Genomic DNA, 144,179 nt, shown 5'->3' with positions numbered 1-144,179 from the left:
GCCTCTTTCATGTTGGTTTGGGACTTTCAGCGCGAGTAGTGATCTGGAACACTGTGTCTGTACATTCTTCTTGCATACGTATCTGTGGATTGGTGTGTGAGTGGGTGTGCATGTGTTGAGGGTTTGTAGAGAAGCATCTGGGCCAGGCTGCATTCTGTAACCACATGATGACAGCGCCTGATGAAGTCACAGTAAACATCGAGCCAGTCCTCATTATCACTTGTGTGTGCTTTTGGATTTACTTGACTCAGTTGCAAACCCCCTGCTGTTTTTCAGTCAATATTCTTGTGACATGTCTCAGTATGGATGCAGCCTGACTCTGTGGTCTTAAGTCAGGAGCCTCTGAACACAAAGCCACAGCTTCTGGCAGCTTTAAAACTGAATCCAGATCTGCCTGCTAATTGTTAAACTCATTTTCTTTCAAGTTTGTGAAGATATGATCCTGTTTGAACAGTAGTCCTTAAATGCTTGCATTAGTGCTGTAATACCTGACGATTTCTCTGGACGAGGTTTCTTTTGAAATTTCTGATATTTAACTCATAATAATAATAACAATCAAAGTATTATAATTGCAGCTATTAAACCTTTTATACATTAATCTCTAATACCAGGTTGTGGTTTGAATGCAATTGATTGAAGGTGGCTGTGAAACACAAAAAAACAGCCCTTTCAGTTTTAATATTGCTCAATTTTAAATGTTGCACAACAAATCCAATCTCTCTTGAAATTAGCCAAACTGTTGTAGTTATTCAACATTTACATATACATGTTATTGTTCAAGGGGGAAATGCCTCTGACACCATCATGACTTTCTTTAAATTTCCACTTTTGCTACTTATAAAAGTATCTTTGTGCAGAATTTTTCAGGTGGGTTAGTTGGTTTTTGACACCTGATGATGCAGGTCAATTTGCAGACTTTGACCTCTTAAGCTGCTAAATTCATATTCCTATCAGTATAAGTCAATACTGACTCGAATTTTTATTGAAAGCCATGTCAGCCTGATATATTGGTCCAATCTCTCACGTGCACGCTCATACGCCTGCATGCATGTGCACAAACTACTCTTTCTTTTTGTCTTTTATAGCATGTGTAACACAGCCACAAACTCTTTTCATCACCACCTTCAGTGGCTTAAGCTTTGGTCTCCATCCTTGTCATTAGCCAGCACTGGGAAATGAGGATTCAGTAAAAATACAGAGGATCATTAAACATTGTAAACTGTACACTTGGAATGGCAAAATGAGCCCTGTAAAAAGGGCTGGAAGAGCGCCAAGGAACCTATTTAATTCCTCCAGCTGCTGGTGTGAGCTCCTGCAACAAATCCCCCGTTCTACAGGTCTAATGTTTAAAAGACAACAACCTAAAACATATACAGAGCATAAAATGACGGCTGAACAAAGACAATGGCTCTTAACCTAAATATATATGAGACTCGTTGAACATAATACTTGCCATGTTTGCAATTCTACTCTATTGTATGTTATCAACCAAACACAGCAATGGTGTAAATAATTTTTTTTAAATGTGAAGTAAAAAGAACAATAAATAGAAAAAAAAGATCAGTTAAAAATACACCAAAGCTTATTAAAGTTCAATATTTGGACAGTGAGTTAAAATGAGTCCTTTCTAGTGCTGAGCCATGAATTTTAAACAGGTTTTGAGCGAAAACATGAATAAAGAGACAGCCATGCAGCTTGTTGTTGTAGGGTATGATGGCTCTCCTCTTTTCTTTAATTTCCAAAAAATAAAAGTGAGACATACAACATTTATATGTGGACATACCTGCAACAATGGTATTAAGAGCATGAGAAAATGTCATTTTAAGGTTTCCAAAATGTAACATTTTAGAATACTTAAAAATAGGACATTGGTGGGTCTGACAGGGGGAATGAGCACAGACAGAATAAGGAAAATTCTGTTTTAAAAAGGACATAAATAGTCTCTTTGTGTGCGCTTTTAGCTGACGTGATTGGACCACAGACAGATCTGAGCACTCAGGAAACTCGACCAGAGTATTTAACTTGGAAGGTTGAGCTGCTACGAGAGCCAGAGTGGAGAAAAAGCTCCCTCACCCAGCCTCCCATTACTTCTCGCTCTTTTCTGCTTTCTTAAATGCCTTCTCCATATTCCACATTTTAGTAGAGATGAGATTCTCATTTAGTACCCTGGCTTAATTGGAATGTTATGCGAGTGTGATGTCAAAGTGCAGCAGAAAAGAGAGCGCCGGACTAAAACCAGGGCCGTGAACAGCGGCCCCTTCAGTGCTGTTACAATAAAGTCAGTTTTCATAAGCGTATTTTCAGGTCTGCCATTCGTCTACTTCACATTGTTTTTATTTTCATTTAAGTAAGGGCACAGTAACACTCGAGTTGCCTTTTACCCTTCAGAACTCTTTATTTCAGGCATATTAGCTAAATCACTGGAGTAACGTTGGAAAAACAGGACACCCCATAAAACTCTGAGAAAGGCCTCCTGTTTTAACATACTCAAGGGGAACTGAATCAGACACTTTGTGAAAAGAGCACTTGTGCTGGATTGAGAGACAATGAAATGCGACAAGCAATGTTCAGGAAATGTTATTATGCCTTTCTGATTCTTTTTTAACTGAGACTATTTGGACTCAGGAGGGAGATTAACAACACATTTTGACTTAAGAGAAAAAAACTATCAAGCCAGAGTTTGCTTTATTTTTGTATATGACAAAACATCTCCTGTAATATGGCTTCAGTTCTGAGGTTTTTACTCTGTTGGGACAGGGAGAAAAAGGGCGAGGGGTGATTGAAGCTTTTTATTTTTAGCTAACCTTCAATTTTGTGGATTGACGGATGGGCCAACTTGTGCCCTTTTGATCTTGTTATCAGTGATCAGAGTGAGTGAGGAGGAAGAGTGTGTGAGGAGGAGAAAGAAACAAAGAAAATAAAAGTACATTAGGACGGTCAATATGACATCATGCTGGTTGAAGGACTTCTCATTGGTAACTTAATCTTGTAAAGTGCTTTACAGATTTACCAGATTACTTTTTCATTGCATATTTATAGGATTTGACATATGTTGCACAAAGTATGTGTGTTCCTGGATTTATGTGGTGCGTACTGTAGGATCAGGAGGAGTAAAGTGCAGCTCATTCACCTGTATTTTTGCACTAAAATGTAGACATCCAGTGATATAGACACATTTATTATTGTTCAAAGGGTAACAAAAATCAATTCACACCAGCATTGTTATCCTTGCTGCCCTAGCGGCACGTTCTATTCAAGCTGGGTGGAATTGGTTTTGTGTTTTGTGCTGTCAAGTTGGACGAAATCAGAAGCTAATATTAAATGTTTGGTTGTAAACTCTCTTCTGACTTATACATTACCTGACTCCAGCTGGAATGTATTTATGTAATAAACACCACACAGCTGTAACTGAAATACATTTGAGGTCATACCGGATAATACAATGTCCCCCTGTTCCTTTGGTCCATAATAATGTAAAAGTGCTTATTAAGTGGATTACTTTGTTGCAGACAGGTGCAGGAGAGTCAAAGCTTTTAAGAGTAATGCATCAGCAGACATCAATACCTTTTTTTATTCCTTCGTTGTGTTTTCAATTTCAAGTAAAGGCGTCTAATATAAAGTACAAAACAATATTCCCAAGGCAGTTCGGTCTTAACATATTTAGAACATCAATTAAAATAAAGAAACCCCCTTGATCTTTGTAAGATGTCTATTGTTAATCCTGTGAGGAGAACCTTTCTCATACATTTGTTTTGAAATTGACATCCCAAACCATACCATTCCTTTGGTCATGCCGGGCCTGTGTTCAACAAGAAGCAGCATCAGATCCACCATCTGAGTCCCAGTGCATCAGGCGAGTGGGAATTCTCTTGTTTCATGCGGTAACTATAAAACATGCCCAAAGTACTTGCAACAATTCTGCTCTAAGCCGCAGCCACAGTTCTCCCCCTGAAAGACTTAGAAAGGGACAATTACAAACTTGTTGCAAATTATGGCTGCGTGCATTTGGGAGTTGTCAGATGGCTCAAGTGGTTTTAAACACTTTCAAAGCTGAAGGGGTTTTGAAATATTGCTATTGGTCTAGGCAGCAGCAGAGAGGAATGCTAACCCAGGAAGTCTATGGCCACTGTCAAAGAGGGTTATATGATTTGACAATAGAAAAGCTGCCTGGAATAGAAATATTGATAAATAACATGTTCCAGTGTCTTGAAACAGTTTGAGCTTTGATGAAAATCGTTGAGTACACGGCAGATAATCAAATTAGGCAACCTTTTACTCACTTATCACGTTTAGGCCAGCTCTTCATGCACAGATAATGGATTCCAGCGTGAAAAGAATAAGATCGATATTTTTTTATTGCCTGGTGAGATGTTTCTAACCACATTAAAGAAACCCTCCAGTGTCACAACTTAACCCTTCGTAGGGATGATGTGATTTGTTCTCCGTGCATTCAGTTGCTAACTGGTAGCAACCTTTTATTTTCTTCCATCGGCTCAGTGCATGTAAGGAATGTAACATTAATACATTGTTATTAGATAAGATGGATTGGATTTTCGGATATGATATTCCTTATCTAACTTCCTCATCTTAAATCATCTCCAAAAGAACATGAAACATGATTTGTATGCATCTTATCCTGTCCATTTGACACGTTCACATGTTCCCATACATGTTTACATCTTTTTACAAAACCATTTCTCTTTCAGTACACACACACACACACACACACACACACACACACACACACACACACACACACACACACACACACACACACACACACACACACACACACACACACACACACACACACACACACACACACACACTGTCAGGAAAGCTATAGCTAACATGCTGCAGATGCCCAGGCTGTGGGAGAGTGCAGAGCCAGCGAGCTGCAGAGGGAGGAAGTCAGTGTAGTGTTTTTTACTCTCCTGCCATGCCACTTTTCTTTATTTTTTTTTCCAGCTTGGCCAGTCCTGTTGTGGCCCTTGATGCAGGGTCCCAAGGGCCCGGCGGTGAAATAGTAATATGGACCATCTGACACCTGTCAAAACAGCCCTGTTAGTTGAGCGTCAAGCCCTGTCAGCTTGCAGAGGAAAGTGCTACGCAGCCTCTCAATTTCCCCCTCCTTCCCACTAAGTCTCTCTCTCTTTCTCTTCCTCTCTCTCCAGCACCCTCCCTATACATCTCTCTCCCTTCCACTCTCAAATGTCTCACTAATTCACTACCTCCTTCTTCCCATCTATCTATATTTCTCATTTTCTCACATCTCTCTCATGCTCTGACAGTCTACTTTGCCCATTTATCTTTGTCTTTGTCACTCACAGATATATTAGCATTGCACATATAAATGCTCAAATCCAAATTCTTGATGATTTGCACAAGGATTCAAACACATCTGTTACCAATATGAACTGACATTGAGGAAGTTGTATTTCCGATTTAATTTCTCTGAAATAATTTTGATTATCATATGCATTTTCTCTGGCCTATGCAAACATCGGCTCAGTCAAGCTGCTCAGGAAACCAAAATACAACAATGCTCTCCATCAAATTATGCTAAATTGTAATGTACAATGCATGTAGTAGATGTGAATCGAAAACATACATATGTTGTTTTTACTTCTTAAAAAAATCTCTCTTTTTCCCCTTTTCCTTTTTTTTCTCCCTCCTTGGAAACTCTCTTCATACCACATAATCGACATTGAGTTTTAACAGTTTTACCAAACATTACCTTCAACATAGTACAAACGATTCCCACTTGCTAGGCCCCTATTCTCTTCTCCTCTGGGTTTTTGTACGCTATTTCTTACATGCCAGCATATACTATAGAGATGCAGCAGTGGAAGTGGAGAGGGAATATCAGCCTTAACGCCCCCAATAGAAAACACGTCCTGTCACGGTCTGTGTCAGTTCAACTCAATTCAATTATTATCAGCCCTATCTGTTTACACTGGATGTTTGCAATTGCTTTTCCCGTGTGGAACGGGAACCAGGCAGGCTGGATTTACGTAGTTTGTGATGTCGCCCTCTGCCATGCCCCACAGTCATTTTTTGGTTTGATGTAAGAAAAACAATAGAAAAAACAGTTTTGGGGGGATTCATATCGCACAGTGGTAGTTTTTTAGGCAAACAACAACAAAACAAATGTGTAAATGCATCGTAAACGTTTGAGATAACAATAGTTGGTGGTTTAGATGGTAAAAGGAACTTCGACGGTTAGTTAAACAGATGTTCAGACAGTCATAAACTGGAATGTTGCATTGTACCATTTACGTCATTATATGTGTTGTTTTTATAAGTTGGTCATCAATGAAGTTGTCTAATATCGTGTTTTCAGGCTAACAATGGGTTTATGTCCTACAAAAGTCAAAAGAGATGAAGGAAGCGAGTTACCCAAATATTACAGAATGGTCCAATTGTCAAAAGGATATAATAAAAAGAAACAAAAAAACGATTCAGCATGTTCCTCCTCTGCTTTTCATGTCTTATTAAAAACATACCCCTCTATAATCGCTCATTTCCTGCCTATTAAAAAGGCAAGCTGTAGCTGCCAACAGAGTAAGAGCAATTGTTTCCAGTGTAAAGCCATTACCACTCATAATGAGTCTCAGGCAGATGATTCAAATGTCCTTGCCTTTTCAAGTCTCCTTCTGGTCAACAGTGACTGAGGAGTCCAATGTATTGCGCTTCTGTTCCAGAAAAGCCTGATTTTCCCTCCTGGATATGAAATTCAATACGAGAATTCAATAACTAAACAATTCCACTAAAGAAAAATGACAATACTATTGATCGCTTTTTCTGTAACCTAGGTTGACTTTGAGTGAAATCCTTCGATTGGATTTCTCTGTGGCATTGATCATAACTCACATGAGGCATGCTATTGAGGTTTTCTGCTGCTATTCCAAGTGATGCCTGAAGCACCAGCAGCTGATGTTGATGTTTTCCTGGTTCCTTTCAATTCTTCTTTTCTCTCTGCTCAACAGACAATGAGCGTAAGAACACAGTAATACTTATGGCAGCAGAGAGTGGTTTAGCGTGTGCTGACAATTAAAACAGTGATCTAATAAAAGTCCTATTCGGGAAGGACAGTTATTAAAATGCTCCCTTACAGTGCCACGACTTGCTCTATTTCTTTATTTCTTACAAGGTGACCCAATGGCTGGAAATGTCCCCCATTAATTAAGGCGAAATGGGTTGCGGGAGAACTGCCGCATGTTCACAAGCACCAGCAAAGGGGAAACAGTCCACGTCTGATTGGATGTAATGGCCTTGGTTAGACACACCAAGAGGTTTCACTTCCCCTGCTCCGCTCTCTTCATATCGACACCATAATGCCACTCTGTTGCTCCGTGTGAAGATATTATGGACATGATATACCCTAGTTACATTTAAGTACCTGCGTGTTTGTGTCAGGATAATGGACCTTGGCATTGAGGTGTATGAAGTGTATCAGATCCAAGTGGCTCTGCTGTGACAGAGATGGCTGTTGGAGCATGAGACGAGAATGGATCCTGGCTAGCTTGGCTGTCAAAATTATACCAGAGATACATATAAACACTCCCCTGTGTTTGGGAATAATAAGCATAACCCCAATCAAAGTTAATGATGTCCTATTAAACAGCATTTATTGAGAGAGAAGAGGACAACAGCTGTGACATCTTGCATTCAGAGGAGCGATGGTAAACAAGATGTGCTGGTTGGTGTCATTTATGGGCTTGCGAGCAGGTAGTACTAAAAGTGCCTGTGATGTTGAGGGTCAATACGACTTCAAGTGATCATAAGAGATATTGTGAAAGTTATTTTGCTCCATAAAGTTCTTTTTTTAAGCAGCTACAAGCCAATTAGGTATCTGTTTCCTGCTCAATGTTAATCATTAAGGCTATTTGAATTAAGATTGTTCATTTAGTCATAATAGTTATGCTTCATGAAAAGTGACCAAACAACCTACATAGCATTTTTTCCAGGACAAAAAAATAAAATAAATATGTGGGACAAAGGGAAAGCCTGAGGAGGAGGAGGAGGGGCAAAGTTGGTTTTGGCCTGAGCCATTTCTGAAAGCAGTTGGACCTTTTTGTTTCTCAGCTACACCTGGCCCAGGACACAGGAGATGAGGCCCCAAGCCAGGGTTTTTGGCCCACACAGTCTAAAACAGACTTGTGATCCAAGATATTTTCCTGCTTGTTGTGTTGTCACTTGCTTGAGCAATCATTATTAAGGTGACTCAGCCACTCATAAAACAGCTATTGGTAAGGGCTGTCTCAAGCTGAGGTTCGGCCCTCGCCAGCTAGGTGAAACAAATGATGACTTGGCGGGAGAACAACCCTTTCATTAATTACATCCTAGTCAAGGAACCTTGTGATGATCCATGTGATCATGTGATCCATGTGATCTTGCAGGATGATTCCGAAATATTACGTTCATACAACCACATGGATTCCTTGCAGAACTCCACTGTCCTCAGCCTTGTGTATTTGCTTCTTAGCCAGTCCCAGAGACTGCGCCTTGGGGTCCAATCATAGGTCAGCCACAAAAATGCCCAACAAGGGAACAATTCAACAATTTAATGTCAGCAGTTCACATCTTTTTTTTCTTATTCCTTAACCTCAAAGTAAGAAAAACATAACGTGTATTTTGCTACATCTAAAGTCTTGAATCCCCTCCGACATCAGGTTGAATTTTCTCCACATCTGAAATACTGTACCCATCTACTGTTCCCATTACCTGTCATTTTCTATTTCACTTTTTGAATGAGAAGGCATATTATTTTCCACTTTAATGGCATGATCTCTCAACAGTGACTGTCAGCAGCTTGAAACATTATTTTCACTTGCAAAGCTTTTGTCTGTGCTTCATTGGAAAGACCAGTAACAGGCTCAACTGTAAGAGGTCAAAAATATGTGAGAGCTGGTTTACAGATGTATTCAGTGCAAAAGTAAATTTGAGGTAAAAAGTTGGCATGAGTTTTTCTATTTTTGTTAGTACATTGACACTGCTTTCAAAATATTGTTGACTTGAGAATAATTGAAATGGTGTGTTTTCTTCATTTTAATGATTTGTCTTTACACAGCCTTATGATTGAAGGTCTGTGTTTACACTTTAAAGCTCCTGTGTAGGTTAAAACAGTTAAATTTGGTTATTAAACTCATGATGAATTTGTGTTATTATCGTGGAATTTTTTAATAGAATTTATACCTTGAAGTATGATGTTTTGACATTCAAATTTAGATAATTAAATTACAAAATACACTCATTATATGTCAATTGCTTTTACTTTTTAGTTTTATTTTCATTGATAGTTTAACTGACAGAATACATCATATACAAATTAATAATGAATCCTGTTTTAGTGCTATTCTTCTAGGTACAGTGTGCACATCCACACGCACTAAAATAACTAAATATTGTTTCTTCTGTGTCTTTTATAATGACCAATTGTGACCACCTATTTATTGTTTAACCTTTTATAAAACACCAGGCTGTCAGTGGTCCTACAGCCATGTTTTACTGTTAGCAGAGCAAGATCATGGCATAGCAATAGGGTTGACTGCTTTGCTTACTGTGACCGTCCCTGTTTAGCCTTCGGTCATGTATAACCTGTAAAGATATTCTGACTGGGTACCATTAAACCGCCCAGTCAGCACCTTATTCTTCCTTGCATTGTTTATAAAAAATGTCTTGATGGCAGGGACAAGATTACATATGTTCATTTTAATTAATATGTGCTCTATGCATTACTCACTTTAAACATCATCCCAATGTATTGCATCATTTTGCTTCTGGGAAGCTGAACTACCGTGTTGCAAACAGATGTGTCTTTTCCACAGCATGCCAGACCCACACAATCCTAGTCCCTCTGTGTGAAGATATGCATGTCTCGTGGTGTGCACGTCTTTGGTAAGAGTCAGGGAAAGAAACAAGTTTAATGGCCCCAGAAAGAGTGCTTGTACATTAGAAGTGCTCAAAGTAGACTTAGCCGGAGGGAGAGGATTTCTGCTATAGAGATCTGCTCCAACTTTAGTTGCCTAACCAACACTACTAATTAAAGATCTTTGGTCCCGGCCCCAGTGCTTTTGCTTCTCCATTCTTCCACAGGGCCCCTAGGCTCAGTTGGCATCAGGGGGCCACAGAAGAACTGTGTGGGGCAATGGGGCATACATATGACTATGTCAAATAGTGGGTCACTGTTTTAACCCAACTAAGCTTTTCCTCTTTATTTGGCCCCCACATCACAGTCTGCTGGTCACACAAATTAAGGGGCAATTAAGGCCTTGAAACAGCCGAGAGATCAAAGTAGCCTACTGGAGGAGAAGCCACTCTGGAGAGTTAAGCACTTTTATAAAGCAGCAATTATCTGGCTAAACAGGAACCTGACCAATAAAAATACATCACATTGCATTATTTTCAACTCAAGCAAAGAGAGAGGTTTTTTTATATGTAGTTAATCCACAAACACATGTGTTTGTATTTGTAACAAGTGTAATTCAATGCAGTGAGGGGAATCTGAATCTTCAATTTGTCAAAAATTTGAGATTAAAAGAAAAAGTTTGGATGAAATCAAGTCTGCAGATCGTTTGAACAGCTCAGAGCCATCTTTGAGATTCCTGTATCTCTGCTAATTTCGATCAGCATGGCAGAGAAAATGGGTTATAAAGGGACAACAAATAACAGCTTTCATCATCTCTCACTTTTGTTTCCCTGCCTTGTGCATAGTAACTCAATGCCAATCTCAGACCAGTCAAACCATTTCTTCAATGAAATGAGTTTCATGGATTAAAATCCAATTTGCTACAGTTAATGAAAATGTGTTCTGTATAAACACAGGATTGCTTATTGAGTTGGGGTTTGGGCGGTGGGGGCAGGCTTTATGCAACGAGAACCAACAGGTCTTTGTAGAGAGGCTGTCTGATGTTTGCAGATGGGCCCTGCTGCTCTTGGGAGAAATGAGATAGCACCGACTAATTTAATTTTGATATGCGTGTAACAGTATCTGCCTGAGTGCATCTGGCTTTGTTTACCATGGCTGCAAAGATGCATTTTAAAGACCCAGGTGTGTGTCTGAGTTTGTGTCTGAGAGTGTATTCATACATATGTGGTTCCTCTCACATGAGTGTGTAATATTTCTTGGTAATATTTCATGTCTCTGCTCTATTCTTAGCGTTGTGTCCACTTGTCCTATAGCCACCGCATGCAACCAATCAGGTGCTGATTGTAGACTACATTATGACTGTGTGTTGAAAGTGAATCTGTTCAACTGTTAAAAGGGAAGCTATCCGAGTGTGATACACTGAGAATTACTGCCAGACAGCCACTTGTGAGGACACAACATAACCACATTTTTTAGCTTGCCATGTTTCTCAGAAATACCAAAATTGTCCTGTGACTTCTGTCTGTGATACCCACAGAGCTTATGCTGATGTATGTGCCTCTCTCTTAGCAGATTCACACTAGGAGAAAGTATATCCCTTGAGAATGTGTGTATATATAGCAATTTGTGCAGTAGTGTGTTGGTACATTTGTCTGACTACCAGACCATTAGTGAACTGAGAATCTTCTGTAATGATTGCATGTTTTGGGTGAATCTGTTGCTTCAAAAAGATAATGGCCATACATGAGCATAAAACAGTATTTAAACACAACATACACTCATTAGGCTTGCTCTGCTATGTGGGAGCAATGTGACAGGGTAGGGGTTAGGTTATATCCACTGACAGGCAGTGAGTGTTTGTTTGTAGGGGTTTGCTGAGAATATTGTTGGCTCTCTGTGTGCACATCTATCTGTCTGGGACCATTTGTCTGTCTGAATATCTATTTGCGTGGGTGTGCACATGCTTTAATGTGTGTGTTTGTGTGTAAAGCAACTTGTGGTGTGTCTAGTCTAGGCGTGGGGAGGGGAGGGTTTTGCTTCACTGCAGGGCAGAATAGACTTAAAGTATAGTATTTTTTTAATGAAAAAAACACAAAAAAGCCTTCAGAGCCTACCGATTCCTACATACCATTATTTTTAAACTACAGCACACACTCAGTTTTAATTAATGCCCCCTGACACGCACCAAGAATAGATAGAATTATTACAAAACATACCTAGTGCTGGCTAAATGATAAAAACAAAGAATAATGTTGAGAAGCTATGTAACTTTTTCCACATTTTACAAAAGTAAATAAAAAATGTAATGTTGGCAAACATTACATTTTTGCCAACATTACAATTTTTTTATTACATTGTATATATAAAATATATGGTGTGTAGAAAGTATATTTTATTTTTGTGCAGAGGTACAACGAAATCCATGAGCAAACCTCAGGCCAGTTGAAAATCCTCTTAACTGGTTATGGATAAGGACATTGATTCTTGAAAGAGGTCAATGCTCTAACCTCCTGGTGATACCTTATTGATTGGAATTTGGCGATAACTCTCTGCCTTGAACATTAATTTACACCTGCTGACATGAAAACTCATCCCTATATTAGGAAGGACTTGGCACATGTTGAGTAATGACAGATCCTCGGCAGCCATCTTTAGATTCAAAACACCAGACACCAACATATTAAATATTCAAGAGGCAGAGGGGCAGATGAAAGGTTTTTAAGTGTTAACCACTTTGGTCATTGATTGACTTATTGCCTACTTAATACTCAACCTGTGCTCAGTGCTTGACAATGTCAGTGTGAAGGGAAAATCGGTTAAGGTGGCCACTCAGAACAAGAAATACAATCCTCACTACATTTGGCCCATCATTAAAATTTAAGCAGGGCAATCAATAAGGTAAACACATGTGTGAATTAAGAAATAAACAGCATAACGTCCTGACTGTACATAGCCATGCTATCATAACACCCAGACATCCTTTGATGTTATCCCAATGTAGTGTCTGGCCGTTGGGGAATGGGAATAGTGGCGGGGGTTCCCAGCCGGTGGTAACTCTTGTGCATGTGGAGGGATGCTGACATGTACAGCCCTGTCTGGACGCAGAGCTTAAAATAAAACTGTTAATAAAGACCTCCGAGGTGAGGGACTGCTGAGGTTGAGTTGGAGTAGAGAAGTCAAGGGACTGTGCTGCCCCTAGGGACGGGGGTGGGACTTGGTATTTCAGGGCAAAGCACCAAAGAGGTGCGAGAGCAAGGGGGTCACATAGAGCCACAGGATCCACACATATGCCCCCCTCCCCCACCACTACATTACATCGGCATCACAGGACCATCCATCTCGTTGACAGTTCGGTGGCGTCAAGTGCCAGGGGGTGTGACATTGCCGACACTGGAGTGTGCCCTACACACACACACACACACACACACACACACACACACACACACACACACACACACACACACACACACACACACACACACACACACACACACACACGCGCATACATTACTAGAGCCTAAGGATTCCCCCCTGACTCACATCTGGAGGGGGGGCAACTTGATCTGTGTCCACAGCATGGGGGGTCGTAGCAGGAAGAAGGAATGGGGGCCCTTTCACTTAAGCTGATCCCTTCCATGCAACTCTGTGGCACTTACATATGAGGTCAAGATCGTAAAACCTCAGAATGTACAGTTGCTGGGGTTGCAGGGGTTCTGCGGGGCCCCTGATTGCATGGGTAGGGGGAGGTGAGTGGAAACCTATTTGTAACCATTGGTGTTCAAACATGTTTGGGTGTTTGTGTGCATGCTTTTACTTCATGTCACAGCTTGTTCTATAATATGGGAGCAGGGTTAGAGAGCAGATCACCCAGGTTTTTTGACATGATTCTCAATAAATGCAACCTTTATCCTCGCGCTGCACTGTGGTAAAATATACATGAACATTAAAGCGTGTGGGTGGTAGTGAAAAGCGGGAGGTCCTGGGGCAGCTGACATTTTGCCCAACCTCAGCTGACCATATCTCCTCCATTCATCCTTGTCATGCGGATGGCGTGCACGCATGTGACAATTTGACTTTTTTCTGTAATGAAAATTCCACATGTGGCACATCAGACATGGTTGCCGTTAGCTGTCTTCACTACTCAGTGCTCATCCTGGTCTGAGGGGCCACTCAGATTACACACTCAAAAATACACATACACAAAGAAAACAACAAGTGTTTCTCTACTTGACTTTCTCTGGGGAGATATATAGTGACAGGCTGAAATGTTTAAGCCAGCACTCAAACCTTTCTGAGACGATGGCAACATTCCATGGCACTTTTCTTCGGTCGCCATTACAGGCCAAACAGGGAACTTATCCAAACATATTTCAATCTATAGTCCCCAATCAGATTCAGAAACAGATTTATTGCCAAGTAGGTTAACACATACGAGGAATTTGTCATGGTGTTATTATGGATGTACATTAAAGTAATTCTTAACAAAATCCTCTTTAATTTGAAAAGTATTACTTTTAAAGGCACAACAAACTTGTTTTATTTTGAGAAGCCTCATCTTTTAAGAAGTGGTTTGAAAGAGGTCAAGATTTGTTTGTCGATATTACTGTTAATGAGCAATCGATGTCGCAGCAAGGGGATCATTTCACTGCAAGATGAATTCCATTAAGCTACAAATCAAACAAAACAAATAACCAATAAGTGCATGCAAAATAAATAAAAAACTGCTTAGCATTGAATGTGAGTGAACATTTTCTGACATAATGCAAACCACTATTCGAATGATTGCAGCAGACCCCTTTTCTTGGCCACCCTCTCATTTCCTTACTTTTCTTTTTCTCTCACTCACTTTCTCTCTGTATTCTGTTGGCAGTGGATGGTGAGGACTGGATGGGATGGATCTTTAATAGATTTGTCTTGGGCAGCACAATGGGAGGAGGGATCGTTGTTAACATTATAACGTATCGATCGCTTCGACTCCATTTCCCAAGGCCCTGTCAGACAGGAGCCATTACTCACAGCAGTCAACCCCACCACACATACACAAATACACATACACACACCTTCTCATTGCCGTCTTTGGCAGTGCCTGTCTACACCGTTTCACAATGTTCATGTCTTATGACCCCTTTAACCCTTCTTGTATCCAACTTAATCTAAGTATTTCCTTTGGCTCATCTACCTAAACAGGCATCATGCATAAGGATTCCTTCTTGAATGGATGTACTGTATACATCTAATTCAAAATATTGCTGTTGCTTAGTTAATACTTTTTTTCTATGTATGCACTGAAGGGTGGTAGTCATGGCCAGGGGCCCGGCAGTTTAGTTGGTCTTTGAATGTTTAAAAAGGAAAGAAGCCTGATAATTAATTGGGAAAGTATGTTCATTCAACTGTACACTGTAGCCCAGAACACCAACCCTATGACACTTTTAGGAGATTTGTAGGGCAAAATAAATACACATTTTGTGAGAAAAAAGGTAGTTATTGCAGCAAGTTTGAAATGCTTATATTGCCTGGTACCAATTTCAGTGATGTCATAACATGTTGGTTGAAAAGCCAATTTTGGTTTAATTAGCATTTCTCCATGATGTCTTTAGCTAGCAGACAATGCATCTGCTTTAAGCATTTCAGCTGCATCGAAATTTGACGTTACCACTATCCTGATCTTGGTGAAATTACTTAAAATAAATGTTTGAGATTTTAAATTAGAAGGTTTTTTCACGGAAGCTACTCCCCATGTCTTCCATTCAATCCCTTTAACATGTTTTTGATTTAAAATTATGTTTACACCAATTTGCGCTACCTTGCTTCAGAACCCAGCCTAGCATAGAAGTACAAATGCAAGTAAATGATGTGATTTACTCTGCTAATGCTAGCTCAACAGGTCTTTGTCACAAAAACAGCCCAAAATCAAAGGTCACTTAAGCTCTTCCCCATTTTGCTTGGCAACTTTCATTACAAGGCTTCCACCAAAACAAAGTGAATGTGAGAGAATATATGCAAATGCAATTACTTTGCATGTAAAATGTGCAACCCTGCTATTTAGTTTTACGCTGCATTAGTCAATAGGGGAAGCCTGCACATGATTGCCACTGCAGGTACAACGGCAATCCATTTCTTGTATAACCCAGCCTTTGTTCTCAGCATAGTCTATCAGTGAAGAGCAGATGTGGTAATAGTAGGAACTGATATTTTGTGTTTCTGGGCAGCAGATGTCTCTCAGCTGTACAGGCTGTACGGGATATAACTGACAGGCTTGAAACGTCCAAAGACAATCGGCTTCAGAGGAACTGTCCAAGCCAATATCCAGAGCATTGGATCTTCCCAGATATTAATGAGTTGCGATTGTTACCCGGCTACAGTCTTGACCTTGTTTAAAGGCCAAATGTGTGTGAGTGTGTGTACGTGTGTGAACTTGTGTCATCAGCTATGTATTGTTAAACAGTAACTCAGAAACTTTTACTAACAACACACACTCAAATACTTAAAATCCCAGCCCTCTGTCCCATTGTTCCTATCACCTTCCAAAAATAAAGCCCGCCTAGCAACCAGAAATGAATCCATCTTGATTGGCAAATCCAATTGCCTTGGGCTTCTCTGTCCCTGCCCATTTGATGACCTGCTAAAGATTGATGAGTAGATCACTCCAGGGTCAGAGAATATACCTTCTTTGCCCCACCACCATGACAGTGAAAACGTGTCTATGATCTTCAGGCTGAAATCTGTCCTCTATTTTTCCCCCAATACCCCTTGTTGAATGATGGCATGGAAAATGGAGAGTGAGGCCTGATACTTAAATATCAATTTCCCGGATGGTCACGCATCACCTACAGGTTATCTGTCTCCTCTGTTATTCTTCTAAGGTTTGATTTACTCCAGGCACCTATGTAACACAGGGACATTTTAGTTTTAAATATCTCCGTGGGTTACTGCAAGTTGCTCCTTCATCTAATAACAGTTCTACTTTAGAGGCTTAATTATTTCCTCACCGGCTAACATTTGCTGTTAATGGAGTCATTAAGCCCACTGGAATGACATTGCCAGCTGGACTTTTGATGTCAGTCTCAGTTAACTTCTTGAATTCTCTCTTCTCAGCTGAATTACTTAATGCTCAGTCAAACTTACGGTCCATTGTCAGTGTGCTCGATCATAGTGAACCCAAAGTTTACTTTTGTCTGCTTGATTGCCCCTTGAATACATTAAACCACAGTTGGGCCTCCCTCAAGCTTTGCAATGTCGGTTGAAATTATGGCTTCAACCAATGAAGCTTAATTTCCATTTTCACAAAGACACAGTATATATATATATATATATATATTTAGTTTTCACACATCTGCACAAATGCATATTTGTTATTTTGTTTGAAATAATGTTAATACATTTAACATGTGAAGGAGTGTACGACTATCCATTTGTGTGGTTTTGAGTATTTGTGTCCTCAGTACACGTTTACAGTTCTTTGAGAGGTGGCTGGGGTCCCTGCAAGAGAAGAGTAGGGCATGTAGCAATCCCTGTACCACATCCCAGTTTGGAGATAATTAAAGGCAATGAAAAAGGAAACACTTTCTCTGTCCACTCTCCCAGGACATGTTCTGGTGCACATCTTTTGTATACTAAGGTTCACAAAAGATGTGTACAAAAGGCTGAATGAGTGACTGCACAGCAGGATTTGAATAGTGACTGCAGGATGGCCCACTGAACAAATCGCTGAATGCAAATCGAAAAAGGTTGCTGGTGCCCCCCATATAGCACACACTAAGTTGAAAACCAATACAATCATCTCATAAAGGAGCCGTGGTCGAGAGTAACAGCTGATTCAAACAAGCATGACATTGGTTATTCTGTGACTATACCTGCTGCATCGACATTGCCGAAGAATAATAATGACATTACTAAAGATTGTAATTAATGTTATGAAATACAAAATGTGACTGCAATATGTATGATAATGTACTTTAAATCCTGGTTTGCTTTTGCAAAGTGTCAAATAATGAAGTAAATGAAGTGTGTAGTCTCATGTACTCTGTCAGTTGCTGAACATTTTAGTTCCCTCCTGCATCGTAATTCAACACAGCATCTACTTTGCACCTGTTTCAAGTGGATTCATCACACTTCCCCACATTCACTTGTTTGATTATGCCAACAATATGCCCTGTATGTATTTTAGACGTATCATGCAAGAACAACCTCCACAGGCTAACCAAGTAATTACAGGATCTTGCAAAATTCTCTTCTCTCATCTTCCTTTTGCCAACTCTGTCCTTATGACCTACCTTTCCTTTAATTCCTCTCCAACTGTTACTCTTATTTTCTCAGCACAGTAATCTTTAAGTCTTTATCTTACCTTATTTCCTTTTTCCATCTTCATCTCTTATCTCCCATGTGCTCCCAATTGTCTGTATGGGCAGCGTTTTACTCCCCACCCCCACTCTCTTCTTGTCGTCTTGCATTCAACCTTGAAACCTTGAGTCTCCCTATTTTTTAAGCTTTCACTATCACCGTGTCTGGTCTTCCAGGGGAGGCCAGATTGCTGTGCTTGAACTGGAGGGGGGTCGAGAAACTAATTTGCTGTCCGTTTTCGAACTATCCAGCCCAGTCAGTGGCCCCGACCTGTGGTGAATTTAAATCATGGCTGAAGTTGGAGTTGGGTAATAGTGCCAGGGTTGTCCATACCTAAAGGACAATCTGTGACAGGCGTCACTGCCAGAAGTACGAGTCCTGACTCGATGTGAGAAGTAAAAAAAGGGTGTGGGCGAGGAATTGGAATCAGGCAGATGTTTTGGTGACATCAGACAGATTTTCTGTACACAGAGATTCACAGTTCCTAACATTGTGCAATAAAACTTCACATATGCTGCGACCTGACACTTATTATACAGTGTCCGTGTCACTCTGCATCTGTTAGAAAAAAACGAGTGACAGAGATAGAGATGGTGAGATTTACAGATAAGTAGGTGTTAGTGTGTGACATCCCTCAGGCAGAGGGAAGTGATAAAAGAGAAAGCAGCAGTATTCTGATGGATATTAGCCAAGAAAGTGTTTTTAAATCAATGTGAGCTAGTTCAAGCCAAGAGGAACATATTGTTCAGTAATTTTTAAAACAATTAATTGAAGTTAATTGTAAGCTTTTTATTTTTAAAATAAAAAATAATCCCAAAGAAGGGCTATTTACTAAAATGAATAGCTTAAAGTTTTGAAAATGCACTTTATGGAGTTAGATGAGGTGATCAATGCCACTTTCTTTCTTAACAATGAAGTTTCTGCCAGCATCCTGCCAGTTTAGATTAGCATAAAGGATGGAAACAGGAGGAAACAGCTATAGCCCGGCTCCAGGACCTTGAATAGTGAGCTTTAGAAGTGCAGGTAGGTGGACTTTGTTACCTTTGGACAGAGCCAGTCTAACTGTTTCCTCCTTTTTCCAGTCTTTGTGCTAACAAAGACGGGTTGCTGGCTGTAACTACATATTAAGTTCAAGCAAAGGAAAGAGGCTTACTAGTAAAGGCACAATACATTGGTTTAGAGGGCTCAGTGGCCTTACCAAAAATGCATGATGATTTAAATATATAAAATAAAAAGATAAACAGAACTAATAACTTACAGTATATATCGTGAAGCCTTACTCTATAATCATGATGCATTCAAAAGTACTGGATTAAGTATAGTAGGCTACCGAGTAGCACTTTACATTCCCAAACCAACACAGATCACAGTTGGGTTTCAGAACAAAGGTCAGTAGCAGTTTTTTTCATTTTTTATAAATGAGTGAAAAAAAACATTGTAAAAAATATGATGCATGCAACATTTACTATAAGACTACCTATTTCTTCATTTGCTTTTGTTTGTAAATGCAAAAAAATGCATTTTTTCTTAGCTGATAATGGTTAAGTAACCATTTATTAATCTGTTTAGTCATTTCACCAATACTTTCCATACCTGTCGTTTCTCCACGTGACAGATTGCTCTAAATCCACTAAATCATCCTGTAAATTCTGATCCTGAGGTACAACAAATGGCTCAACTCTTTCTCCCTTTCTATCCATCCGGTACTACCTCCTTCCCCCAAACACTCAGCATAGGGGTTGTGCTTGAGTGAAGCATTATAATAGCTCAAGGAAATGGCCCTTCTTGAGAAACTTTCAGGGAGCTGTCAAAGGGAGAAGATTAATGCATGGCCAGGCTCTCCAGGGGACTGGGACCCCCACCCATTTGTCTCTCGTCCTTACCCATTTCTTTCACCCCTCCTCCTTCCCACTCATCATATGCACACAACCAACAATGGCATGTCCCATGCAAACGAAAGATTCAGTAACAGAATCACTCTAAATGCCATACACACATTCATTGAGTTAAGTCTCACTTTACTGATACCTGGTTGGTATTTTGTTCTCTCAGGGGACAACAAAGTGCTTTGAGGACAATGCAGCATTGATGTGCTCATTATCCCCTCCTAGATGTCTTTATATCTCTCAGGTTGACATGATGGAAGCTCAAAAACATTCAGCTGGCTGTCATTTTAAAATCACAATGACTTTAATCGTTTCAAAGAAAGGTATTTATCTTGGAAGCATGCGCCAAGATCTTTTGTCAGGGAAAATCAATTCATGCCTCACTCTCCTCTTCAGCTTATAGAAATAACAGAGTTGAAAATGCATAAGTATGCAATAAACTATAAGGCAGTTGCATCCATTTAATCAAAAATCACATTTGCCCTCCACTGGCTCTTTCCCTGCCTGTTATCATGCTTAACTTCCTGTGTTTGACACTCTTGACATGGAGGCATGTTCTCTCTCCAGGTCTTTCTTCCTCTTCGTTTCCTCTCGCCTTTTCCCTTATTTCCTTTGCCTGTCCTCTGTCTCTTCCTTCATCCATCCCTAACTCTTGCTGTCTCTCATCATTTCCCCACATCCTACAATTGATGTAATTGACACAGAGGTCTGCTCTCTCTCTTTGTCTCCCTCTCTGTCCGTCTTCCTCCAGCATAGGAGGCAGATGGACCTTCTGTCTCTCATCATCTTTCCACCTTTTGAAATCGGTGCACTTGACATGTAGGTCTGGTCTGTTTGCGATGTTGCCCATTAAGTCTAATCTGAGCAGCGATCATGGAGGACTCGGGTAGTCTTTTTCCTTTTGCTGTCTGCCTCAGTTGCTATGATTTATTTTGCAATGTCTCTCTATGTATCAGATAAGCATCCCAGTTGTTAGTAACATGCACGCATTTGAAATAAATTGTACAGAAATCAGCATCACTCCTTCATTTTCTATTTTTGTGTATTCTCCATGTGTTTGCCATGAGATGAACTTCACAGACACACATTTGTTCTCCCATATTGGACTTTACCCATCCCTCTGCCCAGCTGTTAAAAAGATGGCAGGATGATCAACCAGTCAAAGATTCCTCTCTTGCCGCTCTCTCTAGTCTGCCCCCCCCCCCCACCCTCTTCTCCACCAGTTCTTAGAAAAGCAGAGAAAATCTCAGCAGGGGGCCCATCTCTCTCTCTCTCTCTCTCTCTCTCTCTCTCGCAGCCATTCTCCTCTGGGACTGCTTGTTTGAACTTTCAAAATCAGAATTTGTAACGATACGCAGCAAAGAAGATGCAGCCCTAACAGAGCGGCGTACATCAGACCATGGCAAAGAGGGGCCAGATCAAACACACCCTTGAGGGAGTAACGATGAACCTCAGAGCGAAACCACCAATCTCATCCACGAAGCATGGCTGCATGTAAGATGCCTTTTGTCTCACAAACTCTCCAAGTTTGTGACCTCAGTCTATCATTTGCATCCAAGCAGAGTAAACAAGCATGTTATTTGTGCGGCATTCCCCGGGCCACCCACTCATCACTTGCACTGACAGCACACACAGAGAACTAAACCCTTGGGGCAATCCACAGTTGTTTTTTTTGCAGCATGCACATATGAACAACAAAGAGGCAGACTGAAGCTCCTCCTAGCAGGATTTAAGGAGCAAAGACTCCCCCCCCCCCCCTCCCCAATTCCAGGTTGCAGTTGGACCTTTTTGTTGGCTCGGCTGCAGTGGCTGTACGATAGAGATGACAAGGGTAATTACATAGCTCAGAAAACGAACACAGAGAAACGAAAACAGTCGTGTTTTTCTGAATGTAGGGCTAAAGTAGAGAGCCGGTGGCACTGACCCCAATATCACACTGTATTATTCTTCTGAAAGAAATCTGCAACATGGTGTGAAGTTTGTCCCATTAGGGCTTGTCTGCATTGCAGGATCCTGCTGTTTTTTCGAAGTTCTTCCAAGTCAAATAATAAATAGAAACAAACAGGTATTTACTGTGAGACTGTCCTTACAATTGGAGACTGATGTAAAATAGGCCAGTTCAGCCTTAAATAGGAACAACTCGTCTAAGTTGTCTGACCGTAATCTTGGCAAAGTTGCTATAAGGGAAAATACTATGAGACCATTTAACATCAAGTCCATCCTGGATTACGGCAAATAATTAAGTGTGTGTGTGTGCGCATTTGTTTATGTGTGTGTGGTCCACATTGAAAAAATGTCTGTGGAAAAAACTGTAACAGCACAAATCTTTGTGAGAAGTCCAAGAGAAGGTTACAGAGGTTTGGCTCGTATTTCACTATTTTTATTTCAATTTGATTCAATAACTGTCAGCTTCACTTCTTGTAACACCCCTTGCGTTGGATTTATTTGAGTTCACTCCTCAATGCAGAGTTGAAACATTGTCAGACTTTGAATTCAATAATACACTGCCTGGCCAAAAAAAAGGTCTCACACTCTAATATTTCGTTGGACCGCCTTTAGCTTTGATTATGGCACGCATTCGCTGTGGCATCGTTTCAAGAAGCTTCTGCAAAGTCACAACATTTATTTCTGTCTTGCACTCATTTTTCGCCAAGATCTTGTATTGATGACGGAGATTCGGACCACTGCGCAAAGTTTTCTCGAGCACATCCCAAAGAATCTCAATCGGGTTCAGGTCTGGACTCTGTGGTGGCCAATCCATGTGTGAAAATCAACCACTCTTTCACAATTTGAGCCCGATGTATCCTGGCATTGTCATCTTGGAACATGCCCGTGCCATCAGGGAACAAAAATCCATTGATGGAATAACCTGGTCATTCAGTATATTCAGGTAATCAGCTGACTTCATTCTTTGGGCACATACCGTTGCTGAACCTAGACCAGACCAACTGCAGCAACCCCAGATCATAGCACTGCCCCACAGGCTTGTACAGTAGGCACCAGGCATGATGGGTGCATCACATCAGCCACCTCTCTTCTTACCATGATGCGCCCATCCCTCTGGAACATGGTGAATCTGGACTCATCAGACCACATGACCTTCTTCCATTGCTTGAGTCCAATCTTTATGCTCCCTAGCAAATTGAAGCCGTTTTTTCCGATTAGCCTCACTGACAAGTAGTTTTCTTACGGCTACACAGCTGTTTAGTCCCAATCCCTTGAGTTCCCTTCGCATTGTGCATGTGGAAATGCTCTTACTTTCACTATTAAACATAGCCGTGAGTTCTGATGTTGTTTTTCTACGATTTGATATCACCAAACGTTTAACTGATGGCCCATTTCTTCCGACCGCATTCCTTCCTCATAGATGATGTTTCCCCACTGTCCTTCCAGTTTTTAATAATGCGTTGGTCAGTTCTTAACCCAATTTTAGTAGTTTCAGCAATCTCCTTAGATGTTTTTTTCTGCTTGATGTATGCCAATAATTTGACCCTTCTGAAACAGATCAACATCTTTTCCACGACCACAGGATATGTCTTTCGACATGACAGTTTAACAAATGAAAAGCTACTCACTGCATCAGTTAGGATAAATAACTTGTTGCCAGCTGAAATATAATCACCCATGCAGTAATTATCCAATGGGAGGATCTTACCTATTTGCTTAGTTAAATCCAGGTGGTGACCTTTTTTTTTGGCTGGGCAGTGTATGTTTGTGTATACTTCTACGTGTACGACAAAATCAATTCACCTCTAACGACTCTTTGTGCTACGTGTGTGCGTCAACATATATAGAGTGTGTGCTCAAATGGACTAGTTCACACTGAAATGTGTGGTCATTGTTGCAGCCAAGAACACATTAGGTCAGGTCCCCACTGAAATCTTCTTTTTGGCCAGAGTAACAAATTGGTGTATGAGTCTGCTCACACACAAAACCGCTGATACAAAATAAAGTGAAACTCAAAGTATTATATGGTTGGACTGGGATATCCGAGATAAGGACAAAGGCATGATACAGAATTCAAAACAATGCAATTCATCGATCTCTCTGAAACGTTTGAAGCAATCCCCATACTCATCCTTGTTTAATCGGTGCCTTTAAACCAGCACAATCATCTATATTCCTGCCAAAGCAAACATGTTTTGCAATTAAAATAGCTTTAGACTTTTATCAGAAGTATTTTTCTTTAAATGTAAACATTTGCAGCAATAACAACCTTTAATTCTTAGTGCCAGTCAGGACCATCACCAGATGCAGTAAAGTCAAGTAAAGAATGAAGGGAATGCAGACTAACACCAAGACCACACATGTCCTAGAAAGGAAATTAGATATTTTGTGGCATGCATGATATTTTTAATCATACCCATTGTTCACTGCATAGCAAGTGCTTTTTTTAAAGAAAACATCACACTTTTCCATGCTGCTTTTTAAGGCATGCATTTTGTTAAAATACTATCAAAAATCCTGATATGGTCTTGTCTGCTAATGCTATCCACATCAGGAGTGATTAAGCATGATTTGCGTCACCCAACAGCTCCAAGTATTTAAGGTGTGTAAAGTGTTATTAGCAGGAGCTCTTACTGACCTCTCTAACACAGCTGCCTCCTCTTTAACTGAGAAGGTTGCAAAGGGTCAGAGCTTAGCTACCCATGTGACTGGGAGAGGTTAAGAGATCAAGTCCACCTCCATCGAGGCCAGAGTTTAGGGGCACCAGCATGTTGAATTTAATCACAAAGTTGTACCAGTAACAGTCAAGCTGTTGTGTGAATCCACAAACAATGGATGTTACATTGTTCTTTGTTTTGCATGTGCTTTGTAAAATAAGTGAAAGAGTAAAACCACACCCTCTCCCTGGCCAAAAGATTGTAGTCAGAGTCTAGTGTGTGTGTGTGTGTGTGTGTGTGTGTGTGTGTGTGTGTGTGTGTGTGTGTGTGTGTGTGTGTGTGTGTGTGTGTGTGTGTGTGTGTGTGTGTGTGTGTGTGTGTGTGTGTGTGTGTGTGTGTGTGTGTGTGTGTGTGTGTGTGTGTGTGTGTGTGTGTGTGTGTGTGTGTCCTGCTGAATAAAGAATGGGAACGGAAATACAACTCTCTTTTCTTCTGACTTCAAAGACAATCACTGGCACACAAGCACATTAAAATCACACAAGACTTTTGCAATTGTGTCAATATGCATATATGAATTTCTCCCTTTCTTCTTTGATCAGCTTCTCAATCTCCGGTTTTTGTATAAGAACCTTTTTCTTTCGCGTCACACATGTACTGTACACCCCTGCAGATACTGTATAGATGTGCACATTAAAAACACATGCAAATATAAATGTCTGCTCATACAAAAGACAGACAAACCCATGCACTTTCACGACTCTCTCTACTCACACAACCTGCCACATGGTTTGATTTCCTGATGTCTTCTTTTGAATTAGTAATATCTTTCCTGCTTATTTAACCAGTCTTCAGGGACACATTGCAGATATTCAAACGCAAAGGATTTTGCATGTTTAATGAATTTTGATAAGAGGAAAATGTAATGGTTTTTAGCTGGCTGCACCTGTGTGATTCCGGTTTTGCCGTCAATCAGAATCAGAATGCCTTTATTCGTCCCACAGAGGGGAAATCTTCATTTGTGCAGCAGAAAGAGCCCAGGACAGCTTCATAATATTACACCCAAGATACAAAAATGTATAAAGAAGCACACAATTTACAAAATACACAAAAAAATAGACCTCAGAAACCATTCTGAGTATTGCAGCCAGGTATATATTGCACAGTTATTAACACAACAAGGGGGTGTTATAGTCAGTGTTGTTATATGTGTGGGGGTCTACCAGGGGCCAGGATGGTTATACAGTCTGACCGCTGCATGAAGGAAGGACCTGCGGTATCTCTCCATGAGACACACAACTATTAACGAGGATAATAACTTTCTACTGGCAGAAATTGGACTTAAATCAGATTCAAACAGGGATCAAGTGTTTTTGCAGCCCAGGCACCCTTGTGTCCAACAGTTTATTTTGTCCCATGCAGGGTGCGATTTGTAGGGGGGGATGGTGAGGATTTCCCCCCCTCTGGTTTTCCTATCCCTACCTCTGCTAAATTATTTTTATCTCCGGTGGGGACAAGGATTTCCCCCCTTGATAGCGATGAATGCAACTTAACTGCTAGCCTACTTAAACTCTTGAAATCTAACGATCTTTAGTGTCTTTACATCAGAGTAGGCTATTCAGCAGCCTTCTGGCAGACGGTGCATATTTCTGAACGTCATCGAAAACAAAAACATTGTAACATTTTTGTGCGGGAACTTCGCAGGAAAAACAGCGCTGATGCAAACATGAAACGCGTTCAGAGCAGCATATCATCTTACTTTACAGGACCCATTTGCAGAATTGTGGATAGAAGAGGGCCGAAATGCTGCAGACAATGCCCCGATAGGAAAAACGAAAAAGCCACCACAAATTTGTCACCAGAGCCGACTGTTTACTTTGTCTAGTTTTCCAGACCTGTCCCTGAGTGTTGACAGCACGTTGTGCTATTTAGTGAATTATTTTGAGTGTTTGATTTAAGTTAATTGGAGGGTCTTTTCATGGAGAGCATTGATGCTGTTCTATGGTGCTTTCTGCCTGTTAGTGCGTACGCATGTTTTTGTGACGTTGAATAGATATCCATGTATGGGTTATTAAAAGTTTTGCCATGTTGTGATGGGGACTAATCCACGGACCCGAAAAAAGGGCCTGTCTACTTTTTGCGTTTTTTTCTCCCTAGTTATGCAAGTTAAAAGTCCAATGTTCTTGTCTATGAATAAATTTAAAAAAACATCCCCCCCCTCTGTTTTTTTGTCAAATCGCACCCTGGTCCCATGTAACCATCAAATTTACAGAAGTCTGAGGAAAAGTATAGCGCTAAACATTACTACTGATAGAATATATTCAAGTGAATTAGCTATTTGTTGGATACCTTACAAAAGTGGACTCCGCTTTTCCATAGAGTAATCAGTAGTATAACTCCAGACAAGATGATGACTTCAAATTGTTTAGGTTATTGCTCATGCAAGGTACAGCACCGTTGCTATCCTATAAATGACTTGTCTGTTGCCTCTTATCAATTTTAATACGTTTCTCACTTAAAATAAAGAAAATCATTTACTTTTGGAATCCTATGGGCTGGAACAGATGGATTGATAATGATATGTTGAGTTTATGAAAATTGCAAAAATTAAAAGTTAACTATAGTGGGATCAGCGACATCTCTGGCCACTGCCTGAAGACATACCCACACAGCTCACACATGTTTCTCACCTCCTGGCTTCTAGCAGTCACTGATGCTTTGCTTTCCCCCCCTGTCCACCCACCCAAACACCCACACGCTAATCTCCTTTCCTCATTGATGACAATCACTCTGTGTGACTTCTTGCAGATAAAGTAGCCCTCAGATCATCTCCCCCTCACTGCCTTCCTTTCCCATCCCTTCCTGCTGATTTCATCACTTCCATAGCATCCAGTCGTTGGACATTTAGCAGACGACTCACAAAAGAGGGCTGTGTCCTTCATCCATTTTAGGGTTAAAGTGTTAACTAGGGTGTGACAAGTAGGAGAGCCTGTGCTTCTGAATGCAAACTGAACACAAATGGGAGGTAATAAGATTTATTTTTTCTTCTTCACTTCTCCATTTGAATGTTGGTCTGAATTTTGTAAAGGACTAAATTCATTGCTTGATTTCTATCAACTTAATTCTGAAGACTGTTTGTTCTTAGTCTGGATAGCCCTGAGGTCTGGTGTTACTTTGAAGTGGTTTTGTTAAAAAAAAATAAAAAATAAAAAAAACATTACACAGTATTTCATAGAGCCCCGAAAAATAATAAAAATGGCCTTTGCCTGGAAAATGAAATGTCTGGGCTGTTGCATTCACATTCATAATATTAAAGGGATGTAGTCATCCAGAAAAACAGAAGAATGAATAAAAGAACACAGGGGGATTGAGTGGTATAATCCTCTACCCCACTTAATGTTGGCACAATTTTTCTCTTTAATTACATGTGAACTATGTCAATTTTGACGGTATGGTTAAAGGAAGGATGGCAGCAGCCATGTGAGGAACGTGTCTGTTATGTCTGGCCTTGTGGTGGCAAAAAGGCACAAATGGTCAGGGGTTGGATTTTTTACAATACTGGACAGCTTTGTGCTGTGAAGCAGACTGGTGTTATAGAGAGTGGGCCCTAAAACCTGAGGTGACAGATGAGGCAGGAGGTGTGAGCCACTTGGCCACCAGGACGTCCTGTGTGACTTATTTTCAAAGGGATGGTGGCCAAGCTGTTTTTCTTCGGGTGGACTTCCCAGCAGACCGGGTGCAGGTGTCCATTAGACACTCATTACGTCTAAAGCAGCCACATTTCAAGGAGTTAATCTGTAAACCATCAAAAGGCCCCATGCCAAAACAAGACCTGACTGTGAATAAAGCAATTATGAGGTGCACACATATAAACATGAATAATGAATGACTGCATGCTGAATAAATGCATTCCCAATCCTGGCATGTTGGCTGAAAAGGAGCCAGTTTTATGTGTTGGAAATCAAAAAATTATGTTAATTTTCATCCCTTAGTATACAGCGCTCCTAGCAAAACGGTTTGCATTTCAATGACAAATCCACACTGAGCCTCCACTCAGACATTTAAATCCAAAGTTGGGATTTCAATTGGAGAATTCTCAATTCAGGTTCCTTCATCTCCCACACCCTGTTGGCTTCTTACTCCCCATCTGATTGACACCCACTCATATCTCAGTAGTCTATTTAATGGGATGGAGGTGCATTTTTACTGACAACCACATAATGGGTGTGAATGCTGTTAATTTGATTCCTATACCAGTGGAATCCCTAGATATTTTGTTTTGCTAGGGTGATGACCAGCCCACATTTAAGGAAGAGATCAAACCCTGGCAATAAGATGTCTGTTGTAATGACTGTTACTTTAACTAATATGGAAAGGAAAAATTGGAGCTAACCCATTTCGTATGTCATACAGCATTTTTCGAATCTATTCCATCATCATGTTTAAACTTCGGATCACTAGTACACACAGCATAATGAGCCAGGTCCACCCTTCCGATATCAGTGCCAACTTCTTTTTCTCCACTCCTGAGAGCCTTCTTTACATAATGATATTAAGCCTCTTTTTTAATTCTGTGCCAGCAAGTTACTTTTCACATTTACATCAGTGCATTTACAAAGAAAATTGTAATTCAATCATGCAATGCATTATTTATTTGTATTTTTCTAGGGCAACAGAGTGTAGAAAGAGCAGCAGAGAGAGAATGAGACATAGAAAGATTGAGTGAAGCTAATATGAATGAGTTTGGAAGGGAATACATTGCTGATGTCTGCCATAAGGTTTTGGCATTGGTTCCACTCTCCTTGTTTGTGGGGTAGCCAATGGCAACTCCACATCATGCTTTGGTTAAAGATAAATGACTTTGTAATTCAGTTAGACATAAATCACAATCTCACCAGACCGCTCTCTGACCTCAAACATGTTTCAAACAAAAATATCATTTTAATTGTGTGAAATATTTTTCTAAGATGGCTGTATCTTACAATTACTTGCCTACCACTTATAGTGTGACTATAAGCAGTGCTTGATGTTAAAGCACCTTTAATGTACTAGGCTTCAATGTTGAATCTGTTACTGCTCATGCAACTGTGTCATTGTCATTTCATTCTTTTTTGATGTCTCTTCGATATCACAAGGACACTTTTCTGCATAAGAAACATGTATGCCTCTGCTATATCCCACTTTATTGGTTCAAAGTCTATATATGTATATAAGGTTATCCAACATATTTTCTGTGTCATGAGAAAGATTTGGTACCCTGACATATTCTATTCAGTCATACATTTTGATAAATAAATGTTTGACTGAATAAAAATATATTAACTCTTGTCTGCAGCAAACCACGTTTTAACACCTTGTGATATCTTTATGTTCTGTGAGGCTCACTCCTGCAGTTTGGACGTTTGTCTAGGAGTTTAATATTAGTTATCTTCAGACATTACGTCACTGTCAACAGTTCATATTTCATAGCCTGCACGTATGCAGCTGAAAGAATCCCGATCTCTGCCTGGCAGTTGAACTGACAAACGTGTCCCACTACTCAAAGCTTTCTTCAGGCTCAGAGGTAATCTGTCCTCCTCACTGCTCAGCAACAGCTCCCCTATCTCCTTTCTCATCCATTATCTCCCCATTTGAATGGACCCTCATCCATCAAGGAAACCACAATTAGGTCTGTGGATTCAATTTGTCATTCACCCCTTTCATTTTATTGCCAAAAGAATATGTCTAATTATGACAACAAGAGGATAATTGTAACTAATTTGACACTGGCCAAGATGAGGCTGCCCCTGTTGTATTTTTAAACTGTCAGATTTGGCAGAATAGACACCTCTCCGGGGGAATAGTGATTTTATCAAACAGGTTCTTCATGAAAGAGCTGATCTGTCCTTTAAACAAGAAATGGCAAACCATCTTAACAGATGAGAGTTTGGGCAGCTTGATAAGTATTGATTGATAGTAAAAGGTAGAGTGCGTATGCTCAAAGTTGCAGATTAGGCTTTTATTGCTGTTGGAGTAATAAAAGCTGCACATACTGCATCAAAGCCACAGGGACGACAATTGTCAATATTCTCACTTAAAGGCAATGAAAAATAGCCTAAATTAACCGTTAGATGAAGTGACAATTCACCTGTGTTGTTTTTATCATATGCTGTCCCTTTAACCTGGATAAGAAGTTTTAATTTTGAGGATAGTACTGCAAATTGGCTTTTCAACACACTGGGAAAAAAACGGTTTTGCGGTCTCGCCTCATACAAAAATATTCAACAATGTGATATTAAATACTTTCTATCTAATGTTTCTGTGTGCAGCATTTGTCCAATGAGATCTTTTCCTGCAGAGCACAACTTGCAGCTGCTATTACTGTAATTTGTGAAAGTAAATATATTAGTGACTGTTAATTATAACTAGCAGATGTGGAATCCTATGTAGGAACATATGTTTCACACTTCATGAAGATGAAACAAAGCGTATCTAAAAATGACAGCAGTCCAGTAGTAAATGTTTTGCAAGTTCCAAATCCTTCTGCTGAAACATTTCTTTTTACACACCCCAGTTCTACTTTTGTTCAGCATTGATACACGTAGACACAAGGCCACAAAGGCCAAGGTGTGTGTATAACCATATTTAACAAAATGTCAGACACAATTTTACCTCTCTATCCCTTGTAAAATTACACCCACTCTTGTGTGCTTGGCACAAATTCAATCAAGGAAACAAGGGTGGAAGGGGGAACTATTCTGAGCCTACAAAAATGTAATTTGTATTTTTTACATTCCAGGGATCGGAGCCCAAGTGCTACTCCTGCACCAACACCAACCCTGCAAGCACCTACAATTTGCCAGATTAGCACTCCTATTGTACCTCTGGCAGGTTCCAGGGACACGGCACGGCACAGCAACCCCCCCCCCCCCACACACACACACACACACACAAGCACATCCCCCGCTCCTCACCTTCTTTCCTGCAACCACTCCCCGTCTCCCCAATCTTATTGAGCTAATTAGATCTTTCCACCTCCATCAATTTCATTCGATTTAATTGTGTTGCCTTTGTCATCCCAGACTAGTTCTTTAAACACGTTTACGGTAAACTTAGGGTACCTCGACCAGATCCCTCGCTCTGGGGCAACATGTAAGCCGTAAGCAAGAGAGAGATGAGCTTGCCATTATAAGTGTTCAAACTGTCTCTCTTGGAACCAAAAAAATATTCTGTTTCCATGGCAATATGGTCTTAGTCAAGCTTCAAGTAGCATGAGTGTTTTAGAATTTAGTTTTTCTCAAGCAAGGGAACAAGCAGACATGCTGGCTGAACATTTCAAACCTCTTTCCTGATTCGTTTTTTTTTTTTTTTTCACCTAATTTATAGTAGCTGCTTTAGGAGGATGTAAGCTTTTTCTCAAGAATGCCCTCCTGCTAGTGTTATTATATTATATTTGATTATATTATACACAGACGTAATATTTAAATGTATTACCTATTATACATTTCGTGTTTTTAAAGTGTAAATTCAAATGGCATTAACAATGGAGTTTAGGTAAAGTGTGTTTTTTTATAAGGTATACTATTTACATACTTTGTTGAAAACTGTAATATTTCCATCACATTTCCATCACAAACCAAATAACAACATCTGGAATTTTGCTTACCCTGGCATGTCTATCGATCACGCCACATACCATGGATTCATGTGTAAAATAAACATATGCTGTACACCTTTACGCTCATAAAACATAAACACAAAGGGCAGAGAAAGTTTCCCTTTCTCGCAGCACACGCATCGTTGCAGGAGAGGATGTGACCCTTTCCCTCCAGGAAAGAATACTTGTATGTGATGAGAGACATTTAACGGCCGTCTTAGTCATGAGAACTTGTTTTAAGAATAACAATCATGAAGGTAGGATTATTCAGGTATGGCTAGTTTTAGATTGTCTTCACAAATGGACACAAGCAACTTTCTGTTAATGCCATCTACAAAAAACAGTTTGTGTCTTAAGTGAATTTCCTGCTTCCATATTGAATGTATTTATGTTTTTCACAAGCTCCTTAGCTTTCCTTTGAAAGATATGCCCATATTTAAATGCCTATACTGAAACCCTTTGGCTATTGAAATACATATTAACTGCAAATTAATTCAACGATCCCAGGATAATATTTGAACATAAAGAACAATGATCCATTTAAAATGGTTGAGGACTGTGACATTTAGTCGAAAGCCCTCATGAAGCTAGTTAATTGATTTGTGAGTAAGATTACTTTGCTACAGAACACCTTTTTGTTTCAGAGTGAGCCATGATATGCTAGCAGCATTGCAAACAAACAAATAGGTTATAAAACACATGGACACAAAGCTAGTAAAATGGCTTAGATTTACAAGGCACAGCTCTCTGTCAAATGGGCTTTAATTTGAAATGAGACTCAACATCTATTTTTTAAACTGTCCACTTGGTACATAATTGACCATTTAATGAGTACGTGTGACAAAGTTCTATTTTAAAACATCCTGTTCTCCAATCGTTCTTTGACAGTTTTATTTTCACTGAATTACAAACTCTTTTAATGTCATATAAGGACAGTCAACACAGTATTCAGACAAATTCTAACTAAGTATATCTCTGTCCTTAGGTTCCTGAACGTGCTGCTTTCTACTGCGGGTCCAACAGTCCACCCGCCCCCTCCCTCTCAGAGCTTGGACATTGTCTTTCTTCATCCAAGATGCCCCACATAACCATTTATTCCAACCAGTCAGACCTTTCTGCAAAATGGAATACTATAAAGAACTGATATTGGACTCATTATGTAGGGTTTATTACAATGACTCAGTATATCGAACTGGCAGTGGCACTGTAGAGAGCTGCTTTGTCCCTCGAATATTTCTACTATATCTAGTGGAATTTAATTTGAATTTGAGTACACTACACCCATCATTGATGAAGGGCAGATTTTCATCAATTTGGTTTCCAATCAAAACATTTCTCGGTTTGGGATTAATAAATATACGTGTTATCTTATACAGCGAGTTACACATTGAAGATGTAGTCATGGCAGGTACACTCAGTGACGCTTTGACGAACAACTAAGAATCCAGCCTACATTGAGGGGGTACTATCAGTCGTTGATAATGAAATGGAGAAAAAGAGCTTGGAACAAATGTGAGTTGAATCAGGAGAGCCGTACCATGCAGCACTTGTATGAAAATGATGGATAACTGTTCAGCAGTAAATAACCATACTGGATACACCCTGACCCTGGTTTAAGAAGTCAGTGTTAAGAATGAGAAACGTTTCACGAGTAGTCGATGAACAAGCTGTCTAAATGTTTCCCGAAACATTAGTGACATCATCCTAAAGTCTAAAAACAGATACCTTTATTTTTTTTCAACACTTTTACACAACATCCTCCCTCAACTAAACCAATAAAGCATGTTAAAAACAAAGGCACACCCTAGCCACACATCCCTGACCAACCATTGCTCCTTTAGTCTAAATTCCGGATCCTGCCTTTTCTTTTAACAACCTACAGGGCAAAACCCCCTTGAAGGATTAAAATAAGGCAGAGAGGGAAACAAGGGAGAGACGGAAGGAAGGATGAGCCCCTGGTAATGGGTGCTGGAGCGGCAGCCGACAGAAGCCACATTGTCAATAGGGTGTGAAATTCTTGCTTGGATGGGACCTCCGTCTGGTAAATAGCTGAAGCAACAGAGGGGGGGAGGAAATGCGTCAGCCTGTCTGCCTACACTGGCCCCATGAGCCTTCACATCACGCCCAGAGAGAGAGAAGAGTTTATCTGTGGTTGCCGATGCCCAACCAATCTCCCCACTGACCTCTGTTGGAAACCAGTGGGGAGGTTGCCATAAAGGCCATGAAAACAGTAGGCGAGAGGCCTTGTTGCAGCGGTGTGTGGCCTGGACTGTTACAGAAATAACCTGGAGCGCACATCATGAAATAACACCACGCGATGGAACCAGAGGACACAAATGAGCACAAGAACTAACATAATTCTAACACGCTTAATAATGAGCATATCACTGTAATTTCTAATTGAAGTAATGTGCAATACTTTTGAGGAAAAACATTAAGAGAATAATTGACTCAGCTGTCAACTGATAGGCAAAGCTGTCACTGCAACATGGCTTCAAAGCAACCTAAATACGTGACATATTGCCTCCGTTATACAAATAAATAAAAATGTAAAACTTTTAATAAGAGACTGAACAAAATAGATAGAATCAGTCTTTCTCAGATGTGAACGAGGCAGATTGATACGAAAGTAACACAGAACTAAAATCCTAGGTCAAAAAGTTTAATTAGGTTAAGAAATGACCCGTTTCCATCTTAGCAAGGACCTCAACCTTTATTGGGCTGGGGTCGCACTGCTCTACATCGCCTCACCTCAAACTTTGTGACACATTTTCTCAAATAACAGCCTATTAATTAGTTGAGTGCATTGCTCTGTTCAGAGGTGGGACAGTTCCTTGCCTGGAGCTGGCCACCCCGTCTCAGGCGGTTAGACACATGCAAATCTGTTTGTTTCATCAAGTGTGAATTCAATTTGCGAGGTTCTTTTTAATCTAGCGCACCTTTGCCCCTAGCACATAGGAGGAGACCACAAAGCTCTTGTTTTGCAGAAGGTTTGATGAAAAAGAGTAAAAGGAAGGGCAAAAGGAGATGAAGAGGAAACAAAGAGAGGTAATGAAAGGCAAATGTGGGATGTTGTCTGGGAGGGAGAAGACTCGAGGTCCTGCAACTTTGGTGATTCTATATAAAAAATATTGCCGGGATACATTTTTTCCCCCATCCATACCCATCGGAAACTCCTAAACATGTTCACAGAAAAAGTATAAAATGGTCAAGACAAAATGACAAACAATGACAGATACAGTAGTACCGGATGGAGACAAAAAAACATGAAAAAAAAGACTGACGTTATCAGTATTTCTGTACCCAAGCTCGCTGTTTGCAGTCTGTTTTGTCCGTTGTTTCTCATGCTTGTCTGTAGAATATGTTCTGTTTTCCCCAGTGGATGCAGCCAGTTGAGAAAACAGAGGTTGCTACAAAGGAAGAGCACCACGTTTGTGCTAGAGTTGGTAGAGGAGGGTATCACAGTTACCTCGTAAAAAAGTTTCATGAAAGCATGAGAGGAGAAGTGTGCCTGATTTGTTCGATGAGTCGTGAAAGAATACTCACATACATCCAAAGCCAAATACTAGAGTGTGCACACACATAGACACGCACACAAACAGACAAAAATCTATGATCTCACACTCCCACAAAACAGATTGTTACACACACCCACTCAAGCCAGGACTTTGTATTCATCCAGTCAAGTGAACACAAACTGCTGTCACCACATATGCATACACACGTAAATAATAAACACAACTCAGACTCTCACTCATATTCCAAACTGGTAAATCTGGTGATTAAGGGAAATGGAATGTGTTTTTGAGTTGAAAAGGAGACACCTTACTTTCTACCCATGATGCGTCATCTCCAGATCTGATTGGGTGTATGCCACGATGTGTCAGTGTGCAACGATGACAGACAGCCAACGTTGGCCCTACACTGTCAATGTTGAGGCATGCAGTGACACGACACAGTCTGTTATCACATGAATGTGAATCAGCCCTAGAAGCAACGGACCACAAATCACATCAGCGCAAGCAACAAGACAACATTTTCCATTTTAGGAAGAAGTTAGGAGGGATGAGTAAAAGGCCCCCCAGGCCAAATGGATCTGTTGTTTTTGTATCTGTATGTCTGGGGCGATCTGCCCTTTTGTCATAAGAATGATAACATTGTGTGAGGCTTTTTGGTGAGCCAAATGATATCATAGCTTTTCACTTTGTATCTTAAACTGTAGTATGGCTGTTGTAGTCACTCTAAAGTGCATTCTTGTTTTGTTGCTTTTGGCAAATAACCAATAATAATAATAATAATCTTTCAGACATGTCTTTCTGTTTATAAATAGAACATAGTCAGTAGTCTGTGTGGCAAGTGTCACCATAAACAACACGAGTAGCAATTACATAAGGATCTTAAAGTCCATGGTCTTTTTATCACATATATTATCCATTCAAGATTATCAGCTATTCAGTCCTGTTTTCAACTTTTAATTTCGTCAAACTGTAGTTTTTGTCTTTGGATACATCCTTCATTGAGCAGTTATCTACTTTGAAGCTCAGTCAACATTTGTACTTTTTCAATGGATATTCTGTTTGATGACCCCAATTTTTCTTTTGCAGATTAACAGTGTGAAGGTTTGGGCTCTGGCTTAGCTCTGTATGGATAACATTCTCATGACAAGTCGCAGCAGCCCGCAGGGACGAGGACAGACAGTCTTGACACACACCACACCGCTGTACTGCAGCACCTCAGAGGCTCGCAGTAATCCTACCGTATACCATTACACTTTATATAGACTAAACACAAGACCAGGTGAGGGAATGACTGTGTGTGTGTGTGTGTGTGTTTGTGTGTGTGTGTGTGTGTGTGTGTGTGTGTGTGTGTGTGTGTGTGTTGCGTGCGTGCGTGCGTGCGTATGCATAGTGTGCATGTACCTAAGCATGCATTTTTTTTAGTTGTGTCAACGTGTGTACATGTGCGTGTGTGGGCCTGCTGGCCTGTTATACCCCGTGTCTCCACTCCCGCTATGTGTGCGTGCAAGCATGCTTGTGTGTATGTCTGCATAATGCAGAACAGCCTTGCCTCCCACCCCAACTTGAAAAAAAGTCACACAGCCAGGAGGCCACTTTGAAATACCAGGTGCTCATTTGGCAAATCCAGGCAACTGGGGTGTTTACATTTCAGCGACTGAGAAGGGAAAAAGTCCAGATGCCCCCTTGAGCTGCTCAGCAGCGTCCATACAGAGATCACTCACATCGCCATGGGTGACAGACCTGTGTGTGTGTGTGTGGGGGGGGGTCTGGTCATAAAGAGAGTACTGGAAAAAGTCACCAAACACCATATGATGACTTGCAGCCGGAGACATGATACTATGCAACAATGCTGAAAATAAGCCACCTTGGATAAGATTGTTTGTTTTGAGCGACACCAATTCTCTTTCCCTGTACACACTCACGCCCTCTGTTTCTATTTCCCTCTTATTACGCCGTTCTCCTTCTCTCTGGCTGTTGAATAGCTCTATTGTCTTCTGCCATTGTTGGCACACTATTTGCAAACAGCTCAAGTACTTCCTTATCAGTTAAAAAAAACAATGAGGCATGGATGAGAGTATGTAATGTGGGGGTTTTGTGGATGGAAAAGCATTGGCTCTCTTCTGACATACAAACCACATCCACACAGTTATGCACTCATAAATGCAACCACAGAGCACCTTGTCCCAGCCGGCGTTGAGGACTATTTTATTCTTTCATTATGTCTTCTATCAATGTACCGACAGTAAATTCACTCTGTCATGATAAAACATACGCTGTCAAATTTCTTCATAACACCTGCTGATAACAAATCACAGAGGCTCTCTTTATGACTGATTGCTTCTTGGTAGAGCGTTTTGTGTTGTCTGTTTGTATCAGCAGCAGGCATAAGGCAGCTGAGTGGTGTTTTTGGGTTGTATGTGGGTAAGTGCTGACAGTGTGACTGTTTCTTGTGTATATCTGTGCCATAAAGATGGGTGGAGCTGCTTAAGAAGAAAATTCATAACTGGTCTCTGTGTCTATGCATGTGTGCATTCAAGCATGTATACTCAGCGAACATTGTAATGTTCAATATATCTTTATAAGAGGGACTCCACCCATGTAAATATAGCACCAAATTATAATGTTATTTTTCCATTTGTGCTTCCTGCTTGCTTTGTAAAGCCGAGACTGCTATGATATTGGCTCCAAACATTTTCTAAACATTTGGAGATCGGAAAGTGGTTTAACTTGGTGACCTCCTGCGTGTTGCTGTCAGTCAAATGCTTGTTGGGTACAGTCATGTGTTTGTGTGTCTGTGCACCTCACAACTGCATGCATTTATTCCTTCTGCCATGTGCATACTATGCATGCTTGTCTGTGCATGGGTGCATATTATTGAATTAGATACCAAAAAATATTTTCTGCCAAGGAATCTTTCTCTTGTTTTGCCAGTCAGTTGCCACAGCATGCACGAGTAGAGAAAGAGAGAGCACAACGTGCTATTCCATTAATCCAAACTTCATATTTAAACCCACTCAACCAGCCATTGTTTTCATTCAACTTTTAACTTTGTAAACCTAGGATATCAGAGTATGACATCTGGCAGTCAAAACGTAATAAAAACAAATCTGAAATAATTTGTTTTAATCTAAAAAAATTATAAAACTGATGTGCACAAACTGTCAACAGGTTTAAGAAGGATCCATGATTCAAATAAGTTTCAGTCAACAACACAAGTTAGCCGAAAGTCATCTGTAGTCAGTCCATGATTATTGGTTATAGTTTGGCCTCTTCCGATACCAGACAAAATAGGATAGTAATTATGTGTGAAATAAGCTTCCTATAGCAGTATAACTTGTTGTGACTCATAAGTAGATGAGTTATTATGAGTTGCAGCCTAGCTACCACAAGAGTTGATGATGTAATTATTTGAAAGTGCATGGACAAGTCAGAGCCCTGAGGCCAAACAATAAAGTTGCCTTGCGTTGTTTGTTGGACAGTGTAACTGCAGGGTGATTGTGAGTAGTTGTTTCATCTATGGCTAGACTTCTCTGTGTGGTAGGGTACTCATCTAGGCAATAGTTACGCAAAAGCACAGAAAAAAGCAGTACAGTCATATGAACATGGAACTGTGCTGCACTAAGACATGAGAGATGAAATTGCCCCTGATGCACTTTTTGCATTTGGACAATCCTGATAGAATAAATTGCGTTTGCATTTAGTACTGCTGACTCTTTGTGTGTATGTTACTGTGGCATACTTTTTTTATGTTGCATCATCATGACTCTATCTATATTAAAGGATAGGTTCACCCAAATAACAAAAGCCTTAGTACCTAGTTCTGTAAGTTTCTCTTATTTCCTAGGTTTTGGGAAATATATCTGAAATTTCCACCAATACATCAATACATTACTTTGATTGCATTACGCATATGCAAAGGTAATAAGGACATAACAAACAAACACACAGACACAGACACACACAGACACAGACACACACACACACACACACACACACACACACACACACACACACACACACACACACACACACACACACACACACACACTGAGGTAATAAGGACTAGCATACACATTAACACACTTGCAGGCAAACACGCTGAATGAGTAAAGTCTTACACCATCTTTCAAGGTGTCTGAGCTCTCTCACAATATGTCCAAAACCAGCAGGCCAAGCAAAAGACCACCTAATCAAATCACCAGCTCACACCCTGTACCACTTCCACCTCTGTCAGACAATCTACTCTCATTTAGATGCATTTATTCAGATTTCAGATGATTCAGCAGTGCCCTATTGCCCATAAAGGCAGCTTCACTAGAAATACTACAGGCATTACCTCAAATATGTAGAGGACATTTGCTATTGGATGTCCAGAATTAAGGGTGTTGGTGGTTGAGGCTATATGCTTCCCATTACAAAGCTTTTGGGTCATAGTATGTTGTATACGAGTGGTGTGATCATGCAGAGAGAGAGAAAAACAGGATGGGAGCACTGTTGAATGGTAGCGATGGTTAAACTGAAACCATGTGCGTTTGTGGTTAGAAGTTTTGTCATGACTAACTACCTCTGGGAGAGCCAAGCTGGACACTGAGGGGGAAGAAAATTGCTTTTCACCTGACTGACAGTAACTAGACTGGGATGATTTGTTCTGATTTGATGCTTATAAAATGTATGACACCAGATCTATTGACCTCTGCTTTAGTCCATGGCCTCAAGTAATTCTTCTAGACGAGATATGAGCATTGCAAAGGATGTACTATCACAGATTTTGATGTTCTTTCAGTTTGCAGAAAATTCCTCCAGGCCTGTTTAATAAGGTAATTTGCTGGCTTGTTTTTGAGGGATGTTTATAGTGACCTCCAATAACCTACAGTAGAAAGCATCTGCCACTGTTGGCAACCCTCAGGGTCACAGACTGCATGGAAGATTGCGTTTTGCAGCTCGACATGTTGAAAGGTCGTGGGTCAACAGGGGGTTTTGGTGTATGGTGGAAGAACGTTGCCCATGAGGGCGACACTATGTTGACATTGTGTTTGGACACTTTGAACATTGTTATCTCAGACAGTGTGGGGCTCTGGGCCAATCAATCATTCTGTTATTAGACCAGCACCGGTGATTATTCATTCTGGACCTTTGATATCGGCTAACGTCCAAAGGTTCTTCCTTACACTTTCCTCTCCGTCTGGACCTTGGCAATTTGTTACGGCTATATTTTTTCAAAAATATTTAGTCATAACAGTACGTTGAGTGTTCTTTCTTAAGGTCCAACTTGAAAGAAATCCCGTGTCTTGATGGAAACATCCAGAATATTTATGAATGTGAAGCAATTTTTTTGGCACAAGCTAAACTTGAGATATTTCAAGCTCAGCCATGGTTGTAAAGAGAAAGAATATAAATCTGGCGTGTACAGGCAGGCGTACCTTGGTAGCAGAGAGGTAGCAGGTCACACATTTGGAAGGCCATGCATTTACAATGGCAATGATGGTAGTAACACACCGGATTTTTCCATTGAGTTAATGGGAAAATCTCTGAAGCATAAAGTAGCATTTCTGCTGGCCAGTGTACTTGCCTTGACCTCCTTCCATATACTCTGCCACTCAGGCCAGATGAAATACTGTAATACAGAGAAAGGAGGCATGGTGGCAAAGGGAAAACAGAGAAAAACAGGTCTGAGAAAACGAGGGGTTGAGAGAGAGGTGTATGGACTAATATGTGTTTTTTTTTTTTTTTTGTACATGACTTTAAGCAAGTACTTTTAAAGTAGTACTATCCATTTTGGAAACAAATTGTTTAAATATGTCATTATTCAATACCACAAAAATGCTGTTTGGAATAATATTTTTTTACACAAAATGACTTAATTGCTGAGTTAAACATTTTTTTTTAGATTAATCCATAAGAGAAGCAGCAATGGATTGGGACTATCACTATTCCTACTTTCTTTTATAGGGTTATGATACACACTGTAACCAAATTATCCTTTGTTTTCGCTAGAAAATAAAACAATAAAACGTACCCTGATTATGCATGTGGATATAATGTTGAGACATAAATATCAGCCAAAATGGACTTTCAAATTGAAATACTGCTTGGTCAGTAACAGCAGGTTGAGCAACAGTTAAGTTGTGCAAGATAAACATTGGTTAAGGTTAGGATGAGGCTTTTGTTTTGGCTTAAAAATCATCATTTACAGTAACAAGCTTCATCTGAAGCCAGGAACTGAATCCCAGACTTGGAAACAAATGTAATGACTTAAAACAACCACAACCTCAATATCTGAATATCCTTCACGTGCATGCCCTGTCATGGTGCTGAAAGGTTATTTCCCACCTTTTTTCTCCACACAGCGTGTAATTTGCATGCTCAGGCTGTTTGTCAGCATTTGTGTGCCTCTGTGACAGCGTGACCCTGATACGTGTATGACTGCGTCTATCTATGAATGCTCGTCTGTCTAAATGCCTGCCCGTCCGTCTGTCTGTCGGCACAAAGACACCGGGGTCGGGGTGATGGGATGTTGAGTCATAAATCAGCAGTCACCTGAGTCAGTTAAATATATGTTTTCTCTGTTAGGTAGAGAACGTGCTGGAAGGTTATAGATACTTACTAGACGGACAGTAGCTTGTTGTGGCAGAAGTTCGGGTGATGGTGGTTTTAAGGGAAGAAAGAGAGGGGGGATCGGCAAAGAGGTGCTGATTTACAACTGAAGGTGACACAGTGGATTTGGTGTTAGGTTTGTGTGTGTTTGTGCTGGTGTGGATGATGATGGTCTCGAGGGGGTTCAGTTGAGACTGCATTTGTGATCCTGTGTTAAGTGCTCGGTCAGTGGTGAAGGCCTTTAGGATTAGACCACCACCCCTCCCCACCCCCAAAACTCTTGTAAACTGCACTCTCTCCCTCTTCCTCCTTCAAACACACACACACACACACACACACACACACACACACACACACACACACACACACACACACACACACACACACACACACACACACACACACACACACACAGCCATACTAACACTCATGAACCACCTTTATGCCTGGATTCCAGCTTTGAGCTCTTGTGAGATTCTCCAGAGCTGCCCAAAACCAGCTCCTCCTCCACCAGTACTACCAGTACTCTTTGCCTGTTCACTCAAACACACACACATGAACAAGCACACCCACACACACACATGTGCACATACATGTCAAAAGACACTCTAACATAACCACCCGCTCACCATTCCCTTAATATTGCCAGAGTAAAGCGATCCCCTCACACTCACATCACATTAGTGCTGCTATTAGACCATACCCAGACATAAGGGCTACAGGGTATGTGTGTGTTTGTCTGTGTGTCTGTGTGTGTGAAGTCTGCTAGAGTTTTATGCATGCTAGAGGGGGGTGACTGTGTGTGTTTGTATTTGCGACCGGGCATGTGATTTGTGAGGGAGGAAGGGAAAGAGAAGTTAAGTGTGTGTCAGAAAAAGTCCTGGGTCTATGTTCGTGTGTGTGTGTGTGTGTGTGTGTGTGTGTGTGTGTGTGTGTGTGTGTGTGTGTGTGCGCGCGCATGTTGCGTTTTAACAGAGAAAGTAGAGACACTGATATCCTGGCATGAGATGAGTGGGAGGAAGGATGGATGAGGTTAGCGAGGGTCTGGCGAGGGCGCAGTAGGTGTAAGCTTGAGAAATTTCCATATGGCAGTAAAATGTCTGCCACATTACTTATTGAGTTTCTAATGTGTGCCAGGTGCTTCTCACGAACACTAAGTGGGCCATTTCTCTGTCTGTGTACTGTATTTGTTTTAAGTAACTTTTGGAACAAATTGTGGACTCCAAACCAGATCAGCCACTGCTTCAGGGTCAAAATTAAGGGCCACATATTTGTTTCAAAGCAGTTGCATTCAAATCATAAAAAAAATACTGTTGTCCTTATTTGGGAGATTATAAGGTAAAGGTAGGGCTTATGGTTAGGGTCAGACTCGTTTTGGTTATAGGTATTAGTTAAAGTAAGTAAAAAAAAACAACAACAATACATTGTCTTCAGAAAGTGTGTGTGTGTGTGTGTGTGTGTGTGTGTGTGTGTGTGTGTGTGTGTGTGTGTGTGTGTGTGTGTGTGTGTGTGTGTGTGTGTGTGTGTGTGTGTGTGTGTGTGTGTGTGTGTGTGTGTGTGTGTGTGTGTGTGTGTGTGTGTGTGTGTGGGCTTTCAGCACTAATCTTGACCCGCTGCAGTCCTTTTATAACGTTTTATTACACGGCTGTATATACACTTTTACTGCTGCCATTCATAGACCAAAAAATGGTCAACCGTCAAACCGGACCTACAATGAAGCACAGGACCGTTGATTTATTAACGTGGATGTTCCAGTCAATCAAAATGAGTGTGTTGGTTTATACCATGTCCACATTTATGATTTGAAACACTTCTATTTTGTATTGGCAAACAGTTGGGGGTTCAGCAATTCTCTGAGACTTGGTAAAGATTACAACTGGTAATCTTTTGTTTATCATAGACAAAGAGTTATAGATAGAAAGTGTCTAAGGTGAAACAGACTCCTGACAAGAATCTTTGTAAAGTATGTTTTCTTTTCTTAGCAAAATTGCTCGAAAATATTTCTTCCTCATTTCCTTTTAAGAGCAGTCATAAGCGTATAGAAGTATCAGAGGTGGCTGTCATGAACTCAGTGTGCTTCTGGTTGCCCTTTAATAGGGACCAGGCAGGAGAGCTCGGGCTTCGGAGGTTTTGGCAACAATTGAGACAGTCGTCTTTGAAGCTGCTACCGATCCTCTTACTCACGTCGCTTTGCTTATAAAATAATTTTCCTTTCAAACGGGATATGTCGTTGTGAGGTATACATGAATTCTTATGGGAATCTGACAAAAATACCTTACTTTAAAAAAGGTTTTAGAATGTTTTGGTACACCGATTGGGGATGTTCTTATGAAAATGATGCAATACCTTTTATCCTAAATCTAGTTCCAAAATAATATTTGGATGAACACAATTGGCAATGTACGACCCAAACTCAAAATAAATGTGTCATTTACTACAGCAATTAAATATGTCTTACAGTCTTTTGAATATATTTTAGATGTTATATTAATTCAGATATTTTGAACAGGCCCAACAACTTCAGAAAATCGCTGTTAATAACATGGTATCGTTGTTTTTGTAGTAAAAGGGGTGGACAGTACAGTAAGTTGTAAAGTAATATTCTGTATACAGAAAGCTTTTTTTAAATAGATGTAAGGGATCTCTTTGAAAGTCAGCATGTGGCATGGAGTAGAAAGAGTTGGTCATCACATCCAGTAGTTTAAACTTTTCTAAGGTAGTTTCAAAACCCTGAAAAAATTATGTTTTCTTAGGAGCTGGGATTTAGTGCTGTTCCAGCATTTTTACAATTCAGCCAATAGAATTGTTACAACTCTTTGCATCAACAACAACAAATCACTATGATTAAACAATACAATTCAACATTAGTGAAAACATAGCCACAACAACTAGCCAAATGGCATGAGATTATATTTAAAACTATGTACTTCTCAACTCTGCACGGGCAATACTGACACATAAATCACAGACACACGACAGAGCACATGGTTACATCTGTCTGCTTGTGCCTCTCAGGAAATGGCATCAAATCACCTTTCAACTTTACACTAACAGACCAGTCGTTTGGCTTCACTTTGACATTACACAGGCCTTGTTTCCTCATAACACACAGGAAACATTTTCTTTATATAAGTGCAGAAAAGCCTTCAAATTCCATTGTAACATATTTGTTATTCTCTGCACATATATAAAGTAGAAGCCACATACTGCAAATCCTTTACATTGACTTTAATACTAATAACTTTATTTGAAGAGGGGTGTTCAGCTCTCCACTTCTTTCTTATCTCAACATACAGCTGAGAACGCATCAATATTCAACATGATTAATAATGCAGTCCACTTTTGCTATTAGGTAGCCAAGTATTAATGCTGACTGTGCCAATTCAGCCTCTCATTGAACTGTGCCTGTCATCTCTGGCTCGGTAATATATCTCTGACAATATTACATATTGCTAAATTAGGGAAAACATGTTGGCAAATATTATTTAGCAGTAGGGAACTTTGGGTAATAATATTTATTAATCTGAGTATCCATCGGTTTTTTCTTGTCAGCAGCAGCAGCCCTGTAATTCCCCTGCAAGATCACAGGATTTTATTTGAGTGACCAAATTATTTCCGTTCTTTTAAAGCACTATAATATCTGAGAAATGTATATGGAAGAAACTTGTTGTTTCTCTTAATAAAACGTAAATGTTATAAAAGGTTGCCCTTTTGACTGAAAAGCACAATTCTTGGCAGATCTCCTAACTTCTTTGAGTCCTACTGCTGTTTGGAGAATACACCGAAGCACTCGCTGATACAATAAAAAAAGACTGTAAAGGCAGAGAGATTGAGGAGAAAGGCTGTAAAAGCCTGGTCGTGACACATACCCCCTCTTCAACAGATCCAAGGAAGAGGAAAAGTAAATTGCAGTTCCATAATCCTACAAGAAAAAAAACACTGTCTGCTCTTTTTGTCCCAGCAAATCATTTTAATGTCTCGATATATTATAAACACAAAACGGGTGATTTAAATAACTGGGCAGTTATGTTCCGCTCAAGTAAAAGCGATCGCGTCCAGGAAAGTTGTTCAGCTGTTATAAATTTAACAGAAAACTCCAATGCCACGGACTCTTAAATCGACATTAGCAGATCACTTTGAAGTTTCTCTTTAGCGTATCCTTGGAGTTTGGGTCGTACATTACATATTGTGTTCATCCAAACATTATTTTGGAACAAGGTTTAGGATAAAATGCAATGAATCATTTTAATAAAAACCTTTTTTTTTCTTTTTCTGAGAGTCCATAGCTTTATCGTAATATATATATTTTTGAAGTCAAGCAGTTGAAGAGAAATGTTTTTAATCAAAGAAAAAAGTCAGCAAAAACTTCCATTCTCCTTTGCATCGAAACGGGGCGACCCGCAGGGAGGCGCTGTGTGTCCATCTCTGCACATGAGCTTGTGAGTCCAAGGAAGATAGGCAGAGAAACAAGCTGTATAATATTTTTTATATATATATATATATATATATATATATATATATATATATATATATATATATATATATATATATATATATATATATATATATTATTATTATTATTATTATTATTATTATTATTATTATTATTTCAGCCTTGCCATAACTGAATATTTCAATTTAAAATTAAATTAAACAATGCACAAGTTATTTAAAAGAAATATCCAATAACTATTTTTGTCACAGAAATGCTTTAATCAAGTAGTTGGGAGAGCAGTTCGTTTCGCATGCATTCTGAATTTTAGACTTTACTGAAACTAAGTGAAAATATGAAAGCACCCTTAACACGTATTTTATTTTGATAATACATCTGAGACGAAATGATTGTCAAGGTAGACTTTTTTCAATGCAGCTGCTTCAACCGTAACCCCTCCTCCTGGTGCCCCCCCCCCCCCCCCCCTCTCTCTCTCTCTTCTCTACCCTACTGCCGTTATTCCTCCACAGCCGTGTGCTTCATTCCAGTGCACGAGCCGAACGAAGCAGACGGTCCACACAGCAGCCAAAGCTGATACATTCGCTCAGGGAATAAATATCAATAAACCGCGAGGCTGTTTCTTCACAGGAATACGACTCGATCGTGGACGCATGTAAGCGTGCACATACCAGGCTGGGACTGTACACCATGGCTCTGACACAAGTGCAGCTCTCTCTGCCTCTGCTCCTATAAGCGCCGAGAAACTATTTGGATCTTCTCGCAAAGGCTGCTATTTATTTTTCCCTCTATTGACTTACAAAGAGTTAATGCTGGACATATTCTCCGGATGGTAACCGCGGACTGGACTACCTGTTTTGAACTGGTTCGCTTAATAGGAGGGGAAGGGACTGAAAGACTTGCGTTCGCTGCCTTTTCTCTTTTTTAACAAGGCACCTTGGAGATAATTGAACATCAAGGACTGCTGTATTCACACAATTTACACCGAGGGTGTTATATCCTCCTGTATAACACCTACCTTTACGTGTTGTTTTTGAATGGGGGTAACTCTGGTGCTGGAGATTTGACACACTGCTGGGACAGGGACTGGGACGGGGGTGCGTGGAGCGTCGGATCACCCAGGATTGTGTTCCATTCGCTCTCTCTCTCCTGGGTCTATTTACATGTCCATCCTGACTGCTTTATGACAATGGATTACTTTCTGCTTTTATGCAGCATCTTGCTGCCTTTGGTGTCCTCCGTTGAAGGTAAGACATTTCATCTTCAGTTGCCTAAAGCGTATTTCCCTGTTAATCAAGTGAGCCAGCACCCAAGCCTCTCTAAGGCTGGGCACCGCAGCGGGTGAGGCTCCTGTATACCCACATTTTACATTTTGTTTCATTCTCCAATTAAAACCTAACGTATAATGTTCAACGTGGACATCTGGGTTGTTTTAAGTGATCACTAATGGAATTAGTGGCTTTACGCAACCAGGCACTGTGGCCAGTAAAGGTTTCAATACACAATTGTAATGCACGTCAACAAAAGCGCATCCATTTCAATGGTAGTTGTGTATTCTTTTTGTTACATGAGCTATTGCTGAATTCTAGTGCTTTCTTCGTCACTTAAAGGAAATTAGCTCCACACTGTATCTCATCGGGGAGTCGCGGCTCCAAGCCCCCCCAGACTCTTCCCCCGGGTCGGCTGCGTGTATTTTAGTGCTGTACGACTGTTTGGCCTTTTGACATGTTGACTATCACTTTTAGGTCAAAGTACACACTAAAAATGATAACAGTCTATTATTATACTCACTTTATTCAAACAATGTTAACACTTGAGAAACGCTTTAAACCCCAACATGTTTTTTTGTTAATACATTGAAATAAACTGCCTTGAATCTTTATCTGTGATTTTTCGGTAGGCTATTTAGTTCTTTTTTTTTTAAAGTGGCGTTGAGTGGATATTTACAGTCATATTTCATAACAGTTGCTTCAAATAACGCCATCTGTTTCAGCTGAGTGTTGATGTTTGCCGTGCGTAAAATCAATGGGAAATTCTATCTGTCTTCCCCCCAGCGAGATAGTGTCCCACTCTTCTATTATTCCTTTACTACGTTACGGAATGTCTCACTCTGCTCTGTTTAGGGGAATGGGAATAAGAAACAGTGGAAATAAGGTTGAAAGGGGCCTGAAGCTTGAACTATGAATGCTGGAGCCCAGGCGAGGCTCCCGGTTGGCTTGTAATGCCAATAGGAAAGTGGTAGTAAGTAAACGCCTTTCTCTCTCAGCTTGTTTCTTGACCTGTGAGCACAATGTATAAAAGGGCCTACCTCAGTCAAGTTATTAAAAGGACAAATTATTTTTGAAGGCAACTTTTACTTTGATTGATTTTTTTTTTTTAATTAACGTCCACGCCTTGAAATCCAAAAGAAACATCAGATATGCAGTGAATACGTAGTGACATTGCTGCATGTGAAATGTAAAGCATTGAACCGAAAAGAAACGTCACTTTATTTCACTCACAGGTCGTCTTAGGACTTAATATGTAACACCCGCAAAACGAAACATATTTCATATAGAGATTATGCTTGCGTGCATTTAATTAAAGTATATTTCTTAACTTACTTTCTTATTGTATCAACACTCATTTAAGAAAACCTCTGTGGGCCTGGAACAGTCGGTGCTGAGAAAAGTTTACGGTGCTTCTTGATTACTTTGAAATCATCATTCTGACTAAATTGCTTGTTGCAACTGCTACCTCTGCCAGGACAAAACAATAGCAAACACCAGTATACTTTTCCATTGGTAAAACAAGTGTGAAGCTAATCTGATAATGTTGTTGTATTGCTGCAATTAAATAAGAAGGGCAGCCATGGTAGGCTATGATAAGAGTCCCAATTCAGAAGTGACTTAATTGTTCAAAGAGTTTATATTATAAGCACTCATCAAACTTAAGCAGTTTTGCAGTTGAATAAAGTACACTACTGAATTAATTACAGCCCACTGTGTAGATGGAACGGCTTGCATTATATGTGTTTTAACATAAACTTCTCCTGAACAAAACTATTTTGTAATTGTATAGTTCTCTATTTTGCAATGGACCCCCTGGACCCATCTCACTGAACCCTATAGGTCACCGGACCCCAGTAGGGAATCTCTGACTTAAAACACATGGCTTGAATGGATGAGTGGATTCTTGTTGTTCAGAAGTTGGGGGTACCAGAGGTATATACTGAGAGCGAGGGAGAGGGAAAAGGGAAAAAGAGAGAGGTATTTTCTCGACAATAGTGCGGAGCTGGCTGCGCACGGGCTTTGAGTTGATATATTTCGTTAGAACAATCTATTCCCTCCATAAGTGATGCCATAAATTGTACCCGACTGACCTGGGAGGGGGTTTACCAAAGCTTTTAATGCAAATGGGTGATTAATGACCGCTGCTGGAACTTCTTTCTTGGATACCTGGGTTTATGGCGATTTAGAGAGAAACAACAGCCCTGGTGGAGAAGTTTCCCGGTGCGTCTCTCCGGGTCTCCGGGTCAGACAGCCCGAGAAACTGCTCGTAATTAATTCACGTTTCCTTTTTTGTTTTACCACCGTTTTTTTAAGGGGGGGATTTATTGTCCACATCAGTTTATAAAATTGACATGTACAAGGTAAACCCAACGCTTTCAATGTTGTAATTTTAGTTACGAATAATTAGTTTACGATGGGCCTATTACACCCAGCCTTTCACTCCTTTCTGAGTGCTCAGTGTCTGGAAACATCAATAATTCATAATAATCTGATTTTGTTTATACACTTTATCTAATTGAGCTTAGTGGGTACGTTAACGTGGCTGAAATGAGACCTATAAAATAATAATGAGTGGTGTTATATGTTTTTTTTTAGCATTTGGTAATCTCTATCATATATTGTCTATTAGCTCTGGGCTTTTCTTTTCGCCTTTTTCGAAATTAAAATGTCTTAAGGTCAATTGTCTGAGGATCAGGACCTGAATTTCCACTTTTTTCCAGTATCAACACATTTAAGTGTTTTTTTGTCGAAACGAGAGCTACATTTCTGCAATGCTGCTGCGGGTCAACATATTTATGGGTCCTTGGTCTGTAGGAAAGGCCTTTACTGTTGAACTGCTGCTATCAGAGTGCTGAGGAGACAGATTGCGTCGATGACAGTCCTCTGTAGCGCACAGGCGATGTGGTTGCTTCTCATAAAATACTTTGGATGGAAGGAAGAAGCAGAGAAAAAAAAAAGACTGAAAACAGACACCAAAATGATATCCAGGCAAGGCCAAAGGGCAGTTACCACTTCGATGCTGTTTAACATAATTTATTGTTTTCATGCTCTTCTGTTGTTGACAGAAGATATATTACCGTTTTACTCTTAGACCCTACCAGCGTGTAAGCCTTAGACTGAGTTTATCAACGCATACAGTGTCCCGGTTTAGGTGCCAGAACTTCCTTTGTTCATTGAAATAGTTCCACGCATATATTTATACAAAAACGTCACCCCCGTGATGCTTGTCGAGTTAAACAACCCTCACCTAGAAGAATTTGCTGTCTAAACTTAAGACAAATGGGCTTTTATAGTTGTAGCTCAGGGTTCCCCTCGCACTCTCCATGTGTGTTTTTTTCTATTTATGGCGGTGCATTTCGTGGAGTGATTACGCACAAGCAGGATCTTTTGAAGCGCACATGTTTATGTTTTTATGTGGGTGAGATCACACCTCCACAGGAGCTTTCCTGTGCCTGTTTGCAGTTGGCACATTTGTCATCCAACTTTCTCACATGATTTATTCTCCCCTGCTTTCTTTAGCAGAGGAAGGCCATTCGCCATTATCATTATTTTATTATCGATATTACCTGACATTCATAGCAAAGCTGTGGCAATATGTATCGAATATGCTGTGTAAATTACCAATTCCAGTTGAAGATCATCACAGATCCAAAAAACTCCCTAGCAAAAATAAGCGAATATAAGAATACAAATGCATATGATCTGTTATAGCCTACTACACGATATATAGCCTACCACAAGGTACTCGGCTCAGAGGGATGTTGATGAGTAAACTCTATTCCACAAATATAAAACGTGCTTAAACTTAAAAATAAAGGTGGGGTGATTTTACAGTATTTTATGGAAACAATAGTGAATGCTTAACTTACGTATTTGTTTAACCCTTAATTAATACAAAAAAAAAAGCATGCTATATTGGTACTTAGTTATTTTTATTTTCTTTTATATTGATTAAAATAATAAATTCCTCTTTGGGCCTTTTAATGTTTTCAAGAGGGATGCCTCTCGCTAAAACTCTATTAACATTAATGACAAATGGACATTTTGTCCGGTACACTTGCTGTCCGAAGGTCTGCATGCAGCAGACTTGATTTAAGGGTGCATGCAGCAATGGTCGTGTGTGGCCCGAGCAGAACTCACCGTGAAGCTCTTATGTTAAACTTTAATCCAGGAGATTATCTACATAATATTCAAAAGCAAATGACTGAACAGATATATTTAGGACGTTGAAACAGCCCATTGAAAAACCGAGTGGAAACGTGCTAAAGAGGCGTGAAAGTGAATTAGCAAAATAAAAGCAAAGTCATTCTGGCGATTACACTAATGAATCATTCCGAAGGGAATGCATAGATCAGCAAGATGGTAAATTAAAACTATCTATCTATCTATCTATCTATCTATCTATCTATCTATCTATCTATCTATCTATCTATCTATCTATCTATCTATCTATCTATCTATCTATCTATCTATCTATCTATCTATCTATCTATCTATCTATCTATCTATCTATCTATCTATCTATCTATCTATCTATCTATCTATCTATCTATCTAAGTTTGTATGCATATATATGCTATTTTACTTCACGAAATAAGATACAGCTGGTACAGATAGTTGCTAAGACGCGCACACCACACGAAGGCTGTTCAAATTGTCAATTGATGCGGACGTATTGATCGAGTGAATCAGCACTGGTCAGCCTTTCAAAACCGCAGAATCAGGTTTGATTCGCAGACTTCCTAGCTGTCCTCTCTGTTGAATAAATTACAAATTCATAAGGATATTTATCAATGCGTACTGCAACAACTGGCTGTTTGAATGATGACTTATGTTACACGTGCAAAAGTCTCTAATGCTCATTATGCATAAAATGGTTTACAATAATAATAACATGAGTAATAATGGGAAACCATTTATTATTATTATTATTATTATTGTCATAATTATATTTACTGTTACAATTATCATTATCATTATTATTATTATTATTATTATTATTATTATTATTATTATTATTATTATTATTATTATTATTACTATCTGCACTTATTTAGACGTGCATAAAATCAAATACAATCAATGTATTTTTTTATAAGCAGGGAAATTATTCATCTGAAAACAATTTTTAAATTAATGTAAATGTTCCACTGTATTGTCTATTATGGGTATTCATATTATTATTTTGGTCTATATAATCTTTGTATGTATACATCAATAAAAAAAAAGATATATAATGTTAACAGTTTTATAACCTTTTGCATTTTAATCTCTAAAGCTTGCTTGAGTAACACATTAGCAACTGTATGCACATCCATCTCAAGATTCATAGATTTGCACTCATTTAGAAGAATAACTGAACCAAAGAGACCTCGTCCATCACATTCAGCATTATCCTGGTGTATTGATCTAGACGGGAAACACGGTCAGATGGTAGGTCATATGCTAGGCAGCAGCCATGTTGAACAGATGTACAGTGACTTAGGTTCAGATTGGCGTAAGGCGCTCAGGAAGACGGGGGGAGTGAATGACGACATGTTAGGAGTTGGGGTGGGACAACATGGGGGAGCTGTGAGGTGGTTTGGATATAGGGCGGATTTTGAATCAGAGACCCATAGTGCCGCAGAGTTGACAGACTTTACAGATGCATCGGGCCTGCGGGAGCGCTCATGTGCACCAACTGATGGTTCACGGCTCATGTGGCGCATGGGAAAGATTCACCGAGCTGGAATTTCAAATGTAGGCAAGCAACAGCCGTGTTGGCCTGCTGGGGCCTTCTCAGAACAGGGAGTGGACGAATCAGGAAATCAGCTTTGGTTCTGTAGCCCTGTACTGTGGAGTCTTAATTAAAGATGAGACAAATTATGACAATGGGCATCTTGTCGAGTTCCCATTTTACTGTATTTGTTTAGGATGTCCAGTTCAGGTGATTTCTTTTTATAACTTGTGAAACAAGCATATTATAATTAAACTAATATAACGTGTTTTGAAGGTTATTTGTGTTAAGTGAGCTCCACATTTAGTTAAATCTTTTTTTTGTTGAGAATTGAATGTCAATGGAAATTAATTGATGTCTATTACAGCAACACATATGAGTCACTCTAGCTCAAAATAGTCATTCACATGACATTGTAAAGTGACACCAAAGTATTTCATGTGACATTACTATGACTTCAGTATTGTGATCACAGTTAAACAAATCTCAGTCAGTTGAATTTAGGGCATAACTTGTCTCTGTTAATCCAAGTAAAATTGGAGAACAATACATAGTGTCAACTTTATGATGGTACGATATTTTCCAAATATGTATGTGCGCATGCAGATAGCGTGTATGGCTGCTTTTGAGTATGGCATTTGTGTGTGCAGTCCATCCTGGCATCTGACAGAGGGGCCTTGTGGGATGGCAGGTCTTTGACACCCACCACCGAGAGCAGGCAGGGGAGGGCAAATGTGTCTGGGCCTGCTCACTGCACAGAAACACTGCTGGTGTCTGGAGTCAGCCGAGCAGAACAAAAGAGAGAGAGAGAGACACACACACACACACACACACACACACACACACACACACACACACACACACACACACACACACACACACACACACACACACACACACACACACACACACACACACACACACACACACACACACACACACACACACAGAACAAGACAGTGAGAGAAACAGAGATTTTGCATTCACGGAGAGCAGGATGGGTAATACTTCTCAGGGTAGGAGTGAGTGTTTGAAAGGTTACAAGGATTGGCAATTGTTTGTGTGTGAATTGCTGGGGGAAAGTTAAAGTATGGCTTATCCTCTAACTATAGTGGTTTCAATTGTTAAAAAAAGAAAGTTGTGTGATGGCAGCAAAGAGATGGTGCCACCATTATCTGTCAGTCCTGTCATTACAGTAAAAAGTAAGATCTTCAAAACATTTAGATTAAACATGTGACTAATTTTCACGTCCCAATACTACCAAACCACTTTAACCCAATTTCTTATTCTGAATCTGTTCATTTTAAGTCATGGGAAAGCACAGTATATGATGGGTGTTTCACATTGCTCAGATGACTCAGACAGGGATGTTCCCTCTCTTTGGTCCTTACAGAAGGATTTTAATTGCTTTCAAAATTCTGATGAAATGTTTGACATAATATTAATGGCCATTCGATTTGGCGTTTTATAGGCCCTGTCTGCACCGGATGTCCATAAAGTGCAGCTGAATTACCATGTGTCAAAATGTCTAGATTATAAAGTGAGTTAGGACCTGCTGTGCTTTCCACCCACTCTCCACCCACGTCCTATGACCCAATGGTGGTCGGGGGGAGGGCTTGATCCTCAAGGCTAGTCTTGGTCCTTCTCAACAATAGCTGTTCTAACACAATCAAGCTCCAGGGGTTTATCCTTTTCCAGTGGCGAATAACACTACACTGAAAGAGGATGTGTATATTTTGAGAGACCGACTGTGCAACTTTCGACAGCTCATTGACACGCATAAGCATTCACTTGAACAGCTCCGGGTCATAATCACAGTTGGAGACTGGGTCAGAGGTGTTTGCTTGACCTCTTTTTGTCAGTTTGGCCAGCCTGCACACCAGGAAAGTTGTACTCTTTGCATGTAGGATCTGTAGCACTTATGAGAAATGACTAAGAACCTGTATGGACAGGGTGGAGTTTGGGAGAGTAGGCTTCAGGGCCTCCTCCTACCTTTGTTATGAGTTACAGGCTATTGTAACTCATTTTGCCTATGGAGCAGAAACAAATCTTTGATATTTGTCTTAAAAATATCCAGTTACATCTGTCTGGATAATGGATTCTGCTATAAAACAGTATGCCTTGAGGGATGGAAAAGGCCAAATCACCTAGTTTTAGCCTTTGCCTGTCTTGTAAAATATAAGGATGGGGGGAGAAAAGAGGAAGGAAATGTATTTGTTGAGTTTAACCATAGCTTGGTGGTAGTGGGACCTCTCGAGGCACAGGAACTATAGCTCCAGAGCTTGGGACCATAAGCACACTGTAAAAAGACTATGGGTGAGGATTCAATAGGCTTTAAGGGAAATGATGTGATGGCTTCAATTGCCAAATGTTACTAACCATAATGCATGTGAGAACAAGAGGTTTGAACAGTATATTTAACTTGGTAAGGGGTCTATGTGTGAATGTTCCTGTTCACAGTGTTGCAGATGGCTGTTATTACCGGTACACCTTATTCTGCCCCACTTCTCATCCTTGGTGTCAAAGGCACTCACCACCTGCTCTTCATCTACACTTCAAAAGGCGCGCACGGAAGAGGAGGGCTCCCCACTTCTATTAAATATGTCTCCCTTTCCCTTTTTGTCTTCTTGAGAACAGCAGCAGTTTTAACAGACCCCTGTTCTCTTATCAACATTGTACCAAATTCACTTTGGACATCTTAAACACACTCTCTTCTGCACCGCTCACACACAGTGAATCCAACACATTTCAGTGGCAACAGCAACAATCACACCTGACCTTTTGTCACGATATTTACATAATCCCCATGGTTCCACGCAGCAGCCTCCTGGAAGCACTGCCAGCTGTGAAGAGCATTGATTTAACCTCGGCTCAAGTTGTACGAAGTTTTAGTGACACAGTGACTTTATGTTTAAGTGATTGCAATATTTAGAGGGCAACGAAAGGAAGGCCAATAAGCTTTACTAGCTATTATTAACGCGGGCCTTTTACATGGGCAATCAAACAAATGTGGAGGTGTTGCTTTTGGTCTTTTGTTGCTCAGATGGTCTTAACACCTGTCCATTTGGTAGAGTGGAGGATAGCAGAGGACCATAAAATGGGCTGTGTGACAGCGAGACACAGATACACTTATGGTGTGAGTATCCAGCGACAGAGGACAAGGAAAGTGAGGCCACCCTGTGGGTTTTATATCAGCTTCAGGCAGTTCACAAAGCTGTTGCACTGTTCAAAGAAAGACAGTTTTCAGCAGGGTATTTTCTTTTTGATAGTAAAATGCAATCAACTGCAACTAGTTGATATATTTTAAGTTATTTTTTACACAGACGTTTTTTCATGAACTGCAAACCCAACTGTGATAAAATAATGTTTATTCATGCAATTTACCATATAATATAAATGTTTGCCTTTGTGGCATGGTGTTTGTTAACTGTGATTTTAACAGGGAATTGACAACTAGTGCTGTGAAAGACTAATTGCAATGAGTCAGATGAAAGCACTAGACAATAGGGGCTGACCCCCTCCCTCTGTGCCAAGTCAGGCCATAAACAGCTTCCCTTTCCCCTCTCACACCCTATCAAAATCCCTTGTGACCTCCCAAATCACACATACACACTTAACACACAAATCCTGACAGTTGCTTAATCTCACAGCCATACACACGCATGCATGCATTATCTCCGCTCAATACACATTCACACAAGCCCCAACACAATGTTCACCCACACGCACACACACATGCATCTTAGTGTCAGAGCCTACATCCACTCACTCCTCTGCTAATGAATCAATCAGCTGGTTCCATTCATTTCATTGCTGTCAGACTCCATCGATCAGCTCCTTTCTCCCTGTCCCAACAGAGCAGCAGGGGAGCTCAGAGATCGAGAAGAGAACAGGGGCTTGAAACATCCAGGCAGTTCAAAGGCTCCTCATTTCTTATCCGCTTTGGTTCCTCAGAAATATGGTGTTTTTGATGGTGTGTTGCAGTGTGCATGTATGTGTGTGAAATGAAAGAGAGAGAAGGGATTAAAAAAAAGATCAAGAAGGCAAGACTTCTTCTCAGAGTTCATACATGGTATCTGACCTTCCTTTTACCTTTGCAAGACTAGCGTGTTAGCACTGTGGATTCCAACATCATGGGAAGGCTTGAGATAGCAGGTGGCGGATTTCAGCCAGGTGCAAGCTCATCCGCTTCCAGGGATGCCCCTTCTTGGCTATGAGGTACAATCTGCCCCGTCCTTCTCTGGCATTTGAGGTTGGCTAGGTGAGCAGTGTTTATGTTGGGTCCAAATCTCTGCATGGTCCACTCCCCCACCTACAGAGTCAAAGTCAGAAAGGTTATCCGTTTTGAAAGCCTCTCAAAGTTTGTGTGTGTGTGTGTGTGTGTGTGTGTGTGTGTGTGTGTGTGTGTGTGTGTGTGTGTGTGTGTGTGTGTGTGTGTGTGTGTGTGTGTGTGTGTGTGTGTGTGTGTGTGTGTGTGTGTGTGTGTGGTCATGGAAAGTGATAGAGAAAGAGGCAAGAGAGGGGTTTTCATTTTTCAAAGGCCGATTAGTTGTATTTATTAGCTAGCCAGTTCATTTCAAAAGGTGTTTAGAGAAGGCCAAAGGTTTGGGGGAGTCGAGGTCAATTACATTCAAGTTAGGTGGAAGTGAAGTAAGACAGGTAGGAGGTAAAACAAGAACAGGAATGAGTTTGAAAGGCGGAGGGAAAACAGAACCACAGTAGGTTTTGAGATTGTGAAATCCATCTGAGTTGAGAAACTATGATCTCCTGACTTGGACGCTTGCCACTGACCAAGCTTCCACTTTCACACCATGTAACTTCCTTCCAGATACAGGATTCGGCCTTGGAAGAGAGATCCATTGCTTTCCACCAATTCCTTTCACAATCCTTTACCCCAAGTCTCTGTATATTGCTCACACATATACTCACACACTGGTCCCAGATGAAAGGTCTACGCTTTGATGCAGTCTGGGCGGACTCTGCCGTTATTTTTATTTTTTATGAATCTCACAAGCAAGCCAGTGCAGATCAATGGAAACATTTTGCTACAATTTCAAAATGCAATCTCAGATTATTTGAGAATGGATGAGTCAATGGCAGATCTAACAAGAATAATTATAGTTAAACAAAAGGCAGAGGGAGCATGTGAGTAAACATAACATAAAATGAGATATGATTGCCAGTTTGTGTTTTTTTATTGCCTGCTCACTGTTTCCTGTCTGAGAAATTCAAAGCCTTGTTAAACTAGGTTATCAACAGGAACAAAGCATGGTGTCATTTTTTAACATTTGGTTTATTTTTATTGAGTGGCAATGTTTTCCTTTGTTTTAAATGGTCATTGATTTATATGGACCAATATATTGTATTGCTATTTGATTAGAGAAAGTATATGCTTTTATAGCTGTGACAAAGACTTCTTTTGTATTCTGTTTACCTTCCCTTTCTTCACCTCCCTGTCACTCTCAATGGACTAGTCCCTTTCCCAGCTCTCAGTCTATGATTTCTCTGCCTCTTCTCTTTAACTATCATTCTCATCCTTTGTTTTTTATCAGTTCCTTCTACTGTGAGCGATGCTTATCACAGTTACTGTAGGTCCTAATTGCAGTATTATTTTCCTTTCGGTGTTATCTCACGTCCTTGTGATCTCAAACTCCCACAGTGACAATAAGCAGCTATGAGAGAGATGCTATTTACCGCTCGCAGACCCTTTGTTATTGCCTACTACTTGATAAGGTATACGCATTGCAAAATGCATGTCATCCCCCTTCATCCTACTGACCAAAATTGTATCCTGACATGACAGGTCTGACATGCACTTTCTTTCAGCATGTCGCCCTTGGCTTTTTCCACCAAACATGTTCCTTGCCTGTCAGCTTGGACAATAAAAAAGATTAGTGCAAAAAGAAGAACTCCAAAAAACAAAGGCATGAGTGCCTCCGTGGGTTGTAATGCAATATGTTGCTTCAGGGGGTGACTAGAGGGTGTCTAAGTTGGAGTTGCATGAGGTGTCTGGGTTTTAAATACCTCAGCCAAACAGCTTAGAGTGTGAAAACAATCGTCGGAGACATGAAAGTGTGAGCAAGAACACACACGGGTCAGATAACCCCTGGGCAGATGGTGATGGTCAAGTGAGCAGGGAAGAAAGGTGGTGGAGGGTTGCATGTTTTTATGGCACAAGTGTTAGAAAAGGGATACAGAAGCATTACCCCTTGTGCCACTTTTGGCCACTGGAAATCCCCAGGGGAGCAGGAGCTAAAATGGTGGTGATGATTAGGGATTCAATTTGGCTTGCCATCAATCAATGCTACCAAGATCGACAGGATTGCTGCCGATAGCCCACCCTTGCAACCAGATTGGGTTTGTGCCTCTTGGGATTCACGCCCTTTTTTCACGCTTTGTTAATTAAGCGACCAAGCTGCTCCAACACTTACTTATTTATGAATCTTGGCTTCGACCGGTACTGGAGACCACTTGGTCTCCCCTAATTAGTCCCTCACTAATGGCCATGCTTCCAGACAATCTATACAATCTCAATCTAGAGCGCCGACCCCCATTCTGTCAGTGCACACACAGAACCATAACACCCACATGACCTTGAATTTAGACAAGCCACGTCGTTTGGTGTTGTGTTTCTGTGGTACTGGATAAAGTGCCCCACATGGGATAATGAGGCAACACTTAAAAAAATCAATTTCCATCTCCGTCTGTCTAAGTAATTTCTCACCTGTTCATTAACCCAAAAATAGAGCAGCCCGGATGTGTTTAGCCTCGGCAGTCATTAGATATGGAAGAGAACCTGAAGGAACAGAACGGGAGGCTTCTTGTTGGTCAAATATTAACAATTTCCCAGAGCAGCGAGGGCTTTGCAGTTTTAACGCCTCCATGGTTTATTGATATGTGTAGTTTTCTTAAAACAGGGGCTTGTAGCAAGGAAAAACAACAGATGTATACTGCTGACTTCATAACACCTTTTTGAAGTAGGCGCACAGCATGACATCATTACTATAAGCCCAATCTTATAATTACTGTAACTACCAATCAGTCCTGAAACACCCTGCCCAGAAGTCTTTTTCCCTTCCTTTCAATGAAGTCACTGTTCACGGTCAGCAAGCCCATCCGCTGCGGCCTTGTGTGGTGTGGTTTGAATCCCATAAACACTGGTCCTGAGTCAGATTTACTGGCCAACAGCCCTGGGGGTTCATTTGTATTCTACCCACTTTGGCTGGTTCAGGGTCAGGACTATGACTAATCAGGTCAGTGCTGATCCACACCCTGTGGTTGGAACATTACTAACCCCACCGAGCTAGCTTGGACCACCAAGAGGGATGGCTTATGTTCTTTAGTGTGTTGAAGGTAGATGGAACACATACAGTATCAGTTGCATGGAAACATCCTGATATTTTTGGTGCCTCTCATTTATCGTGTCCCTAGTTTCGGAGAACAAAAAATTGTTGCACCTCGTTGTTGTTTATTCCCTTCAGATTCTATTGCCATAGGCCACAACAGAAGTGAACCCAGCCGAACACTGTGCTAATGGGTGAGCTTAGGCATAAACATTGGGGTTGTTATTTTTTAACTAAGTTCTCCAAAGGCTGTGTTGTATAAGGATCACATGAGGAAGGTGGGTAGGTGGGGAAAGTTATGGGCCAGTTATGATAAAGTTAATTTTGGCCTCTGTTATCTCCTCTTTTTTTCACTGTGGCACAATGATAATATATCCCATCAGTGTCTGGTAGTCAAAGTATCCATATACAATGATTTTAAAACAGAGAGGGTTGTCAAACAGCAAATAATATATACACTCACTATTGACTGTCCCCATTAGCTGACCTTTTTAACCAATGACCTGTGCAAATAAATTAACACAATCTTTATCCTTCTCATCTTCTTTCCATACCACCTTCCCCTTCTGTTTATAGAATTATCATTTCTATTTTGTATTCCTTTTTTCTGAAGCCACTAGACCCCACATGTCTAAAATGTTTTCCACACCACAGTACTTATGTATGCACACACACAAATCCACTCAACACAGTTGCTGGTCTACCGGTGATAATGTGGCACCTTTATTATACTTCTGTAGTCCTGCTGAAATTCCTAGATGACCGTCTGTGTCCTTACACACACACACACACACACACACACACACACACACACACACACACACACACACACACACACACACACACACACACACACACACACACACACACACACACACATCCAATCAAGATGGAAATCCATGTATAAGATACAGGAAAATGTGTGTGTGTGTGTGTGTGTGTCAATGTATGTGTGCATACGTGTGTCAGCACATAAATCAATGTATGCCTGGCGGTCTTGTGGCTAGAATTGTTAGTGTGTGTGTGTGTGTGTGTGTGTGTGTTTTTACGTAGTGGTGATGTGGGGGTTATTGGTAACACCCCGCTCCCTCCTAACTGCCAGCTTTAGTTACACATCAATGAAGGGTGAATAATACATTACCTAGGGTAGCCTATATTCCTACTACTTATCCCAAGAGAAAAATAGAGGGATGGAGAGGTAGACAGATGACAACAATAACATATCTACAATATGTCTTATCAAGTGAAAAAATAAGCTAGGAGAAAAAAAACATGTTTAACCCAGAGCTTTTGTCCCACTGTAATTCATTTGTTATCCATATCATTCAGCCAAACCATGAAACTTCAACCTACCTCACTTCCTGTTTAGATAGTGTCCCTCTCATCCTCCCTTATTCTGATGTATGAACGGCTTCTGTTTCTTAGATTTATGCTGCTGTTTAGGTGCTTTAAGGGCAACAGGACACCTTCGGATGAAAGAGGAGTTGAGGCATAAACTCTAGGCCAGTCAGCTGAAGTGTGTTTTGTGGACTTGCTCGAGTGTGCAAGGGTCCTTGAGCATGGATCGTTGAAGCAATTGCTTCTGTAATCATGCTGCTATTATTTAAACATTCATCTTACTAGGGCGGTGACAGGATGAGTTTGTGTATGTGTGTAAGAGGAAGATAGAAGCCACTGCATTTTGGAACTTGTGTCATTACCTGTCTCTCTGTTTCTTTGCATGTGCATAAATGTGTGTTCATGTATGCGTGTTAGTAACCACTGTATGATTTATTCCTTTTTTCTCCGGTGTTGCTGTCTGGGGCCTTCTGGGTGTCATGCCAATGCGCAGAGGTCTTTTTGTAATTGAAGTGGGCCTCTAAAAGCCCCCTGCCATATGGACCCCAGCAGCCTTGAATGTCTGTCTGTCTATCCGTCAATTCATTTTAATTGCCCGGAGCCTGGATTTTGTGCCGTGACTATCTATCGAGTGGTTTCTCTATAGGTTAAATACATTAATAAGTAATAAGGTTTGGGACATAATCAATCCCTAACCATGATTTTGAACAGATAATGCTGAGCTGGGCTGAGAACAGGTAGTGCGGATGCTAAAGGCTCTGTAGTCTGGCTGTAACTTTCCTGTCACTGTTGTGGTGTTCTCCATTTTAAATTAGATTGCTAATATTTTCCTCTACTTTATTTTGGTTCATAGGTTGTATATAAAGAATGAAATGTGTCTAAAAGCAAATTTACCCAAAACATTAGGTGCTGAAAATGTTAAACTAGAAATAGGTTTTGTTTTGTTAGCACTATGAATGAAGTTATTGTTATGTGTCATAAAGTTAATCCCCATGTTTTCTATAAAGTTTTGCAGCCAGATTTCCGGGATCTGTGTGCTACAAAATGAGAAGTTCGTTTTGCTGGTTAGAGTCTGCCAATCTTCACAGCAGTGTTTTAGTTAATTATGGCAATTACAATAACGCCTTAAATTAACATGTTAATAATTTGTTGAAGCAGTTCAACAACGTGTTCTCCTTCTGTTCAGCTCTTATTTATTTATTTCAATATGCATTGTAAGTGTGGGGTCACATGAAGGGTTTTTTGCAAATCTGTTGTCATGATGTAGCGGATGTTTGCATTTCCTTGTATCATCTGGTCATTTTGGCAATATAGAACTGGAACTAATTCCACTGGACCACAGGACATTAACAAGAAGCTCCTTTGCAGGAATTACAATAGCTTAAATGAACATGTTTTGTACGGCAAGGTCGAAAAGATATTTGCATTGACATGACCATGTTTTAAGCTTTTTATGGAAGCTCCTCTCTCTATGCTCTATGAGTCTCCTGGCTGGTTCATTACTGGTGCTTTTAGTTGCTAAAGACGTGAAGTCCATTTGCGCAGAGGAGGTCTAGCAAGTCAAGTTATTACAGCAGCCAAGTGTGAGATTAATTAACTCAGTGGCGATTAAAAATGCAGGTCTGACGAGAATCTCAGTGGCTGGGGAGGGGGGAGCGATTGAAAGACACACAAATAGTGTGAGAGTAAGCCTCCACTCCAACAGACCAACATGATTAATCACATGCAGCCACTTGTTGTATATGGCCTAGAAAAAAAACAAATATGCATACATAATCATGATCTTTTAACTGCACCTCTTTAAGCTATTGATGCCTTATAATAAATAAAGACATTTATGTGGATCCAACCGCTACAGAATTTGAATATAAGCCTGGTCCATCAAAACCTTTTTTTTTTTTTTTATCAATCTGCAGCTGTTTGTCCTCGTGGACAATTAACTGTCGCTCATAAAAAAAATAACATTGTTTTTCACTATCTCATGCAAGAGGGCAATAATGCTGCCCAGGTTTTACAGCCTGGAAACTTGACTTCAAAGCTCCAAAGCTGGCTAGTTATAGTTATAAACACACACCTTAGGAGGAGAAAAAGATAGCAAGGAATGGGAGTGGTAGCCATGTGTAAAGAAGAGACTCCATCATAAAGGAAGAGACAAAAGAGAAACATTGAGGAAGGAAGAAAGGATTAGTGAGGGAAAGACAAAAAGAAAGGACAAGACCAGAATATCTGCATTGCATGCACTCTGCAAGTGCATTTGGGCCATTGTTCTTCTTCCTGTTTGTATTTGCAATGTTGCATGCTACATAAGGATTTTAATTGTTTTACATAAATCGCCACTCCCCAACTTCTTTGTGTGAGAGGGTACAGAGAAAGGAAGATCTTCGCTTTTATGTGAACTTTGTGTAAAGGGATATTGGTCGCTTTAACAGAAAGGGTGTGTGCATGTGAGAGTGTCCCAGTCACTCAGGCCCGCAGAGCCCTGACCTGGCAGGTTGCATTCCTGAGTTTAACTACCCTAACCTCCCTTTTTTTCTCTGTGTCTTTGACCTGAATGACTAATGTATGGGCAAGCTGGTAAACTGTAACAAGCCCTCTGTCTACTTAACAAGCTGATGTGAGGAGCTTGAGTCTGCCCGCAGGGTCTGCTCGTTACCTGTTCCTCTTTATCTTTCTTTTTCAAAAGAGAGGACAGGGGAGTGGGGGTGCGATGATGTGTATGTATGATGGGGTAGAGTATAATTACTCATCTGCTAAAATTCCCCATCTGCCATTTTTCTTCCTTTTCTTACTTCCCGCCCTCCTCTTTTTCTTTCTTACAGGTAAATGAGGGCATACCTGGGAAATTAACATGACTGGCGGTGATAATTGACTTCATAATTACCCTGCAACATCTTCATAAATCATCAGCATTTTCTCAATGAGCCAAAAGACAGCTTTAGTAGGTCTAGCTGGAATCCAAGCTAATAGGGCAGTCCCCAGCTCCTATTTTGATTCTGTTTTTGGTTTATTCTGTCTGTACAAGTTTCCGAGGAGAAGTAGAAAAGAAACAAGCAAACCTCAAGACTTTTGATCTGTACCACCACAGTATTTTTTAAACTGTTTTAAAGTAATTGGAAGCCACTGGCATGCGGAAAATGCGGACCGCATTGGTGCTTTGCCGCTCGCTGCAGACGCACAGGCAGCTGTTCCGGGTGTAACAGGAAGTAACTATCTTTAATTAGATTCAACACGATCATTACATGCTGCACTGGATGTGCATTGTAAGGTGATCTGATTTGTTGGCAGATGACTGTATTAGGAGAGACTGTATTAAGCGAAACAATGGTAGAGGGAGCGAGTGAGAGGACGAGGGTATGTGTTTGTGAGAGAGACTCAGTGGCTATTGAAACAGAAAGGCAAAGCTGGGTGCTAAGCCCTTTTCTTGTGGTGCTCAGCCATTCAAAAAGCCACAGCTTTTATTCAATGCCGGTTCCAGCTCTTTCTAGGCTACACCCCCAGTGAACAAACAGGATTTGTGTGTCTCTGTGTGCACGTCTGTATGTGTGACTCTTAATAACATGTGTCAGTCTCTATGTGTATGCTTGTTGCTGTTATTATTGTTTAAATAATGTATTATGCATAGTATGTATGCATTAGCATTGGGTAAGTGTACAGTTTGAGTTTGTGTTCCCATGTGATTGAGCTCTGTTTGTTGAGTCAGCCATTGCTGACACAAGGAATTGCTTGAAACCTGCTATTAGAGCTGTGAGGTAACTGCTTACACACAATCCGACTGCACAGACAGCACAATAGCCAACCTCCTACTGAACAAAAGCGTGTGTGTGTATGTGTGCATGTTTATGCTTCAAGTGCCCCTGAGACGCTCAGATAATCACCAGCTACAGCCCAAACAACCAAATACTCATTTATTTACACAGGTGAGTGTGTGAACACATACACAAAAACCTTTCTCAGCACCCATGGAATCCATTGAAATTCACACACTACTCCCCAAGGACAAGTTGCTGCTATCACATTTTCATATGTTTGGTCTGGGAATCTGTTCTGTTATCTTCAACGCAGTCTGTTGCCAGAGCAATCGAGTTGTTGTGAATGGATGCCCTGGTTGGCACAGGGGCAGTGGAGAGGAGAGGAGTAGGAAAAGGACTGAAGAGGGGAAGAGCAGAGAAAAGGACAGCAGTGAAGTAGACGATGGCTCCCTGGGCTGCAGTAAGGCAATGAGCAAAACCAGTTCCCATCAGGCTGCATGTTAAACACAGACACTTCAGGCAGACACACAAACATGCACAGGATATTGCAGACACACACACACACACACACACACACACACACACACACACACACACACACACACACACACACACACACACACACACACACAGTGTCTGAAGGCCGCTGGATGCCAGCATGCCAAAAACACAGTGGCAATGAAAGAAGCACAGGGGCTGTGGGGAATACAAGAGAGCGTGTACCAGCTCTCCATCCTCTCTTCTCCCTCCTTTTCTTTCTTCTGTGTTCTCTCCTCCCTCCTCACCCCCCTCTTTGTTACCTTCCCGGCCCGACTTGCTTTTCATTCCCATCTCTTTCTCTGCTTTCCTCCCTCCCTCTAGCTTTTAATATATCTTCTTTTCTTTTTCACAATCTCTTGCCCCCACTTCCATCTCTCTGTTTTTCCATGTCTAGTATACCCCTCCGTCTCTCTTTGGCTTTCTGCTTTTGCTGAAATCTACAGAGACATGCAGTCAACGCTGGTATAAATGAGTGTGCACTGAAATACTTTTTTTTTTATCACAAGCAACCACACCCAAAGCTGGGAATCTCTCTCCTCTCTCTCTCCCTCTTATTCCTCTCGCCTCTCCCTTGCTTATCTCGACAAATAAACCCATATTCAATTCTTATTTCCTTTGTGCTCTGGCTTTATAAGGCTGGAAAGTAATGCATTGAAAAAGCAGGAGACTGTTGACACACAGCCCATTATTGTTTCGCATGGTTCCTTCCTCATTCATTGCCTTTGTGAATCTCAGATGGATGTTCCAAAATGTAAATTGTACTGCTCTAGAGATGACATACATTCTCTGTAAAATATATTTTAACAGTCTATTAATTGGCATCCACTGCTCTTGGTATTCAAACCTATGATGTGTTAGTTTCAGCAAGGTCTCTATAAACCCAATGCCACTTTCCCGAGAAGTCTTTGCTCTCAAAAAAGGATGCCATGTCTTTAGAAATGTTACCACTGACTGAATTAAATGTAAATCATAAGGTTGTTAATTGCAAATACCCCGCAGTCTTGATATGCTGAATGTGACTTTCATGGGGTTAGCGAATTCTGTTACTTGCCTGTCACAATGTTAGCCTGCACCACTAATACCCAAAATCCCTCAGAGAGGCAGAGGTGCCAGGTGAATTTATGCTCACAGACAGACTAACGTAATGCTGGGATAATGCCATACTTGATTAAAAAACGTAAGTAGTAAAATGAGAAAGATTGTTGATTTGTGTATATACACAAATGTGTGTGTAAGCCTGCCTCTCCAACCTGCATTCCTCCGTTTGATCCAATTTAATTGGATTTCTTTTTTTTAGGAGTCTAACATTTAAATGAGACTGTTGAGAAAGAATGAAGTGTATTTCAAGACTAATTAAATCATAATCTATCTTTCCCCCTCGCATTTGACCTTTCAGGCACTTCATATTTATTAGTCTCTGGCTACCTTACGTGATTCTTATCAGTATTGCGAGCTATGCAGCATCGTTTGTTCATTAGCCTTATCCGTGGAGGAGTCATCTGAGCCGTCCACAGGTTTGGGCAGACTGAGTAGAAAAATCAAAGAATATCGGCACTACTTTATCTCATAGAGTAAATTACTCCACTGCCTCGCTTTTATGTCCCTCTCTTTGTAGATAAACATGTAATGAGGCAATTGTTGAAAATCAGTATCACTGCTTTATGTAAATGCCAAAGAACTAAAATATGAGATGGATAGATAAAAAGACATGTATCTGTTTTAGAAGATGTGTCATGCTGGCTGCATGCAGAAATAGTTTCAGGAAATTCAAGTTCTGTTTTCATTGCTTGAATAACAAATTCTACTAGACAACAGATCATTTCAGAAAAAAAAGAACGATTTCCCTTTATCCATATGTTTTTATTTCAGTAAATTTGCAATTTTATTCAGTGCCTTCCAGAAATCCTTTATGTGCCCACAAACACATTTTACAGTAGAAGTTTTGAATAGGTGTGGTTGAAATCAAGGTAATGTTGGAGCTGATGATAGGAGTGCAGTGCTTTATTGTAATTTTGGCATGTTTGAAAGAAGTCTTTTCATCATTTTAATTGCGCACCTACCTGTGTTCATGTTCATGAGTGTGATATATTTGTTTGTAAAGTGAATCAATCAGAGCTGGCTAAGGTTGCAGTTAAATATGAGTTGTATTCTAGGTAATAAGGGAGCATTTGATCAGTCAGACAAAATGAATCAACAACTGTTGTGACACACACACACACACACACACACACACACACACACACACACACACACACACACACACACACACACACACACACACACACACACACAAATAGACAACCAAATGACTCCAACTTCCTTTTCACTCTGACTAACACACGCGAATACCCACAAAACCTGACTAGGAGATCTGTATTTCCATATGCAGGTCCTTGGGGCAAAAACAAACCTGCCTGCTAGTCTTTCCCTCCTACAGACACAATTGGCTGTGTCATTTTCCAAGAAATCCGATCATGGCATCTATGCATCTCATGCAGAGGTTCAAGTCAACATGTGTTTGGTCTAAGCAATCTAATTGACTGAAGTTATTTGCTTAGCCTTCCAGTTTCTACAGACAGCATTCAATGTAACATTTTATTGGCAGAAAAAAAAAAGAATAACCCTGACTGGAATATGAAATTTAAAGCATAGAGAGGGAGAGGTGTGGTGAATTTCCAGGAAAAGTAGTAAAGGGAAAAGCCAGTTCATTTATGGTAAAGATTGAGGCAATAGTTTCCGTGTTAGGTGATGTAAACATCCTCTGTCCCTACAAAATGGTTCTATGCCTGTTTCCTGGTGGTGGTTAAACATAGGCAGTCCTGATTCTTTTTCAAAAATGAAATGTGAGAGGTTAATGTGACATCAAATCTCATGAAATCATTGCTACAATGAAGCAATACTTGGGAGATTATTACTCAAGTCTGATTTCTTTTAGGCCTTTTTGAAAAAAGGAATAGGTAGTTTGCAATTACACCATCCTTGTTTAATTGTGATTGTAGAAGTTACATTAACATGACGTCAGCACCAAATATGTGGCCCTGTATTTGTGTTCCATTGAGAGTTAAAGTACTGGCAGCTCTAATTAGACTACATATGACAAGGCCAAAGATTTTTTTGTCTCAAACCAGCATGGTCTTGGATGACTCCTTCAGAATAACATTTTAGTGGGGAATGAAGCCCAGTAAACTTCACATTAGCAGGGGGCATGCCTGTAAAAAACAAAAGATAGGTGGTTAGGTTTTCCCAGACAAAGGCACAGAACTCTGTTATTAAGTCGCCATAGTCTGCATCTGTAGTTTTGTGGGAGCAGCACACACATAGGAAGATAGCTTTGTACATGTTGAGTAAAGGAGCAGGGAAAGACACAAAGATAAATGTGGAATGTTATGGACAGTGAACAAAAGCTTTCACAGTCACTTCTGAGAGCAAGATGTTAAGTGCAGCTCTCACAGGATGGGAAATGAAGCGATAAGTAAAAGGTGGCAGGTTCAACGCTGGCTCAAGTATAGTGATGGAAACACCACGTCAGTCAGTCGTAAGTCAAACTCCTTGTCTAAGCCAATCTGCTGTGCTGTTAACATCAGCTCTGTTATTTAGAAGCAAACAACAGAATAGGTTCTCATTAGATTGTTTATTAAGGAGCAAAGATGGCACTTTTAACTAAACGCACACACAGTGCATCACACTAAGGTTTCATTAAACCTATCCAGAATTAGATTTTTTTTTAAAGGTAGCCTAAAGTCCTTGAGTCAGAGAGCAAGTAGCCAATAAAGCAAGTGCTAATGGCAAACCCCCAGCCGTGAATGTGTGTGTTTGAGCGTGTATGTGTTATGTTGTCAGTGCTATTGATGAAGGGCTTGTGACTTATTCAATAGCAACCAAACACAGAGCCATTCAATGAACCCATGGGACAATGCAGACAGCTGTGAATGCCGGGTCTTGGGCAGGGTGAGGGGTTGGGTGGTTAACTAGGAAGTTGGGGAATAGAAGGGAGAGAATGTGCACATTCACACGCGTATTTGCACACACAAAAAAAGAGATTGGGGGAAGCTGTAGTTTGTGAAATGTTATCTCTTGCTATTTTTTTTAGGGCCAGTAAGAAAATGAAGCTCCCTGTATTAACTCAAACGCCACACTGACAATGTAGTGAACAAAGCAGAAGCTCCGGCTTCAACCACTTGCATTAACCCATACTGTACATGGATGACTCAGGCACAGGCACACGTACATCACTCATATTTTTTGCAAGATGTCAGCTTTTTGTAGAACACGCATACGTATATGCACACAGTCATTCAAACACATACAAGCTGACACACATGTATTTACACACACACAAGAAGGCACACCTGGTTTTGCAGACAGCTGCCCTTAGGGCTACCTGTTCGTCAGATCCTTTGTGCTTTGTAATTAGGTGAGTTAGTGACAGAAGGGGATAGGGAGGGGTAGAGAGAGAGAGAGAGAGAGAGAGAGAGAGAGAGAGAGAAAGGCGGGGAATGTGGAAGAAAAAATGGGGGGGGGTTAAGACAAAGAGGCCCAATCCATCGCCAGTACAGGAACTAGACTAGACTCCATGAGCCCTTGCAAAAGGCAATACACTCGTCAGTTGGAACATAACACACCCACACTAACACACAGAGCAAAACAAAGCAGCCACACTATCTCGCAGTCTCTTCTTGCTGTCATCAAAGTTCTTATTCCATTTTCAACTGCTCTGCTGTGGTACCTCAAAGCCTCTGACAGATAAGAACAGTATTGTGTCTGTTTTTGTTTATTTATCATAAGTGCAAGAGTCATTGGGTAAATGCATGTCAGAAATTGCCTTCGCATCATGGGCCAAACGGACGGACAACAAAAATGTGGTATGCTGTTACAACTCAAATAGTATTCAGCCCCAAGGTATCTGATAAGGTGAAAATAATTGAGAGGCAGGGACCCAGCGACCACTGCAAAGGGCAAAGACTTGCATTCATTAGACTTCCCCATGGAATGATACAAGAAGGGGAAGAGTCTCAAGAGAAAAATACAGAAAAAGGAAGATCTGTTAGAAGAGAGTTTATTTCTAAGTAATCGGAGTCGTAACCCTGTTAGCGCACACCCAGGACAAACTTATTGTTTGACAGCCATTGTGGGATGACTGACAGTGAGTGGTAGTGGGTTGAAGTTTGTGTGTGTGTGTGCTGATGGGGAGGGGGTTGGGGGATTTGTCATGGCAGGAGAGTCTGTTGAGGAATTCCATAGAGAAATCACCTCCTTGGCCTGTCCATGAAGCAGCAACCAATTATCGTGTGTGTGTGTGTGTGTGTGTGTGTGTGTGTGTGTGTGTGTGTGTGTGTGTGTGTGTGTGTGTGTGTGTGTGTGTGTGTGCTTAAGGGGAGGTCTCGCCATAAAATGGAGGGGACTTTTCCTAATCATCGCACTCTGGCCCCGCACAAAGGCAAAAGGGCTTCTTGGACAATTTAAATTTGAATAGCATCTCTCCTCCTGCTCTCTTTTTTTGTGTCTCTCTTCCCCTTTCTCTGCCTCTGCTTCACGTTGGATGACAAAAGCGGGTCAACAAAGATAGCACTGAAAGCAATCAGGCTAATAGCACTAATAAGTTGAGCGTGAGGTCCACGCTCTCAATGTTGACACATTTCAGTGTTTCTGTGGCTAAACAGAGACTCAAGTGTTTGGCAACCAGGCCACATAGTATTTTAATGGAATGGCTACCCCATGCCAGGTTGCCATGTGTTTGGTCTGTTTGACTGTTGAAGAATACAACAAAAGCAACTCAGAGGAGAGGTGGGGAGCTGATAATTAACTAGTGGAGAAGCCTGAAGGGAAGGATTTTCTGGGAAGGAGTCATTAAGGGGGTTTGAAGTTTCTGAGTTTTTTTTATTGCTTTTTCTGGCTGAAAAAAAAAAACCTGCTTGTCATCATGTTTCATTAATTCAGCGGTAAATGCTTGCGTGAGAAGAAGCCATTTTGTTGTGTTCTTATAGAGTGAAACCAAGCTAACAGGAAGCTATTAAGTCAGCTTTCCGTTGTTGAGGTTTTTGAGACATGGCGTTTAGCTGCCTCTGTGTTATGATCAGCTATCTTTCTTTTGTCATCTGATGGGGCCATACTAACAAAGACTTGCATGTTAAAAAGCTGAAGGTGGTCGCGGTAAGATCCAAGCTAAATCCCTCACCTGTCTGCTCCTTGCGACCCAAGGCCTTAGCCCTGTGAAACGTCTACACATTCCTCTCTCTCAACAATAGCCTTTTTTCCCTCCTTCCTCTTTTGGTCTTTTTTTCCTCCTTTCAAGAAGTGTACTTGTTTGAACAAAGAAATATTTTAAGAGGCTTGTAACTTTGGGTGCTGTGTGTTGGGTGCTGTGTGTTTCTGTGCGTGTGAGTGTGAGTGTGTGTTGAATGCGGCCATAGGGACGAATGCTTTAGTGCCCTCCCCTGTTATTAGGCCTGCCCTGTCATTACAGGATTAAAGTGTAGGGGTTGTGTGTGTGTGTGTGTGTGTGTGTGTGTGTGTGTGTGTGTGTGTGTGTGTGTGTGTGTGTGTGTGTGTGTGTGTGTGTGTGTGTGTGTGTGTGTGTGTGTGTGTGTGTGTGTGTGTGTGTGTGTGTGTGTGTGTGTGTGCATGTACTCTTGTATTTGCCTGCAAATGATCACTCAAAGACTGCTTGTATTTCTGCAATTTTTCTCACACAAGCACAGTTTTCAGAAAAAAACAAAACACTGCCATTTTCTCCCCATATTCGTTATGATTATCCCAGGTGCATTTGACCTCGATCATAAATAACACTTTACTAAAGCAATCCTCAGGTTATTCAAACAGAGACTCTCTAATTGAATACTCTTCATAAGCGGTAGGAGGTTGAAAAACATTCCCTTGTTCACCACATGTCACATCCATCACAACACAGCATGAAAACACAAGCAAAGATATAGAGACAAGAAAAGGAGGAAGTAAGAGGAAGAGGAAAAGACAAATGAAAAGAGGTCAAACCTATCACTTGTGAGTGGAGGGAAGAAAGAGAAAGTAGTTGGAAAAGTGAGTCATATAAGGGGGTATGAAGAGAAGGAGATTGAGAAAGTGAAATGGTTTGGAATTAGATCCATCCTTTTACAAGGACGATGAGAAGAAGATTGAAAGTAAATGAGAAATAAGTGAAACTGTGTCCAAGTAAGATGAATTAAACCGCCTGTGTATCCTGATTCAGTGGCACACATCTGCATGCCTGACTCTCACTCATTGTGTGTGTGTGTGTGTGCGTGCGTGCATGTGTGCGAACGTGCGTTTTTATGGCCGTACATTTGCATGTTCGTTTGTCTGATTTACTCAGTTTGGTCAGATTCCCTCTCCAACCTCCAATATTTCCATCTCTCATTTTACACTACAGGATTTTAAATGGGGAAGTGAAATGACTAGGGCCAAAAGGCAAGAGAGAGAACTTTCTTTGAACGGGGGAGGCTCTAAGTCACACAATGGCTATTTCTCCTTCAACTTGTTCTTCTGGTTGTCTATATGTCTATTTTTCTTCTTTGTCTCTCTTGGCTGGGCCCGTTAGGCAAGCCGCCAGCATGGTCTTAGAAGCTTTCAGAGGTTGTTTGCTTTGGAAAAAACACCTTTCTTTCTTTAATCTGTTTTACTCTGCCTCTCACTCAGTCGTTATCATCCATATAGCATGGGTTTGTTGGTTTAGCCCACAGAAACGGTTGCTTTATGCGTGGGCATATAGCATTTTCTTTTCTGGTTTGTTTTGTTTTTTCTTGAACGTGTGTGTCTGTGTGTGTGTGTGAATAACACATCAGGCAATAGAAGCTCACTATAGTATTCATGACTGTGCAGCAAATTCAGACACCTTCACAGTCACAGAAAACCAAAACACACACACACACACACACACACACACACACTCACACACATATACACACTCCCATACTCACACATGGGGAGTGGCCAGGTTAAGTCGGGGTCATTCACTGCTTTAGCTCTGGCCCATTGACTCTGGATTGGTGCTCCACTTTGGGCACAACACAGAGCTTTGCACCAAATACACACACACAGGCACATACCCAGTAAGGTTTAACAATGCAGATGCATCGAGAAGGGAAGGGTTACTGCTGCACATGCACTCCCGAATGATCCACTTTCTGAACCACTGAGTCAGGCTGCATGTGTGTTTCTCTGTCATCTCTGTCTCTTTGACTGTCCCCATTAGTCATTGCTTCACCATGTTGTCATTTTCAGCAAGGTCAGGTCTAATGACAGGCCAACACACCATACACACAGCCGAGTCATAATAATAAACACCAGGCAGCAGAGGTGTATCATTTCCACCACACCGGCTTACTTACCTGCGTAGCTGTCGTTAACAGGTCCAAGATAACACACTGTCATTGTATGAGTCAGGGGATGTCCCGCAGTTAATATGCACTGACACTGTTTCTGAGATGAAAACACTAGTAGGCCCCTATGTGCTCAAGAGACAAATGTGGCTCATTGAGTCTGGTAACAAAGAGAAATCTAGGGGAAAAAATGTAAAATGTTAAGAAAAAGCATTGCCACAAACAGCACCGAAAGAAAATCAGACACTGACAGATAAGAAAGGAAAACGATTGTTTGATACAAAGGTCGCAGGCTTGATTCGACTCTGCAATCGTGTGAGTGTATGATATTCACTTTGGCTCCCATTGCCACTCCCAGACAAACAATTCTCGATGCCTGAACTGGCACACAGTGAAGCTACCAGACCATTTTGCCTGAGGGCAACAGGCCAGAGCTACATTTGAAATCTGATTGTATGTGTTTTTTTGCAAAGAAAGATATTTCCCTTCGGCAAAAACTCTCCTTGGAGTCATGTTTTCTAAACGTTGGAATAGGCACATATAGGCACACATGTCAGAGAAAATGCCGCTCAAAACAGAAGAAGGTGGAATTCGATGGGAATTCCCAGTTGTAGTGCCATGTCAACACTATTCACAAGGGGTTTCTGAGTCCAAAGGTATTTGCGTTTGTCACCGCCGGTGCTTCTGAATGCAGCAGTGGTGGCAGCAGGTATTTGGAGAAAGGGTGGTGAAATCCTGGGGTTTATTCTTTAATTTTGTTCCCAAATCCCTTTTCCTGTCAGCTTACGAGAAGGAAAATAATCCAAGAACAATGAGGGAGACAGAGGCAGAGATGGGCGTAGAGTACAAAGTGGGCTGAGAGACTTTTTATGCCTTTATTGGTAATGATATACAGTAGGAGAAAGACAGTGAATGGGGAAACGAGAGTAGTGGAATGAGATGCATTTGCTCACATGTATTATGCACCCTAACCTCTAGGCTATCGGGTCGCCCAAAGGCTGAAAATATTCTTTAGATTCATCGTCTGCAAATGAGGCAGGAAAAATAAGACATTTCACACTTCCTTTTATCTGCAGGGAAGGTTCAAACTTTTTGCCATGCCGTTTCATCATCTTTTACTATCTTGTTCAACAGCACAGTGGTAGAGATAATAACGGTGGCAGCATACTGTGCCGTGAGTGCGGAGTAGTAAAAGACTCAACATTTATAGTGTTCCTTCTCTGCTCTCACAAAGCCGGCGTCTTCGCCAGTGGAAACATGATGGTGGAAAAAAGAAAAGGAATTTGCTGGAAAGATCACTGTCCACTATTTTGTGTGTATTGTGTATGTTGTGTGTGCTTCTCTTTGTGCCAAGAGAAAGGCACAAAAGCAAGGTTTACTTGAAGTGTGTATGTGTTCAAGTATTGACAGAAAGGGAATCTAATTGAATTGTATTGACCTCTGTTCCGCTTAAGAGCTCCTCTTTTTGTGACACCTAACTTTATAACACCCCCTCTCCATTCAACCCTTCTGTTGGGTTATATATCTTGTGAAGTTTTACAACCTGTTACTGGCTGTATGTGTGTGGCAGTTATCAAGTGTGTATGTGTGTGTGTTTGTGTTACTGTGCCCTGTGGGAGGCGGAACCGTTCCTCAGCAAGACTCGCTGTTGTTTCCTTTCCCTGTATAAAAGCAAACGTCTAATTGAGACTAATTAGCCAGACAAAGAGACACAGTAAAATGTCACGGAACACCTCACAGATCACCCACCAAGACGTCCCTCACTCTCTTAAGGTCTACTTGTCACACATAGACATACAGTACTTCTTTGTGTAATTAGGACTAAAATCACTGTAAGCCTGCGCTTTCTGTCATTCAGTTATTCACCCAGTTATCTGAGGGCCGCTTTGGTCAAAGCTTCTTATCTTTTCAGCGGTTCGTTTGAGAAGCTTTATGACATTGTTGTAAAACTATTGAAAGTTCTATTGATCTCCGCTGTCACCTTGTTCCTCTTTGTCTGACCTGGTTGTTATCTTTCTGCCTCCGTTCACAGAGACGCTGATGGATACGAAGTGGGCGACAACAGAATTAGCCTGGACTGCACACCCTGAGACCGGGGTAAGTTCATATAATTGTTTATGTGAGGACAATAACTTTGACTCTACATTTGTATCCAAGCGGTTTATTCAGTGTTGAGTGTTTTAACACATGCCTCTGAATACAGTGTGTCTGCACGCCTTCATCAGTACGCTTTTTAACAGGATGTGTTTTGAAATTCAAAGGGACGCGCTTTTTAGTGAGCAGAAAAAAGGTACACTGGAATCCAATTTCACTGACCTGCCCAGTCACAGATGGTCATTCGCCTTGCCCTAGTGCACTTCAAACATGTGAAAAAGCCAGTTCCCTCATAAACTAACCTTTAAAAAATAAAATATGTCTGGCAGTTGACCCATTTCACACCCTGGCATCCAAATCTACCATACACAAAGTGCCAGTGACAGCCCCATCTTGCTTTCCCATGTGGTCTCCACAATGGCCTAAAGAGGAGAAAAAGAGTCTTGACCCCTCCTCGGCTATACTTCAAAGACCCGCAGTGCTCCTCCCCTTGCTTTTGTGTGGCCCTCTGACTTAGCCCTTGTGTTTTGAAAGGTGGGCCCCCCTTTTTTTTATACTTTGTTTGTACCACAACGCACTTGCAGGGACATTCTACCCTAGCTGTTCAAAGTCGCCAACTCTCCTTATTCTCCCCTTCCTTGACTTCCAAGTAACTAAGCACTAATGAAGCCAGACACACTAGCCACCTCAGCTGCAACAATCAGTAGGAGAAACGCCCTCAAAGGCTTTGCTGCCCTCCTTCCCCTTCGTCCTTCTTTTTACCATCCGCCCATCTTCCTTTGCCTCCCTCTGCCCCCCTCCTCCTCGTTAAGCTACTCTAAGGCAGAGATGCTCCCAACGGTCCGGTGCAGAATGGAAGAGAACGAAAAAACGCCTCCCCATTTCTTTTCCTAGCAAACCCACAACAGATGCCCCTTTTCAATACATATAAATACAGTGGAAAGTCTTTTGCACCCCAGAGTTCCCAAATTAGCAACAGAAAGAATGGAGATGAGTTTCTCTCCAGTTTTTTTTTAATACAGAATATGCCACAGATGATGGTTTGGAGTTATCCACCCTGTATTCCCTCCTTTTATTTTTGTCCTAAACGCATAAATATCAATTCCCTTATTTTTCCTTTATGCACAAAGTATTGTGTGTGTGTATTTATGTGTATTATTTTGAGGTCTCGCAACAGGAGCGTCACAGCCTATTTTTTGAAATTGTAATTTAGTAGCTCAAAGGATAAAGAAAATAACATACTGGGAGACCTGGAAGGGTACGCAGTGATACTGATATTAAATAAAAATACACAGACATGTTCATGTAGAGAGTGGGAGACAGTATAAAGGACGAAAGAAAATCAATAAAAAAGTATCTCCCAGGGATGCTGTCCAGCCGAGTCTGAGTCACTACATCTCTGTGTTTTTTCGCAGTGTTGCACAACATACACAGAACAAGTACCAGATATAAAGGTACACATAGGAAACATTAGCTGTGAACAGTGAATCCTGAGACCACTGGGATATAAGTACTACTGTTAATGCCACCACTCTTGGTATAAAATGGGTGTAGAGAGCCACTTACAAATGGTTATCTGTAAAAGCACGTACAATTACTGATATGTGCGAGGCAATGCCTTCATATACCATGTTATGTGTGTTCATGTTTTAACAAGTATTCTCTTTTCACCTCTGAGTCTGCATTTTGGTATGTGGATTTATCTGACTCACTGTCTGCATCTGTCTGTATAGCCTGTAGCATATGTGAATCATGCATGTCTTGGTGTAGGTGTGTGTGGATTTCCAATTTCACTATGTCTATCTGTATTGTGTCTGTGTGTTTGTCCATATACTGTATCATTTATACTTTGAAACAGATGGGTCATGAAAGGGAACTTCCAATTTATAGCAAAGCTTCTCTTAGGCCTGTAATGAAACCCACAGGGTTTTCCAGAACTGTACAATAATAACAATATACCAAGTTTGTTAGCTTGTAATGATAATAACTATTGTTATCACTGTCTGCTTCACCGGTCCCCAGCATGCTAAAACATGTCCTGAACTATCTAAAACGCTTCAAAATTAGCCTCTACAAGGTTTAACATTACACATAATATTACATTTTCATTTAGCTAAATATTGTCACATTCAAAAGTTATTTAATACTAACAACAACAAGAAAAGTTTAAACACAAAAAAGCATGTTATCTTAGCATTAACTAAGTTGCCACCAAGGTTGCTAAAAGTAAATGTTCATCTTTAATGAATCTATGGATCCTTAACATATCTCCAGCAGCACAACCTCCTCCTGTTTTATTCATATCTGCAGTTTGTTTGAAAGTGTCATAGTTTTGCCAAAAAGTGTCAAAATATATATTACCAGTGTGCCTTTGCACCATCTAGGACATAAGCGTTGTTCATTGTTATCTGAAAGTAAAATTCAAAGCTTTGATTGGAAAGGGCAAAGAGAAAATGGACTGGATCGCAAATCTCGCATATTGATTCATCACGTTGGAAATCGATGGCAACTTACTTGACCCTTTTTTCGAATGACCTACTTAATTCATTCAGGCTTGGTAAGCAGGCGCTCAGAGTGTTTGGCCACTGGTGCGTGTCTCGGGGGGGATGACCTCTCTCTAAACACACAAATACACAAACAGACAGCCAACCACACGTACATGCTCTCAAACAAACACACTGGCAGACAAACTCACACAAGCACATTAAAGAAATGTGCACAACTTCATACACACACCCACCAACACTTGGCTGGATCGCTCTTTTGCAGTGGGTGATTTATTACACTGAACTAAATACCCATTGACACTTCATTTTTTTAGCCTTCCCATTGACCTGGTCGGTGATTATTGATTCCCTCTGGTCGCTTCCTCCTTCGCTCTCACCAGCCATTGCTTTAATGCCACGGCCAAGCTACGCCCATTCTTCCTATTTCCCTCATGGCCTCCTGGGTATTAAATGAATAGCCTTGTCTTCACCACATCCATATCACAACCTCAATTAAGATACTCAGAGCGCAGATAAAAACAACTGGCACTGGAGAACAAATTAGTGCCTTTATGCCAGAGTAATGAGACTGTAGAATGTTCTGAAGCAACTTCGGTCCCCAGAGTGCAACGATAAACTTTTAATTTGTTATAGATGTGTCTGCCATTTAACACCTAAATATTTTAGCCACGACAAGTAACATAGACTTCTACATGAAACTACCCTCTATCTGTATTCCTTTGTTGAGCTTTATTTTTTTCAATTTGATTTTCCTACGCATTGTGTTGCAAATGCTTTAATGCATTTTCATGCCTTATGCAAAACACATTTAAAAAGGTAATATGCAAATACACTGGCCGGGCATGTTTTGAGTAAAAAATAAATGCACTCTGTTTGTCTAATAGTGAAAGGGAGCAGATCCCCAAGCATACACGCACAAAGATATATTACACAGAGGAATCGCTATTTGAAGTGAAATGATTTAATCGCCTGTCCTCATTTGAGATTGAAAAATGCATTAGATTACAGTCTCTCTGCAAAGCTTTTACAGTCTACTTTGCTTGTGCTCATTTAATGAAGCTGGTAATCAAAGTTTAGAAAATGTAATCCCATTTTATCCTGAGTAATTCACCCCCTGGGTACTGTAGTAGCATTGAAAGACGTAGAGGAGTGTAAAAAATGGAAATCATGAAGGTTAACCAGCGTCTTCATTAGAGGACGTTTCGATCATTGCTCTGTAATTGAAGCGTAATTGGTTGTGAAGCAATGTGGCTGCTCCTTCCAAACAGATATGAGGTACACATGCATTGGTGGCTCTGTGGTGAAGAGGTGACAGGTTGCTGTAATTGAGATGAATTTGCAGTCCTTGTCCCGGGCTATTCGCTACACTAACCAGAGATGAAAAGCGTAGCATGGGACAAAGGCAAAGGAAAGTAATTGAAAATGACCTAAAAGGAAAACAAAAAAATAGGTTACTCTTTGGTTCTTTCTCTCTAAGTCCTTACCTCTGCCCCTTTTGTTTTATTCTTTCTTTATCATGCAAAATGACTGAATGTACATCTTTAAGTTGTAATACAAGGTGTACAGAAATATTCAACAGAGAATGGTATTCGTTTTTACCCCAATGTGTATCTGTCAAAGAAATGACACTTTACATCTTCTGACCTTTGTATGTTTCTCTTCTTCTCTCTTTTCAGTGGGAAGAGGTGAGTGGCTATGATGATGCCATGAACCCCATCCGAACTTACCAAGTCTGCAATGTACGTGAGCTCAACCAGAATAACTGGCTGCGCAGTGACTTCATCCCACGAAAGGATGTGCTGCGTGTATATGTGGAGATGAAATTCACAGTGCGTGATTGCAACAGCATTCCTAACATCCCAGGCTCTTGCAAAGAGACCTTCAACCTCTTCTACTATGAGTCTGACTCAGACTCAGCCACAGCCACCAGCCCTTTCTGGATGGAGAACCCTTATGTAAAGGTGGACACTATTGCTCCAGATGAGAGCTTTTCCATGCTTGAGTCTGGGCGGGTAAACACAAAAGTCAGAAGTTTCGGGCCATTGTCCAAAGCGGGGTTCTACTTGGCCTTCCAGGATCTTGGTGCCTGCATGTCACTCATCTCAGTGAGGGTCTTTTACAAGAAGTGCTCCACCACCATCGCCAACTTCGCCGTTTTCCCAGAGACAGCAACTGGGGCTGAGGCTACCTCCTTGGTCATTGCCCCGGGAACTTGTGTCCCCAATGCCCTGGAGGTGTCTGTGCCATTGAAGCTTTATTGCAACGGAGACGGAGAATGGATGGTTCCTGTGGGAGCTTGCACCTGCTCATCTGGTTTTGAACCAGCCATGAAGGATACCCAATGTCAAGGTGAGTGTTTTCACAACAGGTATTTTTGGGTGGCTCAGGATTTTACATTTATTCTTTGCCATGGTGGATAAATCTATAGGTTACAGAGACATACTCCACAAGGAAACAAAAGATTCAAGCAAAATGTTAACGGCACTTTTTTGTAGCTTATTCCACATTCTCCCCTCCTGGAAGATGGTGGTGGAGTTGGGAGGATCTCCCTATGGCGATCAATAATGTATCACATTATTACTGCTGTGAAAAGTTACATTTGCATTTTAGGCACATGGTATCTGATGGTTCTATGCAGAGTGAATAACAATGACTGAGTATTGAGGGGTCAAAGTCTTGCTGAAGGACACTTCACACAATGATTGTTGGAGAGATTAAAACCGTATTGTTTTGGCTACAAGTTATATCCTCTTTATATCTAGATAGTACCGCTGCCACATTTACGTGTCTTGTGTTCTTGGACACATCAATCCAATGATCGCAAGTTAGAATACCACACACTAGATGACACTGTTAGCAGGAGGCTGTTCCCTCCTCTGACCTTAGTTTTAGCTGGCAGCTGGTTACTAAATAAATGGAGATTCAGGGGAGGCTGTCTGTTTTTGAGAGGCCCTATTATGGTTTCAGGTCTGATGGAAAACATTACGGGTTCACAGAGGTTGAAAGCGAGATGAATTTAAACAGCAATAGTTTCAACTTAAATGGAGTGAAGTTGACAGCAGGAAGAGATGGAGGGATACATGAAACATGTTTGTGTGGTGAGAGGTATGGGGGCGTAAAATTTGGCCTAGGGTGCGTAGGTCAAATGGAGACAGCGGAATGAGTTAGAGAGTGAGAAACAGATAGAGAGAGAGGGGAGCTGGCAGGTTTATTGATCAGCAGGGTGTAATGCAAGGTGTCTGTGAATGCACAGTTTATCTGGGATTGTCTGCCTTGGTTCACAGGGCTCATTCTTCTCCTTACATAGCAGAAAGAGGTGAGGCTGAGAAGACCTTTAAGTTCAGTGCCCATAATATTAATTAGCCAAAGAGTTGGTGGATGTTTTACAATGGCAGCTTCTGGCACACCCTATATATGTGTGCTCACCTTTAGAAAGAGAATGTGTATTTGTGTGGGAGTAGTAAATCTAAAGCATGGTGTATGTGGTTAAAAACTAATTTGTTTGCTCCCGGCAGCTCAAGGTGAAAGCCCTGGCGACTAAGTCCTGATAAAATGTTCTCTAATCAAGCTTCACTGGAAACCACAAGGGATAAATCTCCCTCTCTTCTTCTCTTCTCACTTCACCTCCCCTCAGGTCCACTCTCCATACTCATTTCTCATCATTCTTTCTGTGTGACTGTCCTTTCCTAAAATGTTCTGTCCTCATTTCGACATGCAGCGTGTCCTACAGTTCCACCACCATTGCTTTCTCTTTCCGTCCTTTTCTGTTCTTTACTGATCCGAAGGATTTTGCTCATTAATACACCATCACAGTTACAGTAAGGATGCCTGCATTAATATTTATCGATGGTCTTTTTTTTGCCTTTCCGCTCATTTATTGCACATTTCTCCCCCCCAATATTTCTTACTTTTCTCTTCATGCTCCACATTTTCAAATTTGAGCATACATTCTAATCAGTTCCTTAAGCTCTATGTTCTGCATGAACATAGAGCTTAGGATAAGACACAGGGGAGTGGGAAATGGGGGGGAAAGAGCCTGCAGGATTAACATTTTCTATGCCTCCACCTCTTCCACCTCTCCCTCCCTTTTTCTCTAGCCCTTGTCTCTCTTTCTTCCTCATTCTTCAGCAGTTCCTCTAAGGGGATCATTGATGAAAGGAAGAGGATGACCCCTTTACTCACTGGAAGTGATGGATCAGCACTTTCAGCCATTCCCTAAAAAAAAAAGTGTATTTAAATGGGAATGCTCCATCAACATCTTTCGTCAGGCCAACATGTTAAAAAAATGAACACTCTTACCCTCGAGAGTTCAAAAATTGCTTGAAGTTTACTTTGTGTGAACCTAAATGAACTTGCATGGGTGTTGACACCGAATCAAAGAAGTAGTTCTACCACCTGGTAAAACTCAAGGTCATTCGTATTTATCAAGCAGGGTTTCCTGTTAGCCATTGGTGTGGATGAATCTGATTAATGGTGGAAGAACAAATATACTCAGTGCTAATGTAAACTGTGCAGTCAACTGGGTGTTTTGTGCTAATATTGAACTTTAAAAAAAACTACGGGGAAAAAGCAGGAGCAGCAGGAACTGGTTGGCGCAGATGTGACCCCCAACCTGCTGTTTTCAACAGGGAGCAAAAACAAATGCAGGACCTTTAGAGATGATTATCATTCAGGGAGACAAACATTGCAGTGTGTCCTTGACATTGACGAGTTAACGCATTAGTGGGTCAGCTAATCAACTGGACCGTGTAAACTTTGCCTGTCTTACCTGCTCTCGTCTTTTTTTATGAAGCAATGCGGCAAACTCATTTATCTTTTAACAAGACAGTTTATCAAAGATATGGAGTCAAAGGGTTCTGGATCACAGTGCCGCCCGCTTCAGTTTTTACCGCCTGCAGTGTTTGCACGTTTCCAACTTATCAACTGTGAACTTCCAAACAGCAGCCATAAACAGATATACTGAAATTACAAAGACCAGCAAGGTTTTTTTCATCTAATTACTTCACTAGGTTTCACTAAGTAGTGCATCATAATGTGTTTATGCTGCACTACTTCTAAATGCTCTGAATGTCTTTCATTTTTGTAAAGCCTTAATCAAGAACTAGTCAAGGTAAAACTATGCTGGAGGTAACTTATTTAGGTCTTTTTAGTTGAGTAATCTCAGAGACAGACCTCATAACACCAAGCACATTGAAGAGACTTGTGTCCAGGATGGTGTGTGTGCAAGTGTGCAGACATGTGTTTGCACAGATTTGACCAGACCCATGATTGTGTTCACCTTATGAGGTGTTGTGTGCATCTATATGATGAGCTGTGTCCATGTTTATATGTATTCGATAAAATACTGAAATCAGATAGAAGCTACATGTCAGCGTTTCGGTTCTGAAAGTTGTTTGTGTAAATTGGGTTGACAATCTCATCAATCCCGCTTAGTTAAGACATTGCAACCTGTTGTGAATGCTTGTTTGCTAAAGCTAAGGATCAGTGAGAGTTAAGTTGTATTCAATTATTTCAGGGTGCCTTACTGGCCATATGGATAACATGACCAATACAAACGTAATATAAGGGCAGCCAATTGCTATATACTGTATTCTATTACTTATTCAAACCTTTCTTCCTCCATCTTTTCTTTTTTTCATCAGCTTGCAGCCCTGGCACCTTTAAGTCCAAGCAGGGTGATGGCTTCTGCTCGCCCTGTCCGGCCAACAGCCGTGCCAGTTCAGGAGCCTCCAGCATCTGCTCCTGTCGAACCGGGTTCTACCGCTCAGACAGCGATTCTCCCGATTCCCCCTGCACCAGTAAGTACAGACCACTTTCAATTGACTGAATACCATCAGCATGTTTTAAACTCCTACTGATAATGTAAGAATGCTGTAACTACAATTACAAAAAACTGACAGAAACAGATTTACACCTCAAATTCAGAAAGCAATCAAGTGTTTTGTTTGTTATTAAACAGAATTCTTTACTGTGTGGTAAATGTTCTCCCAAACTTCCCCCTTTGAATTTTGCCCTCAATAGCTATAGCGATAAAAGCCCTCTGGAGTTTGTTCCCACCAGGCCACACGAACGGCAAACAAGTCTGCTTGCTTTCCCAATGTTATCCAAAAACGTTATCATCCAACCCCTCCCCCACCTTCATTTCAATCTGTTCTCAATGCTGCTATCCCTTTAGAGGCAGACAGTGGACATTTTTTCTTAGCAGTGCTTTCGTTAAGAGCAAACATGCACACGTAAAAGATAATTCATTTGCTGGTAAAAAGAGAAGAAGATCCTTTTTCCTGTTGCTGGGGTGGAGGGCTGATTCTCCCACAGTGCAGTGAGAGATAAGGCTCCAGTAATTGGATAAGAATTGCAAAAGCTCTGCCAATAGTTTGTCTCGCTTGGCCCCCCCCAGCACTTCACACGCAGACACACAGTGGAAATGAGCATGCAATTCAAATTTGAACTCCTTTCCTCTTCTTATTTTTTCTTTTTTAGAAAAAATGCTGGAACAGCCTCTTTTTGTGGAAGCAGAAAATGTTCTAGTTAATGTTTGAAAAAAATTGCTAATACCACAGCACAAGAAACAATTCTGGGTTATGAATTATGGTGATAGTGGCTATTAAATAATGAATGTAATTGTATATAATAATATGCACTATGTGTTTTTTTCAATATGAATCTACTCTATTGTCAGTATTTCTCTTTAGTATTACCAAGAAACTTTCCTAACACCTATTGTGCATGAAGATCAAATTCACTCTCAATCTAAAACTATTTTCCTCATCTCTTCCACACTTTACTTTGCAGCTATTCCTTCTGCACCACGTAGTGTAATATCCATTGTAAACGAGACCTCACTCGTGCTTGAATGGAGCGACCCTCGTGACCTGGGTGGCCGTGAAGACATCTTCTACAACGTCATCTGTAAGAAGTGCCTGCCTGAGCGGGGAATGTGCTCGCGGTGTGACGACAACGTTGACATATCACCACGCCACCTGGGCCTCACACAGCGCCGTGTGGCTGTCCGTAACCTACAAGCCCACACACAGTACAGCTTCGAGATTCAGGCAGTCAACGGTGTTTCCAACAAGAGCCCATACTCACCTCATTTCTCTTCAGTGAACATCACCACAAATCAAGCTGGTAGGTGCAGCTGCAGCCTCATGGCTTACCTGTCTATGATCAATATTGAACTTAGGCATTGCTGACTTTCAAAGGCTGGAAAGAAATACAGTAGAATGTCAGAGAATATGTTCCGTGCTGAAGAAGTAAAGATCAATTTCTTCTATGCATGTAGGAGTGTGTTATATATTTTCCCTTTGAACAGGGATTGAGAGGGAAGACATTCTTCTGAATGAGCTTAGAAAGGGACCTTTTTCACACGCCCACAGCATGCTCTGTACTAACACTGCTGCAAATAGCAATAGCGAGGCAGTGTGTATTCAAAGTGTTGAACCCACAGTATTATAGCTGCCCACTGCTTCTAACCCACCACTCCTCCAGCCCACAGTAACTGGGCCAATGTAAAATCATTGCTAGGATAATTATTTTTGGATGCAGAAGATCAGCTGATACATCATAAATAAGTGTAGTAATAATACGCTTTTGCATGTGAACATCTACAATGCAGAACGGAAATGTCAGGGTCAATGACTAGTCATTAAAATGGGTAGATAGGTATGTCAGTACTATGGATCTTACTATACACTGGAGTTATTGTCAGTTGGTCTCTAAGGTTATCCCAAGGCTATTAAGTTGTGCCTTGGATGTGTTTAGTGGCTCTGTTAAATTAGTTATTTCTGCAGGCTTAGACAACACAAAGGATTATCCCTTGCTCTTACCACCATCATCTCTCTCTTCCTCCATGCCCTTGTCCTCCTCACCTCTAACCTTGTGTTCCTGCTCCTAAAAGATGCTTTAGGAATGCCTTCTGTTCCTGGGTCTAGGACCCAAAGGCACTACAGGGCCCCACGCGAGGGCCTCATTGTTTCACAAGAGGTTCAGCACTGGGCTGACAGGGACCACTGTCCATTCATAGATGCCTAGGGTCAGTTGGGTGCGTACAGAGAAGTGAAGGAAAAAGGAGGGAGCAAGAGAGCATCAACTGTGATCAGATTATCCGGTGGTGTAGTCCCAGGACCATCCCTGCATGTGCATTCACCTTTTAAGAACCAAAATAAATACTAGGGGGGTGATAAGCCCTAGGGGCCACCTCCATGGTTACTTCAACGTCTTGTCTTGGAGGAGGGCCCCTAATCCCCTGGCTAGAGTAACCAGGGGATCTGCTTCGGAAGCATTGTCTTCTGGGGAGAAAGAGAGACGTGGTGGGCCTGTGTGGATGGCTTGCGGGGGAAAGCTAGGGGAGGGATGGTTTAGGGAGCAGAGAGAGAGAGAAAGAAATAGATAGATGTCTGGCCACATAGGCAGCAGAGGGAGAAAGGAAATGCTAGGGGGAGGATGAAAGAACTTACAACTGGGGATTAAAATCCTCCAAGGGAGAGAGACTGAGACAGAGCGAAGATGGAGGTCTGCAGTGGTCAAAAAGGAAGATGAAAGTGAAGAGCTGAAGTAGACAGTGTAAAATTAAGTGTGTAATTGTGTGAGTATTGCAATTATTGAGGAACTTTTTTTGAAGAGAATGTACAAATAGAGATTGAAGGTTAAATTTAAGAAACAAAAGCTATGAAATAATAGAGAGGCGTGAGTGAGTCAGAGGTACAGAACAAGCCTGAACTTAGAAAATTGGCCAGAGAGACAGGGAGGCAGACATTTGGCCGTTAATAGGCACATGTGAACAAAGACAAAAAAGCTCAGGTGGGTGGAGTTCCATTGTGTGTGATACTCGTTGTGAGAGTTTTCAGAAACCAATGTCTACCTGTATGCAGATAATATAAATCATGTCTATACAGTGTTAGTGAGGTAACAGTTCATGCAAGAACAGTACATAATGCATAGGATTACCTGGGAAACTACTAAACTCTTCCAAAACACTTGCAAGATGCAAAAGTCTAACAGTTGTTTACTATGCAAGCATGTAATGAAAAGATAAAACGTAACATCTGTATGTGTGTGCTTTCCCCTAAACTAGCCTACAGTTGGTGTATGTTAGAGAGAATTGCATGTACCAGAGTATCAATCACTTTTTCAGTAGATTCTCTTGTCACTGCAGAATTAGACATTCCCTCTCCCTCCCCGAGGAATCAGGGAGGGAGAATTTGAGCATTAGTGGGGAATGGGTCTGCATACTAACTATTGGCCAAATCTTTTCACAAAGCCCACAGCCTAAGACTTTGTATTTAGGCTTCTTTGGACATACAAAGGGCATAGAGCTTGAAAAGACACAACGTATAAAACGACAAATGTAGCTAATTTTCCATTATTTGTTTCGCCTTGTGCAGCTCCTTCTGCAGTGCCCACAGTTCACCTGATGGCGGCCACAGCGAGCACCATGAGCCTGTCCTGGTTGCCTCCAGAGAAACCCAACGGAATCATTCTGGATTATGAGATTAAGTACCATGAGAAGGTAAGAAACAATGTAAGTCAATGCCTCTAATTCAATCTAATTTCATTGAATTGCATGGTTTCTATTTCATTTGTGTTATTGTAAATGTGGGAACAATGCTTCTGCTGATAAACACATGGTTGCAGTGAGGCAAGTAACCATTCACAATCTTAGCTTGTGTGATCATCCTCCAATACTCATTCCCCTCTTTCAATCTCTCTATCCCTCCTTAATTTTTCTCTCTTTCCATCCCCCTAACTTCTTTCCCCTATTTCCTATATGCTCTGCCCATTCTTTATCCTCCTTACTATCTCATCAATGCATTAGAAAGTGTCTGTATTTTCCAGGGGGCTTTCCAGAGATTTGGGACTGGATCTGCTTTGGGGAGGGGTCAAAGGCACTCAGTATATATCTGCTCTGTTTTTTGTCATGTCACCTTGGATTAACACGCCAGCCAAAATCTGTCTCTCTCCTCTTATGTTACTCTTGTCTCTAACGGTTTTCCTCCAGCCTTCATGGTTAGATTGATGTGTAAGGGACAGGGTGATGATGATGTGGACAACACATGTGGTGGCTTTTTCCGTATTGAACTCATCACTCTGTCTTTGCTTCTGCAGGATCAAGGTGAGGCCATTGCCCATACCATGACTGCCCAACGAAGCAATGCCCGCATTGAAGGTCTCAAGGCCGGTACACCTTATGTGGTACAGGTCCGAGCCCGAACAGTAGCCGGTTACGGTCGTTACAGCAGCCCAGCCGACTTCAGCACCAACCTGCAAAGTATGATACTCTTTTACCTATTTCATTACCCAAACATATATTAGAATATTGTTAGTTTAGCAGCACAACCTCTAAAATAGTGCTGTGAATAATCTCATGAAGTAATGGAGGCTTAGAGCTTATGTCAGTAAAAGCTACTATGCCTGGTTTTCATGCAAACAGACTGAAATCCTTAGAGAGAAATTGGCTTAAAAAATTGTGACACTCTACCATTTCCTAACAAACATTAAAGTTATCAGCCTCACTCTTGCTCCACATCATACACATCATTAAGCTGACACAGAAAAACAGCTGAATACTTAACTTCATAGTATTTCAATATGACATGTATTAGTCCCAGGTTGCTCCCCATTCTGCCTGTAAAAAAACTATTGGATGGTTAACTTTTTGAGCATATAACTCTAATGTGAGTCACATTCACTTATCATAGAGCACACATTTGCAATTTCCTATGTGATACAAATGTTTGCAGCTATAGTAGTGTATATTTTTGAGAATATTTTCAAATAACCACTTTTCATTTTAACCCTTATAGCTGACCCCCCAAAGTCATGGCAGGAGCAACTGCCACTCATCGTGGGATCAGCCACCGCCACCTTGGTTTTCATCATTGCAGTTGTGGTCATCGCTATTGTCTGCCTAAGGTCAGAATAAAACTTCTCTATCAGTTTTAAAAAGTCAGAGCATGTGTGGCAAAGCACGTCTGCACTGATTCAAAAATATTTTCAAACAGCATGGACTTACAGAAACATTTATGCATAATAGTTTCCCTTCAAGTGGAAAAAAATGGATATGGCTTCAAATGTCAACTTTGTTTGCATGTCCTCCAAACCACCCCAGAAAAGTCTCAGCGGATTGCGGTGCCACCTGTGAGACAACGGAGATTAGCCTTCTGAATCTGTGAATAGTAAACAGCTTTGGCCAAAAGGCTACTTTTCTCACTGGACACAGCATGGTGCAGCAGCTGTTGGGACTGATAGGCCTGTCGTAATGGCCAGGCACTCAGAATCATCTGTGTGTATGCCTGACCACAAAGAACCCAGATGCACCCTTGTCTGCTGGGCCCAGTTGACTGGGAAAAAGCAAGCTGCTGCACACACCTTACAACAAGTCCAACATTGCATCGGCTGGGTCTAACCACTCTCGTTTATCCTTATACTGCTCATTTGTCAAGCAGCAAATGCTGTGCATGAGTGTATATACGTGTGAAAGGTTGGCACCCACTGCTGACTAGCGCCCACAGCGTTCCCTCCACAAGCCAGTTCAGGCAGTGCCTGACAAGCGTGGGCATCGGTCACGCTACACTGAATAATAATCTCCCTTGCTCCCCCACCTCTCTCTCCCTCTTGCTTCTTCACTCTCTTCTATTTTCTCACCCAATACATTGTGTCTCTCCCAGGGTCTTAGCTTAGCCTCTGCTCTGACAGCAAGAAAACGATGAAAAAATAGCAATAATAGAAAACACAGAGCTTTGGCATATTCCGGAACCAAATTAGAATTTGAAATAAGATGCAAATCACCATTGGGTATTATTGCCCTGGTTACTGGTTAGACAACAAAGGAACCACATTAACATGTCATTTCAACAAACCAGCCCCCTCGCTCTGTCATCATCTTTGTGCCCTCCCCTTTGCTTGTGCACAAGGGACATGTGCAGGAGGATACACACTGAGAGACATGGCTCAAAGAGAAAAAGAGAGGGACATTTGGAAATATTGAAAAAAGGACCAAGACAGCGAGAGACAAAGAGAGAGAGTTAATGAGGAGAAAAGAGGCAGATTGAATTTAAAGTACAGTGTGATGTCTGTAGGGCGAGAAAGGCGAGACAGCTGAGCTTGCTGTTTGAGTCTGCTTTTGTCTCGCCTGCTCATTTTGGGGGTACCGAGAGCGAATGGCTTTCACTTGCTGCATCAGACAATGGTATGAGATCTTTTTGTTTAGATTCATGTTACAGTCCCCAAGTATGAATCATTTTACCACCAGGCATTGATCCAATACTGTGTATCCCTTGCTTCCAATACAAAAAGACAAAACATTTACTAAAGCCACATCGTGATGTGGCTGCATCTCTCCAGACATTATTAGGGATCTGTTTTTTCTCTCCCTCCTTTGTTCCTTTCTGGCATCTACTCCCTGCTGTTTGGAGCCAATGTGACTCAATTTGTGTTTTCATCTTTCTCAACAGAAAGCAAAGAAATGGTTCAGAGTCGGAGTACACAGAGAAACTGCAGCAGTACAGTAAGTTTCTTTGAAGAGTTGCCACCTCCTTTTTGCATTATTCACAAACCAACAGCATTATTCCTATATAAATGCCCCATCTTCGACTCAGTATCCCTTAACACTAAAGAATAGCTAGCATAACATAAATTAGCTTGATCGTTCAGTTCAATAATAAAGTGTTAGAAACAATATGTTTTCAGAACTTTACATAGTTTTAAAGTTTTCTTTGACGTCATAGATTCACTTTCCTGTTCTTGCCACTGAATCCCCTATAGTAACGCCGGGAATGAAAGTCTACATTGACCCCTTCACCTATGAGGACCCCAACGAGGCTGTGCGCGAGTTTGCGAAGGAGATCGACGTCTCCTGCGTGAAGATCGAGGAGGTCATCGGCGCAGGTAACCCACCAAAGCTCCTGAGCTACAGGGGGAAGGCTGCTAGTCACCTCCAGGCCATACCGTTAGAGGACTTCACACCAAGCGGTACTTTCACTCAATTCATCGCTAGCCCTCTCCTTGCTTCCTCCCCTCCCACACTCGTCACCTGTTAGGAACCCCTTTCCAGTCTTACAGATGTCTCCAGCACTCTGTGTTTAAAGTAGTACTAGCTAGAGTATGACCTTTTTTAATTTAGCCTCAATCACCTAGCACCCTATGTTGTTTACCATGCCATGTGCATGTAGAGTAGCTGTAAAACCTTTTGTTTGGTGGATTATAATTTGACTCATGTTTTTAAAACAGAGCCCAATCCTGGATCTGGAAATGTATGTTATTTCAATATGTGAAAAGCTAAAACACTGTTTTAGCAGATTTAGCCCAAAGCAAGTCTACAGTCAAATACAGACAGCATTTATCTGTGTAGTTTTCTATAAAGACACTTTGTGGGTTAGGATTTAACTCTGATTATTTGCACGTAAATACTGTTGACTGTATTTCAGTTACGTGGGTTGTAATATAAAATGTTAACAAAAATCCACTTGGTTAGTGACATACTGTTGTTAATGAAAGACCATGTAGAGGATAAGACCCTAAATGCTTTTTAAATAGCTTATGGCTATATTCCACTACATTGTTTTATGTTCAGTATTATGGGGTATGTCCTGGTTGTTGAAAGCTATTCTTGTCAACAAGGAGCATGACTAATATTTATCTTGTGCATTCGCCCTGATATATTGATCTGGTCTGCTTGGGGTATTATATATTAAAATGTTTCTTGTCCAGGATTGGTCATCTCTGACCCTACCCACCTTTTAGTGTCTTGAGAACCTCTTTATTAAAGAGTGCTTCGATTGGATTACAATCCTTAACCCCCATTGCTGGCAATATTTGATTGTGTCCCCTCCTTTAGCAACCCTCCCTATTGTTGTTGTAGATAGTACAATATTACATGTATTACATATTTTGGATAGTAATATCTCTGCTCAAAAGCTGCAGGAATGTGCCAATTGAGGTTGAGTTTTCTTAGCATTGTATCTGAGCCAAAATGGAGGACGTTGTGATGGCAGAGATGGGAATCCCTACTACTGCTTCTGCTACTACCATTACTACTGCTACTACTGCTACGACAGCTCTTCTACTCCTGGGGCTACTACTTGAACCCGTCGCTTCCCAGCATTCGCCTTTAAGTGACAAACCCTCAACCCCTGTCTTCCCTGTCCCCCTCCTCTCCTCTCGCCCTTCCTCAATCCATCCAATCCTCCATCCCCTACCCTCTCTCCCCTGACTTCCCCTCACTGTTGCACCTATGTTCACACACATCGCTCATCGCCTAATTTCTCTTGCTTTCTTGCACACGCTTGGTGTAGACTCTAAACGTAAAGGGTCCACCGCCCCGAGAACCCCAAAGCTTCTTTCTCCACCTAGCTCCTCTTCCTGCTCCCACTTCTACAGCCAATCTGAAGCTTAGCACCCCCCTCCCCGATCCTTGCCCCCCCTTCTCTGTCTCTTTCAGTTCCTCACACCCTGTCACCTTTCTTTAATCATTTTTATTTTTACATTTCAACATCAATTTTTTCAACTCTACTTTCATACCTTACATTCCCCATGCTGTTTATTTTAATCCATAGCTTAACAGCACAAAGTCATTGTATGCCATCACCACCATCCCTTGACACTGGCCGAGAGTCCTGGCTTCTCTTGCAGTTCCCCCTGTCCCACCCCTCCTGCTACCCTTCCCTGACTCCTTGGTTCTAACCAGTTAACTGTCCCCTCTCCCCTCTTTTCCCCCCACTCTCCTCCACTCTTCCGTCATACCTCTCTCCCCTCCCTCTTTCTCTCTCTCTTTCCTATTCCTCTTTTGCTGTTTTTCTATGACTGATTCACGTCGGATCTCGCAGGAGAGTTTGGGGAAGTGTGTCGTGGACGCCTCAAGCTGCCTGGGCGTCGAGAGATCATCGTAGCCATCAAGACTCTCAAAGTGGGCTACACTGATCGCCAGAGGCGGGACTTCCTGTCTGAGGCTTCCATCATGGGGCAGTTTGACCACCCCAACATCATCCGTCTGGAAGGTGTGGTCACCAAGAGTCGGCCAGTGATGATAGTGACCGAGTTCATGGAGAATGGAGCACTGGACTCTTTCCTAAGGGTGAGAAAAAAAACTGCATCCACAAACACAATACACACAGGAATAGCTCTAATAATAACTAATGCCTATAAAACATGTATCCATGATTTTATCAATAATGCAACACTATCCAGCAAATAGAACCATTCAAATCTGATTGATCTTGTTTTTAATTATCTCACTTTCTACGGAGCCATAAAAGGTCTTCTTAAGCTCTGCTGCAGAGCGCACGACGGTTATCTGACAAATTCTGCATTCAGGCGATTGGTGACATTTACAAAAAGCTCAGTCTCCAATGAATCACTGCCTTAAAGTCAAATCATACTTTGCCTGCCAGTGAAAGAGGAAAGGAGGGAACAGACAATAGATAGGTAGAAATGAGGAATACGTTACAGTGTGATGTATTAGGAGATGAAAGATGCAAGTAAAAAAGAAAGAAAGGTCAGAAAAAAAGGTAAAAAGGAGACAAGCATATATTACTTTGAACATGCAACCTGGATCTTCAATCAAATCCATCCTTGTCGCTTTCTCTCTTCCTTTACCAGCTCAATGACGGCCAGTTCACAGTGATCCAGCTGGTTGGCATGTTGCGTGGTATCGCAGCAGGCATGAAGTACCTGTCAGATATGAACTACGTGCACAGAGACCTGGCTGCCCGTAACATCTTGGTCAACAGTAATCTGGTGTGTAAGGTGTCTGACTTTGGCCTATCTCGTTTCCTCGAGGATGATCCTGCAGACCCCACCTACACCAGCTCCCTGGTGAGAGAGTATGAGTGTGTTTATGTGTTTGTCAATCTGTTTTCATGTTTTATATACATGTTTAAAGGTGCTACATGTAAGGTTTAACATCAATACATCACCATATGCTAATTGATTGCCCCTTTCACATAATAATACAGAACATAGTCAAGTCAGGAAAATAAATTAGTTTAAAGTGGGTTCCTACATAATACCATTATGGGTAGGAAGGGGATGTTTCACTGTGGCTGGCAGGATCAGGTGAGAAAGATAAGGACATTTGAGACAAAGAATACAAATTGCAGCTAAATTAATGTTTATCACCCACTGTTTTCCATTTTGGAATAACAAACGTACCTCCAAAGGGCATAATTATGGACACATTGGGGACTTTATACAATGTTTTATACTGAAGCTAAAGCAAATTTCATAGAAAGATCCAGAGCCGACAAATGTCTATAATGATATAAAAGACTGATTTGCTCCTATTTTCACATAACATACCAAATTGGCAAAGCAGGTTAGGGCACATAGGATTGGGTCCTATGAGATTGAGTATATTAGTCATATTATATGACTGAGCCCTGGAATAAAGTTAGGCAAACTCCATTGGCCTGTATAAAAAAGTTGGGTTTGTGTGCTTTAGGTCTCCTGACTTAAAAACAGAATAAGTTCTATCATTCTCTAGTTTAACTCGACTCCAGCAATCTAGATATGTCAAAACATCAAGTCTCTTGGTGACAAACAGCAACAGGGTTAATTGGAAGTGTGTTTCTTACCTTGAGAGACAGTGCTGGCATTAAATACCAATCAGCCCACCTATTTGTGTTTGTCTAGTAGTTATATGAAATGGTTCTTTGATGGTGATATATCAATGTTTAAAACACCAGCCTGTAGCACATTAAATATTCTTCTAGTCTCATGTGTGTGTGTGCATATCATTCTCTGTGACTGTGTTACTAACCTTTTGTGTACATGATGTCTGGGTTATACAGCATGCATCCATGTGTTGTGCATCAACATTTCCCTTAGACTGTGTTTTTCTCACCCTCTCTCTCCCTCTTGTATGTGTGTGATTCTGTGTTTGTGCTCCATCCCTCCAGTATTTCATGCTCACATACTCATTCGCATATCCACAGGGAGGAAAGATCCCCATTCGCTGGACGGCTCCCGAGGCGATTGCTTACAGGAAGTTCACCTCTGCCAGTGATGTGTGGAGCTATGGCATTGTCATGTGGGAAGTGATGTCATATGGCGAACGGCCGTACTGGGACATGAGCAATCAAGATGTAAGCTCATATTTCTTTTTTCTTTTCCATAATGTGAAATATGCATACTTACTGTGAACTATATATATTAATATTTTATGAGAAAAGCCACCCTAATAAAATATTCTGCATTAAACAGTAGCATACCGCAATTAAAGTGTAGATATTAAAAACTGTACATTTTTCAACCATGTCTCCCATGACCGTCCTTATCCCCAACCAGAACTACCACTGCAAGCTGATTCTTCTCTAGCCCTTATATATATATAAATTCCCTTGAGGATATTTCCTGATTATCTCTGACTCTCCCAATATTTCCCTCATTCATCCTCTTCTGTCCTCCCTTCACTTGCTATATTTATCGACTCATCTCTCTTCTTATGTTCCATCCTCCCCTCTACACCACACTCAGTGATTAGTTGTGATTCTGATATCTCTCTCATCCTCGCTCAGGTGATAAATGCCGTGGAGCAAGACTATCGACTGCCCCCACCCATGGACTGCCCCACAGCACTACACCAGCTCATGTTGGACTGCTGGGTGAAAGAGAGGAACCTGCGACCCAAATTCACCCAGATTGTAGCCACGCTGGATAAACTTATCCGCAATGCTGCCAGCCTCAAAGTGGTCACCAACAGCGCACAATCCACTGGGTAAGGTCCAAATAGACTTAACTTTAAAGCTTTTGTCTCTGGAGGTCCTTGTTGAGTTGTATTAGGGTGGATTGGTGATGTTCAATAAGGGCAATAATGTCTCATTATGGTCATTGCATAATGGATATTAGTTCTGAAAAATTTCTTAAAATATTCAGTTTTTCTTTTGTCATACAGTATGTTAAGCAGGCCTGCTGGACTCGGATAGATTAAAGTAATAGGTCATTAGTTTATTTATTAAATCACTTTACTTTTAAGCCGTGCGAGTCCAGGCCAAGCCATTTTATCTGCACCTGAGCCAGAGAAACCATGATAATGATTTCCGCTGTGCAAATATTCCTTTCCTAAGTTGATACGGTGTCAGTGAGTCATTCTGACTCAGCTTTAACAATCTCTTGAGTTCTATAAAGGGCAGACTTCTTTGCAAACAACGTATTAGTTCTCACAAATGCAACAAGGGCCCTTATGCTAATCTAAATTACCATTGCTGAATGCAGCCCTTAGAGCGACTCCTCCACCAACTGGGAGCTCAATCAATGATGTCACATCTACATTTAGCTGCACTTCCTTCCTCTACAACCTGTTCTTGGAAAGAATTTAAAGGATAGAAGGTGGCGGAGTCGAAGCGATAAGAAGGGGGATGACCTACCTTTCTGTCCCTGTATCAGGGTCTTTTTGTCTTGAGGGAGGCCAGCAGACAATCCTGGTTTGGGCTCGTGGGGGAAAACAGGGTCTCGGTTGGCCACCGGAGCGACGTTCTTAGAAGATTAAGCTTGCGGTTAATTAGCTCGATTAAGGAGATGTAAAAAAGAGATGGGAGCATCTTTTAATTAGCCACTAACGAGATTTTAAACGGGCCAGCGGAGAGAGAGGTGGCCTCCTGCCGACAAACCTAACAAGGGAGGAGTGAGAGATTATAGCGCTGTCCTGGTCGCCATTGAAGGGTGGCTGGAGGTTAGCTAACACTGTCTGGGATAAATGTCAATTGTTTTGTTGTGTAATGTGTACTTGACATGATTGAATATGGCAGGTGTAAAGTGGAATAAGCCACTGAGATTTTGTGATGTAAGGCTTCCAGCACCAGAGTCATTCCTGTTTATTTTTCTGTGATTTATACTGTGTTGTAAATGCAGACATCTCCAATCTGCCTTAAGATGCAAAACTTTCTATAAGAGCTAACCCTTTGGAGAAACTTTGACAACCGTTGACCTTGGGTTTGGGCTGTTACTGTCTTACTGGCTAGCAAACAATCTTACAAAGTTTTCCTGCTGTGCTTCTGCTTGTGGTTCACATGTGGCCAGCAATGGTTTAGATCCTTTTGAAGCCAACTTTAGAAACTGAGGACTAACAATACTCCATTAAGAGAAGCCAGAGCCTTGCCTTTACGATGGCCCGAGGCCTTGGGCTCTGCAGCACAGGCCTTATTAAAAATCACTCCATCTACACCACTCAATGGAGCCTCTGTATCACTGTTATTAACTCCCCCACTATTTCTTTTCTCTTTTCTCCCTCTTTCACTCTCCATTCCTCTTTTAATTGTTAATGAATCTAATGCCATCAAAAAGGATGACAGGGATCAACAGAGCAGAGAGGAGGGGAGACAGTGGTCCTCTTTCTCTTAGCCTTCTCTTCATATGTTTCTCCTCCTTCAGCTCCCTGTCTCCCCCTCCACCTCGACCTCCTCTCTTTTCATTCGCTCCACTTCTCTCCAAGTTGTAGCACAGTTTTATTAAAACTCCCAAGGTGGCCTCTCTATCTACAGCATTGATCAGCCAGGAGGTTAGGTTTTTCTTTAAAGGGCTCTTTTGGTCTTTCAACAGGTGTTCGCGAACATGCAAAACACACTCCAAAACAATTTTGATAAATCCATTATTTTTATTTAACTATCAAACGGCTATAACGCATTCTACAATCCCCAGAATTGAGAATGTCTGCAGGTACATGATTCACTCCTGCCATTCAACTCCACACACATGTGAACAACATCTGTGTTTACATTCCTCAGATATTTCTCCTTTGTCATGAAGTATTTTTGACATTTGTGTCGCATGGATTCTATTTGTCTGGCCGACCTTAGATGATGTTCTGCATATATATTGAAACACACCCTGAGACAATGAACGACAAAGCAATAAGCATATAACCTGCTTGGTATGCAAATGTTCATAAGGGGACATTAAACATATTTGTGTGTGTTGTTCGAATGTAACTCAGTACAGCCACTCAGATTGGGTTTCAAGTGGAATGTTTTTTCTGTTTCTTCCGTCGTCATGCAATACACTGACAGTTGAAAGAATAAGAACAGGAATCAGCAAACAGGAAGAAAGCTATCCATTTATGTCAAGGGTTTCCAATAGGAAGCATGACACATTCCACATTCTTACATCACTGATGCTGCCACATAAATGCATTCTTGACAAGAATACCCACTTGTGTGCTATGCAACCCGTTTTTAGTCATCATTGAAGACCAGATTTGAAATCTGCTCTATGAAAACAGACCACCTTGCCTCACCAACTCCTGCGCCAGCATCCACAACCCACCACCCAAGCCTCCAGCCAGTTTCTCTACTGTCATAAAAGTGACCCCCTTACTCCCACCCCCATGCACACAACTCCTGACATCTAAATGAGAGGAGAGGGGAGAAAAGAGGAGGAGAGGGGGAGAAATGGAGAGGTGGCGCTCAGCGGGGCGCATTTGGGGGTGAGGTTGGCCGGTATTGGCAGTAGAGTGACGACCTTAACCCTCTCTCTCTGTTTCTCTTTCTCCCTCCTCCCTCCCCCCTCCCAAATGTAGGGTATCCCAGCCCTTGCTTGACCGCTGTGTACCAGACTATACCACTTTCACCACTGTGGGGGACTGGCTGGACGCCATCAAGATGAGCCGCTACCGTGACAACTTCGTCAATGCCGGATTTGCTACTTTTGACCTGGTGGCCCAGATGACGGCAGAGTGAGTGGAGAGAGTAGATTCAGCTAATCAGGCCTAAAGTGATTGACTGAGGCAAATTAGTCTTGGAGAATGACCTTGAGAGAATAAATATAGTCTTATGGCTTATTCAAACACAAGATGTGGAAGGGGGCTCTGATGAGGCTTAACATAACAGACATAAAGATTAAATTAAAAGGCATAATTTATTTTGGTAAATTTAGCAGAATGATATTTAACATGCCTTTTAATGTTATGAGTTCCAGTTTTTATATACACAAATGTAGGACCTAAGATACACTATTATTAAACAGGTAAAAAATAAAATGTACAATATGCTGGCAGCAAAACTTGTCACGATAAACAAGAGATAGATAATTTGCAGTACAAAATGGGAAAACAAAAGATTATCCATGCTTTTGCTGTGATTTGGAATTTAATTGACCAATCATGATGGTTTGCCGTAGAGTATTATTTAATCAGGATGGAACTAATAACAATCACCTGCTTTGAAAGCCAGGAAATCTGATACACAATTGACAAATACACAATTTAACAGTGCATTACATTTTTTAAGAAAGCACTCATTCCTGCTTCCCTGACTACAGTACGATGTCCAGTTGACCTTGACGATTCCCCCACCTTCTGCCGTGTGTACAAACAGGAAATTATGTAATGAAAGTCATGGAAAATGGAAGCCACTGATGATCAAATAAATGAATGAAGATTATAATGATAAATAAATTACCCTCATTAGTTGCATAATAAGCAATGGAGGTGGGGGTAATTTGTTTCAATTTGACCAGGCTGACAGGTGTGGCGTACTGTGGCTCTTCGTTTCCTTTAATGGCCAGTAATTCCTCTAATGGTGCCCATTTATTATCATTTCATCATCCATTGCTGCATTGATGGGGGTGGCGAAATATGAAAACAAAAAAACACCTTTTATTTGTGTAAAATTGCAGTGACGCACCCTTATTTAGTTTTGGAGAGAATAGATGTGAAGTGTGGATTGTTTGTGTGTGCTCAAAAACATGTGCATGTGTGAGTTTAGGTGCATACTTATGTACTAAAATGGATGGGGCCGCAAAGTCATTGAGACAAGCAAAGTCTTTGGTGTCCGGGTATAATATTAAATCATCCAGTGTGTGTGTGTGTGCGTATGCGTGTGCATGTGCGTGTGTGTGTGTGTGTGTGTGTGTGTGTGTGTGTGTGTGTGTGTGTGTGTGCGACTAAACGGAGAGGACGCAGACTGTGGCAGAACCCCAGCAGTAAGCTAATCTCTGCCCCAGACGCCGTCCACTCTCTCCTTAGTTATCACCTGGGGAAATCAAACAACAGAGCGGAAAAGAGAGGTTCTTCTGATATAATTGTGGAGCGTTAAACCAACATGGCCGTGCTGATTAGATTATGCCGTCTGACTAATGACAGCCAAAGCAGGTGCGCTCTCCCAGGCTTTTTTATGGGTGTAGTAATGTCAACTGTATGTCAACGTTTTCATAGTTTCCCACTGCATCGTCAACCACAGGTTAAGTGGTATTTCTAGCTGATGTGAGCGCTCAGCTACAAAAATACTTTACAATATTCCAGTCTTATTTGCGGTCTTTTTTTCTGGGATATTTTTAAGCTGTGAGAAATATTGAGCAACAGTGACCAAGTTAAAGCTGATTTACTGGAACACAGCACCACTCTAAGTATGAATGACAGGCTTCTAACAGAGTAATCTGTCTTGTATCTTACAAAAAAGAATCCGCTTCCCAGTTTCTGTAGTTAAGTGGCAGGTTGGTGTTGACTGTGAAGTCTGCCATCTGCTGAACAGTAGCTAAGTTTGCTCTTTAATCATTAACTATAACATTATGGCCCTTTGACTCCCATACTCTTGCCCATCTGCTGGGAAACAGAAGTATGTTGCATCAAGACAAGCATTAACTATAGCTAGGTGAGTGTTCCCATTTTGTTGACATTTCCTCTGGTAGCCATTTAATGAATTATTGCCAAGATGCTGCGGTCTCTGTTTCCACATGGTAGAGTGTGTGTTTACTTGTGGGTGAAAAGTAAAATTTGCACTTAAACTTCCTTCATGTGATGTTTACTTTAAGTTTTTTTTTATGACTGAGCCACCTGTTCTTATTTTCTTCTCGTTCAACAGGGACTTGCTTCGGATAGGAGTAACGTTGGCCGGCCATCAGAAGAAAATTCTCGGTAGCATTCAGGACATGAGACTACAGATGAACCAAACACTTCCTGTCCAGGTGTGAGCGACAGGACATATAAACCAATGCAGTCGAAGGACAGCCAGTGAGGAAAATGGGGAGGAACTGTGCCAGAGAGAGCCATTGGAAAACCCTAGCTGCCTGACCCATCTCTGCCAATTAGACGCTATAAAACTGGCTTGCAGTGCCTCTGACCATTTTTTTCTTTATTTCACTACCACTTCCTGTTCCTGATTTTGTGTTATTCGTCATTGTTGCTTTTTCCATCCGATGAGAAGTTGTGTGTTTTTGAAAGAGGAAGAAGATTAAACTCCCTTATACCCCATGCGTGCCTCACCAGCTCCGGTGTGGGTTGACATTTGCATGCACGTGTGTTTTAGTGAGGTTGGCCTTAGCCCTGTAACTGAAATGTCACACTCCCCATGACCTCTCAACCCAGCTGTGAAGAACGTTATGACTAGTAATGAATGAACACCCTGGTATAAAAAAAGTGAACAAATGCTCACTCCCAAAAGAAGGAAAAGAAAAACAGAGATGTTTTGGATCCACAGGACATACGGGACAATTCTTTCCCTGATAGCAGTGGTTTCACTGTGCATGCGTGTCATTCTCCATCTTCATATTGAAGGTGCGTTATCTAAAAGGGCACTTGCTGGATAAGGGTGAGGTGGTGGAAGAGAATCTATGATGGGCTGAGGTCAAAGGTCAAGATGATGACAGAGTTCAAAAAGGTCAAAGGAGGGCAGCCACATTTTTGGACACTTGTTTTGGCTGCTGAATCCTCCATAGGTCACTAGATGAACTCTTCACCCTGACCTGAAGTGACTCAAGATAGCTCTACAGCTTGGGATCACCTGCTCATCATCTGTGCTTGTACACATACAAGTGTTTTATTTTTGTTCGTCCACACACTTTTCTTTTTTTCTTCCTTTTTTGGCTTTCTTACACATTTTTGGGAGATTTCTTGTTTCAAAATGGCCGGTCAAACCTAAGTACCCCGACTGAACGCTTTATGTGATTAAGGGGAGACAAGGACTGTGGCAACACTATAGAAAGACCACTTGGCCTTTTGTGTGCGTTTTTGTATGTGTGCGTGCGTGCGCATATGTGCGTGTATGTGTGATTAAGTGTGCTTGGATGTGTGGGTGTCTCAAGTTGCACACAAGTATACTGTACAATACAACTTCCGCTATTTGCCACCGTGGAGAATTAACGCATGAACTGAACTGTGACAAGGAGCAAATATATCTGAAACAATTACGCTATATTCTGTGGACAACTGTTAAAACATTCTTTTTAATTGAATCCAAAAAATGAACTCACAACATATATATAAATCTATATATATGTACCATGCAGAGACTGAGAGAAACCATGATGGACACCTTACTTTCTACTAAATATTATCTGGATTTAGAAATAATCAAAATTCTTATTTTAATATCTTGACATCCTGCCCTATGTATTTATTTGTACCTCGCCCACCAACCCCCGCCCCCACACCAACTCCCAGATGGACTGAATTTGGGACAGTGGACTTGGAACAATCATAAGGAAGAGAGACTCAAAGAGGATTCGCCTAATGAATTGCTGATTATTAAACAAAAGAAATTGCATATAAATTGGATATTGTATTTTTGTTGTTGTTCTAAACAGCCTGTACATGTTTTGTAACAAAAATACTATAAATAACAAAAGAAAAATGGTGTTTTGACAAAATGAAAGTGTTGTTGTGAAATGTTTGATTTAGAGTGAAATTAACAGAAAGAAAAGTAACAAAAGAGAAAGTCAGGATGTTAGGAGGGAGAGAAGAGAGATAGAGAGAGAGAGAGAGAGAGAGAGAGAGAGACACCCGTGGTTAAACAACATGTTGCCCTTTTGTTATTCATCCATTTTTGTGTGGGTGTGAGTGTTAGTGTAGGTGCATTTGAATGTGTGTGCCACCTGACCTGGATAGGATGCTTCCGCAATCCATTCTCATTCTTAATATAGAGAGCATCTGTGAACCACTGAGCTGTTACTAATTATCTTCTAGTCACATTAATTTAAACTAAAATACTCCTGCAAACCACAGAAATGTGTACCTAGGTTTTAGTTTTTCTTATGTACCATCACCTCCAACACGAGGTTCCTCCCTTACTGTTTATACTGACGAGTATACGTTCAACTCTTAAGGTATCATTAGGGAGAAGGGTCAGAGATGATGCAACTTACTTGCCAATCATTTCAATCACCCCAGAGGCATAGCTCCATCAGTAGACCTGCATTTTGCCTTCCTGCAACAGGATCCTCATCAGAGAATCTAGAGCTGTCAAGAGAAACTTATTGGTCTTTGTCTGTCAGGTCGATTAATGCAGCAGCCAATCTGGCATTGTGAGTATACGAGCATCCAGTGAGCGCAGACATACAGGGTTCTGACCTATGATTATCACTCTTCATTTCCTGTCTGGCCTGCAATCATCCTGTCTCAGCTCAGGCTGCTGCGTGATTAGTACAGTGGAGGATCAACAGCCCTGGCACACAGACAGAAAAATCTGCAGACCCCCTCATCCTAAATGATAGCAGCTGCATCACGGAGAATGTTCTATTTGTACTTCTCACTGAGGGGTGTTTGATAGTAGTGGATTATGGGATGGGGCTGCACCGCTGCTGTGATCTTCGAGACAGAGTCCATATTGTTTGGGTTGGAGCTGATCAATGCAATATGTGAATAATATTAGTGAGCTGTGTAATAATAGCATGATGTTAGCGGCTTAGCATTGTCTTTCCATTTTACTTTTAGTCAGATTCTCTCAACTCCTTTAAAAAAGACATGGAGTATATTATGCAAAAAAACACGTTTCCCAATTTATATTGTTTCATCTTTTTCTACATACAGACGTTTTTAATTATTCTAGTACATAGTATAAACCTGTAACAGTTGTAGCACACAGTTAAGTAATCATTTTACTGTTGTGTTCTCAAACTCTAAAGGAATTAAGTCTAAAATCCTCTTCTTTTTTTACCACTGCAGTTTTCTGATGGCTGAGAATCAGGAGCGCTTGATTCGCCAGCGTTATCTGTTATTATGATGGGAATGTGCTCAAAATACTTGTTGGGTAAAGAAAAACATTTTGTTGATATAATCCTGCAGACTTATTTTTGTTTCTCCCCAAAGCAAAACATCTTTTTGATTGGAAAAGAGTGAGAGAGTCTACTTTTGGAGATGAGAGAAGAGCAGAATTAATGCAATCAGAAGCTCACTTTTACCCAAAGTCTCCCAGGAATATTCAATTGTACTCCCTTCTGCACTGAGCTCAATTATTCAATCAGCTAAGCCCCACTGTTGCAGAGTCGCTTGTGGCACCAAAAAGACACTGATGAGCATACAAATAGAAGAGGGGGGCAAATGGGGGCTAAACTCAATCAGATGGCAGACATGCCCACTCATGAAAAATGGCAGCGCTTTGGAGCTTGAATGAACCATTGATGAGGTGCACATGGTGCGCTGTGGTCTGAAGTTGTGTTCACCAAAGTCAACTGGCCGTGAGTGATGAGCTCAACTGGCACTGTAGCGCATCTTAAAATGATTAAACTGCCACCACATCAACTGAAAACAATTAATCATTAAGTTGATCTTTCACACATTCATGGCAGTGTTTCATACTTAACATTCACAGATAGGAAAGAAACTCCTCTTGCACATGCTTGCTGGACTGTTATCTTTGTTTGTGTGTAAAAAAAAGGTTGCTATTTTATACAGAAACACTTTGATCAGCAGAGGTTAGGCTTTTTCAGATGTGGTATCTCTTTGTGTGCCAATAAGATTCAAACTTTCCCAACATTCCTTCCACCTTTCCTTTCCTATTATGCATCCTTCACAGATCATCAAACACGCCCACCCTTCCCGTAAACATTTGACTAACAACTCAAATTTTCTTTTCTTCAGTTGTCTGTTTTGAATAAATATATACAGTACTGTCTTTTCTTCTGTCCTCTAACAAGCTCACTCCACATCTGTCTTTTGTTTACTTTGAAAACTCCTCTTGTTACAAGGAAGTGAGATTGTTTCCGAGAGTAAATGTATAGTGAACTGCAAAGGGGGACAGAGTAAAGCGCTGAGAAATGCAATTGTTAATTCCTCTTTGAAAAGCATTAAGATGTATTTAATGGTGCAGACATACACAAACAATTACTAAAAATGATGATGCATTCTTGTAGAAGTATTTTTAAAAGACCCTTTTGCAATTAAATTATTTAAGAAATGTGACCCGATCTCCTGAGTTTTTTTTTTAAATTGTTTTTAAAAGATAACTCCATGTGGACTAAATTATTCTTCCAAAAGGTACCATGCCAGCACATAATCACACTCATGTTCTCTGGTTCAAGAATCGCCCAAAACAAACACATTACATTTCATTGCTTATCATTTATGGCCGTCTCTGGCTCCTATAATAATTTTCAGCATTTATCAATAAAATGTCTTGTTGATAAAGTGGCACCAAAGCCTCTACTCAGATAACCGTCTGCTTCGGATAAATATTTGTGAACCCAGATTAAACTTGGCACATTTATTTATTTTTGCTCAGTGTACCTGTTAGTCTCTGATTTGATTTTCAGACAGGTTAAGCCTGCATTTCTCCCTTTGCCTTGAAAAGGCTTTGGGATATTTAGAGTAATACAGTTTGTTTATAATGCTGTCTTTCATCTTTATAGCTACAGGCACATGATGAATGGATATTGATCCTTGGAAGAAGTTACCAAGAGTTCATCTATTTCTAATGCTCTTTCAGCGGCTAAGGTGCTCGCTATCATTGGAGTTGCTACTACGAGGTAAAGACCACGTTTGTTCTGTAGTATGCCCAATTTAGCTGAGAAAAGCCCTAGTTTAATTGCACATCTGACCAGAGGAATACCAAACTTTAGCACCATTATTCGAAAGTTACCATCACAATGGGAGTTGATTCAGCCTCAAAACGTTTTCAAATCATGAACTCAACTAAATCAAAAAGTTTGCAATCCATAGAACCATGTCAGTGGCATGTAACACTAAAGCTCCCTATATTGTCTGTCAAGCCCACTAATTTATACGAGCTCCTCTCATCTCTGCAGGCACTGAGCCAACAGTCTTGTTTTTCAGCAAAAAAGGAGAGATGCTCAGATCATAGATTCTACCTTATCTGCCCCTCGCCTTGTCCCCTGGCTCCCCTCTTCTCCCTTTCCCTGTCCAATTAAATACAGAGTCTTGGATCGGGTGGTCTCGGTGTCTGGGTAGAGCAGATATTTTTGAAACGCTCCCCCCTAGATGCGCTCGGAGAAGTTCCAGAGGATTATGTAGGTGCTTTTTGTGTTGCAGCAGGCAGAATAAATTTCATCTTAGATCTACCGAACTTCTACAGCTTCTTGTTTTTAACTGTTGTTGTTAGAAGATGGACACACTTTATTAAATGTCCAGCGGCATTTCACCACCAAATAGTCTCCTTTTTCTTAGCACCCTTTTGGCAGAAAAACTGTTAAAAATCCCATGTAGATGAACATTTTTTACAGTGATACTGCATGTATCCTGAAACAGATTGAGAAACATATCATCTATTTGCATTTGTTTTGACTAGCTCAGATTGGTGATACTCCTTCAGTGCTTAATATGTAGTATAATATGTCAATTTGAGGCAAATATGGACCAATGCCAAAATTAACTAGAGCACTATATACCTTACTACAGCTATTGACATAGTGTCACATTACTCCAAGCTGCACAGTATTGATTTTATGCAGGCCTGTTTCATCAAAATATGCCATATAATGCGCCAGGGAATTATTGAGACGTCAATTAAGATCAATTTCTTATCCCTGTTTGGTCTCTGAGGCGCCATTAGCATAAATATCGCAATGCATTAGCATGTCTTTGCCACATGTCGGTCAGGACGAGGATCAATGCAAAACATGATCACAAAGCAACAGAAGAAAAAAAATAATCCGCTCCCTTAAACCTTCCTTACCCACTCCTTCCCCCCTTATTTCCAAAGCCAAACTCTGTCTCCCTTTATTCTCCTTACAGACAATCCCTCACTCTCCCCCATTTACTAGCTCCCCACTAACACCCGCACACTCGTTCTCTGTCTACTTCTTCATCCTCTCCCATCTCTTCTGCCATAATCCCTCTCTTTCACTTCAGCTTGGCACAGCTAATTGGTCACGTCTGTACTGTGACATGGGGACCTGACATAATTGCTGGACAAATAGCAAGGCATTTAGCTTCGGACCTGTCTCAGCTAAGCTGTACACAGACACCAGCCGACTGGAAAGCCTAATTACCACTCCAACCCGCAACTAACTTGCTAATTGGCAAATACTTGTGTGTGCCTTTGTGTTTCTTTGCACCTTTGTTTTCTTAGTTGCGTTAAAAATCATATAAAACACACAACAACAACAAAAAATATCAGTATCAGTACATTAAAAGATATATACAAGACATCCAAAATGTGTTATTCATTCCTTAAATTTAATTTTGAATGGTCATCTGTGAAATGGCAGTTTCAGAGTGTCATACATCAGATTTCTTGTTGTTGTTGTATTATTATGCTGTTTGCCATAGCACTGCTTATTAAATATCCTGTTAGATTACTTTAGCCCATTCCAGACTTTCTCCACACAAAAGTATTATTTTTTTATTTCAATTTCCTTTCCTTTCCACCATCTTTCTAACACATGCACTGTCTTGCAGACCTGATTGGACTGATTATCACTTCTCAAGGTTTTTGGAATTTGATTTATTCCCTGCTTTTACAATACATTCATTATGTTGCACCAATGTCAGCATATTTCTCCCATTTGTTTGCCTTTTAGCCTGTCGTGGCTATGAATAAATGAATTAGGAAGTAGTTTTGGTGAGCATTATTATTACATCCTGTGACTCGTATAAGGCATATTTTAGAAATACATGTTTTTGTAGAACAAAGGAATGCTTAATTTCTAATAGCTATATATAGTCAATAAATATTAACAGGGATGAAAAACAAGTTCTTCACTTTGCTCAACGCTTCTGATGTTCGCTTCCATTCAATGGAACATCACAAAGGATTATCCTACTGCAAACCCCTGACATATTTGACCACCCGCTCACATCACCCCCTTCCCCAAAAGGGAGATCCAACCTTTTCTGCCCAAGAACAAGCATCCTATTGTTGGGTGTTTGGGTGCAGCTGCATGTTCTTTCTGTCTGATGGGTTGAGTATGTCTGCCAGGGAAACAAGATTCAACAGGACTGTGCCCGGGACCGCGGGGTGACCTGGAGTTCATGGTCAAAGCTGGACTGTTGGTGGGAATCTGTCACATGTGAGAGGTATGGGAGCCTTCAGGTATGGTGAGGCCATTGAACAAGCAGATCAAAACGCTGCTGTGGAATGATAAGATGTTCTCATGGCTGCAGTTATCAAGATAGAGACTTAACTCACTGTAAACTAAGCGTAATACTAACACATGATGCATAAATCACACGGCCTAGCATGAAACTGCACCGACGTGGGTCTGCTGCTCAGGGGAATGGAGCTCACACATACAGCAATGCATACATGATGCTCTGTGAGATAATGATTTTATTTTATTCCAACCCCTTGCTGAGCTTGTGTCCTTTTCACAGTTCAGTAGACGTCTAAAAGGCTTATGTTTGTGTCTTCAAGAGAGTTTTTATGCACTGCAATGTTTGCAAAAGGCTTCAACCATGTTGACTGTACATGAAACAGTGCAGTATGATAACCGAAAACACAATGATCTCAATATGGAAATGTTAATCTGTGGCTAATTGTATTGATAAGGTATACACTCTAAACTCAAGGACGGGCATCGACCTGTATGAGAAGCAAAATCAATTGGAGGACAAACATATAATGTAATCTTTTAATCGGTTAATTGACCTCCCTGCAGGAGCCATCTGTGGACTACCTGTCTGTCTGGATCTATCAATTGAACAAATAATCTTTGTACTGAATATAAATTAGCAATAATCATTCTCAGTTTAGCTGATCTGATTATGAAGAATAATATCTTCCAGCTTCTGCTGGCCACTATTTCTTTGATGGGAATAGTCAAACTGAACCATCGATAATCTAGCTCACCAGCTAAAGATAATTAATAGCTTGTGCTTTGCACACAAGAAAGATGGTCATGACATTGCCAAGTCGAGGTCATTTTTGCTCTCCATTGATGTCATCGGTAGGCATGAAGGGAAGGGCCTTGTTCCTGCCTGACATCTCATTAACTGCTTGTCGATATTTATCAGTCTTAATCAGAGCTCTGGCAGGTCTGGTGTGATTACTTCCTGGGTGTGAAAGCAATCACACCTCGTCCTCCCCACTGTCCTTGATTTACAGAGGGAAAAAGAGTCTGGCATGTTTAAGGAAGTTTGAGAGGGATGCAATAAATGAAGATGGAATGGAAAAAAGCACATTCCCAGATTCTGCTTTATCTTTCCTTATTGCAACCATGCAGCGCAAGATAAAATAAATCAGCATCAGTAATTACAGACTATTCGTGTTATCTCTTAACAATTCAGTAACGGGTTTTATTATTGTGTGACCAAATGAGGGAGGTTTAGAAAAGTGTCAATACTTAACATCTCAGAAAGAGACACAACACATTGCCAATAGAATTAATTATATTACATTCGATGGAAATTGTATTTATTGTCATGACTGTTTAACCCATCAAAACACTTATTTATTTTGTCTGTGAAATCAAAACTGTCTACCTAGAAAATAATTTCCAAAGGGTTTATGTGCAGTAATTATTCTGAGGTTTAAATACAAAAGTTTAAATATCAAATGAGAACAAAATATCACAGAGACTTGATCGTTGGTTCACACTAGGATAAGAACAAGAAGAAGAAGAACAAAGAAAAGTAGTAAGGTAAAAACAGCAACTCCTCTCATTTGAAATGTAAGGAAAAATGTACCCCTGATAATAGTTTGCTGTATTCATTCTGTGGGCCAACCACAGAGATGATGATCAGCCAATTCTTTCCTGTGCTTTTACAAGAAACATATTGAACCATTTTGATTACAGCACATCCATATACGTAGCCTAAAGCAGAAGAAAATATATCCAGCATCCAATCAATGGGAGGGGAAAATAATCACCCGATAAAAAAGATAACATCAACAAGAGAGACAAATTATTTGAAAAAAAAGAGAAAAACTCAGTCATTAAGTGGAGGAAGATAGACTGAAATAGGAAAATGGAATAATTAACTTCCCCAGTAAAAACCTGTTTTACATGTGTACTCTGGTTTTATTTACACAAATTAGATTTTTTTTATTTGAAGAAAAAAAACAAGCTACACAAGCAGATCAAATGTTGGATCGAAAGTACCCAATAAAAATCAGATCAAGGGGGCAAATTCTTTTTTCTGCTCACACAAAAACTATTGTTGATGTCTACCATCAGGCGTCCAGTCTTACCCCTTGCTCTCACTAACGACCTCTAACACGGCTAGAGTGAAGCAGGCTAATGTCAGGTGGCAGGCAGACAAAGGTGAGGCAACGGGGGGTGTTTGATAATGTGCGAACATTCTTGTGGGCTCTGCAGCTGTGTCGGTTTGAAGGCTAGCATGGTGTTTTCATGTGTCAACTTATTACTAACTCGGATTCACCTCTCTGCACTGCCAATGACCTGTAAACAATAGGAGTCGTCCGGAGTTGTCACGAAACAAAGGCGGCGGTTTAAAAAAGTGCAACTTGAAGATAAGTCAAACACAGCGGGAATGCAGAAGCGCTTTCCGGCCAACAAAATAGGATGAATCATACATTGTTTGATTTCAAACATAAAAAAAACGGCAATGTTATGTCTGAATCTGGTTTCTTCCCCTTTGCTATTATGTTGTTGCGTTCGCTATGCGACGCTACACCAATCGCTTTACCGAGTTGAGCACCAATCACAGCCGCTTAGTCACAGCAGATTTTTCTGATTGGACAAAAAGTGACCGATATGTGACCCTGCCGGCGGCCAGACACTCGCATCATGGCGGACAGGGTCATACAAAGGCCAGACCATGATGCATCTTGGGTAAAAATGTGTCCTCTTTTTCGGAGAAGGCGGAGGGCAGTTGTGAAAGCAGAAATGTAGGACAGCCGGTAGAAACGAGAAGCCATCATTCCGTTAAACTACACACTGATTAAAATAAACTAATCAGACATTCAAGCTTTAAGCAGAGTTGTTGACCTCATGCTACACCAGCGAGCATTGTGTTAAGTAAATGTATCGAGACAGGCATAAACACACAGGACTCACATAACGCTCATTAACAAAGATTTGCATCAAGGCTAATTTAGCAGAGTACACTATCAGGGTGTAAATAGTTTCCAATGAAGAACAATAAAGGCCCTCAATAGAGGCCTAGTTAGCGCAGGCAATAGCCTCTCATTACATTCTAGATCGTTAGAGCCGTCATATTAAACACATGGAAAAGGTGAAATTAAAGCGATGCTCCACACATCAAAGGCTGCCCATAAACTCAGCTTCTCTCATAAGATTAGATGTGCTAATTTGTGAGGCCGTTTTATCTAGTACTATGTTGCTAGTAATTGAAGAGGAAGAGAATGTCTGACTAAAGGAAATTGGTTGTACGAGCATTTTAACAGCAGTGACATCCTGTTTGTTCTGCTGTCCTCGTCTAACCTTAATCCTTCTCCCTCAATCCTGCACGTAGTGGTTGCTGTATATATAACAGAGGAAGCTTTATAAATTACAAAGCAAGCAATCTATTAAAGTTTTCAGAACAATCAGTTTTGTATGATTGTTAAAATGATGTCAGTAAGGTCACATTTTTGTTTATATTAAAATGTAGACATGATTTGTGCTTGACTTAACTATCTTTGCTGAACAGGTTGTGATTTTTGCTTCCTGCAGATGATTGCACCTACACCAGAGAGATTACCACTATGCATGTGCAAGTATGTGACTGTGTGTGGTCATACCTCTGGCTGTTCATGTTTACTTTCAAATCTTCATACTCGGATGCAAACATGTGCGTGTCTTCAGAGGAGAAGGTTTTGCAGTGTTGACATATGAACACAATACCTCCCTGATGTGAGCAGAAAAAAAGATTAGTGGCAGGTTTAAAAAAAAAATCTTGACATACTTGACAACAACAATACAAGCACAACTCCTACCATACATGCTCCAGTAGTTCCGTGTGATGTGATAAAAACCAATATATAGACTGAAAGGCATGGCATGACAGTTGGATGACAGGCACAGACACAGCTCAATCCAATACCTCACTTCTCCAGGAAGAGAAGCACCATCTGCACCTTGCAAAAATGGTTTCAGACGCACAGATTTACATTTAAGATCTTATATTTTTCAGTTCACTCTTCCAAAGAGAGTACGTGGGAAACGTTGATTAGATTTCCTTCTGTGTTCTAATCGCGGACTTTGAATATATCATATTAACTACTGCTACTGTAAGGCCGACTTAAATACAATTGTGATCATGTAAATGTTATACTATTAAAAAAAGTCTGTCTACAAATCAATTTTAGCAGTAAAACCACCACCAACTAACTTTGTCGACAAATCAGTGATTAAACGGATTGTTCTAGTAATGCTTTTCTGCCACTGGCTGCTAAATTGCTTTGCCTATAGCACTTAAAGGGTCAACTCTTTTTGCACGAGGGCAGAAAAATAGCAGTGACAGGGTGAGTTTGAGAGGCAAACATCTTGTGCAACCTCCTGTTTACACATTCCGAATTGTTTTGAACTGCCGACCCTTTGGTCAGAGGCGCAGTTCTCTCACTGTTAACTTGCCGCTGTGTGTAGTTGAGATAATGTGTCCGTGGTTACTGGCTGAGCCCATTTTTCCTCAGGGCACACACCTTCTAACTGGACTGGTGATTATTGCCAGACGTTATTGCCCCTGTCAGGGAATACTCTTTACACATGATGTTCACAAAGGTGCAATCTTTACACACAGATTGCATCCAAACAAAAAAAAAACATGCCTTCCTGCACACAGGGACGCACACGGTTCACCTTGAAGAACAACAAGATACTGATTTTTCTCCATCAGGACTTAGAGAACAGTGGAGGGCAATCGAATCGATTTGATAACGGGAGAAGCAGTGATTATGGTAATATGTCCTTGTATGGCATATAGAAAGAAAAAAACAAAAACAAAGCTAAGCCCCGAAAGAGACAAAGATTTTTTTAACTGCTATTATACTCTTTTAGTTCCTCCACTTTGATCCCTTCCCTTTGCCCCTCCTTTGCCTGTTGCCTTCATTTTAATCCACATCACCATCTGCCCCCTGCTCCACGGGTCAAAGAGCGGGCATGTTTACTGAAGTTGATTGCAGCTCTGTTGACAAATTATGACGTACTGTAGGTTTATTACAAAGCTGTGCCATCCCTCGATTATGTTTTTCTTCTTCCACTGATTCTCCCCGCATGCTTCCTCCCCCATCTTCTCCCTGCAGAAACAAACTCATGACTCCGGAAATTAAGTGTGCGTGCTATCAATGTAGCCATACATGATTAATTCTACACACTGCATAACGTGTAGTATATCTCTAATACTGTATATCTCTTAACACCCAGCATTTCAATTCAATGTAGCAGCGTGTTCACCTACATGTATCCTACATTTCCTGGCATAGTTAGATAATGTATACGTTCATTTAAAATCTGCTGCTACATGTGGCTACTTCTATTTAGCTGGTATCTTGAACAAGTTTAAAATGACTTCCAAGTATTTGATTTAACATCTTTCTTTCATGCAATATAATATACACATAGTGAAGACTTCAAATTTGTTTTGAGTTTGTATGACCAAAGAGCAACTTGCATACAATATCACCATCAACACATCCACAATAAATGATTGTAGTGTCTTTGTATTCTCTGTTCTGTAACTTTAAAAGCTTTTCTGAAGGACTCAGATCTGGCACGTGCATTTGCACAACGCCAAAGCAAGCAGACTGACAACTGTGATGAATAGCTTTCAATCAGGTCACAAAATGGGTTCACACACCTATTGAAGGGGTTTAGTAATATAATTACTGTTGAGAAGAAGGGCTATTTGGATTACTTTGCAGGAAATTCATCACAATCTGATGGGATTTATCAGTGGGAAGAATAACAAAAAAATAATTTAACCTTGTGGAAGAAGGAATATCTTTACAGTTTTAAGATGATTTGTATTCAGCTAAGATCAGTGAAGGTTACACTTAATTGGTTTGAGGTTTGAAAGTTGTCGAGGTTCTGGAGTACTTTGCTGACTTGAATCATCATGACGTGAAGTTATATTTTCATTATTTGTATTACACCATAGCAAAAAGTTCTGTTATCCTGTATAGTTGGTTTATATTATTTTATTACCTGTTAACTGGATTCAAGACCTTAAACAGTAAGCAGCAATTTGTAAGGAATTAGGCAGAATATGCACATCAATATGGTATACATAATCTATACTGATGACATGATGCTGGATTTCTCTAGGTAGCATGAAATGCGGCCCTGAGTAAATCCATATTGAAAGATTACTGATGTATAACTGGAGTACAATTTTTACATTTGTAATCTGTACTTAACATTGAGAAATTAAATTGTCAAATACTTTTTCCTTAACTCAACTAACTACACTACATTTATTTGATGCTTATAGTTTCTAGTAACTGCATACATAACATAAATATATGTATTGGTCTTTGTTGTCATGTGTATACATTTTCCTTGCTTATATTGAATTGTCAATATATGCATGGCAAGTACATTTGTGGAAAATGCCCATGAGACTGATATTTGAACAAGGCTATTTGGCAATGATACACAAGGAACAAACTAAAAAACTAAACCAAAGACACTAAATAGAAAATGCACTCAACCAAGCATCTGTTAATCTCCTTTTGTTCTTTGCTGTTAGACTCCCCTGTGTGTCAGTGAGTGAGCACAATTTAACCTGTCCCAAGCCAGTTAACCTGATAAGGACCAGTCTGCCAGCTGCCATGATGGGAGGAAAAGCAATCCTACTCCATCTCCAGTTAGTGCTTAAATCTTGCCCAGCCATGCCACACAGTGTGAGCATGCAGGCATGCATGGCCCTGTCCCGAGGCAATCAACCTGCTTTGGAACAGGAGGTAAGAGCCACATCCTCTCTTTGCCTCAAGCCAGTAATCAAAGAAGTACCTCACCGCAGAACTATTAAATCTAAGTATAACAAGTCATGCAATAATTCAGTTGAAATTAAAAGATCAGAGGCAATGCAAGTTTCAAAAAGTAAATATTGCAGTTTGTGGTTAACCTGCCAATCATCAGGATGTTATAGACGTGTTAATCATCACTTCAATCAATCAATGAACTGATTTTTTTACATGTAATACCTGCTGGAGCTGGGGTTGGGGTGGGGGGGGGGGACACAATGAGATTGGGCATGTCAGCTACTGTAAAGAGACCTTATATTTTAGTTTAAATAGAGCTAAAGGGTTGCAGGTGTTTAAACACAATTATCAATACTGGGATAAGAGGCTACCAATCCTGCCACGTCCAGCTTACACCCTGCCTACCTCAAATGAAGAAAAAGTCCTTCAGACAATATGTTTTCCCATAGACTTTAAAATGTATTTTAAAGTAATTGTAGCAACCAACATACATTACATTGTGATATTATTTGAATGTCCAATGACTGTGAAGTGTCTTTGTGTTTTGCTGGTAGGAAAGACCGGTCAAGGTCAGAGAACAATGATAGTGAGCATTACGGCCGCCATATTGAAAATCCTCATGTTTATCGATGTTGAAACTGGAGCAGGCTGATGTGGAGAAAGTTTAGACACAACCTGACATTGTTGGCCTGTATGAACCATCTGGAGAACATAACAAAGTCATAACCAAACTGGGAGCATGGCGCCAGAGGTCAGCATGCCATTCAGCTCCTATGGGGTGGACAGGACATGTTGTGCCCTTGCACCCCAGGGTGCTCTGTTGCAATCAACTACACCGTCACCTTTGAACTTGAAGCCCTGTTGATACACATGTGAAAGTAGTTACTGCTGTGGCCTCTGGGATGTTACACAGGTCCAATGTGAATTTTGCAGCAGGAAAAAAGACATTTAGAAATGTAAGATAATTATGGTTTGAAAATATATTTATGCTTGATGTTTAGAAAAACTAAAACACATCTAAAGTTTCAAAAAAACTGTTAACTTTGTTTTGTCATTGCAAGAACACTAATATTTCTAAATTTAATACAACTTTACAGGCTTTACAGGTAAACTTTGAAATCATCCATATCAAGGTGTATATGAGAACTTGTCTTTGTTCTTCTGTCTTTTAAAGTCTTTGTCCTTTATTTGTTTCAAAAAATCAATACAGTATGTGATTAATTCCAATAAAAAGATCTAATGAATTTGTTATATGACAGCATAACAGAATATGATCTAAAGCTATTTCACCTTTGAAGCTCAATAGTCCATACTGCTCGATATTGTTTCATTTGCTTCTGTCAAAGACTGGTATATTATCCAAAGCCATTACCTACCTCTTTCCAATTCAAGCTTACTTTGCCCCAAAGTGGAATAAAACACGATTAATGATTTCAATTACTCTGACCCTGCTTGCCGTTTACAGTGCCTGAAGTCTGGGCGAAGAGCTGTGCTGCATAAAAGCCGATGGTGAAGGACATTTACTAGGGGAATGATTCAGTAAGGGGACTGGCAGTTTGTGCTGGCTCATCAGTGGAGGAACAGAGCTTCTCTTTGTGCCGGAGCCTTCCTATTGCTTAGCTTGGAAAAAATTGTAGAAATTGTAAAAATGTAGATCCATGCTGCTGATGGTGCTGGCCTGCCCTTCCCTTCTCTTTTACAGGTTTCATGATGGATACCTGTGTAATTGGTCTCATTACATTTCAAAATGAGCCGAATGTCTTAAAATGCCTTAGGCTTAAAAAAGGGAGAACAACAGATTTACCATCCTTTAAAAAGTGATGTTGGATGTAACGAAAAATGTGAATGTTTTGATATTGAGGTAATAATTATTAGGAGACTTTGTTTTATCTACTGAATACATATACAAATCATACATATATACGAGTGCCTGCATAAAGCGCTACTCCACTCAACCGAAAAATGTGTCATGATCATTTTTCATGTAAAAAGAGGGTGAACATTTTTTTTACGTTGGACTGCCATGCATCAGGTGACTATGACACCAATTGAATGCTACTGTTGGTTATTGTGCATTTGCAATGAGAAATATATAGCTATGTTCAGCACACTTTGCTGGAAAAGGGTTAACCCGACTTGAACATTAGACTTAAGCATTTTATTACACTGTGTTGAGAATAATGAAAAGAAGAGGTTAAGTTCCTGCAGGGTTGCAATTTGAACAGCTGCCATACATACTAAAAATGCATAACCTCTTAATACTGTAAGGTCCTTTGGATAAAAGCATACACCATATGAAAAGAAGATGAGGCTAGGTGATAGAATGTTCGGGTGCACATTAACTTGGCTTGAGGTCATAAAATAATACCTTTTTATTTTCATCTTCACAAGCGAGGCTGAGAAGGCACAGGCATGGCAAAGGATTAAGTGAGGCAGACCCGCTCTGCTAGGTCCTTCCCATATGCAAGAGTTTCCTCGTCATCTTCACATAGAAAATCCCTTTAACAAGAAAATTGCCTCAGGAGGTCTTGAATATTTAAGAGTGAAAAGAAAATACATGCTCAGACAGCAAGTGATAGTGCATTTTCTTAATTACCCGAACTGCACCTCACAATGCTTTTAAAATGAAAATGATAGCTCTTGATCGCACAAGGTGGCTGATGGCACTACATTAGCACATTAAATCAGTGAAAACTGTGTGTGCTAGTGAATCAAATCAATTTAAATATTAGATCACATTTGGTCAAACTCATATTTCACAGTTACTATATAGTACATAGGCCAGTGCTTTGGGGAGTTGCTTTTTAAAGTCGCTTTAGTGAGGTATCATTTAATGTGGCTGATGGTCTTCCCTTTGCCACGTCATTGGACATGAAGATTTTGTGACCCAGACTGATTGTCATGTTCACAGAATCCAAGCTTGTCATTCAGCAGGGTGTTAAGTATCAGTGTGTTGAACAATTATTACAACACAAAAAAAAACAGGTGTCTCTCTTCAAGCTACACTTCAAAGCACTCCGGTGGCCTTTGAAGTTATACTGGCCTATACCTGGGTGAAAAAGATAGACAGCAATCCCATTTGCGTATAATTCCTCCTTTTCATATGTCTACCGCTGAAAAAATAGGAGGAGAGGAAAAGATAGAAATACAAAACAAAATGTGTTAAGTGGATTCTTTCGTCGCCTGTAATCTCACTGTGCTGTTGAAACGCCTCTGGAACTCGGCGGTGAGGTCGGACAGTAACAATGTCCTTTTCAGCGGGCGATGAAAGAGTTTCGAGTCATTCCTTATTCTGTGTGGGCCTTTGTGCCCCTTATCCACTTATTCAAATCAGTATAAATGGCAATGTGTCATATTAGCAGGCTAAGCAAAAGCACTGAGAAATGCTTTGATATGTATGGAAACAAAAGTGAAAAGACTAGCAGAGAGGGCAATGTGAACACACAGGCCCAATCCAATGATCCTCTCTAGGCTGCTTTGTGACATTCCCGCTTTGGTAGAGGTTACAGACAGCCAGTGTGTGTACATCTGTGTGTTGGTATAGCTGTCTTCCAATACTTATATGCACTTAGGAGAAATGTCATTTAAAACTAAGGCCTTATTATGCGATACATACAATGCTGTCCTCACAAACAGACACCTCCCTCCAGATAGAGGGAAAGGAATCTGGGGTATATCAGTCAGCCAGACTGGGGCCTCAGATTGACACAGCGGACTTAAACTGACAGACTATGTGAGAAAATAGAGGGAGGCTCTGGGAGCAGCATCAGGGGGCTGAAGATGTCAGCACCATATCCGTCATCTCCGCATATTAGTGAATGCAAGAACTATGAAGCATAATCGTTAATTAGCTGGGGCATGAACTTGCCTTGAAAGAAACCCTGAACATTCCAAGGTCTTCCCACCCTCCCTCGCGCTTTCATTCTGCCGCCCCTTTCCCCAGTGGCCCTGTCTGTCCTTTTACACAAGTGAGGATAACCGTGGCCCTTCTTCACCCAGCCGCCCCGTTTTATCATTTGAAAAAACAAAAGAAGAGGAGGGAGAGAAAGGAGACGCGAGGGTTGGGGGAAAGGCCATTCAAAGTTCTGAGAGTGTCGCTAAACAGGATTAGAATAGGAGTAAACAGTAGCATGCTGCATGGGGGGCCAATGGGATGTGAGATTGCTCGAAGGGGATGGGTGGGGAAGACAATGGTTAGATTAGCCATCTGTGGGGCTTCTGGTGCCCGCCGTCATTAACCGGCTTAGGGCCCCACAGTAACACCAGACACCCTCCTTCCCTCATGCATAAAGTATCAAGCCTTGTGAGACATGTGTGTGCATGTGTTTGCGGGGATGGTTGGGTGTCAGGGGGAGATACTTGTTTAAAGGTAATGTCCAATGAAGCTGATAATTGCATATACAAACCCACACACCCCCATGCATAAGTAAACAATGTGTGTTTTTGCACATCTGCTTCGACACTTAAGCCTTTCCCAGCCCATAGACACACAGAAATTTAGCATAACCTCACCACGACAACAACATGCCCCCACCCCTGCACCCCCAGTCTCAGTCCCAGTTCAGTGGAACACAGTTTGACATTTGCTTTGTCTCCTTTTTTGTCTTTTGAGAAGATCTGTGCCATTTTGCATATCACTACGCATTGGTTGGAAGGGACACATGACTAAAACTGGGACCTCAATCAAGTATTTACCACGGAGCAGAGAAGAGAGATAGTGAAGTGGTAAAGTCTGTTCACAATGGGCATTGATGCCGTTTTAATTCCCAAATGGGAAGATTTGATGAGTACCCATTGCTTGCCATGTCTAATATATTGGTTGACACAGACATTTTACTTTCTTACTGTACTTATTTATTATTTTGAATATATTGCCTTGCTGTGTAATGATGTACTGCACACAGAACAAAATACAGGTTGAACAGATGAGGCAACAAGATATAAAGGGAAAACCTACAAAATGAGGAATTGAGATTACATTACATTAACAGATGAACTGTTTCATGTCTTGAGTAATATTTAAAATTTACTGGCCACAGTCTTCAGCATTAGTGTAAATCATTCAGGACTGCGCAGTTTACAGCTCTCCATGTTGACTCATTAAAGCATACCCCCTGTCAAGTGTTTATATTATGGACCTGACATTAATGTATAGCTCACTGTATGAGGTGGAAATGCATGTGGTGCACAATGACTGTAGAGCAGTTACAGTTATATGGCATTGCCAACCTAATGTGTGTAAAGATGAATGGTTTTCTGTGTCATTGTGTTATCAACATTTCCCGGTTTTCATCACTGTTCTTTTGACACACTTTTACAACCCATTCATAAAATTCCATTGTTGAATGGAGTTTATGACAACGCAAAGGTCAACTGCCAAACTCTGTTTGATAACATTCAATGGTTATCGTGGTAAGTGGCTTCACTTATGGGTTGCTGCAGAGAACTTGTTATAATATTGTCATGGAAATGAAGCTTGAGACAGCAGATGTGTAACCATGGTAAAGCTTAATTTAAGTAAACTTACCATACTTACAAACCCTAAAGCAATCAAAATAATATGAATGTGCGGTAAACCATGCATTATGCGCAGATGCAAACTCCTACCATGAACTATGTATTTAGATAATATAGAAGCTATAAAGGGGGAAGTTACTGTTTTGATCAAGATGTCATTTATACCTATTTTATTTGCAACAGGGCAAATAGCTTTCATGCACCAGTCACTTTTTCCCCCTCTTATCATCTGGATCTTGATTAGTGGTTAAATGTTAAGGTCAAAGCTGGGCCAAAATGTCTCTGCAGTCTTCCTTTATCTTTAGCAACAAGAAACCTAGGTGTGTTTTCTCCTGTTTTGTGCGTGCCATTGTCAGCTCACCTTGTAATCCTCCTTGATATCTCAATCATTAATACCGGTTAAAAGGTGGCCTACAAAACAGGCAGAGAATCGACATTGTTTGGTAAACGTGGAGAAAGGGTAGAGGGGAAAGGAGGAATAGTATCAATGAGGAAATGTGGGATTATATAATGATGAGGAATATAATGGGCTGCATTGGGTTACATACTGTATGATGTTTTCAGAGAGGAAAGACTTTATGTTTGGAGGTTTGACATTTTATTGTGACCATATACACGTGAATTTGTGTTAAGAGCTGGTTTGGTTTCCCAAAACAAACTATTTTTCTTGATGTATCTTAGGTGCAGAATTCTCCCTAAGGTGGTTTTGATGGGATCCCTCAGAAAGATCACACCTATAAACACAACAGCATTATTCAACTGTTTTCAATCATGTTTTGGAGTCATCATCAAACTTGTTTAAAGCCTTGCTCTAGCAAACATTATAATTTGTCTGTATATCCAATCATTTTAAATGTTGTCCTCTCATGAATAGTAAGAATTGCACAAAGGGTTATTTTAATGCTATTGATGCACAATGACACATTTTAAATATGCTCCCAAGTGGCCCATTACCTTTCTGATTGGGTGTTGGTGAATTCTAACTGCAGGATTGATGTTTGCTATGGAGTGATTAGTACCATTGTCTCCATTAACCCTTATGATGGATCAACGCGAACTCAAGAGCCACGTTGTGGTGATGGCCAAGTACAAATGAGATCCCGATTAATGGATCATAGAACTGTTCATTAGCACTCCACCTGCCAGAGCGGTGCTTGAAACATGCAAATTGGTTGTTGTTTTTTCTCCCCTCTACCAATCACCTTTCAAGTGATATTTGAAGTGCAGCTATGATAATAGTAACATTTGGATGTGAGTTACTAGATTAGGATGGAGGTTCAGCTCAGAACCACTTATAGAGTAAAGTGCTTTTTACAGAAAAACTGCAGTTCTTCACTACTTGTTTTTGGCCAGTCGTTTCAACAGATTGCTCAACCCAGATGAGATGAATGTGTTGAAATGTCCTTCAGAAGCATCAAATTCAATTATTTAAAGTCCATCATTGTAGACCATATCTGATTCTAAGTGTTGAAGGCATTACTGTACAAGGATCAGATTCGAGGAATTCATTATTTATTGTCTCACCATTTCCTACTCATTCTCAAACCATGACCCTTGCTGAAATACATGGATATGAGTCAAGGACTGAATTTCCATCTTGTGGGGAGAGAAGGAAATGGCTCAACCCTCTACAATTAAGGTATTCAACAGACCGTGGTTTGATCCTAATGGCATACTATTCATCCGTGCCATATTCAGCATATAATAAACATAACCCTTTGGCACTTAATATAACATCCTGGCCAGAAAACTTCTACTGAGATAATATCGTTGTGATTTAAACAACACCTGTTATTAACAATAAAAAAATAATTGAATTTGAATAAAAAAACGAATTACTAACGTAAATAAATACTCTACTTCTGTCCAGTGGATAATAAAGCTGCTTGCCACAGTGACATGAGAACATGACGTTTTCTTTGTGTCCTGGACCATTTAGAAATATGTATTTATTTATGTATGAAAGACATCCAAAAATAAATTACAACAGAATAGTTATGCCCTTCAAAATATGAGACCATCAAATGTAATTAAAAAATACACACAGAGAGAAGATGATTGATTAATCTCCAGATCTGGCATTTGTGGCCTGTTCTGGCCCAGACTATTTTCTGAAATTATCTACAGTGATACTGTCAGGGTGTTTCTTCAGGAACTATTTCTATCCATCTGGGAGCGATGTAGAAGGCTCCACAGGGGATTGTGGAGATTAGGTGTCTTCCTAGATTAGGGCTGACAGGGCGCCATGGCTCATCCCCTCTCTCCCCTGGGTATTTACACAGCACTTGGCTTGCCCACAGGTGGCTAATATGCCGTTAGCTGGGCCTCCTTCACCCCCTATACGGCTTGTGCACATATGTGTATGTGTGTAAAGAGAAAAGATAACGATAAAGGTGCCGAGAGGGTGCTGGATAATCAATCAAACAAATAGATAAAGACGTGGGCACACACAGATGTGTTCACACTGCAATATCACACAGTGAATACATATACAAATATGCATGGTATGATCAACCGCAATTTAGTGAACGTTTATAGCTGTGACATTGTTCTGAATGGCAGCAGGTGACATGAAAGGGAACTGAGTCCAACGGCTGCTATTCTAAAAGGAAAAAAATACGTTAGTATTGCAAACAAAGAGTCATTTATCATACATTGTAGGCCTATTTTAGCAAACAGGGAACCAAAATACTTCCAGACATTAATTGAACACTTCTCGTATCGAGTTCTAGGAAATTTCCAAGGTACCAAAAGACTTTTGTTCACAGCTGAGTCAGAACAACCTGTGACGAAAACACAAGTATTATTATATTATTAAAATGATGTTCTGTACATAGATTAAGACTGAAGCCATGACAGTAGACCAAAGAGGTCAAAATGCTATTATTTATTGAAAAAGAGCTATTAAAGGCCTGTATGCAGAATATAGCCACAAAAGCGTTCAGTCAGTTGTGGTTTGTAGAGTTGCCAAAAAGGTACCTTTTGGTCTACTGAAGTTCCAGGCTTGTCGACAGCAAATTAATTAGGTCAAAATAGTTTTCTGCGTCTTGGGGCATTGTTCTTATAAGTATTTAATTTTATCTTGCGTATATAATGTCAAGTAGAGGGAATTGTAATTCATCATCTTGAGAAAGTGTAGCTTCTGGTTCACTAGCCATCTTAATCCATTACAAAGTGAGCTTGAAAGGACTGTAAAGAGGATGAAAGCAAACAGAAGGAAGCACCATAATGCCTGTGTACATACTACATATTGTAGTACCACAAAGGGAGAAAGTGCAGTTGGAATTCGTCAGGTGTTCAAAGCGCGTAGCAGCCACATCTAAAGGGAAAGTGAAGGTACATTGGTGATGGGAGCGAAGTGTGTGAAACTCAGCACTAACACATTTTTTTGTGTCAGTTATTTTGAATAGCGTAGCTGTGTCCTATTAGGAGAAACGTTATTAATAATAATAATAATAATAACTTAAACTTATATAGCGCCTTTCATGGTACCCAAGGTCGCTTTACAAATAGGGAGGGGAAAAGGGGAGTGGGGGTTAGGGATCAAAGGACTTAGTGCATAGAAATGTTTTGAGGTGCTTTTTGAACATGGGCAGGGATTGGGCAGAGCGGACGTGGAGTGGTAGACTATTCCAGAGTGTGGGAGCATTGGCAGAGAAGGCCCTGTCCCCAAAAGTTCGTAATCTGGTGCGGGGAGTGGCCAGCAGGTCCTTGTCAGAGGACCGCAGGGAACGTGACAGAGTGTAAGGGTGGAGGGGAGATCTGTGAGGTATTGTGGTGAGAGTCCGTGGTGAGAGTCCATGGAGAGATTTGTAGGTGAGCAGGAGGATCTTGTAGGTGATGCGTGACTTGACTGGCAACCAGTGGAGCTGTTGGAGGATGGGAGTGATATGCTACCAGGGCGTGGGTTAGAACCCTGGCAGCTGAGTTCTGGACGTAATGGAATCTGCTAAGGGCCTTGGTGGGCAGTCCAGACAGGACACCGTTGCAGTAGTCCAGGCAGGAGGTGATGAAGGCATGGATGAGTATCTCTGTGACTGAATGCGTGAGTGAAGGCCGGAGTCGTGAGAAGTTTCTGAGGTGGTAGAAGGCAGACTTGGCGATGTTGTTGATGTGGGACCTGAAGGAGAGAGTGGAGTCCAGGATGACGCCCAGGTTGCGCACCTCAGGAGATGGGGAAATGGAGCAGCCATCCACAACCAGCTTATTCAGCTTAGTGAAAAAAAGGTTAAAATTCTGAGCGGCAAAACCTTTGGGTAATCAAACAACCTTCACTGAACACATAGTATCAGTTCAATAAATGTGTGTTGGAAGGGTCATGAGTTTGGTAACATAAAGGTGTAAAGACAGTCATAGGTATAAGTGTGTCATCAACAAAAACAATTCTCTCAGAGGTGGGACATTTCTGAAGCATAATCAACTGTATGCAGTTTTCTGTCACAGAAAGGTAGAGTTGGTCGGTAAGTAGGAGTTAGGACCATGGGTCAAATTGTTATAGGATCAAGTCTAGTTTATGGCTGTTGCTATGTTTTAATCAGCTTGACCATTTTGTATGTTGCTTGCCAATAGCTTCTTTAAAGAAGGAAGAACCAAGAGATACACACCAAAGCCCAAAGTTGTCCAGGTATTGGCTCGACTGGAGTTTCTATGAACAAGTATCCCTCCAGCACAATAACTGTAGCTGACAATTCTGCAAGCACCAAGTGTTCTCCTCAGATCAACGCAAAGAGAGTATGAATAAATAATATGAAAACAAATGCATATGGGTTACACAAAGGCCTTGTTTTGAAGGTTTGTTCGTCTCATTGGATAACATAACATATCACAGCAATAAAGGCTGCATTAGCATACTACATACATGCTATAATGTATGCATGGCAACATTTCCATAATTCCATCCAACTATCCACCATTGTGTTTGTTATTTTATTTATAATGAGTTTATTATCTGGGTCTCTGTAACTAAGGGCCATTTATATTTCCATTAAAGTAGGAAAATGTAGTCTGAACTGCAGCAGAGAAGTGTTTTAGCAAAGCCTTGAGGTGTTCTGTCATGGTTAGTCATGCCATTGGTCCAACAATAGGTTTCAAGGTTTCAAGGTTTTATTTGTCATATGCACAGCAGATACAGCGTATATGTTGGCAATGAAAATCTTATGTCGCGTGCTCCTCCAACAACTCCACATACATGGTGCAAATAACATAAATAAAATAGTGCAAAAAGAGAGAAGAATATTTACAATATCAACAATAAAAATTTGAGGATGTGAAATATATACATATGTGGAATACATTGAGAGTATTTAAACACTTTACACTGTTGAATGAGGAGGTATGGGCAGATGCATATATTACGTATAACAGATGTATATGGCAGATATGTATAATATATAGATATGTGTACTATAAACAGATATGTATGGCAGATGTGTATAATATATATATATATGTATGTGTGTACTATAAACAGATGTGAGTAGACATTCACAGAGCTCAGGAGTTCAGTAGTCTTATAGCCTGTGGTATAAAACTGTCCCTGAGTCTGGTGGTCTTGGTCCGGATGCTGCGGTACCGTCTGCCAGACGGCAGCAGACAGAACAGATTGTTGCTGGGGTGATGGGGGTCCTTTAATATCCTACCGGCCTTCTTCCTACACCGCTGGGTGTAGAGGTCCTCCATGGATGGCAGCTCCGTCCTGGTGATGTGCTGAGCAGTTTTCACCACCCTCTGTAGAGTCTTACGGTTGAGGGCGGTGCAACTGCCATACCAGGCGGTGATGCAGCCAGTCAGGATACTCTCGATGGTGCACCTGTAGAAGTTGCAGAGTATCCTGGAGTCCATGTTGAACTTCCGCAGCCTGCGGAGGAAGAAGAGCCGCTGTCGAGCCGAATAAGGTCAGAATTGGGCCTTGTATTGACTGTTAATGGAATATATGCGTCTGACTACTTGTGGCTCCATTAAACCTGACCTAAAAGTGCAGTCTGTTATCTCTACTTTCTAAGAACAGTCAATAGCAAAGTGCCCTGATGCAAGAGGCTTTCTACTTTGCACTGGCTGTGCTCTCTTAGAACTTCATTTCAAAAACTATTTAAGCATTTATCTATTCAGGCCTTTATATCACCCATATGCAATAGGTGAGGTAACTTAACCAACATGTGAAGAAACATACTCTGGACTGGGCGTAAACTGCATACCATAATCACGCACAATGGAATACAGTATTGTTAACAAAGACCTTTTTGCAATCATTGAAAAGCTACTTTTATTCTTAAAAAGGTAGAATATCATCAGGAGTCATCTTGAAAAAATGTAAATAAGTGATTTGTCCCACTGAATGAACCATCAAGTCTGTCAATCACTCCACTAACTGATACAAATATGGTCTGATTGCAAGATCCCAGTGGAAAAAAAAAAAGAAATGTTGTAAATCTAAACCAGACATTCTAACTGATAATTCAATTCAGCATAAATAGTATAATGGTAGTCATGAAGTAGATTGGTTGGATTTAGAAACAATACACATATCTCATAATACAACACAAACCTCTTGGTATGGCTTAACTTGAGACATATTACAACCAAAAGGAGCCAACAGACTGCTGTCCTCATCAGAGATACATTTTGCTTTGTGTTCAATCTCAAAATAAAATAAAATCGGACTGCACAAAGAGTTCCTGAGTTGTTTTTGTCTTCATGTATACAACTCTCTTTTATTTAAAACCCACAAGCCCTTGCTCCCAGTGTGTTCATTGTACACTCAGCTCGCACAGTTGTCACCACCGTGCGCTACAACACATCAACAGATGGGAGCATTCCAGTCTTGTCGAGTTAGTTGCTGCTTGTTTCAGATACATCAAACCAAGCTTTTTTCTTTGCTCAAAACGTATGTAGTGGGGTGACACCTTGCGAGCAGATGTGCTCTGGATGTGAATTAGCAACACGGAGAGGTTGTAGTATATTTCTACAATGCCAGTGGTACATTTGGCTGGAAACGATGGGCTTAGATAATCATAGGAAGAGGGATGATGGTAATAACCATTACTGGGCTGCGTGATAGGCCCCATGGTGATACATGTTTACAGTTAGTCAGCAAACTACCCTGTGCGGCATGACACACATTAATTGTTTGTGTGCATGTTGAAAAGAGAGACAGATTACGTTTTATGGGTTAAATGTCTGCACCTGAATGCCACCTCTGGGTTAGAGTCTGATTGTTGTGTCAGTGTAATTGTTATCACATGTGTACGCACGCACAATGTTGAGTATTTCTGTATTTGTCAACTTAATGTGAGTGTATGAAAGAATAAGGATGTGTGTGTTTGTTCTTAAGTGTGTTTTTGCAGCTCTGTTTCTGCTCACTATCCATCTGCAGCTAAGCCATCCATCAATCTGTCGACTCCCCAGTCCACCATATCACCTTTCCTCTTCCCCCTTACATTCCTCCCATCCTTTGCTTTTATCTCACACCTCTCTCACTCCCTCAGCAACCCCCCCTCTCTTAACCCACTTCATCCCTGTCACCTACTCACAGTCCTGTTTTAGGCATTACCATACTAGTGAACAAAAAACATTCATTTGTGCAAACTATTTATTTCAGGTTTTAAAATGGTTCTTTACTCCCTGCTTCTGTCTATACTTCCCCTTGCTTAACACACTCACACACAAACATTAAGACTTTTCATCCATCTAAGGCCATTTCCTCTGCTCCTGGGGGCATCCACTAAAGGGAACAAGCTGAGGTCAGTGTAATTGTAGCACCCTTGATCAATGCACTTTTTGCTTCCATATGGCTGCTGTCTCTCACTTCCTCACTTTTCTTCATGCTGTACCAAACTCCAACCAGTCATGCATCATTCATGGATTCAAGGAGCATAAAGCGAAGCTCAGCAGCTCTGGGGCTATCTAACCTCGAGGCCAAGGCCAAGGCCCCCCCCCCACACACTGCCCTTAATGAGTTATGTTATCTCCTGGATGTCTGCAAACGTGACAAGGTGTTAAGCTGGACAGGTTTGAGGCAGTGGATCATCTCATATGACCTGGATAATGTGAATTCCTTTACTATTTTACCTCTTTCTCTATTTATATTTGCTATGAAATCCCTACTTAACATAGTTACTCAAGTAACCTCAAGCATTGTGTGCACTGTAAATGTCATTAGAAACATCAGGTTAAAGTAATTCAATAAAACCACACATGCCAGCTAAATTTAGAACTGCAGAAGGAAATGGTACCCTTTGATAAACAGTTGTGCTGTTGTCAACATGGACATGTTTCTCAGCAGTGTAAACAGGTAACATATTACACAGTGGTACTTGATCAATTATATAGGTATTGTTTAGTGAAATGTCTACAAAGTTTGACATCTAAATCACTGTGGTCACACACACATTTTGGTGAGGCCACCTGACCGCAAAAACTTTAATTGAACTACTAGCAACAAGGTCTGGTTTGTCTTGCCATAATCTGGAAACCTTGCCATAATAGTGCATCTACTAAGCTTTTTGAAGTCACATTCTGCCCTTTTGAGTGTCACAAAGCAAGGGACATTGAGCTACTTTTACCAGCTTATATTTCAATGTTTACTGTGACCCTTTAATGAAGCCTGGTGCATAAAAAATAACTGTCAGGTTGACCTCTGACTCACTTATGCATACATTTTGATAGACATACTCACAAGCATTGGAAAACGCTAGCAAAGGAGATTCAAATAATTTATGAAATGGAAGTCTACTGTAGACTTGGAACACGATGCTAGGAATACCTGATTTATATTTAGAGCAAAGCTTTGACGGCCATGTCTTCCTCTAGCGGATGTTGTACATTTTTGATATTGTGGGGGAAAAAGTACAAAGACTGCAGGAAGTGTGTTTCCGTGTTTGTAAGCAGTTATCTGACTGTATATGTGAAGAAGGTGGAAAATATTTTAAGTAGTTAAGTCATAAAGAGAGCACTACAGGTAAACGAAGATACTCTGATATCACCATAACTAGTTAAACGTCCTAACAATACTGCTCTGTGCATGTACTGTTAAATGTAACTAAAGAATAATCTTTATAAATTATGTTTGTCAATAAAAATGGATAGTCAGTATTCTTTTACACATATTTGCACACTATAAAGCATAAGATTGAAAACAAAAGTGTAACCTCCTGCATTTGCAAAATAAATCCACTCCCTTTGATCTGTGCACACCAAGGCCATGAGAGTGAAGGTTGCAAATGAATATCTCATTAGCCATCACACCATTACACAGGAATCCCAGTAAAGCCCATGTTACTTTTTCATTTATTTTTCACCTCACCCACAAGACTAACAAATAAAAGTACAAACAGGCAGGGAGTTCGGCAATCAGGGACGCATTATGCAAATAACTTCCTCTGCAGCTGCGCAGGAGTCACATGTATTTAAACTTTCCTGCTGTTCCCTTGTTTCTGCCTCTGCTGGTTCCCAATCATTATTTAGGCGAGCCAGGCAAATGAGGTCACGCAGGAAGGCAGTATGACATCTGTAACTTCAGTTGACGGTTTTGTGAATGTGGCTTTTCTATGGTCATAACAAGGCGAAGCTCTGATGTGCCGTTTGACCACATATTTTTGGGCCGTGAAGCTTCCCCTGCCCAGCAGATGCAAAGCTGGTATGAAAGGTGGTGACAGTTTGTTTGTGTGGGTAGGTGTACATGCAGCTGCCAAGAGACATGAGGGCATAGCTCATGAAAGGAAAACATTCCCATAAGATAGTGCACAAAACAATAAAGTGTCTTGGTGCACACAGGCATTGTGGCTCCAACTGTACCTACCACTCCTCCCTGTGTCTCTCCCTTGCCTCTTCCATCGTTTCATCTCTTCTTTGATCACTGCCCTTTTCTTTTAGAAGCCTCACTCTTTCTGTGGCTACACGCACACATACACTTGCTTCGTATGCATTGTCTCCTACCTTCTTTCTTTCCTCCTTTCCCTTGGTATCACCTAGACTTTGATCTGCATTTCAGATGGTGCACATCCCTTTCACCTGTCTTGTTCCTCCTTTTCTTTCTTCTATCTTCATCTCCAATGTATCTTGTTAGTACAAAACTGTGTTCCACTGGGGTGCGTCCATTGTTTGCTTCCCAGTGTTTCCTTACAATAACACATCATCACATACCTACATCAGCTAACCAAAGTCGCCACGTATTATCTTACCAATTATATCCTCAAAGTTTTAAAAGCAAATTAAAAGAAGGTATTAAGTTATTGCTCTGAGGTAAACAGGTGCTGGACAAAAAGGAGAGGGAAGCAAGCTTAGATCTGGCACTTGTTCAGCATGACTTTCCTCTGGCAGCAGTTAATTGAAGACTTGAAAGAGATAAAGATTTGAGTGGAGAGAGAGAATGACGATAATGAATGGCAAGAGCGTCATAAGGCCTCTGTACCTTCCATCAGTCCTTTTCCTTCCCTATCAAAGAAGGCAGTAGCCATGGTAACAAGGACAAAGAAGGGCAAAGTGAGAAGTAAGTATAAAAGAGAGGAATGAGAGATGTGCGAGGGAAAAGAACAGTGGAGGGGGCAGAGTATTAAGGTCTATGAGATAAAGAAATAGTATATAGACATGCTCAATGAAGAAAGGCAAAAGCAGGGGACACAGACTGGTCATCTGCTCCAAGGTCTGACCTGAGCCACAGACAGGTCCTTCCTGCTGTGTGAAGACGTGAGCCTCGCGAGGACTGTGACATATACAGGCATCACGTCTCAAGGGAAGCAATTTAACAGACAGCGTGTGCTGCTGCAAGAACTTCCATTTAGCAAATTTGCCCTCCGGGATCATAAAACAACTAAGCCTTTCCTGGCATTTGTTTTTCCTTAGATTTTAAAATGTGTTCATCGCCACAACCAGCCCTTTCTATGATGGACTAGTTATTCATTTTGCATCATCTACACTGGTATTGCAGTTTTTGCATTTCACTCCAGTTGCACTTGTGCTACCACTGTCCAATCCTTTTGTTTGCATGGCAGTCTCAGTGGGAATGTTTGCATAGTGTTTTCCCCATAGGCACAACCTTACCTTAGGACAATCTGCTGGGAAGCATACATCAAACACACAGATCTGCAGATGGTTCTGACAGTGGCATCCCACAACCACAAGCTACAGTGTACTTAAGTAAACAATGCAGCAAGGTTAAGAAAATAAAGCAATCCAAGTCATGTGGCACCCTTCCAGGGTCATAAATGTAAAAATGTGTATCAGATTGTCAACAGTAGCAGCTGGAAGATACTACATATTACGATATTTCCTATTATTTAAACTATTCCTGCCAACATCATTCTGCATATTTAGTGGAACTTAACAACTATTTTCTAGGTGCAAACTTTATTGTCTCACTAATTGATCTACAAATAAATTATGTTCCAAGCAATTATCCTTAACTGACTTTGAGTTAATTTACACATTGTTGCTTCTAGTGTGTATATTTACATTTGAAAGCAGCATGTTGACATCTTGAACAAATTAAAGATTGGGAAACTGTTCCTCTTAAAACAGATGTCCTGAGACAATGACACCTGTGACAGTGTGAAATCTGGTGAATAAACAGTGACTATTACATTTAATTGTGTATTAAATAGTTTTCTGTTATCTCTGTGCAAACCTTCAGGGGACAGAGAATGCACATTTGCACATCATTATTAACTGACATGAAATCAGAGATAAGATTCTCTTTTTCTTCTCATCTTTGCCAATATATTAAAATACCAAATGGGGAGCAACCCTGACCTCCTATTCAAAACTCATCCCAGTTTATAACAAGAACTGTGCCTCTGGTACAACTCTCAAATTATAATTCAACCAATTAAACCTTCTGTTTCTAGATAGTTTTTAAGAAAGTTTAAAAGGAAAATGAAAGATTACGCAGGGTAAAGTGTGCCATGTAAGCTTTAACAAGCTTCTCTGCCAGATCAGAGAGTCCAGATTTAGGGTGAACTCTCATTAGTGAAAGGGAGAACCCTGCTGGGCTGTCATTACATGCTGTACAACAAGTCTATCTTCATGTTGGAATACACTGCTGGATCCTCGCCTTAGGTATTACTCTAATCTTAACTATCTCTTTGACTGTCATTACAAACTGTATAAACCCTTTTCCACTCCAAAACCTCCATACAAAACTCTCTTCCTCCTGATTGCGCACCTTTGAGCTATTTTCACCTGATTCCAGTAAGCTTATTTCAAAACTGTATCAACACTTTGAAGTAATTGACTGCAGAAAGGAAACTAAAAGATAACTCTCTTTTTTTTGCAAATTGTATTTTTTCTTTTTCTAAAGGATTTCTCAAATGTACTACTGGCAATATTTGCAGATTAACATGGATTGTGCAATTCACTCATACAACTCATATTTCAGATTCAAGATTCAAAGACTCAAAGTCTTTATTGTCTTCTGCACAGTAGCTACAGTGTAAATATGGCAATTAAAAACGTAAGTCCATGGCTGTAATGTAATGTTCTACGTGCATTTATTATGATACAATTATGATTTAAAAAATTAGCAAATTGAAGACTTCGCTGATAAAGCTAACTTCCATAAGTGCAAAAACACTAGACATAGCAAGACACGTAACTACCTAGTCCAATAGCATTTGGGTCAGCTCAGCCAAAATAAATTTGCACTCTTTTCTGCGTCCACACAGCTCTGGATCTGGCACAAAACCAGTGTCATCCCCAGGCCAGAAACCTTAGTGGTCAAAAGCTCATGTACTGTGCTCCTTTAGTGCTCCAAACTCTGGGATATGGGCACCACAGCTGACTAAGCTCACAGCTGAACAGTTCCCCACTGTCGAGTTAGCAGTTAGCGCCACTTTTTATGAACAGAAAGTAAAGCATTCTGTTCATAAGGAAAATCCTTAATCCATCAATAGAGAACCTGTGGTCCTTCAAAAATAGATACATAAAACAAAGTTGTGTCCATAAAATGGCACAGTTTCACCAAAATCTACTTTGTGCTTTGTACGACCTGCTGACCAAGGTTCCAAAGTGCACGAACAGTTTTTGAAGCCTAGAGTGGGGAGTGGGTATGATAGATTACTGCCATTACATAGCCAGTGTATACAAATTATTCTAAAGCCATTATATTTGGTTAAAAAGATACACTATATGGCTTTAACTATGACACGCTTTCAGATACAATTATTCAATTATATGGTTAAACCAAGAACTGTACTTTCCGATAACCTCAGTCAAAGGGTGTTTGAGCAAAGCTAATTTTCTCTTAACAGCTTCAGCAAGACTGCTATTTAGCTAACTGCAGAGGAATGGTTACTGAAGTGCTTTCAATTATGAATGTGTGGAAATTGGGCCTATAGTTGAGCTATAGGCAGTCAACTCCACTCTGCCACAACACTCACATGTCTTACTCCTCTCATGGCAGTATATCCAACATACCCTTTGATTAGGGCAGTGCACTAAACTACGAGTGCTCCATTGCTTCAGCCATGTTGCTGTCACATTGGCTGTCCATATTAGCATTTCAAAAGCCACAGCCCCACAACAGCATCAACATAGGCTTTGTGCCTACCTTGCCCTAGGCCTAAAGTTATTATCGTCCATGGTTCTTTTTTGGGGGGGAACCGATGAGGACAAGAGCCTTGATGCTGAGCATCTACACCGCACACAACATATTATAATAATATGTCTTTAAGAATGTGAAACATAGTGTTAGCATGTTAGCAGCCATCCCTGTGGGGTCTGTTAACAGTAAAACGCTGCATCCCTGAATACGGAAATGTAAAGTTAGTTATGCTTTTGGTAAGAAATATTTAGATTAAGATTAGAAAGTTAGTTTGGAGACCATGGCCTGCCTGCACAACGAAGCAACTGAGATAATGTGTGTGTTTTGTCCTCTACCTTTATGTGCTTTCTCCCTCTAACTATGTCCCTCCTCCTCTCCATCCTTTTTCTTGCCCCATAAAACGCTTTCATTGACCCAACCCAGGAGTTCACAAACAAGCCTGTGAAACTGGCCATCTGTTCCAGGCCCAACTTGTAGGAAAAATAAGGATATAAACTTGATGTGTGTGTGTGTGTGTGTGTGTGTCCATGTTTGCTTGTTTGTGATGTTGAGTGTGTGACTTAGGAAAGGAGAGAATAAAGCGATAGCCCTTGCACCTCACACATGCATGTGAGCATGTTTAAAATGCAGCTAACGTAATGTGGTTTGCTCTCTAAGAAATTGGTTTAGTTGAACTCAGACATCGGGGCAGGGACCCATTTCAATCAAGATTATTTGTCTCTAGAACTTCAGACACTATAAATCAATCCACATAAATACCCTCTTGTCAAAATAAACCCTGTCAAATAAATGTGTATTGTATAAATACCACAGATTAATAACAACCGAACAGCTAAACTAAATCTAAAACAGTCCATTCTAACCTGAGGCTCAAGTTTGACAGCCTTTCTGGTTCATATTTGCTGATACAAAGAAGTTAGAGGTTTCCCCCAACTTCCACTTTCAAAACCTTTGTGACCCAGAAAGCTCAAATACATTTTGGTCGGACACAGACAGTACAGGGAAGCAGATTATGTCAAGTGGAGTTCATGATGAGGTACCGGCAACCACAGACACATTTGCGGCAGTATATGCCCAGGCATGATGATGCTTGAAAGGCCTGTTAGCCACTTGCATGCCAATTCACTCCTGCCCTCCCTCCTTCCAAGGTCTTAATCCTTTCCTCATTTTGATATAGCAGGACTTTGGGCTCCTTCTATAATTGGACTGCACTGGCTCTGGGCAAGGTGTGTGTCCATGCATGACTGTGTGTGCATTTCAGTGCATGTGTCTGTATGCACACATTTAAAGAGGACTGCAAGGTTTCAAAGGCAACACAAACACATTTTTTAACATGTTATTCAACAGGACTGTGCACTGATTAATTTTATGCACATTTCTTTCAGTTTTGATTATTTCAATAAATCATTTTATTTCCAAACTTTATTGTGTGTTAATAGTGCATGAACAAGCAAGAAAATGTGTGTTTCACAAAACAGAATGTCCACCATAAAAACACAGCTTTATAGTTGTACAAGAGGTGAAAAAAACAGTGCTATAAGGGTTCATGTAGTGCTTCTAGGAACACCAAGATACTGTATATTTTATATACAAAGTATAGTCAGTCCATATATAAATAAATATATTAAGCATTTAAAAGTAGCACACAAGCCGAAAAAGGCTGTTGATACTGTTGTACTCAAATGTATTGTTAAGGTGTTTGTTAGGCCAGTCCTAGTCCCTATCGCTCCTTTAATAGCTTTTGCCTTAACCTCTCCTCTCTCCTTCACAAAGAGAATGTTTCTCCTACTGAGTTATATTAAGCATATCTTGCCATAGTTCTGTCTTCTTAAGGTTGCAAGTGAACAAACTTGTTCTGCTTTTGTCTAAATTGATGAGCGCACTCAAGGTGCTCCGCTTCTTGCGTGTGTTTTTGTCGCCGTATTGTCTTGTGTATGTGTTTCAACAATGTCTGCATCGCTCAAGGTCTGTTTATGTCTGGATACAAGTGCATAGTTAGCTGAATGATTTGGCTTGGGAACAAAGCTTGTCAAAAATGTTTTAACTGTTTAATCGCAACTCAACCACATTAAAGGCGTAATGTCTTGGCAGTTTAAAATGTTTTAAATGTCTGTTGACCTTAAAGCAACACTGCTAAATCCAGGATTAGCAGGTCTCTGCTAAGCGCAAAACTACACTTATGCTAGAAATGCATGTCTCCTAGAGAGCGATGACATATTCTTTATATTTATATATTATAAGATATGTCCAAGAAAGTAAACTTCAGGTCATTGAGCTTGTTTCCCACATAATTTGAATCTGAGAAACCAGCATTATTTTCCAAACAAAATATACAAACCATATATGGTAAAATCAACTGCTGTGACAGTCTTTAAGGGATATATATAAAACCGCCTTGATGGAACACAATACTTTGTCAATCTGACACACATCTGTGCTTTTGTCAGCACACAGACACATGCTCAGACAGATACAGTCACACACGCCAACACTCACTGGTTCACACCCTTTGGAAGTCTCCCAGAGGCGCAGTCAGTCAGTCAGTGTCAATCTGCAAGTGTCACTCACAACGTGCCATGAAAACCAAATCAGTTGCTTGCATTCCTCAGATGCTGTTGGTCTCTAAAAGTCAATTATGACACATTTAAGAGCAGAGCTTTGCTGTGAAGCCTCATCGAATTCTTCATAAATGTAGATGAAAAGTAAAGAGCTCGGTTTGACAGGTTAAACAGCTGAAACACTTAAAGCAATGGACATGTCTTGAACAGATAAAGTGACTGGCAAGCCTTAAAGGATGAATATGGCTCACTACAACTTGGATCTTATTCTGTAGCTTTAGCCACCATTCATTTTAGTAGTAATACGACTGAAAATCAAGTAAGAGCTGGAACCATACCGTCAAACCCTAGAGGTTAGCAAAACTATTTTGAATGGAAAACAAGACAAGTCAATTATTGCAATATATTGGGTGTGTGAACTTTCAGTGATACTTCCCAAATTAAGTGGTTAAGTAATTTGGCTAAACTGTTTGATTGTCTAACCTCTCTTTAAAAATCATTTCACTTATGCTACCACAATCTGAATGAATGACATCTAAAAACCTAATTGGAACTCTTCTAAAATGTCCGTCTTATCTGAATCCTGATGTTTAGTGAGTGGAATTGTATAGAAACCAAATATATTGTCTATACAAATGACACCAATACATAGTTACTGTATATGGGTAGAACAAACATTATGTTTGTATCTGATAGACATGAGTTCTGAATATTTTGAAATCCTGGCATAGCAGAGAGGGGTGCGATTAAATCCGTTTTGTACTAATGGTTATCCTGAGCAGAACAGCTGAGCAGATAAACGACACAGAGAACATGCGTGATTATTATATAAAAACAAACTGAAATGTGACTTTTGTTGTGTTTGTCTGCCATTGCATTAGGTTGTATAAACCAAAAGACGCCACAAAAAGTTCATCACTGCAGAACCCACATGTAGATGTAGCCATACCACCAACAACTGCCGACGACCTGGAACAGGTGTTACCTCATGTTTTGTATTCACCTGATGTTAGTGATGTGAAGATGATTGTTGTTGATTGATGTGAAACCTCCAAATAAGGAGATTGCGTGCCCTCATCTCCATACCGTTCATGCCAGAAGCAGGTGATTACCTTTCTCACTCTTACCTCTCTCCTTGTCTCTTTTTCTGTTTCTTTCTCGATCTTTATGTGTTGTTGTCAGTGGTATCCTCTCCAGGGAGATGTTTTGCTCTAGGCGGTACAAGAGACTATGTATTGTACTTTCTCTCTTTTTTAATCTCCATCCCGGCACAACTCCTACTCTGTGACTGTGTGGGAAAAATGTATGCCAGACAGACAGATGAATCGTAAAGCATAACTAAGGTTAGTTCTGGCCAAAATAGTGTGAAACATACTTTAACAGGTTATGTTGACATCAGTTTCAGTGGATTTTAACCTCCTATAGGCAAACATACTTTTACATATTATTACATTTGTATTACTAGCAAACACCTTTTTTGCAGTTAGTCAGCAACCTAAGCCTGCTGAGTTAATAATAATAGTAATAATATTCAACACCACATTCATATATTGCAATGCAACCCTTCAATCACTACAAACTGAGCTCCACTCAAGTATTTGAATGATACACATCAAGAGCATCTAGATTCTTTTAATCCTCAATTAAACAGTGACTGCTGCCAGCCTATAAAGAGAAATGAACCCCCTAACAGTCAATGTAGTTCTCTCAGACACACTAGACAACAGAATGACGTTCATCTAACATTTTTAGCTCGCATTTTATATAATTAGCTGATATTCCATCCAAACATAGAGAGCAGCAGCAGAATAAATCATCCGCAAATCGATCTAATTAAATGTTTTAAATGTACAGCAGCCACCGGGAAAGAAAATCAATGTATGAATCAACAGCAACAACAAATAGTCATCTATAACGTTTATTAATATCAATGTTTCCACTCATGCAAAGGTTTCAGAGTTCAAATGGGGATTCCATTTCCACCAAAAGACAACAGTCTTAGTGATGATAACTGTAAGCAACATAAATGTGGAAAAATAACTCACATTTACCCTACATCAGATTAAATTATAAATGACTCACTTTCTACTTCCCCAATTCTAGCACCTTTGCTTAGACTACACCCATTTCCGAATTTGAGCTTGATTTTCAACTCAAGTACACATCTGTAACGTTTTTTGACTGCATCTTTCATGGTTCGGAAATCTGTCCACAGACAGAAAGACAGATATATAAACACCTAGCAAAGTGGGGAAAACTGCTACTGTGGTACTTCCTGTTACATTAAGTGTCTCTAGGATTACAGTGTGCCATGATGACACACACACAGTGAAAACAATACCGGTGTTGCTTTCCCGGCTGGAAATGAGCAAGTGATGAACCTGGGTGACAGCTGAGACAGCGGTCTGTTTCATCTGTGTAATTGTGAGACTATTATGTTTGTTTATATTGTCAAAGAATAATGTAACCACTCCTTCAAGTACTTCTGTCTATCAAAAGCGAGAGAGCAGGTTGTATTGTCATCAGCATCGGTTACACTGCACATACAGTAGCACACTAAAAACAAGATCTATTGATCACAGACGACAATTGTGAATTACATTTTTTTGTTGTCGCTACATTATTTGCAAGTGTCTTTCACCTTGTTTCCTGTTTATGATACATACTATTTCAGTCTCTCATTGTTTTTGTTAACGCTACACTGAGCACACAAGGGACTTTTGCAAATTGCTGCGGTATTAGCCAATTAGCGTAAAGCTCCTCTTCTTCCACCTGAAAATGAAGGCCTTCGTGATACACTTTCTAAACATGGCAGTCAACATGGTGGCCTTCACGTGCACTAATTGGATGTCGGTTATCATTTTTTCAAACATAAAACAATGTCCGACTTAAAAGTATTGAGATATTACTGCACACATTAACTAATTGCTACAATGGTCGTGAGCACAAGCAGGACACAGTGTAAGAGAGATAAGGGGCTGGGTTTAATTTTGTTTTTACATTTCTTAGTTTTGTTTGAGTGATGCTCATGGATGATGGATGGACAGAAATACCAGGATAACATAAACTGAAAAAACAAAACTTTGAGAAATCAGGCCTATTCAGACTGTTAAGCAAAAATGTTTGTGAACCACAAGTATGAACAGCAAGTCAAACTGGTTTCCTGTAAACATGATGGCTGTTGTCTCAGATAGGTGTGGACAGCCGTCATCACTCCGGTAAACCTTTGAGCTCTCACTCCATCCATCCTTCCGCCCCTCTTCATCCCCGCCCTTTCTTGTTCTTTCACGTGGCTACTGTAACCGCGGTGATGAGAGATTTACAGACCAATGCGGGTCATGGAACAAATGGAACTTGGGGTTGATAAAGATCTTGAAACAGGGAAACATGCAGGTATGTAATGTTGCATTTCTGATCTGATAAGTAAAAAAGTTTGACAATGTACAACAAGGAAGACAACGCTAGATTGTGAAAAGGATATGTAACTGGAATCAAGGCAGGAATCGTCACTGACTGTGCTCCATGACACAAATAAATATTCCATTTTATGTTGACGAAGAATATAGCATACCTGTTACCTAGCCCATAGTGCTACCCTCAGGGCTCATACAAAAAGTACACACACAGTAAAAAAAAAGTATGGCATTACTGATATTATCCAGAGGTGGGCATGACTGAATGTACGAAATTTCACTGTGATCAATCCAGTACATGTTACGATATTTTACTGGATAGGTGAAACATCTGGTGGTCGTACTAGAGGAAGAGTCTGAGGACCATTAAAGTTAGTAGAATACATTTTCAGGGGACCATGAGTATTGGTAAAAACGTCAAGGCAATAGTTCAAAACAACAAGGCAATCACAAATGTCAACTTTGTGTTGGCACGAAATGAAATGTCAGATTATTATGTTAGGCTTCATTGACTGGTAACCATGAATCTACAACATTGAGTATCAATCCAACTATTGGCTTTCTAGCTATTTCCATAAGAATATAATGTTTTTGACATGGTTGCTAAAATAAAAATAGGGAATCATTAAAATTATATGATACACCCTCAGGGGACCATTTGTGATATTGGACCAAAGCAGCTGACTGACCAATTTACATTACCGCACTATTACTATCACTAGATATCTTATAATTTGGATTTATTCAAAGTATTTTTATTTGTGTCTTACATTACCAATGTCTTGTTCTTTTCCATGTTCAAACGGTATTCATACTGTAAAAGGTGAATATTTAAGAGAAAAACAATTCAATACTAAGGAGTCATGTAACATGAGAACACAACAGTACACTACATGGTCATGATAATGGTGTGTTACTGCTTTATACTAGAACAAAACTACTGACACTACTGTTCATAAAGCACATCTGTATGCAGAGTATAACTACAGGTTTGTCTTGTAGCTATATTAACGTTCAAACAGTAATTTAAGTATTTCATACTTACATTACTTAAATGTATGAATGAGACGACTGTTGTAACATATTGGCTGATGCGAGCCAATGGAAAATCCTATTCCAACATGTGTCAACAGCTCATTGCCAGACCCTGTGCTAACACACCAGCTGATAATGTCCCACCTTAGTTTCTTTATCTTGGCCCTGAGTTGATTCACTCTGAGTTTTTGTGGTGAGGTGTCCTTTGTTGTTGTGTTTACTTCCTCTCTGCCTGTTGTTGTCTTTGCCGGTACAGGCCTCTGGCACGAACACAAAGCGCTGCGTTCTTGTTTAATCTGATACTACTGAGGCCCATTTTCCTACCGCCTGTCCTCTCATGGCATGTATCCATTAACATCAGGGGCTTGGAGGTTCAAGGTGACTATATGCTTTATGAAGACCAACCATGGTGTAATGCATTGTATTACATGCGTGGTATGGGTACAGAGTATAAGGAATGGACATATTTTCTTTTGTGTTTGTGGAGGATACGATAACTACTGTTGTGCTTTATTTTAATTTACCACAAATTGTGAAGCCTTATCTACGTTTGTTTTATAAATCCTTTAACCACGGTTCTCTATTGCCTCAGGACAAAATATATTTTTTGCGAACAAGGTCTCTTAAATTACTAGATGTGAGAGCATTCTGAAAAAAGCTCAACCCTACGGTACTCTTACACTTAACTTAAGCCCCCCCATCCACACTATTTTGTCTGTTCTTAACCCGTCTGTGTGTTACAGACTGTCATGAGACACAGCAGTGCGTAGTGAATAATGTTAAGATAGAATCAGGCCTGTTTAGACTTGTAGATGACTAGCAATGTAAGTAGTCCCCTACTTCTGCAAAAGCATCTTAACAATGCTTCTGTGTTTGAGGCTCTCTCCGGCTCCCTCCTCGTTGTTATCTCAAATGTTTGATCACATCCTGCAGGATCAACCTTTGTATCTGCTCTTTAACTTTGTCTTGTGATCATTGCCCTATTCACTTACACACTGTTTTTTAAAGGCTACGTACTCGTACAGTATGTGCGTTTCATGATTGAAAATTAGAACATTCGCCATGTGCTGTTAAACAAATGTTTTTTAAATTTATCTAAATATTTGTGTTTGTGGCTTTCTGTTATTTCTCTAGCTGTATGTTGTAACCATCAACCTGCAGTTATTTTCTTTTTATTCTTTTAGTTGACTTTTCTAACAGCTCTCCGATTGTTACCTTTGTTAAAGTTTTTTTATTTAGACTTTCAGGTCCAGTCAGGTCAGGGTTAGAAAAATAATTTCCCTTAAGTTGCCTAAATAATAATCGAGAGGGGTTAGCATGCATAATCACCTTTAAAATTGAGAGTAATCGCTGTG

The 144,179-nt window shown here is 40.6% G+C and overlaps 1 protein-coding gene across 10 annotated transcripts; it reads left to right on the top strand.

Annotated features, from left to right (window-relative positions):
- Positions 1-47,434: 47,434 nt before the first annotated feature.
- Positions 47,435-106,887, top strand: LOC134869421 (ephrin type-B receptor 3-like). 10 transcript variants are annotated; one of them, XM_063891029.1, is made up of 16 exons: positions 47,435-48,143; positions 77,219-77,283; positions 81,464-82,136; positions 85,430-85,585; positions 86,580-86,915; positions 89,171-89,295; positions 89,892-90,054; positions 90,590-90,698; positions 92,240-92,292; positions 92,550-92,672; positions 94,610-94,857; positions 95,382-95,597; positions 96,716-96,865; positions 97,298-97,497; positions 100,294-100,449; positions 102,575-106,887. In XM_063891029.1, exons 1-16 carry the CDS (start codon positions 48,080-48,082, stop codon positions 102,681-102,683), a joined length of 2,946 nt encoding a protein of 981 aa, XP_063747099.1. In that variant the 5' UTR covers positions 47,435-48,079; the 3' UTR covers positions 102,684-106,887. The 10 variants fall into 10 exon arrangements, with proteins under 10 accessions (XP_063747099.1, XP_063747097.1, XP_063747094.1 ...); XM_063891027.1 differs by having other exon boundaries at positions 92,538-92,672; XM_063891024.1 differs by having other exon boundaries at positions 92,538-92,756.
- Positions 106,888-144,179: the final 37,292 nt, after the last annotated feature.

Source organism: Eleginops maclovinus, chromosome 9, assembly GCF_036324505.1.
Source record: "Eleginops maclovinus isolate JMC-PN-2008 ecotype Puerto Natales chromosome 9, JC_Emac_rtc_rv5, whole genome shotgun sequence".
Lineage (NCBI taxonomy): Eukaryota > Metazoa > Chordata > Actinopteri > Perciformes > Eleginopidae > Eleginops > Eleginops maclovinus.
The sequence above is the reverse complement of the archived record's forward strand: the minus strand, read 5'-3'. Positions and strand labels throughout refer to the sequence as shown.

Coding starts and splice junctions, on each gene's coding strand:
- LOC134869421 (XM_063891023.1), top strand. CDS start 48,080: ATGACAATGGATTACTTTCTGCTTTTATGCAGCATCTTGCTGCCTTTG. Junction 82,137..85,429: donor GAAGGATACCCAATGTCAAG/GTGAGTGTTTTC, acceptor TTTTTTCATCAG/CTTGCAGCCCTGGCACCTTT. Junction 90,055..90,589: donor CTTCAGCACCAACCTGCAAA/GTATGATACTCT, acceptor TAACCCTTATAG/CTGACCCCCCAAAGTCATGG.